We start from the raw sequence: 144179 nt of genomic DNA on the forward strand, positions 1-144179 counted from the left end.
TGCAACATAACGTTATACGTTATAACGTAGTGCTACATAACGTTATACGTTATAACGTAATAGTATACAACGTTATACGTTATAGCGTAATGCTACATAACGTTATACGTTATAACGTAATAGTATACAACGTTATACGTTATAACGTAATGCTACATATCGTTATACGTTATAACGTAATAGTATGCAACGTTATACGTTATAACGTAATGCTACATAACGTTATACGTTATAACGTAATAGTATACAACGTTATACGTTATAACGTAATGCTACATATCGTTATACGTTATAACGTAATAGTATACAACGTTATACGTTATAACGTAATGCTACATAACGTTATACGTTATAACGTAATAGTATACAACGTTATACGTTATAACGTAATGCTACATAACGTTATACGTTATAACGTAATAGTACACAACGTTATACGTTATAACGTAATGCTACATAACGTTATACGTTATAACGTAATAGTATACAACGTTATACGTTATAACGTAATGCTACATAACGTTATACGTTATAACGTAATGCTACATAACGTTATACGTTATAACGTAATAGTATACAACGTTATACGTTATAACGTAATGCTACATAACGTTATACGTTATAAGGTAATAGTATACAACGTTATATGTTATAGCATAATGCTACATAACGTTATACGTTATAACGTCGTGCTAGATAACGTTATACGTTATAACGTAATAGTATACAACGTTATACGTTATAGCGTAATGCTACATAACGTTATACGTTATAACGTAATAGTATACAACGTTATACGTTATAACGTAATGCTACATATCGTTATACGTTATAACGTAATAGTATGCAACGTTATACGTTATAACGTAATGCTACATAACGTTATACGTTATAACGTAATAGTATACAACGTTATACGTTATAACGTAATGCTACATATCGTTATACGTTATAACGTAATAGTATACAACGTTATACGTTATAACGTAACGCTACATAACGTTATACGTTATAACGTAATAGTATACAACGTTATACGTTATAACGTAATGCTACATAACGTTATACGTTATAAGGTACCAGTATACAACGTTATACGTTATAGCGTCGTGCTACATAACGTTATACGTTATAACGTAATAGTATACAACGTTATACGTTATAACGTAATGCTACATAACGTTATACGTTATAACGTAATAGTATACAACGTTATACGTTATAACGTAATGCTACATAACGTTATACGTTATAACGTAATAGTATACAACGTTATACGTTATAACGTAATGCTACATAACGTTATTCGTTATAAGGTACTAGTATACAACGTTATACGTTATAACGTCGTGCTACATAACGTTATACGTCATAACGTAATAGTATACAACGTTATACGTTATAACGTAATGCTACATAACGCTATACGTTATAACGTAATAGTATACAACGTTATACGTTATAACGTAATGCTACATAACGTTATACGTTATAACGTAATAGTATACAACGTTATACGTTATAACGTAATGCTACATAACGTTATACGTTATAACGTAATAGTATATAACGTTATACGATATAACGTAGTGCAACATAACGTTATACGTTATAACGTAATGCTCCATAACGTTATACGTTATAAGGTAATAGTATATAACGTTATACGATATAACGTAGTGCAACATAACGTTATACGTTATAACGTGGTGCTACATAACGTTATACGTTATAACGTAATGGTATACAACGTTATACGTTATAACGTAATAGTCTACAACGTTATACGTTATAACGTAATGCTACATAACGTTATACGTTATAACGTAATAGTATATAACGTTATACGATATAACGTAGTGCAACATAACGTTATACGTTATAACGTAGTGCTACATAACGTTATACGTCATAACGTAATAGTATACAACGTTATACGTTATAACGTAATGCTACATAACGTAATACGTTATAAGGTAACAGTAAATAACGTTATACGATATAACGTAGTGCAACATAACGTTATACGTTATAACGTAGTGCTACATAACGTTATACGTTATAACGTAATAGTATACAACGTTATACGTTATAACGTAATGCTACATAACGTTATACGTTATAACGTAATGCTCCATAACGTTATACGTTATAACGTACTAGTATACAACGTTATACGTTATAACGTAATGCTACATAACATTATACGTTATAACGTAGTGCAACATAACGTTATACGTTATAACGTAGTGCTACATAACGTTATACGTTATAACGTAATGCTACATAACGTTATACGTTATAAGGTAATAGTATATAACGTATACCGTTATAAGGTAACAATATATAAAGAAATACGTTATAACGTAATGCTACATAACGTTATACGTTATAAGGTAAGCGTATATAACGTTATACGTTATGGCGTAATGCTACATAACATTATACGTTATAAGGTAATAGTATATTACGTTACACGTTATAACGTAGTGCTACATAACGTTATACGTTATAACGTAGTGCTACATAACGTTATACGTTATAACGTAATAGTATACAACGTTATACGTTATAACGTAATGCTACATAACGTTATACGTTATAACGTAATGCTCCATAACGTTATACGTTATAACGTAATAGTATACGACGTTATATGTTATAGCGTAATGCTACATAACGTTATACGCTATAGCGTAATGCTACATAACGTTATACTTTATAAGGTAATAGTATATAACGGTATACGTTATAACGTAATGCTACATAACGTTATACGTTATAAGGTAATAGTATATAACGTTATACGTTATAACGTAGTGCTACATAACGTTATACGTTGTAACGTAATAGTATACAACGTTATACGTTATAACGTAATGCTACATAACGTTATACGTTATAAGGTAGTAGGATATAACGTATAACGTTATAAGGTAACAATATATATCGAAATACGTTATAACGTAATGCTACATAACGTTATACGTTATAAGGTAAGCGTATATAACGTTATACGTTATGGCGTAATGCTACATAACATTATACGTTATAAGGTAATAGTATATAACGTTATACGTTATAACGTAATGCTACATAACGTTATAAGTTATAAGGTAATAGTATATAACGTATAACGTTATATGGTAACAATATATAACGATATACGTTATAACGTAATGCTACATAACGTTATAAGATATCAGGTAACAGTATATAACGTTATACGTTATAACGTAATGCTGCATAACGTTATACGATATAAGGTAATAGTATATAACGATATACGTTATAACGTAGTGATACATAACGTTATACGTTATAAGGTAAGAGTATATAACGTTATACGTTATTACGTAATGCTACATAACGTTGTACGTTATAAGGTAATAGTATATAACGTTATACGTTATAACGTGGTGCTACATAACGTTATACGTTATAACGTAATAGTATACAACGTTATACGTTATAGCGTAATAGTCTACAACGTTATACGTTATAACGTAATGCTACATAACGTTATACGTTATAACGTAATAGTATATAACGTTATACGATATAACGTAGTGCAACATAACGTTATACGTTATAACGTAGTGCTACATAACGTTATACGCCATAACGTAATAGAATACAACGTTATACGTTATAACGTAATGCTACATAACGATATACGTTATAAGGTAATAGTATATAACGTTATTCGTTATAACGTAATGCTACATAACGTAATACGTTATAAGGTAACAGTATATAACGTTATACGATATAACGTAGTGCAACATAACGTTATACGTTATTCCGTAGTGCTACATAACGTTATACGTTATAACGTAATAGTATACAACGTTATACGTTATAACGTAATGCTACATAACGTTATACGCTATAACGTAATGCTCCATAACGTTATACGTTATAACGTAATAGTATACGACGTTATATGTTATAGCGTAATGCTACATAACGTTATACGCTATAGCGTAATGCTACATAACGTTATACGTTATAAGGTAATAGTATATAACGGTATACGTTATAACGTAATGCTACATAACGTTATACGTTATAACGTAATGCTACATAACGTTATACGTTATAAGGTAATAGTATATAACGTATACCGTTATAAGGTAACAATATATAACGAAAAACGTTATAACGTAATGCTACATAACGTTATACGTTATAAGGTAATAGTATACCACGTTATACGTTATAACGTAATGCTACATAACGTTATACGTTATAACGAAATAGTATACAACGTTATACGTTATAACGTAATGCTACATAACGTTATACTATATAACGTAATAGTATACAACGTTATACGTTATAACGTAATGCTACGTAACGTTATACGTTATAACGTAATAGTATACAACGAAATACGTTATAACGAAATGCTACATAACGTAATACGTTATAAGGTAACAGTACATAGCGTTATACGATATAACGTAGTGCTACATAACGTTATACGTTATAACGTGGTGCTACATAACGTTATACGTTATAAGGTGGTGCTACATAACGTTATACGTTATAACGTCGTGCTACATAACGTTATACGTTATAACGTAATAGTATACCACGTTATACGTTATAACGTAATGCTACATAACGTTATACGTTATAACGAAATAGTATACAACGTTATACGTTATAACGTAATGCTACATAACGTTATACTATATAACGTAATAGTATACAACGTTATACGTTATAACGTAATGCTACATAACGTTATACGTTATAACGTAATAGTATACAACGTTATACGTTATAACGTAATGCTACATAACGTTATACTATATAACGTAATAGTATACAACGTTATACGTTATAACGTAGTGCTACATAACGTTATACGTTATAACGTGGTGCTACATAACGTTATACGTTATAACGTCGTGCTACATAACGTTATACGTTATAACGTAATAGTATACAACGTTATACGTTACAACGTAATGCTACATAACGTTATACGTTATAACGTAATAGTATACAACGTTATACGTTATAACGTAATGCTACATAACGTTATACGTTATAACGTAATAGTATACAACGTTATACGTTATAAGGTAATGCTACATAACGTTATACGTTATAAGGTAATAGTATACCACGTTATACGTTATAGCGTAATGCTACATAACGTTATACGTTATAACGAAATACTATACAACGTTATACGTTATAACGTAATGCTACATAACGTTATACGTTATAACGTAATAGTATACAACGTTATACGTTATAACGTAATGCTACATATCGTTATACGTTATAACGTAATAGTATAGAACGTTATACGTTATAACGTAGTAGTATACAACGAAATACGTTATAACGTAATGCTACATAACGTTATACGTTATAAGGTAATAGTATATAACGTTATACGTTATAGCGTAATGCTACATAACGTTATACGTTATAAGGTAATAGTATATAACGTTATACGTTACAACGTAATGCTACATAACGTAATACGTTATAAGGTAACAGTACATAGCGTTATACGATATATCGTAGTGCTACATAACGTTATACGTTATAACGTGGTGCTACATAACGTTATACGTTATAACGTCGTGCTACATAACGTTATACGTTATAACGTGGTGCTACATAACGTTATACGTTATAACGTAATGGTATACAACGTTATACGTTATAACGTAATAGTCTACAACGTTATACGTTATAACGTAATGCTACATAACGTTATACGTTATAACGTAATAGTATACAACGTTATACGTTATAGCGTCGTGCTACATAACGTTATACGTTATAGCGTAATAGTATACAACGTTATACGTTATAACGTAATGCTACATAACGTTATACGTTATAAGGTAATAGTATACCACGTTATACGTTATAGCGTAATGCTACATAACGTTATACGTTATAACGAAATACTATACAACGTTATACGTTATAACGTAATGCTACATAACGTTATACGATATAACGTAATAGTATACAACGTTATACGTTATAACGTATTGCTACATATCGTTATACGTTATAACGTAATAGTATACAACGTTATACGTTATAACGTAGTAGTATACAACGAAATACGTTATAACGTAATGCTACATAACGTTATACGTTATAACGTAATAGTATACAACGTTATACGTTATAACGTAATGCTACATATCGTTATACGTTATAACGTAATAGTATGCAACGTTATACGTTATAACGTAATGCTACATAACGTTATACGTTATAACGTAATAGTATACAACGTTATACGTTATAACGTAATGCTACATATCGTTATACGTTATAACGTAATAGTATACAACGTTATACGTTATAACGTAATGCTACATAACGTTATACGTTATAACGTAATAGTATACAACGTTATACGTTATAACGTAATGCTACATAACGTTATACGTTATAACGTAATAGTACACAACGTTATACGTTATAACGTAATGCTACATAACGTTATACATTATAACGTAATAGTATACAACGTTATACGTTATAACGTAATGCTACATAACGTTATACGTTATAACGTAATGCTACATAACGTTATACGTTATAACGTAATAGTATACAACGTTATACGTTATAACGTAATGCTACATAACGTTATACGTTATAAGGTAATAGTATACAACGTTATATGTTATAGCATAATGCTACATAACGTTATACGTTATAACGTCGTGCTAGATAACGTTATACGTTATAACGTAATAGTATACAACGTTATACGTTATAGCGTAATGCTACATAACGTTATACGTTATAACGTAATAGTATACAACGTTATACGTTATAACGTAATGCTACATATCGTTATACGTTATAACGTAATAGTATGCAACGTTATACGTTATAACGTAATGCTACATAACGTTATACGTTATAACGTAATAGTATACAACGTTATACGTTATAACGTAATGCTACATATCGTTATACGTTATAACGTAATAGTATACAACGTTATACGTTATAACGTAACGCTACATAACGTTATACGTTATAACGTAATAGTATACAACGTTATACGTTATAACGTAATGCTACATAACGTTATACGTTATAAGGTACCAGTATGCAACGTTATACGTTATAGCGTCGTGCTACATAACGTTATACGTTATAACGTAATAGTATACAACGTTATACGTTATAACGTAATGCTACATAACGTTATACGTTATAAGGTAATAGTATACCACGTTATACGTTATAGCGTAATGCTACATAACGTTATACGTTATAACGAAATACTATACAACGTTATACGTTATAACGTAATGCTACATAACGTTATACGTTATAACGTAATAGTATACAACGTTATACGTTATAACGTATTGCTACATATCGTTATACGTTATAACGTAATAGTATACAACGTTATACGTTATAACGTAGTAGTATACAACGAAATACGTTATAACGTAATGCTACATAACGTTATACGTTATAAGGTAATAGTATATAACGTTATACGTTATAGCGTAATGCTACATAACGTTATACGTTATAAGGTAATAGTATATAACGTTATACGTTACAACGTAATGCTACATAACGTAATACGTTATAAGGTAACAGTACATAGCGTTATACGATATAACGTAGTGCTACATAACGTTATACGTTATAACGTGGTGCTACATAACGTTATACGTTATAACGTCGTGCTACATAACGTTATACGTTATAACGTAATAGTATACAACGTTATACGTTATAACGTAATGCTACATAACGTTATACGTTATAACGTAACAGTATACAACGTTATACGTTATAACGTAATGCTATCTAACGTTATACGTTATAACGTAATAGTATACAACGTTATACGTTATAACGTAATGCTACATATCGTTATACGTTATAACGTAATAGTATACAACGTTATACGTTATAACGTAATGCTACATAACGTTATACGTTATAACGTAATAGTATACAACGTTATACGTTATAACGTAATGCTACGTAACATTATACGTTATAAGGTTATAGTATACAACGTTATATGTTATAGCATAATGCTACATAACGTTATACGTTATAACGTAATGCTACATAACGGTATACGTTATAAGGTAGTAGTATACAACGTTATACGTTATAACGTAATGCTACATAACGTTATACGTTATAACGTACTAGTATACAACGTTATACGTTATAACGTAATGCTACATAACATTATACGTTATAACGTAGTGCAACATAACGTTATACGTTATAACGTAGTGCTACATAACGTTATACGTTATAACGTAATAGTATACAACGTTATACGTTATAGCGTAATGCTACATAACGTTATACGTTATAACGTAATAGTATACAACGTTATACGTTATAACGTAATGCTACATATCGTTATACGTTATAACGTAATAGTATGCAACGTTATACGTTATAACGTAATGCTACATAACGTTATACGTTATAACGTAATAGTATACAACGTTATACGTTATAACGTAATGCTACATATCGTTATACGTTATAACGTAATAGTATACAACGTTATACGTTATAACGTAATGCTACATAACGTTATACGTTATAACGTAATAGTATACAACGTTATACGTTATAACGTAATGCTACATAACGTTATACGTTATAACGTAATAGTACACAACGTTATACGTTATAACGTAATGCTACATAACGTTATACGTTATAACGTAATAGTATACAACGTTATACGTTATAACGTAATGCTACATAACGTTATACGTTATAACGTAATGCTACATAACGTTATACGTTATAACGTAATAGTATACAACGTTATACGTTATAACGTAATGCTACATAACGTTATACGTTATAAGGTAATAGTATACAAACGTTATATGTTATAGCATAATGCTACATAACGTTATACGTTATAACGTCGTGCTAGATAACGTTATACGTTATAACGTAATAGTATACAACGTTATACGTTATAGCGTAATGCTACATAACGTTATACGTTATAACGTAATAGTATACAACGTTATACGTTATAACGTAATGCTACATATCGTTATACGTTATAACGTAATAGTATGCAACGTTATACGTTATAACGTAATGCTACATAACGTTATACGTTATAACGTAATAGTATACAACGTTATACGTTATAACGTAATGCTACATATCGTTATACGTTATAACGTAATAGTATACAACGTTATACGTTATAACGTAACGCTACATAACGTTATACGTTATAACGTAATAGTATACAACGTTATACGTTATAACGTAATGCTACATAACGTTATACGTTATAAGGTACCAGTATACAACGTTATACGTTATAGCGTCGTGCTACATAACGTTATACGTTATAACGTAATAGTATACAACGTTATACGTTATAACGTAATGCTACATAACGTTATACGTTATAACGTAATAGTATACAACGTTATACGTTATAACGTAATGCTACATAACGTTATACGTTATAACGTAATAGTATACAACGTTATACGTTATAACGTAATGCTACATAACGTTATTCGTTATAAGGTACTAGTATACAACGTTATACGTTATAACGTCGTGCTACATAACGTTATACGTCATAACGTAATAGTATACAACGTTATACGTTATAACGTAATGCTACATAACGCTATACGTTATAACGTAATAGTATACAACGTTATACGTTATAACGTAATGCTACATAACGTTATACGTTATAACGTAATAGTATACAACGTTATACGTTATAACGTAATGCTACATAACGTTATACGTTATAACGTAATAGTATATAACGTTATACGATATAACGTAGTGCAACATAACGTTATACGTTATAACGTAATGCTCCATAACGTTATACGTTATAAGGTAATAGTATATAACGTTATACGATATAACGTAGTGCAACATAACGTTATACGTTATAACGTGGTGCTACATAACGTTATACGTTATAACGTAATGGTATACAACGTTATACGTTATAACGTAATAGTCTACAACGTTATACGTTATAACGTAGTGCTACATAACGTTATACGTCATAACGTAATAGTATACAACGTTATACGTTATAACGTAATGCTACATAACGTAATACGTTATAAGGTAACAGTAAATAACGTTATACGATATAACGTAGTGCAACATAACGTTATACGTTATAACGTAGTGCTACATAACGTTATACGTTATAACGTAATAGTATACAACGTTATACGTTATAACGTAATGCTACATAACGTTATACGCTATAACGTAATGCTCCATAACGTTATACGTTATAAGGTAAGCGTATATAACGTTATACGTTATGGCGTAATGCTACATAACATTATACGTTATAAGGTAATAGTATATAACGTTACACGTTATAACGTAGTGCTACATAACGTTATACGTTATAACGTAATAGTATAAAACGTTATACGTTATAACGTAATGCTACATAACATTATACGTTATAAGGTTATAGTATACGACGTTATATGTTATAGCGTAATGCTACATAACGTTATACGCTATAGCGTAATGCTACATACCGTTATACGTTATAAGGTAATAGTATATAACGGTATACGTTATAACGTAATGCTACATAACGTTATACGTTATAACGTAATGCTACATAACGTTATACGTTATAAGGTAATAGTATATAACGTATACCGTTATAAGGTAACAATATATAAAGAAATACGTTATAACGTAATGCTACATAACGTTATACGTTATAAGGTAAGCGTATATAACGTTATACGTTATGGCGTAATGCTACATAACATTATACGTTATAAGGTAATAGTATATTACGTTACACGTTATAACGTAGTGCTACATAACGTTATACGTTATAACGTAGTGCTACATAACGTTATACGTTATAACGTAATAGTATACAACGTTATACGTTATAACGTAATGCTACATAACGTTATACGTTATAACGTAATGCTCCATAACGTTATACGTTATAACGTAATAGTATACGACGTTATATGTTATAGCGTAATGCTACATAACGTTATACGCTATAGCGTAATGCTACATAACGTTATACTTTATAAGGTAATAGTATATAACGGTATACGTTATAACGTAATGCTACATAACGTTATACGTTATAAGGTAATAGTATATAACGTTATACGTTATAACGTAGTGCTACATAACGTTATACGTTGTAACGTAATAGTATACAACGTTATACGTTATAACGTAATGCTACATAACGTTATACGTTATAAGGTAGTAGTATATAACGTATAACGTTATAAGGTAACAATATATATCGAAATACGTTATAACGTAATGCTACATAACGTTATACGTTATAAGGTAAGCGTATATAACGTTATACGTTATGGCGTAATGCTACATAACATTATACGTTATAAGGTAATAGTATATAACGTTATACGTTATAACGTAATGCTACATAACGTTATAAGTTATAAGGTAATAGTATATAACGTATAACGTTATATGGTAACAATATATAACGATATACGTTATAACGTAATGCTACATAACGTTATAAGATATCTGGTAACAGTATATAACGTTATACGTTATAACGTAATGCTGCATAACGTTATACGATATAAGGTAATAGTATATAACGATATACGTTATAACGTAGTGATACATAACGTTATACGTTATAAGGTAAGAGTATATAACGTTATACGTTATTACGTAATGCTACATAACGTTGTACGTTATAAGGTAATAGTATATAACGTTATACGTTATAACGTGGTGCTACATAACGTTATACGTTATAACGTAATAGTATACAACGTTATACGTTATAGCGTAATAGTATACAACGTTATACGTTATAGCGTAATGCTACATAACGTTATACGTTATAACGTAATAGTATACAACGTTATACGTTATAACGTAATGCTACATAACGTTATACGTTATAAGGTAAGCGTATATAACGTTATACGTTATGGCGTAATGCTACATAACATTATACGTTATAAGGTAATAGTATATTACGTTACACGTTATAACGTAGTGCTACATAACGTTATACGTTATAACGTAGTGCTACATAACGTTATACGTTATAACGTAATAGTATACAACGTTATACGTTATAACGTAATGCTACATAACGTTATACGTTATAACGTAATGCTCCATAACGTTATACGTTATAACGTAATAGTATACGACGTTATATGTTATAGCGTAATGCTACATAACGTTATACGCTATAGCGTAATGCTACATATCGTTATACGTTATAACGTAATAGTATACAACGTTATACGTTATAACGTAATGCTACATAACGTTATACGTTATAACGTAATAGTATACAACGTTATACGTTATAACGTAATGCTACATAACGTTATACGTTATAACGTAATAGTACACAACGTTATACGTTATAACGTAATGCTACATAACGTTATACGTTATAACGTAATAGTATACAACGTTATACGTTATAACGTAATGCTGCATAACGTTATACGATATAAGGTAATAGTATATAACGATATACGTTATAACGTAGTGATACATAACGTTATACGTTATAAGGTAAGAGTATATAACGTTATACGTTATTACGTAATGCTACATAACGTTGTACGTTATAAGGTAATAGTATATAACGTTATACGTTATAACGTGGTGCTACATAACGTTATACGTTATAACGTAATAGTATACAACGTTATACGTTATAGCGTAATAGTCTACAACGTTATACGTTATAACGTAATGCTACATAACGTTATACGTTATAACGTAATAGTATATAACGTTATACGATATAACGTAGTGCAACATAACGTTATACGTTATAACGTAGTGCTACATAACGTTATACGCCATAACGTAATAGAATACAACGTTATACGTTATAACGTAATGCTACATAACGATATACGTTATAAGGTAATAGTATATAACGTTATACGTTATAACGTAATGCTACATAACGTAATACGTTATAAGGTAACAGTATATAACGTTATACGATATAACGTAGTGCAACATAACGTTATACGTTATACCGTAGTGCTACATAACGTTATACGTTATAACGTAATAGTATACAACGTTATACGTTATAACGTAATGCTACATAACGTTATACGCTATAACGTAATGCTCCATAACGTTATACGTTATAACGTAATAGTATACGACGTTATATGTTATAGCGTAATGCTACATAACGTTATACGCTATAGCGTAATGCTACATAACGTTATACGTTATAAGGTAATAGTATATAACGGTATACGTTATAACGTAATGCTACATAACGTTATACGTTATAACGTAATGCTACATAACGTTATACGTTATAAGGTAATAGTATATAACGTATACCGTTATAAGGTAACAATATATAACGAAAAACGTTATAACGTAATGCTACATAACGTTATACGTTATAAGGTAATAGTATACCACGTTATACGTTATAACGTAATGCTACATAACGTTATACGTTATAACGAAATAGTATACAACGTTATACGTTATAACGTAATGCTACATAACGTTATACTATATAACGTAATAGTATACAACGTTATACGTTATAACGTAATGCTACATAACGTTATACGTTATAACGTAATAGTATACAACGAAATACGTTATAACGAAATGCTACATAACGTAATACGTTATAAGGTAACAGTACATAGCGTTATACGATATAACGTAGTGCTACATAACGTTATACGTTATAACGTGGTGCTACATAACGTTATACGTTATAACGACGTGCTACATAACGTTATACGTTATAACGTAATAGTATACAACGTTATACGTTATAACGTCGTGCTACATAACGTTATACGTTATAACGTAATAGTATACAACGTTATACGTTACAACGTAATGCTACATAACGTTATACGTTATAACGTAATAGTATACAACGTTATACGTTATAACGTAATGCTACATAACGTTATACGTTATAACGTAATAGTATACAACGTTATACGTTATAAGGTAATGCTACATAACGTTATACGTTATAAGGTAATAGTATACCACGTTATACGTTATAGCGTAATGCTACATAACGTTATACGTTATAACGAAATACTATACAACGTTATACGTTATAACGTAATGCTACATAACGTTATACGTTATAACGTAATAGTATACAACGTTATACGTTATAACGTAATGCTACATATCGTTATACGTTATAACGTAATAGTATAGAACGTTATACGTTATAACGTAGTAGTATACAACGAAATACGTTATAACGTAATGCTACATAACGTTATACGTTATAAGGTAATAGTATATAACGTTATACGTTATAGCGTAATGCTACATAACGTTATACGTTATAAGGTAATAGTATATAACGTTATACGTTACAACGTAATGCTACATAACGTAATACGTTATAAGGTAACAGTACATAGCGTTATACGATATAACGTAGTGCTACATAACGTTATACGTTATAACGTGGTGCTACATAACGTTATACGTTATAACGTCGTGCTACATAACGTTATACGTTATAACGTACTAGTATACAACGTTATACGTTATAACGTAATGCTACATAACATTATACGTTATAACGTAGTGCAACATAACGTTATACGTTATAACGTAGTGCTACATAACGTTATACGTTATAACGTAATAGTATACAACGTTATACGTTATAGCGTAATGCTACATAACGTTATACGTTATAACGTAATAGTATACAACGTTATACGTTATAACGTAATGCTACATATCGTTATACGTTATAACGTAATAGTATGCAACGTTATACGTTATAACGTAATGCTACATAACGTTATATGTTATAACGTAATAGTATACAACGTTATACGTTATAACGTAATGCTACATATCGTTATACGTTATAACGTAATAGTATACAACGTTATACGTTATAACGTAATGCTACATAACGTTATACGTTATAACGTAATGCTCCATAACGTTATACGTTATAACGTAATAGTATACGACGTTATATGTTATAGCGTAATGCTACATAACGTTATACGCTATAGCGTAATGCTACATAACGTTATACTTTATAAGGTAATAGTATATAACGGTATACGTTATAACGTAATGCTACATAACGTTATACGTTATAAGGTAATAGTATATAACGTTATACGTTATAACGTAGTGCTACATAACGTTATACGTTGTAACGTAATAGTATACAACGTTATACGTTATAACGTAATGCTACATAACGTTATACGTTATAAGGTAGTAGTATATAACGTATAACGTTATAAGGTAACAATATATATCGAAATACGTTATAACGTAATGCTACATAACGTTATACGTTATAAGGTAAGCGTATATAACGTTATACGTTATGGCGTAATGCTACATAACATTATACGTTATAAGGTAATAGTATATAACGTTATACGTTATAACGTAATGCTACATAACGTTATAAGTTATAAGGTAATAGTATATAACGTATAACGTTATATGGTAACAATATATAACGATATACGTTATAACGTAATGCTACATAACGTTATAAGATATCAGGTAACAGTATATAACGTTATACGTTATAACGTAATGCTGCATAACGTTATACGATATAAGGTAATAGTATATAACGATATACGTTATAACGTAGTGATACATAACGTTATACGTTATAAGGTAAGAGTATATAACGTTATACGTTATTACGTAATGCTACATAACGTTGTACGTTATAAGGTAATAGTATATAACGTTATACGTTATAACGTGGTGCTACATAACGTTATACGTTATAACGTAATAGTATACAACGTTATACGTTATAGCGTAATAGTCTACAACGTTATACGTTATAACGTAATGCTACATAACGTTATACGTTATAACGTAATAGTATATAACGTTATACGATATAACGTAGTGCAACATAACGTTATACGTTATAACGTAGTGCTACATAACGTTATACGCCATAACGTAATAGAATACAACGTTATACGTTATAACGTAATGCTACATAACGATATACGTTATAAGGTAATAGTATATAACGTTATACGTTATAACGTAATGCTACATAACGTAATACGTTATAAGGTAACAGTATATAACGTTATACGATATAACGTAGTGCAACATAACGTTATACGTTATACCGTAGTGCTACATAACGTTATACGTTATAACGTAATAGTATACAACGTTATACGTTATAACGTAATGCTACATAACGTTATACGCTATAACGTAATGCTCCATAACGTTATACGTTATAACGTAATAGTATACGACGTTATATGTTATAGCGTAATGCTACATAACGTTATACGCTATAGCGTAATGCTACATAACGTTATACGTTATAAGGTAATAGTATATAACGGTATACGTTATAACGTAATGCTACATAACGTTATACGTTATAACGTAATGCTACATAACGTTATACGTTATAAGGTAATAGTATATAACGTATACCGTTATAAGGTAACAATATATAACGAAAAACGTTATAACGTAATGCTACATAACGTTATACGTTATAAGGTAATAGTATACCACGTTATACGTTATAACGTAATGCTACATAACGTTATACGTTATAACGAAATAGTATACAACGTTATACGTTATAACGTAATGCTACATAACGTTATACTATATAACGTAATAGTATACAACGTTATACGTTATAACGTAATGCTACATAACGTTATACGTTATAACGTAATAGTATACAACGAAATACGTTATAACGAAATGCTACATAACGTAATACGTTATAAGGTAACAGTACATAGCGTTATACGATATAACGTAGTGCTACATAACGTTATACGTTATAACGTGGTGCTACATAACGTTATACGTTATAACGACGTGCTACATAACGTTATACGTTATAACGTAATAGTATACAACGTTATACGTTATAACGTCGTGCTACATAACGTTATACGTTATAACGTAATAGTATACAACGTTATACGTTACAACGTAATGCTACATAACGTTATACGTTATAACGTAATAGTATACAACGTTATACGTTATAACGTAATGCTACATAACGGTATACGTTATAACGTAATAGTATACAACGTTATACGTTATAAGGTAATGCTACATAACGTTATACGTTATAAGGTAATAGTATACCACGTTATACGTTATAGCGTAATGCTACATAACGTTATACGTTATAACGAAATACTATACAACGTTATACGTTATAACGTAATGCTACATAACGTTATACGTTATAACGTAATAGTATACAACGTTATACGTTATAACGTAATGCTACATATCGTTATACGTTATAACGTAATAGTATAGAACGTTATACGTTATAACGTAGTAGTATACAACGAAATACGTTATAACGTAATGCTACATAACGTTATACGTTATAAGGTAATAGTATATAACGTTATACGTTATAGCGTAATGCTACATAACGTTATACGTTATAAGGTAATAGTATATAACGTTATACGTTACAACATAATGCTACATAACGTAATACGTTATAAGGTAACAGTACATAGCGTTATACGATATAACGTAGTGCTACATAACGTTATACGTTATAACGTGGTGCTACATAACGTTATACGTTATAACGTCGTGCTACATAACGTTATACGTTATAACGTACTAGTATACAACGTTATACGTTATAACGTAATGCTACATAACATTATACGTTATAACGTAGTGCAACATAACGTTATACGTTATAACGTAGTGCTACATAACGTTATACGTTATAACGTAATAGTATACAACGTTATACGTTATAGCGTAATGCTACATAACGTTATACGTTATAACGTAATAGTATACAACGTTATACGTTATAACGTAATGCTACATATCGTTATACGTTATAACGTAATAGTATGCAACGTTATACGTTATAACGTAATGCTACATAACGTTATACGTTATAACGTAATAGTATACAACGTTATACGTTATAACGTAATGCTACATATCGTTATACGTAATAACGTAATAGTATACAACGTTATACGTTATAACGTAATGCTACATAACGTTATACGTTATAACGTAATAGTATACAACGTTATACGTTATAACGTAATGCTACATAACGTTATACGTTATAACGTAATAGTACACAACGTTATACGTTATAACGTAATGCTACATAACGTTATACGTTATAACGTAATAGTATACAACGTTATACGTTATAACGTAATGCTACATAACGTTATACGTTATAACGTATTGCTACATAACGTTATACGTTATAACGTAATAGTATACAACGTTATACGTTATAACGTAATGCTACATAACGTTATACGTTATAAGGTAATAGTATACAACGTTATATGTTATAGCATAATGCTACATAACGTTATACGTTATAACGTCGTGCTAGATAACGTTATACGTTATAACGTAATAGTATACAACGTTATACGTTATAGCGTAATGCTACATAACGTTATACGTTATAACGTAATAGTATACAACGTTATACGTTATAACGTAATGCTACATATCGTTATACGTTATAACGTAATAGTATGCAACGTTATACGTTATAACGTAATGCTACATAACGTTATACGTTATAACGTAATAGTATACAACGTTATACGTTATAACGTAATGCTACATATCGTTATACGTTATAACGTAATAGTATACAACGTTATACGTTATAACGTAACGCTACATAACGTTATACGTTATAACGTAATAGTATACAACGTTATACGTTATAACGTAATGCTACATAACGTTATACGTTATAAGGTACCAGTATACAACGTTATACGTTATAGCGTCGTGCTACATAACGTTATACGTTATAACGTAATAGTATACAACGTTATACGTTATAACGTAATGCTACATAACGTTATACGTCATAACGTAATAGTATACAACGTTATACGTTATAACGTAATGCTACATAACGTTATACGTTATAACGTAATAGTATACAACGTTATACGTTATAACGTAATAGTATATAACGTTATACGATATAACGTAGAGCAACATAACGTTATACGTTATAACGTAATGCTCCATAACGTTATACGTTATAAGGTAATAGTATATAACGTTATACGATATAACGTAGTGCAACATAACGTTATACGTTATAACGTGGTGCTACATAACGTTATACGTTATAACGTAATGGTATACAACGTTATACGTTATAACGTAATAGTCTACAACGTTATACGTTATAACGTAATGCTACATAACGTTATACGTTATAACGTAATAGTATATAACGTTATACGATATAACGTAGTGCAACATAACGTTATACGTTATAACGTAGTGCTACATAACGTTATACGTCATAACGTAATAGTATACAACGTTATACGTTATAACGTAATGCTACATAACGTAATACGTTATAAGGTAACAGTAAATAACGTTATACGATATAACGTAGTGCAACATAACGTTATACGTTATAACGTAGTGCTACATAACGTTATACGTTATAACGTAATAGTATACAACGTTATACGTTATAACGTAATGCTACATAACGTTATACGCTATAACGTAATGCTCCATAACGTTATACGTTATAAGGTAAGCGTATATAACGTTATACGTTATGGCGTAATGCTACATAACATTATACGTTATAAGGTAATAGTATATAACGTTACACGTTATAACGTAGTGCTACATAACGTTATACGTTATAACGTAATAGTATAAAACGTTATACGTTATAACGTAATGCTACATAACATTATACGTTATAAGGTTATAGTATACGACGTTATATGTTATAGCGTAATGCTACATAACGTTATACGCTATAGCGTAATGCTACATACCGTTATACGTTATAAGGTAATAGTATATAACGGTATACGTTATAACGTAATGCTACAGAACGTTATACGTTATAACGTAATGCTACATAACGTTATACGTTATAAGGTAATAGTATATAACGTATACCGTTATAAGGTAACAATATATAAAGAAATACGTTATAACGTAATGCTACATAACGTTATACGTTATAAGGTAAGCGTATATAACGTTATACGTTATGGCGTAATGCTACATAACATTATACGTTATAAGGTAATAGTATATTACGTTACACGTTATAACGTAGTGCTACATAACGTTATACGTTATAACGTAGTGCTACATAACGTTATACGTTATAACGTAATAGTATACAACGTTATACGTTATAACGTAATGCTACATAACGTTATACGTTATAACGTAATGCTCCATAACGTTATACGTTATAACGTAATAGTATACGACGTTATATGTTATAGCGTAATGCTACATAACGTTATACGCTATAGCGTAATGCTACATAACGTTATACTTTATAAGGTAATAGTATATAACGGTATACGTTATAACGTAATGCTACATAACGTTATACGTTATAAGGTAATAGTATATAACGTTATACGTTATAACGTAGTGCTACATAACGTTATACGTTGTAACGTAATAGTATACAACGTTATACGTTATAACGTAATGCTACATAACGTTATACGTTATAAGGTAGTAGTATATAACGTATAACGTTATAAGGTAACAATATATATCGAAATACGTTATAACGTAATGCTACATAACGTTATACGTTATAAGGTAAGCGTATATAACGTTATACGTTATGGCGTAATGCTACATAACATTATACGTTATAACGTAATAGTATACGACGTTATATGTTATAGCGTAATGCTACATAACGTTATACGCTATAGCGTAATGCTACATAACGTTATACGTTATAAGGTAATAGTATATAACGGTATACGTTATAACGTAATGCTACATAACGTTATACGTTATAACGTAATGCTACATAACGTTATACGTTATAAGGTAATAGTATATAACGTATACCGTTATAAGGTAACAATATATAACGAAAAACGTTATAACGTAATGCTACATAACGTTATACGTTATAAGGTAATAGTATACCACGTTATACGTTATAACGTAATGCTACATAACGTTATACGTTATAACGAAATAGTATACAACGTTATACGTTATAACGTAATGCTACATAACGTTATACTATATAACGTAATAGTATACAACGTTATACGTTATAACGTAATGCTACATAACGTTATACGTTATAACGTAATAGTATACAACGAAATACGTTATAACGAAATGCTACATAACGTAATACGTTATAAGGTAACAGTACATAGCGTTATACGATATAACGTAGTGCTACATAACGTTATACGTTATAACGTGGTGCTACATAACGTTATACGTTATAACGACGTGCTACATAACGTTATACGTTATAACGTAATAGTATACAACGTTATACGTTATAACGTCGTGCTACATAACGTTATACGTTATAACGTAATAGTATACAACGTTATACGTTACAACGTAATGCTACATAACGTTATACGTTATAACGTAATAGTATACAACGTTATACGTTATAACGTAATGCTACATAACGTTATACGTTATAACGTAATAGTATACAACGTTATACGTTATAAGGTAATGCTACATAACGTTATACGTTATAAGGTAATAGTATACCACGTTATACGTTATAGCGTAATGCTACATAACGTTATACGTTATAACGAAATACTATACAACGTTATACGTTATAACGTAATGCTACATAACGTTATACGTTATAACGTAATAGTATACAACGTTATACGTTATAACGTAATGCTACATATCGTTATACGTTATAACGTAATAGTATAGAACGTTATACGTTATAACGTAGTAGTATACAACGAAATACGTTATAACGTAATGCTACATAACGTTATACGTTATAAGGTAATAGTATATAACGTTATACGTTATAGCGTAATGCTACATAACGTTATACGTTATAAGGTAATAGTATATAACGTTATACGTTACAACGTAATGCTACATAACGTAATACGTTATAAGGTAACAGTACATAGCGTTATACGATATAACGTAGTGCTACATAACGTTATACGTTATAACGTGGTGCTACATAACGTTATACGTTATAACGTCGTGCTACATAACGTTATACGTTATAACGTACTAGTATACAACGTTATACGTTATAACGTAATGCTACATAACATTATACGTTATAACGTAGTGCAACATAACGTTATACGTTATAACGTAGTGCTACATAACGTTATACGTTATAACGTAATAGTATACAACGTTATACGTTATAGCGTAATGCTACATAACGTTATACGTTATAACGTAATAGTATACAACGTTATACGTTATAACGTAATGCTACATATCGTTATACGTTATAACGTAATAGTATGCAACGTTATACGTTATAACGTAATGCTACATAACGTTATACGTTATAACGTAATAGTATACAACGTTATACGTTATAACGTAATGCTACATATCGTTATACGTAATAACGTAATAGTATACAACGTTATACGTTATAACGTAATGCTACATAACGTTATACGTTATAACGTAATAGTATACAACGTTATACGTTATAACGTAATGCTACATAACGTTATACGTTATAACGTAATAGTACACAACGTTATACGTTATAACGTAATGCTACATAACGTTATACGTTATAACGTAATAGTATACAACGTTATACGTTATAACGTAATGCTACATAACGTTATACGTTATAACGTAATGCTACATAACGTTATACGTTATAACGTAATAGTATACAACGTTATACGTTATAACGTAATGCTACATAACGTTATACGTTATAAGGTAATAGTATACAACGTTATATGTTATAGCATAATGCTACATAACGTTATACGTTATAACGTCGTGCTAGATAACGTTATACGTTATAACGTAATAGTATACAACGTTATACGTTATAGCGTAATGCTACATAACGTTATACGTTATAACGTAATAGTATACAACGTTATACGTTATAACGTAATGCTACATATCGTTATACGTTATAACGTAATAGTATGCAACGTTATACGTTATAACGTAATGCTACATAACGTTATACGTTATAACGTAATAGTATACAACGTTATACGTTATAACGTAATGCTACATATCGTTATACGTTATAACGTAATAGTATACAACGTTATACGTTATAACGTAACGCTACATAACGTTATACGTTATAACGTAATAGTATACAACGTTATACGTTATAACGTAATGCTACATAACGTTATACGTTATAAGGTACCAGTATACAACGTTATACGTTATAGCGTCGTGCTACATAACGTTATACGTTATAACGTAATAGTATACAACGTTATACGTTATAACGTAATGCTACATAACGTTATACGTCATAACGTAATAGTATACAACGTTATACGTTATAACGTAATGCTACATAACGTTATACGTTATAACGTAATAGTATACAACGTTATACGTTATAACGTAATGCTACATAACGTTATTCGTTATAAGGTACTAGTATACAACGTTATACGTTATAACGTCGTGCTACATAACGTTATACGTCATAACGTAATAGTATACAACGTTATACGTTATAACGTAATGCTACATAACGCTATACGTTATAACGTAATAGTATACAACGTTATACGTTATAACGTAATGCTACATAACGTTATACGTTATAACGTAATAGTATACAACGTTATACGTTATAACGTAATGCTACATAACGTTATACGTTATAACGTAATAGTATATAACGTTATACGATATAACGTAGTGCAACATAACGTTATACGTTATAACGTAATGCTCCATAACGTTATACGTTATAAGGTAATAGTATATAACGTTATACGATATAACGTAGTGCAACATAACGTTATACGTTATAACGTGGTGCTACATAACGTTATACGTTATAACGTAATGGTATACAACGTTATACGTTATAACGTAATAGTCTACAACGTTATACGTTATAACGTAATGCTACATAACGTTATACGTTATAACGTAATAGTATATAACGTTATACGATATAACGTAGTGCAACATAACGTTATACGTTATAACGTAGTGCTACATAACGTTATACGTCATAACGTAATAGTATACAACGTTATACGTTATAACGTAATGCTACATAACGTAATACGTTATAAGGTAACAGTAAATAACGTTATACGATATAACGTAGTGCAACATAACGTTATACGTTATAACGTAGTGCTACATAACGTTATACGTTATAACGTAATAGTATACAACGTTATACGTTATAACGTAATGCTACATAACGTTATACGCTATAACGTAATGCTCCATAACGTTATACGTTATAAGGTAAGCGTATATAACGTTATACGTTATGGCGTAATGCTACATAACATTATACGTTATAAGGTAATAGTATATAACGTTACACGTTATAACGTAGTGCTACATAACGTTATACGTTATAACGTAATAGTATAAAACGTTATACGTTATAACGTAATGCTACATAACATTATACGTTATAAGGTTATAGTATACGACGTTATATGTTATAGCGTAATGCTACATAACGTTATACGCTATAGCGTAATGCTACATACCGTTATACGTTATAAGGTAATAGTATATAACGGTATACGTTATAACGTAATGCTACATAACGTTATACGTTATAACGTAATGCTACATAACGTTATACGTTATAAGGTAATAGTATATAACGTATACCGTTATAAGGTAACAATATATAAAGAAATACGTTATAACGTAATGCTACATAACGTTATACGTTATAAGGTAAGCGTATATAACGTTATACGTTATGGCGTAATGCTACATAACATTATACGTTATAAGGTAATAGTATATTACGTTACACGTTATAACGTAGTGCTACATAACGTTATACGTTATAACGTAGTGCTACATAACGTTATACGTTATAACGTAATAGTATACAACGTTATACGTTATAACGTAATGCTACATAACGTTATACGTTATAACGTAATGCTCCATAACGTTATACGTTATAACGTAATAGTATACGACGTTATATGTTATAGCGTAATGCTACATAACGTTATACGCTATAGCGTAATGCTACATAACGTTATACTTCATAAGGTAATAGTATATAACGGTATACGTTATAACGTAATGCTACATAACGTTATACGTTATAAGGTAATAGTATATAACGTTATACGTTATAACGTAGTGCTACATAACGTTATACGTTGTAACGTAATAGTATACAACGTTATACGTTATAACGTAATGCTACATAACGTTATACGTTATAAGGTAGTAGTATATAACGTATAACGTTATAAGGTAACAATATATATCGAAATACGTTATAACGTAATGCTACATAACGTTATACGTTATAAGGTAAGCGTATATAACGTTATACGTTATGGCGTAATGCTACATAACATTATACGTTATAAGGTAATAGTATATAACGTTATACGTTATAACGTAATGCTACATAACGTTATAAGTTATAAGGTAATAGTATATAACGTATAACGTTATATGGTAACAATATATAACGATATACGTTATAACGTAATGCTACATAACGTTATAAGATATCAGGTAACAGTATATAACGTTATACGTTATAACGTAATGCTGCATAACGTTATACGATATAAGGTAATAGTATATAACGATATACGTTATAACGTAGTGATACATAACGTTATACGTTATAAGGTAAGAGTATATAACGTTATACATTATTACGTAATGCTACATAACGTTATACGTTATAACGTAATAGTATACAACGTTATACGTTATAGCGTAATAGTCTACAACGTTATACGTTATAACGTAATGCTACATAACGTTATACGTTATAACGTAATAGTATATAACGTTATACGATATAACGTAGTGCAACATAACGTTATACGTTATAACGTAGTGCTACATAACGTTATACGCCATAACGTAATAGAATACAACGTTATACGTTATAACGTAATGCTACATAACGTAATACGTTATAAGGTAACCGTATATAACGTTATACGATATAACGTAGTGCAACATAACGTTATACGTTATACCGTAGTGCTACATAACGTTATACGTTATAACGTAATAGTATACAACGTTATACGTTATAACGTAATGCTACATAACGTTATACGCTATAACGTAATGCTCCATAACGTTATACGTTATAACGTAATAGTATACGACGTTATATGTTATAGCGTAATGCTACATAACGTTATACGCTATAGCGTAATGCTACATAACGTTATACGTTATAAGGTATAAGTATATAACGGTATACGTTATAACGTAATGCTACATAACGTTATACGTTATAACGTAATGCTACATAACGTTATACGTTATAAGGTAATAGTATATAACGTATACCGTTATAAGGTAACAATATATAACGAAAAACGTTATAACGTAATGCTACATAACGTTATACGTTATAAGGTAATAGTATACCACGTTATACGTTATAACGTAATGCTACATAACGTTATACGTTATAACGAAATAGTATACAACGTTATACGTTATAACGTAATGCTACATAACGTTATACTATATAACGTAATAGTATACAACGTTATACGTTATAACGTAATGCTACATAACGTTATACGTTATAACGTAATAGTATACAACGAAATACGTTATAACGAAATGCTACAACGTAATACGTTATAAGGTAACAGTACATAGCGTTATACGATATAACGTAGTGCTACATAACGTTATACGTTATAACGTGGTGCTACATAACGTTATACGTTATAACGACGTGCTACATAACGTTATACGTTATAACGTAATAGTATACAACGTTATACGTTATAACGTCGTGCTACATAACGTTATACGTTATAACGTAATAGTATACAACGTTATACGTTACAACGTAATGCTACATAACGTTATACGTTATAACGTAATAGTATACAACGTTATACGTTATAACGTAATGCTACATAACGTTATACGTTATAACGTAATAGTATACAACGTTATACGTTATAAGGTAATGCTACATAACGTTATACGTTATAAGGTAATAGTATACCACGTTATACGTTATAGCGTAATGCTACATAACGTTATACGTTATAACGAAATACTATACAACGTTATACGTTATAACGTAATGCTACATAACGTTATACGTTATAACGTAATAGTATACAACGTTATACGTTATAACGTAATGCTACATATCGTTATACGTTATAACGTAATAGTATACAACGTTATACGTTATAACGTAGTAGTATACAACGAAATACGTTATAACGTAATGCTACATAACGTTATACGTTATAAGGTAATAGTATATAACGTTATACGTTATAGCGTAATGCTACATAACGTTATACGTTATAAGGTAATAGTATATAACGTTATACGTTACAACGTAATGCTACATAACGTAATACGTTATAAGGTAACAGTACATAGCGTTATACGATATAACGTAGTGCTACATAACGTTATACGTTATAACGTGGTGCTACATAACGTTATACGTTATAACGTCGTGCTACATAACGTTATACGTTATAAGGTACCAGTATACAACGTTATACGTTATAGCGTCGTGCTACATAACGTTATACGTTATAACGTAATAGTATACAACGTTATACGTTATAACGTAATGCTACGTAACGTTATACGTTATAACGTAATAGTATACAACGTTATACGTTATAACGTAATGCTACATAACGTTATACGTTATAACGTAATAGTATACAACGTTATACGTTATAACGTAATGCTACATAACGTTATTCGTTATAAGGTACTAGTATACAACGTTATACGTTATAACGTCGTGCTACATAACGTTATACGTCATAACGTAATAGTATACAACGTTATACGTTATAACGTAATGCTACATAACGCTATACGTTATAACGTAATAGTATACAACGTTATACGTTATAACGTAATGCTACATAACGTTATACGTTATAACGTAATAGTATACAACGTTATACGTTATAACGTAATGCTACATAACGTTATACGTTATAACGTAATAGTATATAACGTTATACGATATAACGTAGTGCAACATAACGTTATACGTTATAACGTAATGCTCCATAACGTTATACGTTATAAGGTAATAGTATATAACGTTATACGATATAACGTAGTGCAACATAACGTTATACGTTATAACGTGGTGCTACATAACGTTATACGTTATAACGTAATGGTATACAACGTTATACGTTATAACGTAATAGTCTACAACGTTATACGTTATAACGTAATGCTACATAACGTTATACGTTATAACGTAATAGTATATAACGTTATACGATATAACGTAGTGCAACATAACGTTATACGTTATAACGTAGTGCTACATAACGTTATACGTCATAACGTAATAGTATACAACGTTATACGTTATAACGTAATGCTACATAACGTAATACGTTATAAGGTAACAGTAAATAACGTTATACGATATAACGTAGTGCAACATAACGTTATACGTTATAACGTAGTGCTACATAACGTTATACGTTATAACGTAATAGTATACAACGTTATACGTTATAACGTAATGCTACATAACGTTATACGCTATAACGTAATGCTCCATAACGTTATACGTTATAAGGTAAGCGTATATAACGTTATACGTTATGGCGTAATGCTACATAACATTATACGTTATAAGGTAATAGTATATAACGTTACACGTTATAACGTAGTGCTACATAACGTTATACGTTATAACGTAATAGTATAAAACGTTATACGTTATAACGTAATGCTACATAACATTATACGTTATAAGGTTATAGTATACGACGTTATATGTTATAGCGTAATGCTACATAACGTTATACGCTATAGCGTAATGCTACATACCGTTATACGTTATAAGGTAATAGTATATAACGGTATACGTTATAACGTAATGCTACATAACGTTATACGTTATAACGTAATGCTACATAACGTTATACGTTATAAGGTAATAGTATATAACGTATACCGTTATAAGGTAACAATATATAAAGAAATACGTTATAACGTAATGCTACATAACGTTATACGTTATAAGGTAAGCGTATATAACGTTATACGTTATGGCGTAATGCTACATAACATTATACGTTATAAGGTAATAGTATATTACGTTACACGTTATAACGTAGTGCTACATAACGTTATACGTTATAACGTAGTGCTACATAACGTTATACGTTATAACGTAATAGTATACAACGTTATACGTTATAACGTAATGCTACATAACGTTATACGTTATAACGTAATGCTCCATAACGTTATACGTTATAACGTAATAGTATACGACGTTATATGTTGTAGCGTAATGCTACATAACGTTATACGCTATAGCGTAATGCTACATAACGTTATACTTTATAAGGTAATAGTATATAACGGTATACGTTATAACGTAATGCTACATAACGTTATACGTTATAAGGTAATAGTATATAACGTTATACGTTATAACGTAGTGCTACATAACGTTATACGTTGTAACGTAATAGTATACAACGTTATACGTTATAACGTAATGCTACATAACGTTATACGTTATAAGGTAGTAGTATATAACGTATAACGTTATAAGGTAACAATATATATCGAAATACGTTATAACGTAATGCTACATAACGTTATACGTTATAAGGTAAGCGTATATAACGTTATACGTTATGGCGTAATGCTACATAACATTATACGTTATAAGGTAATAGTATATAACGTTATACGTTATAACGTAATGCTACATAACGTTATAAGTTATAAGGTAATAGTATATAACGTATAACGTTATATGGTAACAATATATAACGATATACGTTATAACGTAATGCTACATAACGTTATAAGATATCAGGTAACAGTATATAACGTTATACGTTATAACGTAATGCTGCATAACGTTATACGATATAAGGTAATAGTATATAACGATATACGTTATAACGTAGTGATACATAACGTTATACGTTATAAGGTAAGAGTATATAACGTTATACGTTATTACGTAATGCTACATAACGTTGTACGTTATAAGGTAATAGTATATAACGTTATACGTTATAACGTGGTGCTACATAACGTTATACGTTATAACGTAATAGTATACAACGTTATACGTTATTGCGTAATAGTCTACAACGTTATACGTTATAACGTAATGCTACATAACGTTATACGTTATAACGTAATAGTATATAACGTTATACGATATAACGTAGTGCAACATAACGTTATACGTTATAACGTAGTGCTACATAACGTTATACGCCATAACGTAATAGAATACAACGTTATACGTTATAACGTAATGCTACATAACGATATACGTTATAAGGTAATAGTATATAACGTTATACGTTATAACGTAATGCTACATAACGTAATACGTTATAAGGTAACAGTATATAACGTTATACGATATAACGTAGTGCAACATAACGTTATACGTTATACCGTAGTGCTACATAACGTTATACGTTATAACGTAATAGTATACAACGTTATACGTTATAACGTAATGCTACATAACGTTATACGCTATAACGTAATGCTCCATAACGTTATACGTTATAACGTAATAGTATACGACGTTATATGTTATAGCGTAATGCTACATAACGTTATACGCTATAGCGTAATGCTACATAACGTTATACGTTATAAGGTAATAGTATATAACGGTATACGTTATAACGTAATGCTACATAACGTTATACGTTATAACGTAATGCTACATAACTTTATACGTTATAAGGTAATAGTATATAACGTATACCGTTATAAGGTAACAATATATAACGAAAAACGTTATAACGTAATGCTACATAACGTTATACGTTATAAGGTAATAGTATACCACGTTATACGTTATAACGTAATGCTACATAACGTTATACGTTATAACGAAATAGTATACAACGTTATACGTTATAACGTAATGCTACATAACGTTATACTATATAACGTAATAGTATACAACGTTATACGTTATAACGTAATGCTACATAACGTTATACGTTATAACGTAATAGTATACAACGAAATACGTTATAACGAAATGCTACATAACGTAATACGTTATAAGGTAACAGTACATAGCGTTATACGATATAACGTAGTGCTACATAACGTTATACGTTATAACGTGGTGCTACATAACGTTATACGTTATAACGACGTGCTACATAACGTTATACGTTATAACGTAATAGTATACAACGTTATACGTTATAACGTAATGCTACATATCGTTATACGTTATAACGTAATAGTATGCAACGTTATACGTTATAACGTAATGCTACATAACGTTATACGTTATAACGTAATAGTACACAACGTTATACGTTATAACGTAATGCTACATAACGTTATACGTTATAACGTAATAGTATACAACGTTATACGTTATAACGTAATGCTACATAACGTTATACGTTATAACGTAATGCTACATAACGTTATACGTTATAACGTAATAGTATACAACGTTATACGTTATAACGTAATGCTACATAACGTTATACGTTATAAGGTAATAGTATACAACGTTATATGTTATAGCATAATGCTACATAACGTTATACGTTATAACGTCGTGCTAGATAACGTTATACGTTATAACGTAATAGTATACAACGTTATACGTTATAGCGTAATGCTACATAACGTTATACGTTATAACGTAATAGTATACAACGTTATACGTTATAACGTAATGCTACATATCGTTATACGTTATAACGTAATAGTATGCAACGTTATACGTTATAACGTAATGCTACATAACGTTATACGTTATAACGACGTGCTACATAACGTTATACGTTATAACGTAATAGTATACAACGTTATACGTTATAACGTCGTGCTACATAACGTTATACGTTATAACGTAATAGTATACAACGTTATACGTTACAACGTAATGCTACATAACGTTATACGTTATAACGTAATAGTATACAACGTTATACGTTATAACGTAATGCTACATAACGTTATACGTTATAACGTAATAGTATACAACGTTATACGTTATAAGGTAATGCTACATAACGTTATACGTTATAAGGTAATAGTATACCACGTTATACGTTATAGCGTAATGCTACATAACGTTATACGTTATAACGAAATACTATACAACGTTATACGTTATAACGTAATGCTACATAACGTTATACGTTATAACGTAATAGTGTACAACGTTATACGTCATAACGTAATGCTACATATCGTTATACGTTATAACGTAATAGTATACAACGTTATACGTTATAACGTAGTAGTATACAACGAAATACGTTATAACGTAATGCTACATAACGTTATACGTTATAAGGTAATAGTATATAACGTTATACGTTATAGCGTAATGCTACATAACGTTATACGTTATAAGGTAATAGTACATAACGTTATACGTTACAACGTAATGCTACATAACGTAATACGTTATAAGGTAACAGTACATAGCGTTATACGATATAACGTAGTGCTACATAACGTTATACGTTATAACGTGGTACTACATAACGTTATACGTTATAACGTAACAGTATACAACGTTATACGTTATAACGTAATGCTATCTAACGTTATACGTTATAACGTAATAGTATACAACGTTATACGTTATAACGTAATGCTACATATCGTTATACGTTATAACGTAATAGTATACAACGTTATACGTTATAACGTAATGCTACATAACGTTATACGTTATAACGTAATAGTATACAACGTTATACGTTATAACGTAATGCTACATAACATTATACGTTATAAGGTTATAGTATACAACGTTATATGTTATAGCATAATGCTACATAACGTTATACGTTATAACGTAATGCTACATAACGGTATACGTTATAAGGTAGTAGTATACAACGTTATACGTTATAACGTAATGCTACATAACGTTATACGTTATAACGTACTAGTATACAACGTTATACGTTATAACGTAATGCTACATAACATTATACGTTATAACGTAGTGCAACATAACGTTATACGTTATAACGTAGTGCTACATAACGTTATACGTTATAACGTAATAGTATACAACGTTATACGTTATAGCGTAATGCTACATAACGTTATACGTTATAACGTAATAGTATACAACGTTATACGTTATAACGTAATGCTACATATCGTTATACGTTATAACGTAATAGTATGCAACGTTATACGTTATAACGTAATGCTACATAACGTTATACGTTATAACGTAATAGTATACAACGTTATACGTTATAACGTAATGCTACATATCGTTATACGTTATAACGTAATAGTATACAACGTTATACGTTATAACGTAATGCTACATAACGTTATACGTTATAACGTAATAGTATACAACGTTATACGTTATAACGTAATGCTACATAACGTTATACGTTATAACGTAATAGTACACAACGTTATACGTTATAACGTAATGCTACATAACGTTATACGTTATAACGTAATGCTACATAACGTTATACGTTATAACGTAATAGTATACAACGTTATACGTTATAACGTAATGCTACATAACGTTATACGTTATAAGGTAATAGTATACAACGTTATATGTTATAGCATAATGCTACATAACGTTATACGTTATAACGTCGTGCTAGATAACGTTATACGTTATAACGTAATAGTATACAACGTTATACGTTATAGCGTAATGCTACATAACGTTATACGTTATAACGTAATAGTATACAACGTTATACGTTATAACGTAATGCTACATATCGTTATACGTTATAACGTAATAGTATGCAACGTTATACGTTATAACGTAATGCTACATAACGTTATACGTTATAACGTAATAGTATACAACGTTATACGTTATAACGTAATGCTACATATCGTTATACGTTATAACGTAATAGTATACAACGTTATACGTTATAACGTAACGCTACATAACGTTATACGTTATAACGTAATAGTATACAACGTTATACGTTATAACGTAATGCTACATAACGTTATACGTTATAAGGTACCAGTATACAACGTTATACGTTATAGCGTCGTGCTACATAACGTTATACGTTATAACGTAATAGTATACAACGTTATACGTTATAACGTAATGCTACATAACGTTATACGTTATAACGTAATAGTATACAACGTTATACGTTAGAACGTAATGCTACATAACGTTATACGATATAAGGTATTAGTATATAACGATATACGTTATAACGTAGTGCTACATAACGTTATACGTTACAAGGTAAGAGTATATAACGTTATACGTTATTACGTAATGCTACATAACGTTGTACGTTATAAGGTAATAGTATATAACGTTATACGTTATAACGTAGTGCTACATAACGCTATACGTTATAACGTAATAGTATACAACGTTATACGTTATAACGTAATGCTACATAACGTTATACGTTATAACGTAATAGTATACAACGTTATAAGTTATAACGTAATGCTACATAACGTTATACGTTATAAGGTAATAGTATACCACGTTATACGTTATAACGTAATGCTACATAACGTAATACGTTATAAGGTAACAGTACATAGCGTTATACGATATAACGTAGTGCTACATAACGTTATACGTTATAACGTGGTGCTACATAACGTTATACGTTATAACGTCGTGCTACATAACGTTATACGTTATAACGTAATAGTATACAACGTTATACGTTATAACGTAATGCTACATAACGTTATACGTTATAAGGTAATAGTATACCACGTTATACGTTATAACGTAATGCTACATAACGTTATACGTTACAAGGTAACAGTACATAGCGTTATACGATATAACGTAGTGCTACATAACGTTATACGTTATAACGTAATAGTATACAACGTTATACGTTATAACGTAATGCTACATAACGTTATACGTTATAACGTAATAGTATACAACGTTATACGTTATAACGTCGTGCTACATAACGTTATACGTTATAACGTAATAGTATACAACGTTATACGTTATAACGTAATGCTACATAACGTTATACGTTATAACGTCGTGCTACATAACGTTATACGTTATAACGTAATAGTATACAACGTTATACGTTATAACGTAATGCTACATAACGTTATACGTTATAAGGTAATAGTATACCACGTTATACGTTATAACGTAATGCTACATAACGTTATACGTTATAACGTAATAGTATATAACGTTATACGTTTTAACGTCGTGCTACATAACGTTATACGTTATAACGTAATAGTATACAACGTTATACGTTATAACGTAATGCTACATAACGTTATACGTTATAACGTAATAGTATACAACGTTATACGTTATAACGTCGTGCTACATAACGTTATACGTTATAACGTAATAGTATACAACGTTATACGTTATAACGTAATGCTACATAACGTTATACGTTATAACGTAATAGTATACAACGTTATACGTTATAACGTAATGCTACATAACGTTATACGTTATAACGTAATAGTATACAACGTTATACGTTATAACGTAATGCTACATAACGTTATTCGTTATAAGGTAATAGTATACAACGTTATACGTTATAACGTAATGCTACATATCGTTATACGTTATAACGTAATAGTATACAACGTTATACGTTATAACGTAATGCTACATAACGTTATACGTTATAACGTAATGGTATACAACGTTATACGTTATAACGTAGTAGTATACAACGAAATACGTTATAACGTAATGCTACATAACGTTATACGTTATAAGGTAATAGTATATAACGTTATACGCTATAACGTAATGCTACATAACGTAATACGTTATAAGGTAACAGTACATAGCGTATTACGATATAACGTAGTGCTACATAACGTTATACGTTATAACGTGGTGCTACATAACGTTATACGTTATAACGTAATAGTATAGAACGTTATACGTTATAACGTAATGGTATACAACGTTATACGTTATGACGTAATAGTATACAACGAAATACGTTATAACGTAATGCTACATAACGTTATACGTTATAAGGTAATAGTATATAACGTTATACGTTATAGCGTAATGCTACATAACGTTATACGTTATAAGGTAATAGTATACAACGAAATACGTTATAACGTAATGCTACATAACGTTATACGTTATAAGGTAATAGTATATAACGTTATACGTTATAGCGTAATGCTACATAACGTTATACGTTATAAGGTAATAGTATATAACGTTATACGTTATAACGTAATGCTACATAACGTAATACGTTATAAGGTAACAGTACATAGCGTTATACGATATAACGTAGTGCTACATAACGTTATACGTTATAACGTGGTGCTACATAACGTTATACGTTATAACGTCGTGCTACATAAAGTTATACGTTATAACGTAATAGTATACAACGTTATACGTTATAACGTAATGCTACATAACGTTATAAGTTATAAGGTAATAGTATATAACGTATAACGTTATATGGTAACAATATATAACGATATACGTTATAACGTAATGCTACATAACGTTATAAGATATCAGGTAACAGTATATAACGTTATACGTTATAACGTAATGCTGCATAACGTTATACGATATAAGGTAATAGTATATAACGATATACGTTATAACGTAGTGATACATAACGTTATACGTTATAAGGTAAGAGTATATAACGTTATACGTTATTACGTAATGCTACATAACGTTGTACGTTATAAGGTAATAGTATATAACGTTATACGTTATAACGTGGTGCTACATAACGTTATACGTTATAACGTAATAGTATACAACGTTATACGTTATTGCGTAATAGTCTACAACGTTATACGTTATAACGTAATGCTACATAACGTTATACGTTATAACGTAATAGTATATAACGTTATACGATATAACGTAGTGCAACATAACGTTATACGTTATAACGTAGTGCTACATAACGTTATACGCCATAACGTAATAGAATACAACGTTATACGTTATAACGTAATGCTACATAACGATATACGTTATAAGGTAATAGTATATAACGTTATACGTTATAACGTAATGCTACATAACGTAATACGTTATAAGGTAACAGTATATAACGTTATACGATATAACGTAGTGCAACATAACGTTATACGTTATACCGTAGTGCTACATAACGTTATACGTTATAACGTAATAGTATACAACGTTATACGTTATAACGTAATGCTACATAACGTTATACGCTATAACGTAATGCTCCATAACGTTATACGTTATAACGTAATAGTATACGACGTTATATGTTATAGCGTAATGCTACATAACGTTATACGCTATAGCGTAATGCTACATAACGTTATACGTTATAAGGTAATAGTATATAACGGTATACGTTATAACGTAATGCTACATAACGTTATACGTTATAACGTAATGCTACATAACGTTATACGTTATAAGGTAATAGTATATAACGTTATACGTTATAACGTGGTGCTACATAACGTTATACGTTATAACGTAATAGTATACAACGTTATACGTTATTGCGTAATAGTCTACAACGTTATACGTTATAACGTAATGCTACATAACGTTATACGTTATAAGGTAATAGTATATAACGTTATACGCTATAACGTAATGCTACATAACGTAATACGTTATAAGGTAACAGTACATAGCGTATTACGATATAACGTAGTGCTACATAACGTTATACGTTATAACGTGGTGCTACATAACGTTATACGTTATAACGTAATAGTATAGAACGTTATACGTTATAACGTAATGGTATACAACGTTATACGTTATGACGTAATAGTATACAACGAAATACGTTATAACGTAATGCTACATAACGTTATACGTTATAAGGTAATAGTATATAACGTTATACGTTATAGCGTAATGCTACATAACGTTATACGTTATAAGGTAATAGTATACAACGAAATACGTTATAACGTAATGCTACATAACGTTATACGTTATAAGGTAATAGTATATAACGTTATACGTTATAGCGTAATGCTACATAACGTTATACGTTATAAGGTAATAGTATATAACGTTATACGTTATAACGTAATGCTACATAACGTAATACGTTATAAGGTAACAGTACATAGCGTTATACGATATAACGTAGTGCTACATAACGTTATACGTTATAACGTGGTGCTACATAACGTTATACGTTATAACGTCGTGCTACATAAAGTTATACGTTATAACGTAATAGTATACAACGTTATACGTTATAACGTAATGCTACATAACGTTATAAGTTATAAGGTAATAGTATATAACGTATAACGTTATATGGTAACAATATATAACGATATACGTTATAACGTAATGCTACATAACGTTATAAGATATCAGGTAACAGTATATAACGTTATACGTTATAACGTAATGCTGCATAACGTTATACGATATAAGGTAATAGTATATAACGATATACGTTATAACGTAGTGATACATAACGTTATACGTTATAAGGTAAGAGTATATAACGTTATACGTTATTACGTAATGCTACATAACGTTGTACGTTATAAGGTAATAGTATATAACGTTATACGTTATAACGTGGTGCTACATAACGTTATACGTTATAACGTAATAGTATACAACGTTATACGTTATTGCGTAATAGTCTACAACGTTATACGTTATAACGTAATGCTACATAACGTTATACGTTATAACGTAATAGTATATAACGTTATACGATATAACGTAGTGCAACATAACGTTATACGTTATAACGTAGTGCTACATAACGTTATACGCCATAACGTAATAGAATACAACGTTATACGTTATAACGTAATGCTACATAACGATATACGTTATAAGGTAATAGTATATAACGTTATACGTTATAACGTAATGCTACATAACGTAATACGTTATAAGGTAACAGTATATAACGTTATACGATATAACGTAGTGCAACATAACGTTATACGTTATACCGTAGTGCTACATAACGTTATACGTTATAACGTAATAGTATACAACGTTATACGTTATAACGTAATGCTACATAACGTTATACGCTATAACGTAATGCTCCATAACGTTATACGTTATAACGTAATAGTATACGACGTTATATGTTATAGCGTAATGCTACATAACGTTATACGCTATAGCGTAATGCTACATAACGTTATACGTTATAAGGTAATAGTATATAACGGTATACGTTATAACGTAATGCTACATAACGTTATACGTTATAACGTAATGCTACATAACGTTATACGTTATAAGGTAATAGTATATAACGTATACCGTTATAAGGTAACAATATATAACGAAAAACGTTATAACGTAATGCTACATAACGTTATACGTTATAAGGTAATAGTATACCACGTTATACGTTATAACGTAATGCTACATAACGTTATACGTTATAACGAAATAGTATACAACGTTATACGTTATAACGTAATGCTACATAACGTTATACTATATAACGTAATAGTATACAACGTTATACGTTATAACGTAATGCTACATAACGTTATACGTTATAACGTAATAGTATACAACGAAATACGTTATAACGAAATGCTACATAACGTAATACGTTATAAGGTAACAGTACATAGCGTTATACGATATAACGTAGTGCTACATAACGTTATACGTTATAACGTGGTGCTACATAACGTTATACGTTATAACGACGTGCTACATAACGTTATACGTTATAACGTAATAGTATACAACGTTATACGTTATAACGTAATGCTACATATCGTTATACGTTATAACGTAATAGTATGCAACGTTATACGTTATAACGTAATAGTACACAACGTTATACGTTATAACGTAATGCTACATAACGTTATACGTTATAACGTAATAGTATACAACGTTATACGTTATAACGTAATGCTACATAACGTTATACGTTATAACGTAATGCTACATAACGTTATACGTTATAACGTAATAGTATACAACGTTATACGTTATAACGTAATGCTACATAACGTTATACGTTATAAGGTAATAGTATACAACGTTATATGTTATAGCATAATGCTACATAACGTTATACGTTATAACGTCGTGCTAGATAACGTTATACGTTATAACGTAATAGTATACAACGTTATACGTTATAGCGTAATGCTACATAACGTTATACGTTATAACGTAATAGTATACAACGTTATACGTTATAACGTAATGCTACATATCGTTATACGTTATAACGTAATAGTATGCAACGTTATACGTTATAACGTAATGCTACATAACGTTATACGTTATAACGACGTGCTACATAACGTTATACGTTATAACGTAATAGTATACAACGTTATACGTTATAACGTCGTGCTACATAACGTTATACGTTATAACGTAATAGTATACAACGTTATACGTTACAACGTAATGCTACATAACGTTATACGTTATAACGTAATAGTATACAACGTTATACGTTATAACGTAATGCTACATAACGTTATACGTTATAACGTAATAGTATACAACGTTATACGTTATAAGGTAATGCTACATAACGTTATACGTTATAAGGTAATAGTATACCACGTTATACGTTATAGCGTAATGCTACATAACGTTATACGTTATAACGAAATACTATACAACGTTATACGTTATAACGTAATGCTACATAACGTTATACGTTATAACGTAATAGTGTACAACGTTATACGTCATAACGTAATGCTACATATCGTTATACGTTATAACGTAATAGTATACAACGTTATACGTTATAACGTAATAGTATACAACGTTATACGTTACAACGTAATGCTACATAACGTTATACGTTATAACGTAATAGTATACAACGTTATACGTTATAACGTAATGCTACATAACGTTATACGTTATAACGTAATAGTATACAACGTTATACGTTATAAGGTAATGCTACATAACGTTATACGTTATAAGGTAATAGTATACCACGTTATACGTTATAACGTAATGCTACATATCGTTATACGTTATAACGTAATAGTATGCAACGTTATACGTTATAACGTAATGCTACATAACGTTATACGTTATAACGTAATAGTATACAACGTTATACGTTATAACGTAATGCTACATAACGTTATACGTTATAACGTAATAGTACACAACGTTATACGTTATAACGTAATGCTACATAACGTTATACGTTATAACGTAATGCTACATAACGTTATACGTTATAACGTAATAGTATACAACGTTATACGTTATAACGTAATGCTACATAACGTTATACGTTATAAGGTAATAGTATACAACGTTATATGTTATAGCATAATGCTACATAACGTTATACGTTATAACGTCGTGCTAGATAACGTTATACGTTATAACGTAATAGTATACAACGTTATACGTTATAGCGTAATGCTACATAACGTTATACGTTATAACGTAATAGTATACAACGTTATACGTTATAACGTAATGCTACATATCGTTATACGTTATAACGTAATAGTATGCAACGTTATACGTTATAACGTAATGCTACATAACGTTATACGTTATAACGTAATAGTATACAACGTTATACGTTATAACGTAATGCTACATATCGTTATACGTTATAACGTAATAGTATACAACGTTATACGTTATAACGTAACGCTACATAACGTTATACGTTATAACGTAATAGTATACAACGTTATACGTTATAACGTAATGCTACATAACGTTATACGTTATAAGGTACCAGTATACAACGTTATACGTTATAGCGTCGTGCTACATAACGTTATACGTTATAACGTAATAGTATACAACGTTATACGTTATAACGTAATGCTACATAACGTTATACGTTATAACGTAATAGTATACAACGTTATACGTTAGAACGTAATGCTACATAACGTTATACGATATAAGGTATTAGTATATAACGATATACGTTATAACGTAGTGCTACATAACGTTATACGTTACAAGGTAAGAGTATATAACGTTATACGTTATTACGTAATGCTACATAACGTTGTACGTTATAAGGTAATAGTATATAACGTTATACGTTATAACGTAGTGCTACATAACGCTATACGTTATAACGTAATAGTATACAACGTTATACGTTATAACGTAATGCTACATAACGTTATACGTTATAACGTAATAGTATACAACGTTATAAGTTATAACGTAATGCTACATAACGTTATACGTTATAAGGTAATAGTATACCACGTTATACGTTATAACGTAATGCTACATAACGTAATACGTTATAAGGTAACAGTACATAGCGTTATACGATATAACGTAGTGCTACATAACGTTATACGTTATAACGTGGTGCTACATAACGTTATACGTTATAACGTCGTGCTACATAACGTTATACGTTATAACGTAATGCTACATAACGTTATACGTTATAAGGTAATAGTATACCACGTTATACGTTATAACGTAATGCTACATAACGTTATACGTTACAAGGTAACAGTACATAGCGTTATACGATATAACGTAGTGCTACATAACGTTATACGTTATAACGTAATAGTATACAACGTTATACGTTATAACGTAATGCTACATAACGTTATACGTTATAACGTAATAGTATACAACGTTATACGTTATAACGTCGTGCTACATAACGTTATACGTTATAACGTAATAGTATACAACGTTATACGTTATAACGTAATGCTACATAACGTTATACGTTATAACGTCGTGCTACATAACGTTATACGTTATAACGTAATAGTATACAACGTTATACGTTATAACGTAATGCTACATAACGTTATACGTTATAAGGTAATAGTATACCACGTTATACGTTATAACGTAATGCTACATAACGTTATACGTTATAACGTAATAGTATATAACGTTATACGTTTTAACGTCGTGCTACATAACGTTATAAGTTATAACGTAATAGTATACAACGTTATACGTTATAACGTAATGCTACATAACGTTATACGTTATAACGTAATAGTATACAACGTTATACGTTATAACGTCGTGCTACATAACGTTATACGTTATAACGTAATAGTATACAACGTTATACGTTATAACGTAATGCTACATAACGTTATACGTTATAACGTAATAGTATACAACGTTATACGTTATAACGTAATGCTACATAACGTTATACGTTATAACGTAATAGTATACAACGTTATACGTTATAACGTAATGCTACATAACGTTATTCGTTATAAGGTAATAGTATACAACGTTATACGTTATAACGTAATGCTACATATCGTTATACGTTATAACGTAATAGTATACAACGTTATACGTTATAACGTAATGCTACATAACGTTATACGTTATAACGTAATGGTATACAACGTTATACGTTATAACGTAGTAGTATACAACGAAATACGTTATAACGTAATGCTACATAACGTTATACGTTATAAGGTAATAGTATATAACGTTATACGCTATAACGTAATGCTACATAACGTAATACGTTATAAGGTAACAGTACATAGCGTATTACGATATAACGTAGTGCTACATAACGTTATACGTTATAACGTGGTGCTACATAACGTTATACGTTATAACGTAATAGTATAGAACGTTATACGTTATAACGTAATGGTATACAACGTTATACGTTATGACGTAATAGTATACAACGAAATACGTTATAACGTAATGCTACATAACGTTATACGTTATAAGGTAATAGTATATAACGTTATACGTTATAGCGTAATGCTACATAACGTTATACGTTATAAGGTAATAGTATACAACGAAATACGTTATAACGTAATGCTACATAACGTTATACGTTATAAGGTAATAGTATATAACGTTATACGTTATAGCGTAATGCTACATAACGTTATACGTTATAAGGTAATAGTATATAACGTTATACGTTATAACGTAATGCTACATAACGTAATACGTTATAAGGTAACAGTACATAGCGTTATACGATATAACGTAGTGCTACATAACGTTATACGTTATAACGTGGTGCTACATAACGTTATACGTTATAACGTCGTGCTACATAAAGTTATACGTTATAACGTAATAGTATACAACGTTATACGTTATAACGTAATGCTACATAACGTTATAAGTTATAAGGTAATAGTATATAACGTATAACGTTATATGGTAACAATATATAACGATATACGTTATAACGTAATGCTACATAACGTTATAAGATATCAGGTAACAGTATATAACGTTATACGTTATAACGTAATGCTGCATAACGTTATACGATATAAGGTAATAGTATATAACGATATACGTTATAACGTAGTGATACATAACGTTATACGTTATAAGGTAAGAGTATATAACGTTATACGTTATTACGTAATGCTACATAACGTTGTACGTTATAAGGTAATAGTATATAACGTTATACGTTATAACGTGGTGCTACATAACGTTATACGTTATAACGTAATAGTATACAACGTTATACGTTATTGCGTAATAGTCTACAACGTTATACGTTATAACGTAATGCTACATAACGTTATACGTTATAACGTAATAGTATATAACGTTATACGATATAACGTAGTGCAACATAACGTTATACGTTATAACGTAGTGCTACATAACGTTATACGCCATAACGTAATAGAATACAACGTTATACGTTATAACGTAATGCTACATAACGATATACGTTATAAGGTAATAGTATATAACGTTATACGTTATAACGTAATGCTACATAACGTAATACGTTATAAGGTAACAGTATATAACGTTATACGATATAACGTAGTGCAACATAACGTTATACGTTATACCGTAGTGCTACATAACGTTATACGTTATAACGTAATAGTATACAACGTTATACGTTATAACGTAATGCTACATAACGTTATACGCTATAACGTAATGCTCCATAACGTTATACGTTATAACGTAATAGTATACGACGTTATATGTTATAGCGTAATGCTACATAACGTTATACGCTATAGCGTAATGCTACATAACGTTATACGTTATAAGGTAATAGTATATAACGGTATACGTTATAACGTAATGCTACATAACGTTATACGTTATAACGTAATGCTACATAACGTTATACGTTATAAGGTAATAGTATATAACGTTATACGTTATAACGTGGTGCTACATAACGTTATACGTTATAACGTAATAGTATACAACGTTATACGTTATTGCGTAATAGTCTACAACGTTATACGTTATAACGTAATGCTACATAACGTTATACGTTATAAGGTAATAGTATATAACGTTATACGCTATAACGTAATGCTACATAACGTAATACGTTATAAGGTAACAGTACATAGCGTATTACGATATAACGTAGTGCTACATAACGTTATACGTTATAACGTGGTGCTACATAACGTTATACGTTATAACGTAATAGTATAGAACGTTATACGTTATAACGTAATGGTATACAACGTTATACGTTATGACGTAATAGTATACAACGAAATACGTTATAACGTAATGCTACATAACGTTATACGTTATAAGGTAATAGTATATAACGTTATACGTTATAGCGTAATGCTACATAACGTTATACGTTATAAGGTAATAGTATACAACGAAATACGTTATAACGTAATGCTACATAACGTTATACGTTATAAGGTAATAGTATATAACGTTATACGTTATAGCGTAATGCTACATAACGTTATACGTTATAAGGTAATAGTATATAACGTTATACGTTATAACGTAATGCTACATAACGTAATACGTTATAAGGTAACAGTACATAGCGTTATACGATATAACGTAGTGCTACATAACGTTATACGTTATAACGTGGTGCTACATAACGTTATACGTTATAACGTCGTGCTACATAAAGTTATACGTTATAACGTAATAGTATACAACGTTATACGTTATAACGTAATGCTACATAACGTTATAAGTTATAAGGTAATAGTATATAACGTATAACGTTATATGGTAACAATATATAACGATATACGTTATAACGTAATGCTACATAACGTTATAAGATATCAGGTAACAGTATATAACGTTATACGTTATAACGTAATGCTGCATAACGTTATACGATATAAGGTAATAGTATATAACGATATACGTTATAACGTAGTGATACATAACGTTATACGTTATAAGGTAAGAGTATATAACGTTATACGTTATTACGTAATGCTACATAACGTTGTACGTTATAAGGTAATAGTATATAACGTTATACGTTATAACGTGGTGCTACATAACGTTATACGTTATAACGTAATAGTATACAACGTTATACGTTATTGCGTAATAGTCTACAACGTTATACGTTATAACGTAATGCTACATATCGTTATACGTTATAACGTAATAGTATACAACGTTATACGTTATAACGTAATGCTACATAACGTTATACGTTATAACGTAATGGTATACAACGTTATACGTTATAACGTAGTAGTATACAACGAAATACGTTATAACGTAATGCTACATAACGTTATACGTTATAAGGTAATAGTATATAACGTTATACGCTATAACGTAATGCTACATAACGTAATACGTTATAAGGTAACAGTACATAGCGTATTACGATATAACGTAGTGCTACATAACGTTATACGTTATAACGTGGTGCTACATAACGTTATACGTTATAACGTAATAGTATAGAACGTTATACGTTATAACGTAATGGTATACAACGTTATACGTTATGACGTAATAGTATACAACGAAATACGTTATAACGTAATGCTACATAACGTTATACGTTATAAGGTAATAGTATATAACGTTATACGTTATAGCGTAATGCTACATAACGTTATACGTTATAAGGTAATAGTATACAACGAAATACGTTATAACGTAATGCTACATAACGTTATACGTTATAAGGTAATAGTATATAACGTTATACGTTATAGCGTAATGCTACATAACGTTATACGTTATAAGGTAATAGTATATAACGTTATACGTTATAACGTAATGCTACATAACGTAATACGTTATAAGGTAACAGTACATAGCGTTATACGATATAACGTAGTGCTACATAACGTTATACGTTATAACGTGGTGCTACATAACGTTATACGTTATAACGTCGTGCTACATAAAGTTATACGTTATAACGTAATAGTATACAACGTTATACGTTATAACGTAATGCTACATAACGTTATAAGTTATAAGGTAATAGTATATAACGTATAACGTTATATGGTAACAATATATAACGATATACGTTATAACGTAATGCTACATAACGTTATAAGATATCAGGTAACAGTATATAACGTTATACGTTATAACGTAATGCTGCATAACGTTATACGATATAAGGTAATAGTATATAACGATATACGTTATAACGTAGTGATACATAACGTTATACGTTATAAGGTAAGAGTATATAACGTTATACGTTATTACGTAATGCTACATAACGTTGTACGTTATAAGGTAATAGTATATAACGTTATACGTTATAACGTGGTGCTACATAACGTTATACGTTATAACGTAATAGTATACAACGTTATACGTTATTGCGTAATAGTCTACAACGTTATACGTTATAACGTAATGCTACATAACGTTATACGTTATAACGTAATAGTATATAACGTTATACGATATAACGTAGTGCAACATAACGTTATACGTTATAACGTAGTGCTACATAACGTTATACGCCATAACGTAATAGAATACAACGTTATACGTTATAACGTAATGCTACATAACGATATACGTTATAAGGTAATAGTATATAACGTTATACGTTATAACGTAATGCTACATAACGTAATACGTTATAAGGTAACAGTATATAACGTTATACGATATAACGTAGTGCAACATAACGTTATACGTTATACCGTAGTGCTACATAACGTTATACGTTATAACGTAATAGTATACAACGTTATACGTTATAACGTAATGCTACATAACGTTATACGCTATAACGTAATGCTCCATAACGTTATACGTTATAACGTAATAGTATACGACGTTATATGTTATAGCGTAATGCTACATAACGTTATACGCTATAGCGTAATGCTACATAACGTTATACGTTATAAGGTAATAGTATATAACGGTATACGTTATAACGTAATGCTACATAACGTTATACGTTATAACGTAATGCTACATAACGTTATACGTTATAAGGTAATAGTATATAACGTTATACGTTATAACGTGGTGCTACATAACGTTATACGTTATAACGTAATAGTATACAACGTTATACGTTATTGCGTAATAGTCTACAACGTTATACGTTATAACGTAATGCTACATAACGTTATACGTTATAAGGTAATAGTATATAACGTTATACGCTATAACGTAATGCTACATAACGTAATACGTTATAAGGTAACAGTACATAGCGTATTACGATATAACGTAGTGCTACATAACGTTATACGTTATAACGTGGTGCTACATAACGTTATACGTTATAACGTAATAGTATAGAACGTTATACGTTATAACGTAATGGTATACAACGTTATACGTTATGACGTAATAGTATACAACGAAATACGTTATAACGTAATGCTACATAACGTTATACGTTATAAGGTAATAGTATATAACGTTATACGTTATAGCGTAATGCTACATAACGTTATACGTTATAAGGTAATAGTATACAACGAAATACGTTATAACGTAATGCTACATAACGTTATACGTTATAAGGTAATAGTATATAACGTTATACGTTATAGCGTAATGCTACATAACGTTATACGTTATAAGGTAATAGTATATAACGTTATACGTTATAACGTAATGCTACATAACGTAATACGTTATAAGGTAACAGTACATAGCGTTATACGATATAACGTAGTGCTACATAACGTTATACGTTATAACGTGGTGCTACATAACGTTATACGTTATAACGTCGTGCTACATAAAGTTATACGTTATAACGTAATAGTATACAACGTTATACGTTATAACGTAATGCTACATAACGTTATAAGTTATAAGGTAATAGTATATAACGTATAACGTTATATGGTAACAATATATAACGATATACGTTATAACGTAATGCTACATAACGTTATAAGATATCAGGTAACAGTATATAACGTTATACGTTATAACGTAATGCTGCATAACGTTATACGATATAAGGTAATAGTATATAACGATATACGTTATAACGTAGTGATACATAACGTTATACGTTATAAGGTAAGAGTATATAACGTTATACGTTATTACGTAATGCTACATAACGTTGTACGTTATAAGGTAATAGTATATAACGTTATACGTTATAACGTGGTGCTACATAACGTTATACGTTATAACGTAATAGTATACAACGTTATACGTTATTGCGTAATAGTCTACAACGTTATACGTTATAACGTAATGCTACATAACGTTATACGTTATAACGTAATAGTATATAACGTTATACGATATAACGTAGTGCAACATAACGTTATACGTTATAACGTAGTGCTACATAACGTTATACGCCATAACGTAATAGAATACAACGTTATACGTTATAACGTAATGCTACATAACGATATACGTTATAAGGTAATAGTATATAACGTTATACGTTATAACGTAATGCTACATAACGTAATACGTTATAAGGTAACAGTATATAACGTTATACGATATAACGTAGTGCAACATAACGTTATACGTTATACCGTAGTGCTACATAACGTTATACGTTATAACGTAATAGTATACAACGTTATACGTTATAACGTAATGCTACATAACGTTATACGCTATAACGTAATGCTCCATAACGTTATACGTTATAACGTAATAGTATACGACGTTATATGTTATAGCGTAATGCTACATAACGTTATACGCTATAGCGTAATGCTACATAACGTTATACGTTATAAGGTAATAGTATATAACGGTATACGTTATAACGTAATGCTACATAACGTTATACGTTATAACGTAATGCTACATAACGTTATACGTTATAAGGTAATAGTATATAACGTATACCGTTATAAGGTAACAATATATAACGAAAAACGTTATAACGTAATGCTACATAACGTTATACGTTATAAGGTAATAGTATACCACGTTATACGTTATAACGTAATGCTACATAACGTTATACGTTATAACGAAATAGTATACAACGTTATACGTTATAACGTAATGCTACATAACGTTATACTATATAACGTAATAGTATACAACGTTATACGTTATAACGTAATGCTACATAACGTTATACGTTATAACGTAATAGTATACAACGAAATACGTTATAACGAAATGCTACATAACGTAATACGTTATAAGGTAACAGTACATAGCGTTATACGATATAACGTAGTGCTACATAACGTTATACGTTATAACGTGGTGCTACATAACGTTATACGTTATAACGACGTGCTACATAACGTTATACGTTATAACGTAATAGTATACAACGTTATACGTTATAACGTAATGCTACATATCGTTATACGTTATAACGTAATAGTATGCAACGTTATACGTTATAACGTAATAGTACACAACGTTATACGTTATAACGTAATGCTACATAACGTTATACGTTATAACGTAATAGTATACAACGTTATACGTTATAACGTAATGCTACATAACGTTATACGTTATAACGTAATGCTACATAACGTTATACGTTATAACGTAATAGTATACAACGTTATACGTTATAACGTAATGCTACATAACGTTATACGTTATAAGGTAATAGTATACAACGTTATATGTTATAGCATAATGCTACATAACGTTATACGTTATAACGTCGTGCTAGATAACGTTATACGTTATAACGTAATAGTATACAACGTTATACGTTATAGCGTAATGCTACATAACGTTATACGTTATAACGTAATAGTATACAACGTTATACGTTATAACGTAATGCTACATATCGTTATACGTTATAACGTAATAGTATGCAACGTTATACGTTATAACGTAATGCTACATAACGTTATACGTTATAACGACGTGCTACATAACGTTATACGTTATAACGTAATAGTATACAACGTTATACGTTATAACGTCGTGCTACATAACGTTATACGTTATAACGTAATAGTATACAACGTTATACGTTACAACGTAATGCTACATAACGTTATACGTTATAACGTAATAGTATACAACGTTATACGTTATAACGTAATGCTACATAACGTTATACGTTATAACGTAATAGTATACAACGTTATACGTTATAAGGTAATGCTACATAACGTTATACGTTATAAGGTAATAGTATACCACGTTATACGTTATAGCGTAATGCTACATAACGTTATACGTTATAACGAAATACTATACAACGTTATACGTTATAACGTAATGCTACATAACGTTATACGTTATAACGTAATAGTGTACAACGTTATACGTCATAACGTAATGCTACATATCGTTATACGTTATAACGTAATAGTATACAACGTTATACGTTATAACGTAGTAGTATACAACGAAATACGTTATAACGTAATGCTACATAACGTTATACGTTATAAGGTAATAGTATATAACGTTATACGTTATAGCGTAATGCTACATAACGTTATACGTTATAAGGTAATAGTACATAACGTTATACGTTACAACGTAATGCTACATAACGTAATACGTTATAAGGTAACAGTACATAGCGTTATACGATATAACGTAGTGCTACATAACGTTATACGTTATAACGTGGTGCTACATAACGTTATACGTTATAACGTAACAGTATACAACGTTATACGTTATAACGTAATGCTATCTAACGTTATACGTTATAACGTAATAGTATACAACGTTATACGTTATAACGTAATGCTACATATCGTTATACGTTATAACGTAATAGTATACAACGTTATACGTTATAACGTAATGCTACATAACGTTATACGTTATAACGTAATAGTATACAACGTTATACGTTATAACGTAATGCTACATAACATTATACGTTATAAGGTTATAGTATACAACGTTATATGTTATAGCATAATGCTACATAACGTTATACGTTATAACGTAATGCTACATAACGGTATACGTTATAAGGTAGTAGTATACAACGTTATACGTTATAACGTAATGCTACATAACGTTATACGTTATAACGTACTAGTATACAACGTTATACGTTATAACGTAATGCTACATAACATTATACGTTATAACGTAGTGCAACATAACGTTATACGTTATAACGTAGTGCTACATAACGTTATACGTTATAACGTAATAGTATACAACGTTATACGTTATAGCGTAATGCTACATAACGTTATACGTTATAACGTAATAGTATACAACGTTATACGTTATAACGTAATGCTACATATCGTTATACGTTATAACGTAATAGTATGCAACGTTATACGTTATAACGTAATGCTACATAACGTTATACGTTATAACGTAATAGTATACAACGTTATACGTTATAACGTAATGCTACATATCGTTATACGTTATAACGTAATAGTATACAACGTTATACGTTATAACGTAATGCTACATAACGTTATACGTTATAACGTAATAGTATACAACGTTATACGTTATAACGTAATGCTACATAACGTTATACGTTATAACGTAATAGTACACAACGTTATACGTTATAACGTAATGCTACATAACGTTATACGTTATAACGTAATGCTACATAACGTTATACGTTATAACGTAATAGTATACAACGTTATACGTTATAACGTAATGCTACATAACGTTATACGTTATAAGGTAATAGTATACAACGTTATATGTTATAGCATAATGCTACATAACGTTATACGTTATAACGTCGTGCTAGATAACGTTATACGTTATAACGTAATAGTATACAACGTTATACGTTATAGCGTAATGCTACATAACGTTATACGTTATAACGTAATAGTATACAACGTTATACGTTATAACGTAATGCTACATATCGTTATACGTTATAACGTAATAGTATGCAACGTTATACGTTATAACGTAATGCTACATAACGTTATACGTTATAACGTAATAGTATACAACGTTATACGTTATAACGTAATGCTACATATCGTTATACGTTATAACGTAATAGTATACAACGTTATACGTTATAACGTAACGCTACATAACGTTATACGTTATAACGTAATAGTATACAACGTTATACGTTATAACGTAATGCTACATAACGTTATACGTTATAAGGTACCAGTATACAACGTTATACGTTATAGCGTCGTGCTACATAACGTTATACGTTATAACGTAATAGTATACAACGTTATACGTTATAACGTAATGCTACATAACGTTATACGTTATAACGTAATAGTATACAACGTTATACGTTAGAACGAAATGCTACATAACGTTATACGATATAAGGTATTAGTATATAACGATATACGTTATAACGTAGTGCTACATAACGTTATACGTTACAAGGTAAGAGTATATAACGTTATACGTTATTACGTAATGCTACATAACGTTGTACGTTATAAGGTAATAGTATATAACGTTATACGTTATAACGTAGTGCTACATAACGCTATACGTTATAACGTAATAGTATACAACGTTATACGTTATAACGTAATGCTACATAACGTTATACGTTATAACGTAATAGTATACAACGTTATAAGTTATAACGTAATGCTACATAACGTTATACGTTATAAGGTAATAGTATACCACGTTATACGTTATAACGTAATGCTACATAACGTAATACGTTATAAGGTAACAGTACATAGCGTTATACGATATAACGTAGTGCTACATAACGTTATACGTTATAACGTGGTGCTACATAACGTTATACGTTATAACGTCGTGCTACATAACGTTATACGTTATAACGTAATAGTATACAACGTTATACGTTATAACGTAATGCTACATAACGTTATACGTTATAAGGTAATAGTATACCACGTTATACGTTATAACGTAATGCTACATAACGTTATACGTTACAAGGTAACAGTACATAGCGTTATACGATATAACGTAGTGCTACATAACGTTATACGTTATAACGTAATAGTATACAACGTTATACGTTATAACGTAATGCTACATAACGTTATACGTTATAACGTAATAGTATACAACGTTATACGTTATAACGTCGTGCTACATAACGTTATACGTTATAACGTAATAGTATACAACGTTATACGTTATAACGTAATGCTACATAACGTTATACGTTATAACGTCGTGCTACATAACGTTATACGTTATAACGTAATAGTATACAACGTTATACGTTATAACGTAATGCTACATAACGTTATACGTTATAAGGTAATAGTATACCACGTTATACGTTATAACGTAATGCTACATAACGTTATACGTTATAACGTAATAGTATATAACGTTATACGTTTTAACGTCGTGCTACATAACGTTATACGTTATAACGTAATAGTATACAACGTTATACGTTATAACGTAATGCTACATAACGTTATACGTTATAACGTAATAGTATACAACGTTATACGTTATAACGTCGTGCTACATAACGTTATACGTTATAACGTAATAGTATACAACGTTATACGTTATAACGTAATGCTACATAACGTTATACGTTATAACGTAATAGTATACAACGTTATACGTTATAACGTAATGCTACATAACGTTATACGTTATAACGTAATAGTATACAACGTTATACGTTATAACGTAATGCTACATAACGTTATTCGTTATAAGGTAATAGTATACAACGTTATACGTTATAACGTAATGCTACATAACGTTATACGTTATAACGTAATAGTATACAACGTTATACGTTATAACGTAATGCTACATAACGTTATACGTTATAACGTAGTGCAACATAACGTTATACGTTATAACGTAGTGCTACATAACGTTATACGTTATAACGTAATAGTATACAACGTTATACGTTATAGCGTAATGCTACATAACGTTATACGTTATAACGTAATAGTATACAACGTTATACGTTATAACGTAATGCTACATATCGTTATACGTTATAACGTAATAGTATGCAACGTTATACGTTATAACGTAATGCTACATAACGTTATACGTTATAACGTAATAGTATACAACGTTATACGTTATAACGTAATGCTACATATCGTTATACGTTATAACGTAATAGTATACAACGTTATACGTTATAACGTAATGCTACATAACGTTATACGTTATAACGTAATAGTATACAACGTTATACGTTATAACGTAATGCTACATAACGTTATACGTTATAACGTAATAGTACACAACGTTATACGTTATAACGTAATGCTACATAACGTTATACGTTATAACGTAATGCTACATAACGTTATACGTTATAACGTAATAGTATACAACGTTATACGTTATAACGTAATGCTACATAACGTTATACGTTATAAGGTAATAGTATACAACGTTATATGTTATAGCATAATGCTACATAACGTTATACGTTATAACGTCGTGCTAGATAACGTTATACGTTATAACGTAATAGTATACAACGTTATACGTTATAGCGTAATGCTACATAACGTTATACGTTATAACGTAATAGTATACAACGTTATACGTTATAACGTAATGCTACATATCGTTATACGTTATAACGTAATAGTATGCAACGTTATACGTTATAACGTAATGCTACATAACGTTATACGTTATAACGTAATAGTATACAACGTTATACGTTATAACGTAATGCTACATATCGTTATACGTTATAACGTAATAGTATACAACGTTATACGTTATAACGTAACGCTACATAACGTTATACGTTATAACGTAATAGTATACAACGTTATACGTTATAACGTAATGCTACATAACGTTATACGTTATAAGGTACCAGTATACAACGTTATACGTTATAGCGTCGTGCTACATAACGTTATACGTTATAACGTAATAGTATACAACGTTATACGTTATAACGTAATGCTACATAACGTTATACGTTATAACGTAATAGTATACAACGTTATACGTTAGAACGAAATGCTACATAACGTTATACGATATAAGGTATTAGTATATAACGATATACGTTATAACGTAGTGCTACATAACGTTATACGTTACAAGGTAAGAGTATATAACGTTATACGTTATTACGTAATGCTACATAACGTTGTACGTTATAAGGTAATAGTATATAACGTTATACGTTATAACGTAGTGCTACATAACGCTATACGTTATAACGTAATAGTATACAACGTTATACGTTATAACGTAATGCTACATAACGTTATACGTTATAACGTAATAGTATACAACGTTATAAGTTATAACGTAATGCTACATAACGTTATACGTTATAAGGTAATAGTATACCACGTTATACGTTATAACGTAATGCTACATAACGTAATACGTTATAAGGTAACAGTACATAGCGTTATACGATATAACGTAGTGCTACATAACGTTATACGTTATAACGTGGTGCTACATAACGTTATACGTTATAACGTCGTGCTACATAACGTTATACGTTATAACGTAATAGTATACAACGTTATACGTTATAACGTAATGCTACATAACGTTATACGTTATAAGGTAATAGTATACCACGTTATACGTTATAACGTAATGCTACATAACGTTATACGTTACAAGGTAACAGTACATAGCGTTATACGATATAACGTAGTGCTACATAACGTTATACGTTATAACGTAATAGTATACAACGTTATACGTTATAACGTAATGCTACATAACGTTATACGTTATAACGTAATAGTATACAACGTTATACGTTATAACGTCGTGCTACATAACGTTATACGTTATAACGTAATAGTATACAACGTTATACGTTATAACGTAATGCTACATAACGTTATACGTTATAACGTCGTGCTACATAACGTTATACGTTATAACGTAATAGTATACAACGTTATACGTTATAACGTAATGCTACATAACGTTATACGTTATAAGGTAATAGTATACCACGTTATACGTTATAACGTAATGCTACATAACGTTATACGTTATAACGTAATAGTATATAACGTTATACGTTTTAACGTCGTGCTACATAACGTTATACGTTATAACGTAATAGTATACAACGTTATACGTTATAACGTAATGCTACATAACGTTATACGTTATAACGTAATAGTATACAACGTTATACGTTATAACGTCGTGCTACATAACGTTATACGTTATAACGTAATAGTATACAACGTTATACGTTATAACGTAATGCTACATAACGTTATACGTTATAACGTAATAGTATACAACGTTATACGTTATAACGTAATGCTACATAACGTTATACGTTATAACGTAATAGTATACAACGTTATACGTTATAACGTAATGCTACATAACGTTATTCGTTATAAGGTAATAGTATACAACGTTATACGTTATAACGTAATGCTACATATCGTTATACGTTATAACGTAATAGTATACAACGTTATACGTTATAACGTAATGCTACATAACGTTATACGTTATAACGTAATGGTATACAACGTTATACGTTATAACGTAGTAGTATACAACGAAATACGTTATAACGTAATGCTACATAACGTTATACGTTATAAGGTAATAGTATATAACGTTATACGCTATAACGTAATGCTACATAACGTAATACGTTATAAGGTAACAGTACATAGCGTATTACGATATAACGTAGTGCTACATAACGTTATACGTTATAACGTGGTGCTACATAACGTTATACGTTATAACGTAATAGTATAGAACGTTATACGTTATAACGTAATGGTATACAACGTTATACGTTATGACGTAATAGTATACAACGAAATACGTTATAACGTAATGCTACATAACGTTATACGTTATAAGGTAATAGTATATAACGTTATACGTTATAGCGTAATGCTACATAACGTTATACGTTATAAGGTAATAGTATACAACGAAATACGTTATAACGTAATGCTACATAACGTTATACGTTATAAGGTAATAGTATATAACGTTATACGTTATAGCGTAATGCTACATAACGTTATACGTTATAAGGTAATAGTATATAACGTTATACGTTATAACGTAATGCTACATAACGTAATACGTTATAAGGTAACAGTACATAGCGTTATACGATATAACGTAGTGCTACATAACGTTATACGTTATAACGTGGTGCTACATAACGTTATACGTTATAACGTCGTGCTACATAATGTTATACGTTATAACGTAATAGTATACAACGTTATACGTTATAACGTAATGCTACATAACGTTATACGTTATAACGTAATAGTATACAACGTTATACGTTATAACGTAATGCTATCTAACGTTATACGTTATAACGTAATAGTATACAACGTTATACGTTATAACGTAATGCTACATATCGTTATACGTTATAACGTAATAGTATACAACGTTATACGTTATAACGTAATGCTACATAACGTTATACGTTATAACGTAATGGTATACAACGTTATACGTTATAACGTAGTAGTATACAACGAAATACGTTATAACGTTATGGTCACAACGTTATACGTTATGACGTAATAGTATACAACGAAATACGTTATAACGTAATGCTACATAACGTTATACGTTATAAGGTAATAGTATATAACGTTATACGTTATAGCGTAATGCTACATAACGTTATACGTTATAAGGTAATAGTATACAACGAAATACGTTATAACGTAATGCTACATAACGTTATACGTTATAAGGTAATAGTATATAACGTTATACGTTATAGCGTAATGCTACATAACGTTATACGTTATAAGGTAATAGCATATAACGTTATACGTTATAACGCAATGCTACATAACGTAATACGTTATAAGGTAACAGTACATAGCGTTATACGATATAACGTAGTGCTACATAACGTTATACGTTATAACGTGGTGCTACATAACGTTATACGTTATAACGTCGTGCTACATAACGTTATACGTTATACCGTAATAGTATAGAACGAAATACGTTATAACGTAATGCTACATAACGTTATACGTTATAAGGTAATAGTATATAACGTTATACGTTATAGCGTAATGCTACATAACGTTATACGTTATAAGGTAATAGTATACAACGAAATACGTTATAACGTAATGCTACATAACGTTATACGTTACAAGGTAATAGTATATAACGTTATACGTTATAACGTAATGCTACATAACGTAATACGTTATAAGGTAACAGTACATAGCGTTATACGATATAACGTAGTGCTACATAACGTTATACGTTATAACGTGGTGCTACATAACGTTATACGTTATAACGTAATAGTATAGAACGTTATACGTTATAACGTAATGGTATACAACGTTATACGTTATGACGTAATAGTATACAACGAAATACGTTATAACGTAATGCTACATAACGTTATACGTTATAAGGTAATAGTATATAACGTTATACGTTATAGCGTAATGCTACATAACGTTATACGTTATAAGGTAAAAGTATACAACGAAATACGTTATAACGTAATGCTACATAACGTTATACGTTATAAGGTAATAGTATATAACGTTATACGTTATAGCGTAATGCTACATAACGTTATACGTTATAAGGTAATAGTATATAACGTTATACGTTATAACGTAATGCTACATAACGTAATACGTTATAAGGTAACAGTACATAGTGTTATGCGATATAACGTAGTGCTACATAACGTTATACGTTATAACGTGGTGCTACATAACGTTATACGTTATAACGTCGTGCTACATAATGTTATACGTTATAACGTAATAGTATACAACGTTATACGTTATAACGTAATGCTACATATCGTTATACGTTATAACGTAATAGTATACAACGTTATACGTTATAACGTAATGCTACATAACGTTATACGTTATAACGTAATGGTATACAACGTTATACGTTATAACGTAGTAGTATACAACGAAATACGTTATAACGTTATGGTATACAACGTTATACGTTATGACGTAATAGTATACAACGAAATACGTTATAACGTAATGCTACATAACGTTATACGTTATAAGGTAATAGTATATAACGTTATACGTTATAGCGTAATGCTACATAACGTTATACGTTATAAGGTAATAGTATACAACGAAATACGTTATAACGTAATGCTACATAACGTTATACGTTATAAGGTAATAGTATATAACGTTATACGTTATAGCGTAATGCTACATAACGTTATACGTTATAAGGTAATAGTATATAACGTTATACGTTATAACGCAATGCTACATAACGTAATACGTTATAAGGTAACAGTACATAGCGTTATACGATATAACGTAGTGCTACATAACGTTATACGTTATAACGTGGTGCTACATAACGTTATACGTTATAACGTCGTGCTACATAACGTTATACGTTATAACGTAATAGTATACAACGTTATACGTTATAACGTAATGCTACATAACGTTATACGTTATAAGGTAACAGTACATAGCGTTATACGATATAACGTAGTGCTACATAACGTTATACGTTATAACGTGGTGCTACATAACGTTATACGTTATAACGTAATAGTATAGAACGTTATACGTTTTAACGTAATGGTATACAACGTTATACGTTATGACGTAATAGTATACAACGAAATACGTTATAACGTAATGCTACATAACGTTATACGTTATAAGGTAATAGTATATAACGTTATACGTTATAGCGTAATGCTACATAACGTTATACGTTATAAGGTAATAGTATACAACGAAATACGTTATAACGTAATGCTACATAACGTTATACGTTATAAGGTAATAGTATATAACGTTATACGTTATAGCGTAATGCTACATAACGTTATACGTTATAAGGTAATAGTATACAACGAAATCCGATATAACGTAGTGCTACATAACGTTATACGTTATAACGTGGTGCTACATAACGTTATACGTTATAACGTCGTGCTACATAACGTTATACGTTATAACGTAATAGTATACAACGTTATACGTTATAACGTAATGCTACATAACGTTATACGTTATAAGGTAATAGTATACCACGTTATACGTTATAACGTAATGCTACATAACGTTATACGTTATAACGTAATAGTATATAACGTTATACGTTTTAACGTCGTGCTACATAACGTTATACGTTATAACGTAATAGTATACAACGTTATACGTTATAACGTAATGCTACATAACGTTATACGTTATAACGTAATAGTATTCAACGTTATACGTTATAACGTAATGCTACATAACGTTATACGTTATAACGTAATAGTATACAACGTTATACGTTATAACGTAATGCTACATAACGTTATACGTTATAAGGTAATAGTATACAACGTTATACGTTATAACGTAATGCTACATATCGTTATACGTTATAACGTAATAGTATACAACGTTATACGTTATAACGTAATGCTACATAACGTTATACGTTATAACGTAATGGTATACAACGTTATACGTTATAACGTAATAGTATACGACGTTATATGTTATAGCGTAATGCTACATAACGTTATACGCTATAGCGTAATGCTACATAACGTTATACGTTATAAGGTAATAGTACATAACGGTATACGTTATAACGTAATGCTACATAACGTTATACGTTATAACGTAATGCTACATAACGTTATACGTTATAAGGTAATAGTATATAACGTATACCGTTATAAGGTAACAATATATAAAGAAATACGTTATAACGTAATGCTACATAACGTTATACGTTATAAGGTAAGCGTATATAACGTTATACGTTATGGCGTAATGCTACATAACATTATACGTTATAAGGTAGTAGTATATAACGTTACACGCTATAACGTAGTGCTACATAACGTTATACGTTATAACGTAATAGTATAAAACGTTATACGTTATATCGTAATGCTACATTCCGTCATACGTTATAAGGTAATAGTATATAACGTATAACGTTATATGGTATCAATATATAACGATATACGTTATAACGTAATGCTACATAACGTTATACGTTATAAGGTAACAGTATATAACGTTATACGTTAGAACGTAATGCTACATAACGTTATACGATATAAGGTAATAGTATATAACGATATACGTTATAACGTAGTGCTACATAACGTTATACGTTACAAGGTAAGAGTATATAACGTTATACGTTATTACGTAATGCTACATAACGTTGTACGTTATAAGGTAATAGTATATAACGTTATACGTTATAACGTAGTGCTACATAACGTTATACGTTATAACGTAATAGTATACAACGTTATACGTTATAACGTAATGCTACATAACGTTATACGTTATAATGTAATAGTATACAACGTTATACGTTATAACGTAATGCTACATAACGTTATACGTTATAAGGTAATAGTATACCACGTTATACGTTATAACGTAATGCTACATAACGTTATACGTTATAACGAAATAGTATACAACGTTATACGTTATAACGTAATGCTACATAACGTTATACGTTATAACGTAATAGTATACAACGTTATACGTTATAACGTAATGCTACATAACGTTATACGTTATAACGTAATAGTATACAACGAAATACGTTATAACGTAATGCTACATAACGTAATACGTTATAAGGTAACAGTACATAGCGTTATACGAGATAACGTAGTGCTACATAACGTTATACGTTATAACGTGGTGCTACATAACGTTATACGTTATAACGTCGTGCTACATAACGTTATACGTTATAACGTAATAGTATACAACGTTATACGTTATAACGTAATGCTACATAACGTTATACGTTATAAGGTAATAGTATACCACGTTATACGTTATAACGTAATGCTACATAACGTTATACGTTATAACGTAATAGTATATAACGTTATACGTTTTAACGTCGTGCTACATAACATTATACGTTATAACGTAATAGTATACAACGTTATACGTTATAACGTAATGCTACATAACGTTATACGTTATAACGTAATAGTATACAACGTTATACGTTATAACGTAATGCTACATAACATTATACGTTATAAGGTTATAGTATACGACGTTATATGTTATAGCGTAATGCTACATAACGTTATACGCTATAGCGTAATGCTACATACCGTTATACGTTATAAGGTAATAGTATATAACGGTATACGTTATAACGTAATGCTACATAACGTTATACGTTATAACGTAATGCTACATAACGTTATACGTTATAAGGTAATAGTATATAACGTATACCGTTATAGGGTAACAATATATAAAGAAATACGTTATAACGTAATGCTACATAACGTTATACGTTATAAGGTAAGCGTATTTAACGTTATACGTTATGGCGTAATGCTACATAACATTATACGTTATAAGGTAATAGTATATTACGTTACACGTTATAACGTAGTGCTACATAACGTTATACGTTATAACGTAATAGTATAAAACGTTATACGTTATAACGTAATGCTACATAACGTCATACGTTATAAGGTAATAGTATATAACGTATAACGTTATATGGTAACAATATATAACGATATACGTTATAACGTAATGCTACATAACATTATACGTTATAAGGTAACAGTATATATCGTTATACGTTAGAACGTAATGCTACATAACGTTATACGATATAAGGTATTAGTATATAACGATATACGTTATAACGTAGTGCTACATAACGTTATACGTTACAAGGTAAGAGTATATAACGTTATACGTTATTACGTAATGCTACATAACGTTGTACGTTATAAGGTAATAGTATATAACGTTATACGTTATAACGTAGTGCTACATAACGCTATACGTTATAACGTAATAGTATACAACGTTATACGTTATAACGTAATGCTACATAACGTTATACGTTATAATGTAATAGTATACAACGTTATACGTTATAACGTAATGCTACATAACGTTATACGTTATAAGGTAATAGTATACCACGTTATACGTTATAACGTAATGCTACATAACGTTATACGTTATAACGAAATAGTATACAACGTTATACGTTATAACGTAATGCTACATAACGTTATACGTTATAACGTAATAGTATACAACGTTATACGTTATAACGTAATGCTACATAACGTTATACGTTATAACGTAATAGTATACAACGAAATACGTTATAACGTAATGCTACATAACGTAATACGTTATAAGGTAACAGTACATAGCGTTATACGATATAACGTAGTGCTACATAACGTTATACGTTATAACGTGGTGCTACATAACGTTATACGTTATAACGTCGTGCTACATAACGTTATACGTTATAACGTAATAGTATACAACGTTATACGTTATAACGTAATGCTACATAACGTTATACGTTATAAGGTAATAGTATACCACGTTATACGTTATAACGTAATGCTACATAAGGTTATACGTTATAACGTAATAGTATATAACGTTATACGTTTTAACGTTGTGCTACATAACGTTATACGTTATAACGTAATAGTATACAACGTTATACGTTATAACGTAATGCTACATAACGTTATACGTTATAACGTAATAGTATACAACGTTATACGTTATAACGTCGTGCTACATAACGTTATACGTTATAACGTAATAGTATACAACGTTATACGTTATAACGTAATGCTACATAACGTTATACGTTATAACGTAATAGTATACAACGTTATACGTTATAACGTAATGCTACATAACGTTATACGTTATAACGTAATAGTATACAACGTTATACGTTATAACGTAATGCTACATAACGTTATTCGTTATAAGGTAATAGTATACAACGTTATACGTTATAACGTAATGCTACATATCGTTATACGTTATAACGTAATAGTATACAACGTTATACGTTATAACGTAATGCTACATAACGTTATACGTTATAACGTAATGGTATACAACGTTATACGTTATAACGTAGTAGTATACAACGAAATACGTTATAACGTAATGCTACATAACGTTATACGTTATAAGGTAATAGTATATAACGTTATACGTTATAGCGTAATGCTACATAACGTTATACGTTACAAGGTAATAGTATATAACGTTATACGCTATAACGTAATGCTACATAACGTAATACGTTATAAGGTAACAGTACATAGCGTTATACGATATAACGTAGTGCTACATAACGTTATACGTTATAACGTGGTGCTACATAACGTTATACGTTATAACGTAATAGTATAGAACGTTATACGTTATAACGTAATGGTATACAACGTTATACGTTATGACGTAATAGTATACAACGAAATACGTTATAACGTAATGCTACATAACGTTATACGTTATAAGGTAATAGTATATAACGTTATACGTTATAGCGTAATGCTACATAACGTTATACGTTATAAGGTAATAGTATACAACGAAATACGTTATAACGTAATGCTACATAACGTTATACGTTATAAGGTAATAGTATATAACGTTATACGTTATAGCGTAATGCTACATAACGTTATACGTTATAAGGTAATAGTATATAACGTTATACGTTATAACGTAATGCTACATAACGTAATACGTTATAAGGTAACAGTACATAGCGTTATACGATATAACGTAGTGCTACATAACGTTATACGTTATAACGTGGTGCTACATAACGTTATACGTTATAACGTCGTGCTACATAATGTTATACGTTATAACGTAATAGTATACAACGTTATACGTTATAACGTAATGCTACATAACGTTATACGTTATAACGTAATAGTATACAACGTTATACGTTATAACGTAATGCTATCTAACGTTATACGTTATAACGTAATAGTATACAACGTTATACGTTATAACGTAATGCTACATATCGTTATACGTTATAACGTAATAGTATACAACGTTATACGTTATAACGTAATGCTACATAACGTTATACGTTATAACGTAATGGTATACAACGTTATACGTTATAACGTAGTAGTATACAACGAAATACGTTATAACGTTATGGTATACAACGTTATACGTTACGACGTAATAGTATACAACGAAATACGTTATAACGTAATGCTACATAACGTTATACGTTATAAGGTAATAGTATATAACGTTATACGTTATAGCGTAATGCTACATAACGTTATACGTTATAAGGTAATAGTATACAACGAAATACGTTATAACGTAATGCTACATAACGTTATACGTTATAAGGTAATAGTATATAACGTTATACGTTATAGCGTAATGCTACATAACGTTATACGTTATAAGGTAATAGTATATAACGTTATACGTTATAACGCAATGCTACATAACGTAATACGTTATAAGGTAACAGTACATAGCGTTATACGATATAACGTAGTGCTACATAACGTTATACGTTATAACGTGGTGCTACATAACGTTATACGTTATAACGTCGTGCTACATAACGTTATACGTTATACCGTAATAGTATAGAACGAAATACGTTATAACGAAATGCTACATAACGTTATACGTTATAAGGTAATAGTATATAACGTTATACGTTATAGCGTAATGCTACATAACGTTATACGTTATAAGGTAATAGTATACAACGAAATACGTTATAACGTAATGCTACATAACGTTATACGTTACAAGGTAATAGTATATAACGTTATACGTTATAACGTAATGCTACATAACGTAATACGTTATAAGGTAACAGTACATAGCGTTATACGTTATAACGTAGTGCTACATAACGTTATACGTTATAACGTGGTGCTACATAACGTTATACGTTATAACGTAATAGTATAGAACGTTATACGTTATAACGTAATGGTATACAACGTTATACGTTATGACGTAATAGTATACAACGAAATACGTTATAACGTAATGCTACATAACGTTATACGTTATAAGGTAATAGTATATAACGTTATACGTTATAGCGTAATGCTACATAACGTTATACGTTATAAGGTAATAGTATACAACGAAATACGTTATAACGTAATGCTACATAACGTTATACGTTATAAGGTAATAGTATATAACGTTATACGTTATAGCGTAATGCTACATAACGTTATACGTTATAAGGTAATAGTATATAACGTTATACGTTATAACGTAATGCTACATAACGTAATACGTTATAAGGTAACAGTACATAGTGTTATGCGATATAACGTAGTGCTACATAACGTTATACGTTATAACGTGGTGCTACATAACGTTATACGTTATAACGTCGTGCTACATAATGTTATACGTTATAACGTAATAGTATACAACGTTAAACGTTATAACGTAATGCTACATATCGTTATACGTTATACCGTAATAGTATACAACGTTATACGTCATAACGTAATGCTACATAACGTTATACGTTATAACGTAATGGTATACAACGTTATACGTTATAACGTAGTAGTATACAACGAAATACGTTATAACGTTATGGTATACAACGTTATACGTTATGACGTAATAGTATACAACGAAATACGTTATAACGTAATGCTACATAACGTTATACGTTATAAGGTAATAGTATATAACGTTATACGTTATAGCGTAATGCTACATAACGTTATACGTTATAAGGTAATAGTATACAACGAAATACGTTATAACGTAATGCTACATAACGTTATACGTTATAAGGTAATAGTATATAACGTTATACGTTATAGCGTAATGCTACATAACGTTATACGTTATAAGGTAATAGTATATAACGTTATACGTTATAACGCAATGCTACATAACGTAATACGTTATAAGGTAACAGTACATAGCGTTATACGATATAACGTAGTGCTACATAACGTTATACGTTATAACGTGGTGCTACATAACGTTATACGTTATAACGTCGTGCTACATAACGTTATACGTTATAACGTAATAGTATACAACGTTATACGTTATAACGTAATGCTACATAACGTTATACGTTATAAGGTAACAGTACATAGCGTTATACGATATAACGTAGTGCTACATAACGTTATACGTTATAACGTGGTGCTACATAACGTTATACGTTATAACGTAATAGTATAGAACGTTATACGTTATAACGTAATGGTATACAACGTTATACGTTATGACGTAATAGTGTACAACGAAATACGTTATAACGTAAAGCTACATAACGTTATACGTTATAAGGTAATAGTATATAACGTTATACGTTATAGCGTAATGCTACATAACGTTATACGTTATAAGGTAATAGTATACAACGAAATACGTTATAACGTAATGCTACATAACGTTATACGTTATAAGGTAATAGTATATAACGTTATACGTTATAACGTAATGCTACATAACGTTATACGTTATAAGGTAATAGTATACAACGAAATACGATATAACGTAGTGCTACATAACGTTATACGTTATAACGTGGTGCTACATAACGTTATACGTTATAACGTCGTGCTACATAACGTTATACGTTATAACGTAATAGTATACAACGTTATACGTTATAACGTAATGCTACATAACGTTATACGTTATAAGGTAATTGTATACCACGTTATACGTTATAACGTAATGCTACATAACGTTATACGTTATAACGTAATAGTATATAACGTTATACGTTTTAACGTCGTGCTACATAACGTTATACGTTATAACGTAATAGTATACAACGTTATACGTTATAACGTAATGCTACATAACGTTATACGTTATAACGTAATAGTATACAACGTTATACGTTATAACGTCGTGCTACATAACGTTATACGTTATAACCTAATAGTATACAACGTTATACGTTATAACGTAATGCTACATAACGTTATACGTTATAACGTAATAGTATACAACGTTATACGTTATAACGTAATGCTACATAACGTTATACGTTATAACGTAATAGTATACAACGTTATACGTTATAACGTAATGCTACATAACGTTATACGTTATAAGGTAATAGTATACAACGTTATACGTTATAACGTAATGCTACATATCGTCATACGTTATAACGTAATAGTATACAACGTTATACGTTATAACGTAATGCTACATAACGTTATACGTTATAACGTAATGGTATACAACGTTATACGTTATAACGTAATGGTATACAACGTTATACGTTATGACGTAATAGTATACAACGAAATACGTTATAACGTAATGCTACATAACGTTATACGTTATAAGGTAATAGTATATAACGTTATACGTTATAGCGTAATGCTACATAACGTTATACCTTATAAGGTAATAGTATACAACGAAATACGTTATAACGTAATGCTACATAACGTTATACGTTATAAGGTAACAGTATATAACGTTATACGTTATAGCGTAATGCTACATAACGTTATACGTTATAAGGTAATGCTACATAACGTTATACGTTATAAGGTAATAGTATATAACGTATACCGTTATAAGGTAACAATATATAAAGAAATACGTTATAACGTAATGCTACATAACGTTATACGTTATAAGGTAAGCGTATATAACGTTATACGTTATGGCGTAATGCTACATAACATTATACGTTATAAGGTAATAGTATATAACGTTACACGTTATAACGTAGTGCTACATAACGTTATACGTTATAACGCAATAGTATAAAACGTTATACGTTATAACGTAATGCTACATTCCGTCATACGTTATAAGGTAATAGTATATAACGTATAACGTTATATGGTAACAATATATAACGATATACGTTATAACGTAATGCTACATAACGTTATACGTTATAACGTAATAGTATACAACGTTATACGTTATAACGTAATGCTACATAACGTTATACGTTATAACGTAATAGTATACAACGTTATACGTTATAACGTAATGCTACATAACGTTATACGTTAGAAGGTAATAGTATACCACGTTATACGTTATAACGTAATGCTACATAACGTTATACGTTATAACGAAATAGTATACAACGTTATACGTTATAACGTAATGCTACATAACGTTATACGTTATAACGTAATAGTATACAACGTTATACGTTATAACGTAATGCTACATAACGTTATACGTTATAACGTAATAGTATACAACGTTATACGTTATAACGTCGTGCTACATAACGTTATACGTTATAACCTAATAGTATACAACGTTATACGTTATAACGTAATGCTACATAACGTTATACGTTATAACGTAATAGTATACAACGTTATACGTTATAACGTAATGCTACATAACGTTATACGTTATAACGTAATAGTATACAACGTTATACGTTATAACGTAATGCTACATAACGTTATACGTTATAAGGTAATAGTATACAACGTTATACGTTATAACGTAATGCTACATATCGTTATACGTTATAACGTAATAGTATACAACGTTATACGTTATAACGTAATGCTACATAACGTTATACGTTATAACGTAATGGTATACAACGTTATACGTTATAACGTAATGGTATACAACGTTATACGTTATGACGTAATAGTATACAACGAAATACGTTATAACGTAATGCTACATAACGTTATACGTTATAAGGTAATAGTATATAACGTTATACGTTATAGCGTAATGCTACATAACGTTATACCTTATAAGGTAATAGTATACAACGAAATACGTTATAACGTAATGCTACATAACGTTATACGTTATAAGGTAATAGTATATAACGTTATACGTTATAGCGTAATGCTACATAACGTTATACGTTATAAGGTAATGCTACATAACGTTATACGTTATAAGGTAATAGTATATAACGTATACCGTTATAAGGTAACAATATATAAAGAAATACGTTATAACGTAATGCTACATAACGTTATACGTTATAAGGTAAGCGTATATAACGTTATACGTTATGGCGTAATGCTACATAACATTATACGTTATAAGGTAATAGTATATAACGTTACACGTTATAACGTAGTGCTACATAACGTTATACGTTATAACGTAATAGTATAAAACGTTATACGTTATAACGTAATGCTACATTCCGTCATACGTTATAAGGTAATAGTATATAACGTATAACGTTATATGGTAACAATATATAACGATATACGTTATAACGTAATGCTACATAACGTTATACGTTATAACGTAATAGAATACAACGTTATACGTTATAACGTAATGCTACATAACGTTATACGTTATAACGTAATAGTATACAACGTTATACGTTATAACGTAATGCTACATAACGTTATACGTTAGAAGGTAATAGTATACCACGTTATACGTTATAACGTAATGCTACATAACGTTATACGTTATAACGAAATAGTATACAACGTTATACGTTATAACGTAATGCTACATAACGTTATACGTTATAACGTAATAGTATACAACGTTATACGTTATAACGTAATGCTACATAACGTTATACGTTATAACGTAATAGTATACAACGTTATACGTTATAACGTAATGCTACATAACGTTATACGTTATAACGTAATAGTATACAACGTTATACGTTATAACGTAATGCTACATAACGTTATACGTTATAACGTAATATTATACAACGTTATACGTTATAACGTAATGCTACATAACGTTATACGTTATAAGGTAATAGTATATAACGTTATACGTTATAGCGTAATGCTACATAACGTTATACGTTATAAGGTAATAGTATATAACGTTATACGTTATAACGTAATGCTACATAACGTAATACGTTATAAGGTAACAGTACATAGTGTTATGCGATATAACGTAGTGCTACATAACGTTATACGTTATAACGTGGTGCTACATAACGTTATACGTTATAACGTCGTGCTACATAATGTTATACGTTATAACGTAATAGTATACAACGTTAAACGTTATAACGTAATGCTACATATCGTTATACGTTATAACGTAATAGTATACAACGTTATACGTCATAACGTAATGCTACATAACGTTATACGTTATAACGTAATGGTATACAACGTTATACGTTATAACGTAGTAGTATACAACGAAATACGTTATAACGTTATGGTATACAACGTTATACGTTATGACGTAATAGTATACAACGAAATACGTTATAACGTAATGCTACATAACGTTATACGTTATAAGGTAATAGTATATAACGTTATACGTTATAGCGTAATGCTACATAACGTTATACGTTATAAGGTAATAGTATACAACGAAATACGTTATAACGTAATGCTACATAACGTTATACGTTATAAGGTAATAGTATATAACGTTATACGTTATAGCGTAATGCTACATAACGTTATACGTTATAAGGTAATAGTATATAACGTTATACGTTATAACGCAATGCTACATAACGTAATACGTTATAAGGTAACAGTACATAGCGTTATACGATATAACGTAGTGCTACATAACGTTATACGTTATAACGTGGTGCTACATAACGTTATACGTTATAACGTCGTGCTACATAACGTTATACGTTATAACGTAATAGTATACAACGTTATACGTTATAACGTAATGCTACATAACGTTATACGTTATAAGGTAACAGTACATAGCGTTATACGATATAACGTAGTGCTACATAACGTTATACGTTATAACGTGGTGCTACATAACGTTATACGTTATAACGTAATAGTATAGATCGTTATACGTTATAACGTAATGGTATACAACGTTATACGTTATGACGTAATAGTGTACAACGAAATACGTTATAACGTAAAGCTACATAACGTTATACGTTATAAGGTAATAGTATATAACGTTATACGTTATAGCGTAATGCTACATAACGTTATACGTTATAAGGTAATAGTATACAACGAAATACGTTATAACGTAATGCTACATAACGTTATACGTTATAAGGTAATAGTATATAACGTTATACGTTATAACGTAATGCTACATAACGTTATACGTTATAAGGTAATAGTATACAACGAAATACGATATAACGTAGTGCTACATAACGTTATACGTTATAACGTGGTGCTACATAACGTTATACGTTATAACGTCGTGCTACATAACGTTATACGTTATAACGTAATAGTATACAACGTTATACGTTATAACGTAATGCTACATAACGTTATACGTTATAAGGTAATTGTATACCACGTTATACGTTATAACGTAATGCTACATAACGTTATACGTTATAACGTAATAGTATATAACGTTATACGTTTTAACGTCGTGCTACATAACGTTATACGTTATAACGTAATAGTATACAACGTTATACGTTATAACGTAATGCTACATAACGTTATACGTTATAACGTAATAGTATACAACGTTATACGTTATAACGTCGTGCTACATAACGTTATACGTTATAACCTAATAGTATACAACGTTATACGTTATAACGTAATGCTACATAACGTTATACGTTATAACGTAATAGTATACAACGTTATACGTTATAACGTAATGCTACATAACGTTATACGTTATAACGTAATAGTATACAACGTTATACGTTATAACGTAATGCTACATAACGTTATACGTTATAAGGTAATAGTATACAACGTTATACGTTATAACGTAATGCTACATATCGTTATACGTTATAACGTAATAGTATACAACGTTATACGTTATAACGTAATGCTACATAACGTTATACGTTATAACGTAATGGTATACAACGTTATACGTTATGACGTAATAGTATACAACGAAATACGTTATAACGTAATGCTACATAACGTTATACGTTATAAGGTAATAGTATATAACGTTATACGTTATAGCGTAATGCTACATAACGTTATACCTTATAAGGTAATAGTATACAACGAAATACGCTATAACGTAATGCTACATAACGTTATACGTTATAAGGTAATAGTATATAACGTTATACGTTATAGCGTAATGCTACATAACGTTATACGTTATAAGGTAATGCTACATAACGTTATACGTTATAAGGTAATAGTATATAACGTATACCGTTATAAGGTAACAATATATAAAGAAATACGTTATAACGTAATGCTACATAACGTTATACGTTATAAGGTAAGCGTATATAACGTTATACGTTATGGCGTAATGCTACATAACATTATACGTTATAAGGTAATAGTATATAACGTTACACGTTATAACGTAGTGCTACATAACGTTATACGTTATAACGCAATAGTATAAAACGTTATACGTTATAACGTAATGCTACATTCCGTCATACGTTATAAGGTAATAGTATATAACGTATAACGTTATATGGTAACAATATATAACGATATACGTTATAACGTAATGCTACATAACGTTATACGTTATAACGTAATAGTATACAACGTTATACGTTATAACGTAATGCTACATAACGTTATACGTTATAACGTAATAGTATACAACGTTATACGTTATAACGTAATGCTACATAACGTTATACGTTAGAAGGTAATAGTATACCACGTTATACGTTATAACGTAATGCTACATAACGTTATACGTTATAACGAAATAGTATACAACGTTATACGTTATAACGTAATGCTACATAACGTTATACGTTATAACGTAATAGTATACAACGTTATACGTTATAACGTAATGCTACATAACGTTATACGTTATAACGTAATAGTATACAACGTTATACGTTATAACGTCGTGCTACATAACGTTATACGTTATAACCTAATAGTATACAACGTTATACGTTATAACGTAATGCTACATAACGTTATACGTTATAACGTAATAGTATACAACGTTATACGTTATAACGTAATGCTACATAACGTTATACGTTATAACGTAATAGTATACAACGTTATACGTTATAACGTAATGCTACATAACGTTATACGTTATAAGGTAATAGTATACAACGTTATACGTTATAACGTAATGCTACATATCGTTATACGTTATAACGTAATAGTATACAACGTTATACGTTATAACGTAATGCTACATAACGTTATACGTTATAACGTAATGGTATACAACGTTATACGTTATAACGTAATGGTATACAACGTTATACGTTATGACGTAATAGTATACAACGAAATACGTTATAACGTAATGCTACATAACGTTATACGTTATAAGGTAATAGTATATAACGTTATACGTTATAGCGTAATGCTACATAACGTTATACCTTATAAGGTAATAGTATACAACGAAATACGTTATAACGTCGTGCTACATAACGTTATACGTTATAACCTAATAGTATACAACGTTATACGTTATAACGTAATGCTACATAACGTTATACGTTATAACCTAATAGTATACAACGTTATACGTTATAACGTAATGCTACATAACGTTATACGTTATAACGTAATAGTATACAACGTTATACGTTATAACGTAATGCTACATAACGTTATACGTTATAACGTAATAGTATACAACGTTATACGTTATAACGTAATGCTACATAACGTTATACGTTATAAGGTAATAGTATACAACGTTATACGTTATAACGTAATGCTACATATCGTTATACGTTATAACGTAATAGTATACAACGTTATACGTTATAACGTAATGCTACATAACGTTATACGTTATAACGTAATGGTATACAACGTTATACGTTATGACGTAATAGTATACAACGAAATACGTTATAACGTAATGCTACATAACGTTATACGTTATAAGGTAATAGTATATAACGTTATACGTTATAGCGTAATGCTACATAACGTTATACCTTATAAGGTAATAGTATACAACGAAATACGTTATAACGTAATGCTACATAACGTTATACGTTATAAGGTTATAGTATATAACGTTATACGTTATAGCGTAATGCTACATAACGTTATACGTTATAAGGTAATGCTACATAACGTTATACGTTATAAGGTAATAGTATATAACGTATACCGTTATAAGGTAACAATATATAAAGAAATACGTTATAACGTAATGCTACATAACGTTATACGTTATAAGGTAAGCGTATATAACGTTATACGTTATGGCGTAATGCTACATAACATTATACGTTATAAGGTAATAGTATATAACGTTACACGTTATAACGTAGTGCTACATAACGTTATACGTTATAACGCAATAGTATAAAACGTTATACGTTATAACGTAATGCTACATTCCGTCATACGTTATAAGGTAATAGTATATAACGTATAACGTTATATGGTAACAATATATAACGATATACGTTATAACGTAATGCTACATAACGTTATACGTTATAACGTAATAGTATACAACGTTATACGTTATAACGTAATGCTACATAACGTTATACGTTATAACGTAATAGTATACAACGTTATACGTTATAACGTAATGCTACATAACGTTATACGTTAGAAGGTAATAGTATACCACGTTATACGTTATAACGTAATGCTACATAACGTTATACGTTATAACGAAATAGTATACAACGTTATACGTTATAACGTAATGCTACATAACGTTATACGTTATAACGTAATAGTATACAACGTTATACGTTATAACGTAATGCTACATAACGTTATACGTTATAACGTAATAGTATACAACGTTATACGTTATAACGTCGTGCTACATAACGTTATACGTTATAACCTAATAGTATACAACGTTATACGTTATAACGTAATGCTACATAACGTTATACGTTATAACGTAATAGTATACAACGTTATACGTTATAACGTAATGCTACATAACGTTATACGTTATAACGTAATAGTATACAACGTTATACGTTATAACGTAATGCTACATAACGTTATACGTTATAAGGTAATAGTATACAACGTTATACGTTATAACGTAATGCTACATATCGTTATACGTTATAACGTAATAGTATACAACGTTATACGTTATAACGTAATGCTACATAACGTTATACGTTATAACGTAATGGTATACAACGTTATACGTTATAACGTAATGGTATACAACGTTATACGTTATGACGTAATAGTATACAACGAAATACGTTATAACGTAATGCTACATAACGTTATACGTTATAAGGTAATAGTATATAACGTTATACGTTATAGCGTAATGCTACATAACGTTATACCTTATAAGGTAATAGTATACAACGAAATACGTTATAACGTAATGCTACATAACGTTATACGTTATAAGGTAATAGTATATAACGTTATACGTTATAGCGTAATGCTACATAACGTTATACCTTATAAGGTAATAGTATACAACGAAATACGTTATAACGTAATGCTACATAACGTTATACGTTATAAGGTAATAGTATATAACGTTATACGTTATAGCGTAATGCTACATAACGTTATACGTTATAAGGTAATGCTACATAACGTTATACGTTATAAGGCAATAGTATATACCGTATACCGTTATAAGGTAACAATATATAAAGAAATACGTTATAACGTAATGCTACATAACGTTATACGTTATAAGGTAAGCGTATATAACGTTATACGTTATGGCGTAATGCTACATAACATTATACGTTATAAGGTAATAGTATATAACGTTACACGTTATAACGTAGTGCTACATAACGTTATACGTTATAACGTAATAGTATAAAACGTTATACGTTATAACGTAATGCTACATTCCGTCATACGTTATAAGGTAATAGTATATAACGTATAACGTTATATGGTAACAATATATAAGGATATACGTTATAACGTAATGCTACATAGCGTTATACGTTATAACGTAATAGAATACAACGTTATACGTTATAACGTAATGCTACATAACGTTATACGTTATAACGTAATAGTATACAACGTTATACGTTATAACGTAATGCTACATAACGTTATACGTTAGAAGGTAATAGTATACCACGTTATACGTTATAACGTAATGCTACATAACGTTATACGTTATAACGAAATAGTATACAACGTTATACGTTATAACGTAATGCTACATAACGTTATACGTTATAACGTAATAGTATACAACGTTATACGTTATAACGTAATGCTACATAACGTTATACGTTATAACGTAATAGTATACAACGTTATACGTTATAACGTAATGCTACATAACGTTATACGTTATAACGTAATAGTATACAACGTTATACGTTATAACGTAATGCTACATAACGTTATACGTTATAACGTAATAGTATACAACGTTATACGTTATAACGTAATGCTACATAACGTTATACGTTATAACGTAATAGTATACAACGAAAGACGTTATAACGTAATCCTACATAACGTAATACGTTATAAGGTAACAGTACATAGCGTTATACGATATAACGTAGTGCTACATAACGTTATACGTTATAACGTGGTGCTACATAACGTTATACGTTATAACGTAATAGTATACAACGTTATACGTTATAACGTCGTGCTACATAACGTTATACGTTATAACGTAATAGTATACAACGTTATACGTTATAACGTCGTGCTACATAACGTTATACGTTATAACGTAATAGTATACAACGTTATACGTTATAACGTCGTGCTACATAACGTTATACGTTATAACGTAATAGTATACAACGTTATACGTTATAACGTAATGCTACATAACGTTATACGTTATAACGTAATAGTATTCAACGTTATACGTTATAACGTAATGCTACATAACGTTATACGTTATAACGTAAGGGTATACAACGTTATACGTTATAACGTAATGCTACATAACGTTATACGTTATAACGTAATAGTATACAACGTTATACGTTATAACGTCGTGCTACATAACGTTATACGTTATAACGTAATAGTATACAACGTTATACGTTATAACGTAATGCTACATAACGTTATACGTTATAACGTAATAGTATTCAACGTTATACGTTATAACGTAATGCTACATAACGTTATACGTTATAACGTAATAGTATACAACGTTATACGTTATAACGTAATGCTACATAACGTTATACGTTATAAGGTAATAGTATACAACGTTATACGTTATAACGTAATGCTACATATCGTTATACGTTATAACGTAATAGTATACAACGTTATACGTTATAACGTAATGCTACATAACGTTATACGTTATAACGTAATGCTACATAACGTCATACGTTATAAGGTAATAGTATATAACGTATACCGTTATAAGGTAACAATATATAAAGAAATACGTTATAACGTAATGCTACATAACGTTATACGTTATAAGGTAAGCGTATATAACGTTATACGTTATGGCGTAATGCTACATAACATTATACGTTATAAGGTAGTAGTATATAACGTTACACGTTATAACGTAGTGCTACATAACGTTATACGTTATAACGTAATAGTATAAAACGTTATACGTTATAACGTAATGCTACATTCCGTCATACGTTATAAGGTAATAGTATATAACGTATAACGTTATATGGTATCAATATATAACGATATACGTTATAACGTAATGCTACATAACGATATACGTTATAAGGTAACAGTATATAACGTTATACGTTAGAACGTAATGCTACATAACGTTATACGATATAAGGTAATAGTATATAACGATATACGTTATAACGTAGTGCTACATAACGTTATACGTTACAAGGTAAGAGTATATAACGTTATACGTTATTACGTAATGCTACATAACGTTGTACGTTATAAGGTAATAGTATATAACGTTATACGTTATAACGTAGTGCTACATAACGTTATACGTTATAACGTAATAGTATACAACGAAATACGTTATAACGTAATGCTACATAACGTTATACGTTATAAGGTAATAGTATATAACGTTATACGTTATAGCGTAATGCTACATAACGTTATACGTTATAAGGTAATGCTACATAACGTTATACGTTATAAGGTAATAGTATATAACGTATACCGTTATAAGGTAACAATATATAAAGAAATACGTTATAACGTAATGCTACATAACGTTATACGTTATAAGGTAAGCGTATATAACGTTATACGTTATGGCGTAATGCTACATAACATTATACGTTATAAGGTAATAGTATATAACGTTACACGTTATAACGTAGTGCTACATAACGTTATACGTTATAACGCAATAGTATAAAACGTTATACGTTATAACGTAATGCTACATTCCGTCATACGTTATAAGGTAATAGTATATAACGTATAACGTTATATGGTAACAATATATAACGATATACGTTATAACGTAATGCTACATAACGTTATACGTTATAACGTAATAGTATACAACGTTATACGTTATAACGTAATGCTACATAACGTTATACGTTATAACGTAATAGTATACAACGTTATACGTTATAACGTAATGCTACATAACGTTATACGTTAGAAGGTAATAGTATACCACGTTATACGTTATAACGTAATGCTACATAACGTTATACGTTATAACGAAATAGTATACAACGTTATACGTTATAACGTAATGCTACATAACGTTATACGTTATAACGTAATAGTATACAACGTTATACGTTATAACGTAATGCTACATAACGTTATACGTTATAACGTAATAGTATACAACGTTATACGTTATAACGTAATGCTACATAACGTTATACGTTATAACGTAATAGTATACAACGTTATACGTTATAACGTAATGCTACATAACGTTATACGATAGAAGGTAATAGTATACCACGTTATACGTTATAACGTAATGCTACATAACGTTATACGTTATAACGTAATAGTATACAACGTTATACGTTATAACGTAATGCTACATAACGTTATACGTTATAACGTAATAGTATACAACGTTATACGTTATAACGTAATGCTACATAACGTTATACGTTATAACGTAATAGTATACAACGAAAGACGTTATAACGTAATGCTACATAACGTTATACGTTATAAGGTAATAGTATATAACGTTATACGATATAACGTAGTGCTACATAACGTTATACGTTATAACGTGGTGCTACATAACGTTATACGTTATAACGTAATAGGATAGAACGTTATACGTTATAACGTAATGGTATACAACGTTATACGTTATGACGTAATAGTATACAACGAAATACGTTATAACGTAATGCTACATAACGTTATACGTTATAAGGTAATAGTATATAACGTTATACGTTATAGCGTAATGCTACATAACGCTATACGTTATAAGGTAATAGTATATAACGTTATACGTTATAACGTAATGCTACATAACGTAATACGTGATAAGGTAACAGTACATAGCGTTATACGATATAACGTAGTGCTACATAACGTTATACGTTATAACGTGGTGCTACATAACGTTATACGTTATAACGTCGTGCTACATAACGTTATACGTTATAACGTAATAGTATACAACGTTATACGTTATAACGTAATGCTACATAACGTTATACGTTATAAGGTAACAGTACATAGCGTTATACGATATAACGTAGTGCTACATAACGTTATACGTTATAACGTGGAGCTACATAACGTTATACGTTATAACGTAATAGTATAGAACGTTATACGTTATAACGTAATGGTATACAACGTTATACGTTATGACGTAATAGTATACAACGAAATACGTTATAACGTAATGCTACATAACGTTATACGTTATAAGGTAATAGTATATAACGTTATACGTTATAGCGTAATGCTACATAACGTTATACGTTATAAGGTAATAGTATACAACGAAATACGTTATAAAGTAATGCTACATAACGTTATACGTTATAAGGTAATAGTATATAACGTTATACGTTATAGCGTAATGCTACATAACGTTATACGTTATAAGGTAATAGTATACAACGAAATACGATATAACGTAGTGCTACATAACGTTATACGTTATAACGTCGTGCTACATAACGTTATACGTTATAACGTGGTGCTACATAACGTTATACGTTATAACGTAATAGTATACAACGTTATACGTTATAACGTAATGCTACATAACGTTATACGTTATAACGTAATAGTATTCAACGTTATACGTTATAACGTAATGCTACATAACGTTATACGTTATAACGTAATGGTATACAACGTTATACGTTATAACGTAGTAGTATACAACGAAATACGTTATAACGTAATGCTACATAACGTTATACGTTATAAGGTAATAGTATATAACGTTATACGTTATAGCGTAATGCTACATAACGTTATAAGTTATAAGGTAATAGTATATAACCTTATACGTTATAACGTAATGCTACATAACGTAATACGTTATAAGGTAACAGTACATAGCGTTATACGATATAACGTAGTGCTACATAACGTTATACGTTATAACGTGGTGCTACATAACGTTATACGTTATAACGTAATAGGATAGAACGTTATACGTTATAACGTAATGGTATACAACGATATACGTTATGACGTAATAGTATACAACGAAATACGTTATAACGTAATGCTACATAACGTTATACGTTATAAGGTAATAGTATATAACGTTATACGTTATAGCGTAATGCTACATAACGTTATACGTTATAAGGTAATAGTATATAACGTTATACGTTATAACGTAATGCTACATAACGTAATACGTTATAAGGTAACAGTACATAGCGTTATACGATATAACGTAGTGCTACATAACGTTATACGTTATAACGTGGTGCTACATAACGTTATACGTTATAACGTCGTGCTACATAACGTTATACGTTATAACGTAATAGTATACAACGTTATACGTTATAACGTAATGCTACATAACGTTATACGTTATAAGGTAACAGTACATAGCGTTATACGATATAACGTAGTACTACATAACGTTATACGTTATAACGTCGTGCTACATAACGTTATACGTTATAACGTAATAGTATACAACGTTATACGTTATAACGTAATGCTACATAACGTTATACGTTATAACGTAATAGTATTCAACGTTATACGTTATAACGTAATGCTACATAACGTTATACGTTATAACGTAATAGTATACAACGTTATACGTTATAACGTAATGCTACATAACGTTATACGTTATAAGGTAATAGTATACAACGTTATACGTTATAACGTAATGCTACATATCGTTATACGTTATAACGTAATAGTATACAACGTTATACGTTATAACGTAATGCTACATAACGTTATACGTTATAACGTAATGGTATACAACGTTATACGTTATAACGTAATAGTATACGACGTTATATGTTATAGCGTAATGCTACATAACGTTATACGCTATAGCGTAATGCTACATAACGTTATACGTTATAAGGTAATAGTACATAGCGGTATACGTTATAACGTAATGCTACATAACGTTATACGTTATAACGTAATAGTATTCAACGTTATACGTTATAACGTAATGCTACATAACGTAATACGTTATAAGGTAACAGTACATAGCGTTATACGATATAACGTAGTGCTACATAACGTTATACGTTATAACGTGGTGCTACATAACGTTATACGTTATAACGTAATAGTATACAACGTTATACGTTATAACGTAATGCTACATAACGTTATACGTTATAACGTAATAGTATACAACGTTATACGTTATAACGTAATGCTACATAACGTTATACGTTATAAGGTAATAGTATACCACGTTATACGTTATAACGTGATGCTACATAACATTATACGTTATAAGGTTATAGTATACAACGTTATATGTTATAGCATAATGCTACATAACGTTATACGTTATGACGTAATAGTATACAACGAAATACGTTATAACGTAATGCTACATAACGTTATACGTTATAAGGTAATAGTATATAACGTTATACGTTATAGCCTAATGCTACATAACGTTATACGTTATAAGGTAATAGTATACAACGAAATACGTTATAAAGTAATGCTACATAACGTTATACGTTATAAGGTAATAGTATATAACGTTATACGTTATAGCGTAATGCTACATAACGTTATACGTTATAAGGTAATAGTATACAACGAAATACGATATAACGTAGTGCTACATAACGTTATACGTTATAACGTCGTGCTACATAACGTTATACGTTATAACGTGGTGCTACATAACGTTATACGTTATAACGTAATAGTATACAACGTTATACGTTATAACGTAATGCTACATAACGTTATACGTTATAACGTAATAGTATTCAACGTTATACGTTATAACGTAATGCTACATAACGTTATACGTTATAACGTAATGGTATACAACGTTATACGTTATAACGTAGTAGTATACAACGAAATACGTTATAACGTAATGCTACATAACGTTATACGTTATAAGGTAATAGTATATAACGTTATACGTTATAGCGTAATGCTACATAACGTTATAAGTTATAAGGTAATAGTATATAACCTTATACGTTATAACGTAATGCTACATAACGTAATACGTTATAAGGTAACAGTACATAGCGTTATACGATATAACGTAGTGCTACATAACGTTATACGTTATAACGTGGTGCTACATAACGTTATACGTTATAACGTAATAGGATAGAACGTTATACGTTATAACGTAATGGTATACAACGATATACGTTATGACGTAATAGTATACAACGAAATACGTTATAACGTAATGCTACATAACGTTATACGTTATAAGGTAATAGTATATAACGTTATACGTTATAGCGTAATGCTACATAACGTTATACGTTATAAGGTAATAGTATATAACGTTATACGTTATAACGTAATGCTACATAACGTAATACGTTATAAGGTAACAGTACATAGCGTTATACGATATAACGTAGTGCTACATAACGTTATACGTTATAACGTGGTGCTACATAACGTTATACGTTATAACGTCGTGCTACATAACGTTATACGTTATAACGTAATAGTATACAACGTTATACGTTATAACGTAATGCTACATAACGTTATACGTTATAAGGTAACAGTACATAGCGTTATACGATATAACGTAGTGCTACATAACGTTATACGTTATAACGTGGTGCTACATAACGTTATACGTTATAACGTAATAGTATACAACGTTATACGTTATAACGTAATGCTACATAACGTTATACGTTATAACGTAATAGTATACAACGTTATACGTTATAACGTAATGCTACATAACGTTATACGTTATAAGGTAATAGTATACCACGTTATACGTTATAACGTGATGCTACATAACATTATACGTTATAAGGTTATAGTATACAACGTTATATGTTATAGCATAATGCTACATAACGTTATACGTTATGACGTAATAGTATACAACGAAATACGTTATAACGTAATGCTACATAACGTTATACGTTATAAGGTAATAGTATATAACGTTATACGTTATAGCGTAATGCTACATAACGTTATACGTTATAAGGTAATAGTATACAACGAAATACGTTATAAAGTAATGCTACATAACGTTATACGTTATAAGGTAATAGTATATAACGTTATACGTTATAGCGTAATGCTACATAACGTTATACGTTATAAGGTAATAGTATACAACGAAATACGATATAACGTAGTGCTACATAACGTTATACGTTATAACGTCGTGCTACATAACGTTATACGTTATAACGTGGTGCTACATAACGTTATACGTTATAACGTAATAGTATACAACGTTATACGTTATAACGTAATGCTACATAACGTTATACGTTATAACGTAATAGTATTCAACGTTATACGTTATAACGTAATGCTACATAACGTTATACGTTATAACGTAATGGTATACAACGTTATACGTTATAACGTAGTAGTATACAACGAAATACGTTATAACGTAATGCTACATAACGTTATACGTTATAAGGTAATAGTATATAACGTTATACGTTATAGCGTAATGCTACATAACGTTATAAGTTATAAGGTAATAGTATATAACCTTATACGTTATAACGTAATGCTACATAACGTAATACGTTATAAGGTAACAGTACATAGCGTTATACGATATAACGTAGTGCTACATAACGTTATACGTTATAACGTGGTGCTACATAACGTTATACGTTATAACGTAATAGGATAGAACGTTATACGTTATAACGTAATGGTATACAACGTAATACGTTATAAGGTAACAGTACATAGCGTTATACGATATAACGTAGTGCTACATAACGTTATACGTTATAACGTGGTGCTACATAACGTTATACGTTATAACGTCGTGCTACATAACGTTATACGTTATAACGTAATAGTATACAACGTTATACGTTATAACGTAATGCTACATAACGTTATACGTTATAAGGTAACAGTACATAGCGTTATACGATATAACGTAGTGCTACATAACGTTATACGTTATAACGTCGTGCTACATAACGTTATACGTTATAACGTAATAGTATACAACGTTATACGTTATAACGTAATGCTACATAACGTTATACGTTATAACGTAATAGTATTCAACGTTATACGTTATAACGTAATGCTACATAACGTTATACGTTATAACGTAATAGTATACAACGTTATACGTTATAACGTAATGCTACATAACGTTATACGTTATAAGGTAATAGTATACAACGTTATACGTTATAACGTAATGCTACATATCGTTATACGTTATAACGTAATAGTATACAACGTTATACGTTATAACGTAATGCTACATAACGTTATACGTTATAACGTAATGGTATACAACGTTATACGTTATAACGTAATAGTATACGACGTTATATGTTATAGCGTAATGCTACATAACGTTATACGCTATAGCGTAATGCTACATAACGTTATACGTTATAAGGTAATAGTACATAGCGGTATACGTTATAACGTAATGCTACATAACGTTATACGTTATAACGTAATAGTATTCAACGTTATACGTTATAACGTAATGCTACATAACGTAATACGTTATAAGGTAACAGTACATAGCGTTATACGATATAACGTAGTGCTACATAACGTTATACGTTATAACGTGGTGCTACATAACGTTATACGTTATAACGTAATAGTATATAACGTTATACGTTTTAACGTCGTGCTACATAACGTTATACGTTATAACGTAATAGTATACAACGTTATACGTTATAACGTAATGCTACATAACGTTATACGTTATAACGTAATAGTATACAACGTTATACGTTATAACGTAATGGTATACAACGTTATACGTTATGACGTAATAGTATACAACGAAATACGTTATAACGTAATGCTACATAACGTTATACGTTATAAGGTAATAGTATATAACGTTATACGTTATAGCGTAATGCTACATAACGTTATACGTTATAAGGTAATAGTATATAACGTTATACGTTATAAGGTAATAGTATATAACGTTATACGTTATAACGTAATGCTACATAACGTAATACGTGATAAGGTAACAGTACATAGCGTTATACGATATAACGTAGTGCTACATAACGTTATACGTTATAACGTGGTGCTACATAACGTTATACGTTATAACGTTGTGCTACATAACGTTATACGTTATAACGTAATAGTATACAACGTTATACGTTATAACGTAATGCTACATAACGTTATACGTTATAAGGTAACAGTACATAGCGTTATACGATATAACGTAGTGCTACATAACGTTATACGTTATAACGTGGTGCTACATAACGTTATACGTTATAACGTAATAGTATAGAACGTTATACGTTATAACGTAATGGTATACAACGTTATACGTTATGACGTAATAGTATACAACGAAATACGTTATAACGTAATGCTACATAACGTTATACGTTATAAGGTAATAGTATATAACGTTATACGTTATAGCGTAATGCTACATAACGTTATACGTTATAAGGTAATAGTATACAACGAAATACGATATAACGTAGTGCTACATAACGTTATACGTTATAACGTCGTGCTACATAACGTTATACGTTATAACGTGGTGCTACATAACGTTATACGTTATAACGTAATAGTATAGAACGTTATACGTTATAACGTAATGGTATACAACGTTATACGTTATGACGTAATAGTATACAACGAAATACGTTATAACGTAATGCTACATAACGTTACACGTTATAACGTAATGGTATACAACGTTATACGTTATAACGTAGTAGTATACAACGAAATACGTTATAACGTAATGCTACATAACGTTATACGTTATAAGGTAATAGTATATAACGTTATACGTTATAGCGTAATGCTACATAACGTTATAAGTTATAAGGTAATAGTATATAACCTTATACGTTAAAACGTAATGCTACATAACGTAATACGTTATAAGGTAACAGTACATAGCGTTATACGATATAACGTAGTGCTACATAACGTTATACGTTATAACGTGGTGCTACATAACGTTATACGTTATAACGTAATAGGATAGAACGTTATACGTTATAACGTAATGGTATACAACGTTATACGTTATGACGTAATAGTATACAACGAAATACGTTATAACGTAATGCTACATAACGTTATACGTTATAAGGTAATAGTATATAACGTTATACGTTATAGCGTAATGCTACATAACGTTATACGTTATAAGGTAATAGTATATAACGATATACGTTATAACGTAATGCTACATAACGTAATACGTTATAAGGTAACAGTACATAGCGTTATACGATATAACGTAGTGCTACATAACGTTATACGTTATAACGTGGTGCTACATAACGTTATACGTTATAACGTCGTGCTACATAACGTTATACGTTGTAACGCAATAGTATACAACGTTATACGTTATAACGTAATGCTACATAACGTTATACGTTATAAGGTAACAGTACATAGCGTTATACGATATAACGTAGTGCTACATAACGTTATACGTTATAACGTGGTGCTACATAACGTTATACGTTATAACGTAATAGTATAGAACGTTATACGTTATAACGTAATGGTATACAACGTTATACGTTATGACGGAATAGTATACAACGAAATACGTTATAACGTAATGCTACATAACGTTATACGTTATAAGGTAATAGTATATAACGTTATACGTTATAGCGTAATGCTACATAACGTTATACGTTATAAGGTAATAGTATACAACGAAATACGTTATAACGTAATGCTACATAACGTTATACGTTATAAGGTAATAGTATATAACGTTATACGTTATAGCGTAATGCTACATAACGTTATACGTTATAAGGTAATAGTATACAACGAAATACGATATAACGTAGTGCTACATAACGTTATACGTTATAACGTGGTGCTACATAACGTTATACGTTATAACGTCGTGCTACATAACGTTATACGTTATAACGTAATAGTATACAACGTTATACGTTATAACGTAATGCTACATAACGTTATACGTTATAAGGTAATAGTATACCACGTTATACGTTATAACGTAATGCTACATAACGTTATACGTTATAACGTAATAGTATACAACGTTATACGTTATAACGTAATGCTACATAACGTTATACGTTATAACGTAATAGTATACAACGTTATACGTTATAACGTAATGCTACATAACGTTATACGTTAGAAGGTAATAGTATACCACGTTATACGTTATAACGTAATGCTACATAACGTTATACGTTATAACGAAATAGTATACAACGTTATACGTTATAACGTAATGCTACATAACGTTATACGTTATAACGTAATAGTATACAACGTTATACGTTATAACGTAATGCTACATAACGTTATACGTTATAACGTAATAGTATACAACGAAAGACGTTATAACGTAATGCTACATAACGTAATACGTTATAAGGTAACAGTACATAGCGTTATACGATATAACGTAGTGCTACATAACGTTATACGTTATAACGTGGTGCTACATAACGTTATACGTTATAACGTCGTGCTACATAACGTTATACGTTATAACGTGGTGCTACATAACGTTATACGTTATAACGTAATAGTATAGAACGTTATACGTTATAACGTAATGGTATACAACGTTATACGTTATGACGTAATAGTATACAACGAAATACGTTATAACGTAATGCTACATAACGTTATACGTTATAACGTAATGGTATACAACGTTATACGTTATAACGTAGTAGTATACAACGAAATACGTTATAACGTAATGCTACATAACGTTATACGTTATAAGGTAATAGTATATAACGTTATACGTTATAGCGTAATGCTACATAACGTTATAAGTTATAAGGTAATAGTATATAACCTTATACGTTATAACGTAATGCTACATAACGTAATACGTTATAAGGTAACAGTACATAGCGTTATACGATATAACGTAGTGCTACATAACGTTATACGTAATAACGTGGTGCTACATAACGTTATACGTTATAACGTAATAGTATAGAACGTTATACGTTATAACGTAATGGTATACAACGTTATACGTTATGACGTAATAGTATACAACGAAATACGTTATAACGTAATGCTACATAACGTTATACGTTATAAGGTAATAGTATATAACGTTATACGTTATAGCGTAATGCTACATAACGTTATACGTTATAAGGTAATAGTATATAACGTTATACGTTATAACGTAATGCTACATAACGTAATACGTTATAAGGTAACAGTACATAGCGTTATACGACATAACGTAGTGCTACATAACGTTATACGTTATAACGTGGTGCTACATAACGTTATACGGTATAACGTCGTGCTACATAACGTTATACGTTATAACGTAATAGTATACAACGTTATACGTTATAACGTAATGCTACATAACGTTATACGTTATAAGGTAACAGTACATAGCGTTATACGATATAACGTAGTGCTACATAACGTTATACGTTATAACGTGGTGCTACATAACGTTATACGTTATAACGTAATAGTATAGAACGTTATACGTTATAACGTAATGGTATACAACGTTATACGTTATGACGTAATAGTATACAACGACATACGTTATAACGTAATGCTACATAACGTTATACGTTATAAGGTAATAGTATATAACGTTATACGTTATAGCGTAATGCTACATAACGTTATACGTTATAAGGTAATAGTATACAACGAAATACGTTATAACGTAATGCTACATAACGTTATACGTTATAAGGTAATAGTATATAACGTTATACGTTATAGCGTAATGCTACATAACGTTATACGTTATAAGGTAATAGTATACAACGAAATACGATATAACGTAGTGCTACATAACGTTATACGTTATAACGTGGTGCTACATAACGTTATACGTTATAACGTCGTGCTACATAACGTTATACGTTATAACGTAATAGTATACAACGTTATACGTTATAACGTAATGCTACATAACGTTATACGTTATAAGGTAATAGTATACCACGTTATACGTTATAACGTAATGCTACATAACGTTATACGTTATAACGTAATAGTATATAACGTTATACGTTTTAACGTCGTGCTACATAACGTTATACGTTATAACGTAATAGTATACAACGTTATACGTTATAACGTAATGCTACATAACGTTATACGTTATAACGTAATAGTATACAACGTTATACGTTATAACGTCGTGCTACATAACGTTATACGTTATAACGTAATAGTATACAACGTTATACGTTATAACGTAATGCTACATAACGTTATACGTTATAACGTAATAGTATTCAACGTTATACGTTATAACGTAATGCTACATAACGTTATACGTTATAACGTAATAGTATACAACGTTATACGTTATAACGTAATGCTACATAACGTTATACGTTATAAGGTAATAGTATACAACGTTATACGTTATAACGTAATGCCACATATCGTTATACGTTATAACGTAATAGTATACAACGTTATACGTTATAACGTAATGCTACATAACGTTATACGTTATAACGTAATGGTATACAACGTTATACGTTATAACGTAATAGTATACGACGTTATATGTTATAGCGTAATGCTACATAACGTTATACGCTATAGCGTAATGCTACATAACGTTATACGTTATAAGGTAATAGTATATAACGTATACCGTTATAAGGTAACAATATATAAAGAAATACGATATAACGTAATGCTACATAACGTTATACGTTATAAGGTAAGCGTATATAACGTTATACGTTATGGCGTAATGCTACATAACATTATACGTTATAAGGTAATAGTATATAACGTTACACGTTATAACGTAGTGCTACATAACGTTATACGTTATAACGTAATAGTATAAAACGTTATACGTTATAACGTAATGCTACATAACGTCATACGTTATAAGGTAATAGTATATAACGTATAACGTTATATGGTAACAATATATAACGATATACGTTATAACGTAATGCTACACAACGTTATACGTTATAAGGTAACAGTATATATCGTTATACGTTAGAACGTAATGCTACATAACGTTATACGATATAAGGTAATAGTATATAACGATATACGTTATAACGTAATGCTACATAACGTTATACGTTATAACGTAATAGTATTCAACGTTATACGTTATAACGTAATGCTACATAACGTTATACGTTATAACGTAATAGTATACAACGTTATACGTTATAACGTAATGCTACATAACGTTATACGTTATAACGTAATAGTATACAACGTTATACGTTATAACGTAATGCTACATAACGTTATACGTTATAAGGTAATAGTATACCACGTTATACGTTATAACGTAATGCTACATAACGTTATACGTTATAACGAAATAGTATACAACGTTATACGTTATAACGTAATGCTACATAACGTTATACGTTATAACGTAATAGTATACAACGTTATACGTTATAACGTAATGCTACATAACGTTATACGTTATAACGTAATAGTATACAACGAAATACGTTATAACGTAATGCTACATAACGTAATACGTTATAAGGTAACAGTACATAGCGTTATACGATATAACGTAGTGCTACATAACGTTATACGTTATAACGTGGTGCTACATAACGTTATACGTTATAACGTCGTGCTACATAACGTTATACGTTATAACGTAATAGTATACAACGTTATACGTTATAACGTAATGCTACATAACGTTATACGTTATAAGGTAATAGTATACCACGTTATACGTTATAACGTAATGCTACATAACGTTATACGTTATAACGTAATATTATATAACGTTATACGTTTTAACGTCGTGCTACATAACGTTATACGTTATAACGTAATAGTATACAACGTTATACGTTATAACGTAATGCTACATAACGTTATACGTTATAACGTAATAGTATACAACGTTATACGTTATAACGTCGTGCTACATAACGTTATACGTTATAACGTAATAGTATACAACGTTATACGTTATAACGTAATGCTACATAACGTTATACGTTATAACGTAATAGTATACAACGTTATACGTTATAACGTAATGCTACATAACGTTATACGTTATAACGTAATAGTATACAACGTTATACGTTATAACGTAATGCTACATAACGTTATACGTTATAAGGTAATAGTATACAACGTTATACGTTATAACGTAATGCTACATATCGTTATACGTTATAACGTAATAGTATACAACGTTATACGTTATAACGTAATGCTACATAACGTTATACGTTATAACGTAATGGTATACAACGTTATACGTTATAACGTAGTAGTATACAACGAAATACGTTATAACGTAATGCTACATAACGTAATACGTTATAAGGTAACAGTACATAGCGTTATACGATATAACGTAGTGCTACATAACGTTATACGTTATAACGTGGTGCTACATAACGTTATACGTTATAACGTAATAGTATAGAACGTTATACGTTATAACGTAATGGTATACAACGTTATACGTTATGACGTAATAGTATACAACGAAATACGTTATAACGTAATGCTACATAACGTTATACGTTATAAGGTAATAGTATATAACGTTATACGTTATAGCGTAATGCTACATAACGTTATTCGTTATAAGGTAATAGTATACAACGAAATACGTTATAACGTAATGCTACATAACGTTATACGTTATAAGGTAATAGTATATAACGTTATACGTTATAGCGTAATGCTACATAACGTTATACGTTATAAGGTAATAGTATATAACGTTATACGTTATAACGTAATGCTACATAACGTAATACGTTATAAGGTAACAGTACATAGCGTTATACGATATAACGTAGTGCTACATAACGTTATACGTTATAACGTGGTGCTACATAACGTTATACGTTATAACGTCGTGCTACATAACGTTATACGTTATAACGTAATAGTATACAACGTTATACGTTATAACGTAATGCTACATAACGTTATACGTTATAAGGTAATAGTATACAACGTTATACGTTATAACGTAATGCTACATATCGTTATACGTTATAACGTAATAGTATACAACGTTATACGTTATAACGTAATGCTACATAACGTTATACGTTATAACGTAATGGTATACAACGTTATACGTTATAACGTAATAGTATACGACGTTATATGTTATAGCGTAATGCTACATAACGTTATACGCTATAGCGTAATGCTACATAACGTTATACGTTATAAGGTAATAGTATATAACGTTATACGTTATAGCGTAATGCTACATAACGTTATACGTTATAAGGTAATAGTATACAACGAAATACGTTATAACGTAATGCTACATAACGTTATACGTTATAAGGTAATAGTATATAACGTTATACGTTATAGCGTAATGCTACATAACGTTATACGTTATAAGGTAATAGTATATAACGTTATACGTTATAACGTAATGCTACATAACGTAATACGTTATAAGGTAACAGTAAATAGCGTTATACGATATAACGTAGTGCTACATAACGTTATACGTTATAACGTGGTGCTACATAACGTTATACGTTATAACGTCGTGCTACATAACGTTATACGTTATAACGTAATAGTATACAACGTTATACGTTATAACGTAATGCTACATAACGTTATACGTTATAACGTAATAGTATACAACGTCATACGTTATAACGTAATGCTATCTAACGTTATACGTTATAACGTAATAGTATACAACGTTATACGTTATAACGTAATGCTACATATCGTTATACGTTATAACGTAATAGTATACAACGTTATACGTTATAACGTAATGCTACATAACGTTATACGTTATAAGGTAACAGTACATAGCGTTATACGATTTAACGTAGTGCTACATAACGTTATTAGTTATAACGTGGTGCTACATAACGTTATACGTTATAACGTAATAGTATAGAACGTTATACGTTATAACGTAATGGTATACAACGTTATACGTTATGACGTAATAGTATACAACGAAATACGTTATAACGTAATGCTACATAACGTTATACGTTATAAGGTAATAGTATATAACGTTATACGTTATAGCGTAATGCTACATAACGTTATAAGTTATAAGGTAATAGTATACAACGAAATACGTTATAACGTAATGCTACATAACGTTATACGTTATAAGGTAATAGTATATAACGTTATACGTTATAGCGTAATGCTACATAACGTTATACGTTATAAGGTAATAGTATACAACGAAATACGATATAACGTAGTGCTACATAACGTTATACGTTATAACGTGGTGCTACATAACGTTATACGTTATAACGTCGTGCTACATAACGTTATACGTTATAACGTAATAGTATACAACGTTATACGTTATAACGTAATGCTACATAACGTTATACGTTATAAGGTAATAGTATACCACGTTATACGTTATAACGTAATGCTACATAACGTTATACGTTATAACGTAATAGTATATAACGTTATACGTTTTAACGTCGTGCTACATAACGTTATACGTTATAACGTAATAGTATACAACGTTATACGTTATAACGTAATGCTACATAACGTTATACGTTATAACGTAATAGTATACAACGTTATACGTTATAACGTCGTGCTACATAACGTTATACGTTATAACGTAATAGTATACAACGTTATACGTTATAACGTAATGCTACATAACGTTATACGTTATAACGTAATAGTATACAACGTTATACGTTTTAACGTAATGCTACATAACGTTATACGTTATAACGTAATAGTATACAACGTTATACGTTATAACGTAATGCTACATAACGTTATACGTTATAAGGTAATAGTATACAACGTTATACGTTATAACGTAATGCTACATATCGTTATACGTTATAACGTAATAGTATGCAACGTTATACGTTATAACGTAATGCTAAATAACGTTATACGTTATAACGTAATAGTATACAAGGTTATACGTTATAACGTAATGCTACATATCGTTATACGTTATAACGTAATAGTATACAACGTTATACGTTATAACGTAATAGTATACAACGTTATACGTTATAACGTAATGCTACATATCGTTATATGTTATAACGTAATAGTATACAACGTTATACGTTATAACGTAATGCTACATAACGTTATACGTTATCACGTCGTGCTACATAACGTTATACGTTATAACGTAATAGTATACAACGTTATACGCTATAACGTCGTGCTACATAACGTTATACGTTATAACGTAATAGTATACAACATTATACGTTATAACGTAATGCTACATAACGTTATACGTTATAACGTAATAGTATACAACGTTATACGTTGTAACGTAATGCTACATAACGTTATACATTATAACGTAATAGTATACAACGTTATACGTTATAACGTAATGCTACATATCGTTATACGTTATACCGTAATAGTATGCAACGTTATACGTTATAACGTAATGCTAAATAACGTTATACGTTATAACGTAATAGTATACAACGTTATACGTTATAACGTAATGCTACATATCGTTATACGTTATAACGTAATAGTATGCAACGTTATACGTTATAACGTAATGCTAAATAACGTTATACGTTATAAGGTAATAGTATAGAACGAAATACGTTATAACGTAATGCTACATAACGTTATACGTTATAAGGTAATAGTATATAACGTTATACGTTATAGCGTAATGCTACATAACGTTATACGTTATAAGGTAATAGTATACAACGTTATACGTTATAACGTAATGCTACATATCGTTGTACGTTATAACGTAGTAGTATACAACGTTATACGTTATAACATGGTGCTTCATAACGTTATACGTTATAACGTCGTGCTACATAACGTTATACGTTATAACGTAATAGTATACAACGTTATACGTTATAACGTAATGCTACATAACGTTATACGTTATAACGTAATGCTACATATCGTTATACGTTATAACGTAATAGTATGCAACGTTATACGTTATAACGTAATGCTAAATAACGTTATACGTTATAACGTAATAGTATACAAGGTTATACGTTATAACGTAATGCTACATATCGTTATACGTTATAACGTAATAGTATACAACGTTATACGTTATAACGTAATAGTATACAACGTTATACGTTATAACGTAATGCTACATATCGTTATATGTTATAACGTAATAGTATACAACGTTATACGTTATAACGTAATGCTACATAACGTTATACGTTATCACGTCGTGCTACATAACGTTATACGTTATAACGTAATAGTATACAACGTTATACGCTATAACGTCGTGCTACATAACGTTATACGTTATAACGTAATAGTATACAACATTATACGTTATAACGTAATGCTACATAACGTTATACGTTATAACGTAATAGTATACAACGTTATACGTTGTAACGTAATGCTACATAACGTTATACGTTATAACGTAATAGTATACAACGTTATACGTTATAACGTAATGCTACATATCGTTATACGTTATACCGTAATAGTATGCAACGTTATACGTTATAACGTAATGCTAAATAACGTTATACGTTATAACGTAATAGTATACAACGTTATACGTTATAACGTAATGCTACATATCGTTATACGTTATAACGTAATAGTATGCAACGTTATACGTTATAACGTAATGCTAAATAACGTTATACGTTATAAGGTAATAGTATAGAACGAAATACGTTATAACGTAATGCTACATAACGTTATACGTTATAAGGTAATAGTATATAACGTTATACGTTATAGCGTAATGCTACATAACGTTATACGTTATAAGGTAATAGTATACAACGTTATACGTTATAACGTAATGCTACATATCGTTGTACGTTATAACGTAGTAGTATACAACGTTATACGTTATAACATGGTGCTTCATAACGTTATACGTTATAACGTCGTGCTACATAACGTTATACGTTATAACGTAATAGTATACAACGTTATACGTTATAACGTAATGCTACATAACGTTATACGTTATAACGTAATAGTATACAACGTTATACGTTATAACGTAATGCTACATAACGTTATACGTTATAACGTAATAGTATACAACGTTATACGTTATAACGTAATGCTATCTAACGTTATACGTTATAACGTAATAGTATACAACGTTATACGTTATAACGTAATGCTACATATCGTTATACGTTATAACGTAATAGTATACACCGTTATACGTTATAACATGGTGCTTCATAACGTTATACGTTATAACGTCGTGCTACATAACGTTATACGTTATAACGTAATAGTATACAACGTTATACGTTATAACGTAATGCTACATAACGTTATACGTTATAACGTAATAGTATACAACGTTATACGTTATAACGTAATGCTTTCCAACGTTATACGTTATAACGTAATAGTATACAACGTTATACGTTATAACGTAATGCTACATAACGGTATACGTTATAAGGTAGTAGTATACAACGTTATGCGTTATAACGTAATGCTACATAACGTTATACGTTATAACGTACTAGTATACAACGTTATACGTTATCACGTCGTGCTACATAACGTTATACGTTATAACGTAATAGTATACAACGTTATACGTTATAGCGTAATGCTACATAACGTTATACGTTATAACGTAATAGTATACAACGTTATACGTTATAACGTAATGCTACATATCGATATACGTTATAACGTAATAGTATGCAACGTTATACGTTATAACGTAATGCTAAATAACGTTATACGTTATAACGTAATAGTATACAACGTTATACGTTATATCGTAATGCTACATATCTTTATACGTTATAACGTAATAGTATACAACGTTATACGTTATATCGTAATGCTACATAACGTTATACGTTATAACGTCGTGCTACATAACGTTATACGTTATAACGTAATAGTATACAACGTTATACGTTATAACGTAATGCTACATAACGTTATACGTTATAACGTAATAGTATACAACGTTATACGTTATAACGTAATGCTACATAACGTTATACGTTATAACGTAATAGTATACAACGTTATACGTTATAACGTAATGCTACATATCGTTATACGTTATAACGTAATAGTATGCAACGTTATACGTTATAACGTAATGCTAAATAACGTTATACGTTATAACGTAATAGTATACAACGTTATACGTTATAACGTAATGCTACATATCGTTATACGTTATAACGTAATAGTATACAACGTTATACGTTATAACGTAATGCTACATAACGTTATACATTATAAGGTAATAGTATATAACGTTATACGTTATAACGTAATGCTACATAACGTAATACGTTATAAGGTAACAGTACATAGCGTTATACGATATAACGTAGTGCTACATAACGTAATACGTTATAAGGTAACAGTACATAGCGTTATACGATATAACGTAGTGCTACATAACGTTATACGTTATAACGTGGTGCTACATAACGTTATACGTTATAAGGTAATAGTATATAACGTTATACGTTATAGCGTAATGCTACATAACGTTATACGTTATAAGGTAATAGTATACAACGAAATACGTTATAACGTAATGCTACATAACGTTATACGTTATAAGGTAATAGTATATAACGTTTTACGTTATAGCGTAATGCTACATAACGTTATACGTTATAAGGTAATAGTATATAACGTTATACGTTATAACGTAATGCTACATAACGTAATACGTTATAAGGTAACAGTACATAGCGTTATACGATATAACGTAGTGCTACATAACGTTATACGTTATAACGTGGTGCTACATAACGTTATACGTTATAACGTAATAGTATAGAACGTTATACGTTATAACGTAATGGTATACAACGTTATACGTTATGACGTAGTAGTATACAACGAAATACGTTATAACGTAATGCTACATAACGTTATACGTTATAAGGTAATAGTATATAACGTTATACGTTATAGCGTAATGCTACATAACGTTATACGTTATAAGGTAATAGTATACAACGAAATACGTTATAACGTAATGCTACATAACGTTATACGTTATAAGGTAATAGTATATAACGTTTTACGTTATAGCGTAATGCTACATAACGTTATACGTTATAAGGTAATAGTATATAACGTTATACGTTATAACGTAATGCTACATAACGTAATACGTTATAAGGTAACAGTACATAGCGTTATACGATATAACGTAGTGCTACATAACGTTATACGTTATAACGTGGTGCTACATAACGTTATACGTTATAACGTCGTGCTACATAACGTTATACGTTATAACGTGGTGCTACATAACGTTATACGTTATAACGTCGTGCTACATAACGTTATACGTTATAACGTAATAGTATACAACGTTATACGTTATAACGTAATGCTACATAACGTTATACGTTATAACGTCGTGCTACATAACGTTATACGTTATAACGTAATAGTATACAACGTTATACGTTATAACGTAATGCTACATAACGTTATACGTTATAACGTAATAGTATACAACGTTATACGTTATAACGTAATGCTATCTAACGTTATACGTTATAACGTAATAGTATACAACGTTATACGTTATAACGTAATGCTACATATCGTTATACGTTATAACGTAATAGTATACAACGTTATACGTTATAACGTAATGCTACATAACGTTATACGTTATAACGTAATGGTATACAACGTTATACGTTATAACGTAGTTGTATACAACGAAATACGTTATAACGTAATGCTACATAACGTTATACGTTATAAGGTAATAGTATATAACGTTATACGTTATAGCGTAATGCTACATAACGTTATACGTTATAAGGTAATAGTATATAACGTTATACGTTATAACGTAATGCTACATAACGTAGTACGTTATAAGGTAACAGTACATAGCGTTATACGATATAACGTAGTGCTACATAACGTTATACGTTATAACGTGGTGCTACATAACGTTATACGTTATAACGTAATAGTATAGAACGTTATACGTTATAACGTAATGGTATACAACGTTATACGTTATGACGTAATAGTATACAACGAAATACGTTATAACGTAATGCTACATAACGTTATACGTTATAAGGTAATAGTATATAACGTTATACGTTATAGCGTAATGCTACATAACGTTATACGTTATAAGGTAATAGTATACAACGAAATACGTTATAACGTAATGCTACATAACGTAATACGTTATAAGGTAACAGTACATAGCGTTATACGATATAACGTAGTGCTACATAACGTTATACGTTATAACGTGGTGCTACATAACGTTATACGTTATAACGTCGTGCTACATAACGTTATACGTTATAACGTAATAGTATACAACGTTATACGTTATAACGTAATGCTACATAACGTTATACGTTATAACGTAATAGTATACAACGTTATACGTTATAACGTAATGCTATCTAACGTTATACGTTATAACGTAATAGTATACAACGTTATACGTTATAACGTAATGCTACATAACGGTATACGTTATAAGGTAGTCGTATACAACGTTATGCGTTATAACGTAATGCTACATAACGTTATACGTTATAACGTACTAGTATACAACGTTATACGTTATCACGTCGTGCTACATAACGTTATACGTCATAACGTAATAGTATACAACGTTATACGTTATAGCGTAATGCTACATAACGTTATACGTTATAACGTAATAGTATACAACGTTATACGTTATAACGTAATGCTACATATCGTTATACGTTATAACGTAATAGTATGCAACGTTATACGTTATAACGTAATGCTAAATAACGTTATACGTTATAACGTAATAGTATACAACGTTATACGTTATAACGTAATGCTACATATCGTTATACATTATAACGTAATAGTATACAACGTTATACGTTATAACGTAATGCTACATAACGTTATACGTTATAACGTCGTGCTACATAACGTTATACGTTATAACGTAATAGTATACAACGTTATACGTTATAACGTAATGCTACATAACGTTATACGTTATAACGTAATAGTATACAACGTTATACGTTATAACGTAATGCTACATATCGTTATACGTTATACCGTAATAGTATGCAACGTTATACGTTATAACGTAATGCTAAATAACGTTATACGTTATAACGTAATAGTATACAACGTTATACGTTATAACGTAATGCTACATATCGTTATACGTTATAACGTAATAGTATGCAACGTTATACGTTATAACGTAATGCTACATATCGTTATACGTTATAACGTAATAGTATACAACGTTATACGTTATAACGTAATGCTACATAACGTTATACGTTATCACGTCGTGCTACATAACGTTATACGTTATAACGTAATAGTATACAACGTTATACGTTATAACGTCGTGCTACATAACGTTATACGTTATAACGTAATAGTATACAACGTTATACGTTATAACGTAATGCTACATAACGTTATACGTTATAACGTAATAGTATACAACGTTATACGTTGTAACGTAATGCTACATAACGTTATACGTTATAACGTAATAGTATACAACGTTATACGTTATAACGTAATGCTACATATCGTTATACGTTATAACGTAATAGTATGCAACGTTATACGTTATAACGTAATGCTAAATAACGTTATACGTTATAACGTAATAGTATACAACGTTATACGTTATAACGTAATGCTACATATCGTTATACGTTATAACGTAATAGTATGCAACGTTATACGTTATAACGTAATGCTAAATAACGTTATACGTTATAAGGTAATAGTATAGAACGAAATACGTTATAACGTAATGCTACATAACGTTATACGTTATAAGGTAATAGTATATAACGTTATACGTTTTTGCGTAATGCTACATAACGTTATACGTTATAAGGTAATAGTATATAACGTTATACGTTATAACGTAATGCTACATAACGTAATACGTTATAAGGTAGCAGTACATAGCGTTATACGATATAACGTAGTGCTACATAACGTTATACGTTATAACGTAATGCTACATAACGTTATACGTTATAACGTAATAGTATACAACGTTATACGTTATAACGTAATGCTATCTAACGTTATACGTTATAACGTAATAGTACACAACGTTATACGTTATAACGTAATGCTACATATCGTTATACGTTATAACGTAATAGTATACAACGTTATACGTTATAACATGGTGCTTCATAACGTTATACGTTATAACGTCGTGCTACATAACGTTATACGTTATAACGTAATAGTATACAACGTTATACGTTATAACGTAATGCTACATAACGGTATACGTTATAAGGTAGTAGTATACAACGTTATGCGTTATAACGTAATGCTACATAACGTTATACGTTATAACGTACTAGTAAACAACGTTATACGTTATAACGTAATAGTATACAACGTTATACGTTATAACGTAATGCTATCTAACGTTATACGTTATAACGTAATAGTATACAACGTTATACGTTATAACGTAATGCTATCTAACGTTATACGTTATAACGTAATAGTATACAACGTTATACGTTATAACGTAATGCTATCTAACGTTATACGTTATAACGTAATAGTATACAACGTTATACGTTATAACGTAATGCTACATAACGGTATACGTTATAAGGTAGTAGTATACAACGTTATGCGTTATAACGTAATGCTACATAACGTTATACGTTATAACGTACTAGTATTCAACGTTATACGTTATCACGTCGTGCTACATAACGTTATACGTTATAACGTAATAGTATACAACGTTATACGTTATAACGTAATAGTATACAACGTTATACGTTATAACGTAATGCTACATATCGATATACGTTATAACGTAATAGTATGCAACGTTATACGTTATAACGTAATGCTAAATAACGTTATACGTTATAACGTAATAGTATACAACGTTATACGTTATAACGTAATGCTACATATCTTTATACGTTATAACGTAATAGTATACAACGTTATACGTTATAACGCAATGCTACATAACGTTATACGTTATAACGTCGTGCTACATAACGTTATACGTTATAACGTAATAGTATACAACGTTATACGTTATAACGTAATGCTACATAACGTTATACGTTATAACGTAATAGTATACAACGTTATACGTTATAACGTAATGCTACATAACGTTATACGTTATAACGTAATAGTATACAACGTTATACGTTATAACGTAATGCTACATATCGTTATACGTTATAACGTAATAGTATACAACGTTATACGTTATAACGTAATGCTACATAACGTTATATGTTATCACGTCGTGCTACATAACGTTATACGTTATAACGTAATAGTATACAACGTTATACGTTATAACGTAATGCTACATAACGTTATACGTTATAACGTAATAGTATACAACGTTATACGTTATAACGTAATGCTACATAACGTTATACGTTATAACGTAATAGTATACAACGTTATACGTTATAACGTAATGCTACATAACGTTATACGTTATAACGTCGTGCTACATAACGTTATACGTTATAACGTAATAGTATACAACGTTATACGTTATAACGTAATGCTACATAACGTTATACGTTATAACGTAATAGTATACAACGTTATACGTTATAACGTAATGCTACATAACGTTATACGTTATAACGTAATAGTATACAACGTTATACGTTATAACGTAATGCTACATAACGTTATACGTTATAAGGTAATAGTATACAACGTTATATGTTATAGCAAAATGCTACATAACGTTATACGTTATAACGTAATGCTACATAACGTTATACGTTATAAGGTAGTAGTATACAACGTTATACGTTATAACGTCGTGCTACATAACGTTATACGTCATAACGTAATAGTATACAACGTTATACGTTATAACGTAATGCTACATAACGTTATACGTTATAACGTAATAGTATACAACGTTATACGTTATAACGTAATGCTACATAACGTTATACGTTATAACGTAATAGTATACAACGTTATACGTTATAACGTAATGCTACATATCGTTATACGTTGTAACGTAATAGTATACAACGTTATACGTTATAACGTAATGCTACATATCGTTATACGTTATAACGTAATAGTATACAACGTTATACGTTATGACGTAATGCTACATAACGTTATACGTTATAACGTCGTGCTACATAACGTTATACGTTATAACGTAATAGTATACAACGTTATACGTTATAACGTAATGCTACATAACGTAATACGTTATAAGGTAGCAGTACATAGCGTTATACGATATAACGTAGTGCTACATAACGTTATACGTTATAACGTAATAGTATACAACGTTATACGTTATAACGTAATGCTATCTAACGTTATACGTTATAACGTAATAGTACACAACGTTATACGTTATAACGTAATGCTACATATCGTTATACGTTATAACGTAATAGTATACAACGTTATACGTTATAACGTAATAGTATACAACGTTATACGTTATAACGTAATGCTACATAACGTAATACGTTATAAGGTAGCAGTACATAGCGTTATACGATATAACGTAGTGCTACATAACGTTATACGTTATAACGTAATGCTACATAACGTAATACGTTATAAGGTAGCAGTACATAGCGTTATACGATATAACGTAGTGCTACATAACGTTATACGTTATAACGTAATGCTACATAACGTTATACGTTATAACGTAATAGTATACAACGTTATACGTTATAACGTAATGCTATCTAACGTTATACGTTATAACGTAATAGTACACAACGTTATACGTTATAACGTAATGCTACATATCGTTATACGTTATAACGTAATAGTATACAACGTTATACGTTATAACATGGTGCTTCATAACGTTATACGTTATAACGTCGTGCTACATAACGTTATACGTTATAACGTAATAGTATACAACGTTATACGTTATAACGTAATGCTACATAACGGTATACGTTATAAGGTAGTAGTATACAACGTTATGCGTTATAACGTAATGCTACATAACGTTATACGTTATAACGTACTAGTAAACAACGTTATACGTTATAACGTAATAGTATACAACGTTATACGTTATAACGTAATGCTATCTAACGTTATACGTTATAACGTAATAGTATACAACGTTATACGTTATAACGTAATGCTATCTAACGTTATACGTTATAACGTAATAGTATACAACGTTATACGTTATAACGTAATGCTATCTAACGTTATACGTTATAACGTAATAGTATACAACGTTATACGTTATAACGTAATGCTACATAACGGTATACGTTATAAGGTAGTAGTATACAACGTTATGCGTTATAACGTAATGCTACATAACGTTATACGTTATAACGTACTAGTATTCAACGTTATACGTTATCACGTCGTGCTACATAACGTTATACGTTATAACGTAATAGTATACAACGTTATACGTTATAACGTAATAGTATACAACGTTATACGTTATAACGTAATGCTACATATCGATATACGTTATAACGTAATAGTATGCAACGTTATACGTTATAACGTAATGCTAAATAACGTTATACGTTATAACGTAATAGTATACAACGTTATACGTTATAACGTAATGCTACATATCTTTATACGTTATAACGTAATAGTATACAACGTTATACGTTATAACGCAATGCTACATAACGTTATACGTTATAACGTCGTGCTACATAACGTTATACGTTATAACGTAATAGTATACAACGTTATACGTTATAACGTAATGCTACATAACGTTATACGTTATAACGTAATAGTATACAACGTTATACGTTATAACGTAATGCTACATAACGTTATACGTTATAACGTAATAGTATACAACGTTATACGTTATAACGTAATGCTACATATCGTTATACGTTATAACGTAATAGTATACAACGTTATACGTTATAACGTAATGCTACATAACGTTATATGTTATCACGTCGTGCTACATAACGTTATACGTTATAACGTAATAGTATACAACGTTATACGTTATAACGTAATGCTACATAACGTTATACGTTATAACGTAATAGTATACAACGTTATACGTTATAACGTAATGCTACATAACGTTATACGTTATAACGTCGTGCTACATAACGTTATACGTTATAACGTAATAGTATACAACGTTATACGTTATAACGTAATGCTACATAACGTTATACGTTATAACGTAATAGTATACAACGTTATACGTTATAACGTAATGCTACATAACGTTATACGTTATAACGTAATAGTATACAACGTTATACGTTATAACGTAATGCTACATAACGTTATACGTTATAACGTCGTGCTACATAACGTTATACGTTATAACGTAATAGTATACAACGTTATACGTTATAACGTAATGCTACATAACGTTATACGTTATAAGGTAATAGTATACAACGTTATATGTTATAGCAAAATGCTACATAACGTTATACGTTATAACGTAATGCTACATAACGTTATACGTTATAAGGTAGTAGTATACAACGTTATACGTTATAACGTCGTGCTACATAACGTTATACGTCATAACGTAATAGTATACAACGTTATACGTTATAACGTAATGCTACATAACGTTATACGTTATAACGTAATAGTATACAACGTTATACGTTATAACGTAATGCTACATAACGTTATACGTTATAACGTAATAGTATACAACGTTATACGTTATAACGTAATGCTACATATCGTTATACGTTGTAACGTAATCGTATACAACGTTATACGTTATAACGTAATGCTACATATCGTTATACGTTATAACGTAATAGTATACAACGTTATACGTTATGACGTAATGCTACATAACGTTATACGTTATAACGTCGTGCTACATAACGTTATACGTTATAACGTAATAGTATACAACGTTATACGTTATAACGTAATGCTACATAACGTTATACGTTATAACGTAATAGTATACAACGTTATACGTTATAACGTAATGCTACATAACGTTATACGTTATAACGTAATAGTATACAACGTTATACGTTATAACGTAATGCTACATATCGTTATACGTTATAACGTAATAGTATGCAACGTTATACGTTATAACGTAATGCTAAATAACGTTATACGTTATAACGTAATAGTATAGAACGTTATACGTTATAACGTAATGCTACATATCGTTATACGTTATAGCGTAATAGTATACAACGTTATACGTTATAACGTAATGCTACATAACGTTATACGTTATAACGTCGTGCTACATAACGTTATACGTTATAACGTAATAGTATACAACGTTATACGTTATAACGTAATGCTACATAACGTTATACGTTATAACGTAATAGTATACAACGTTATACGTTATAACGTAATGCTACATAACGTTATACGTTATAACGTCGTGCTACATAACGTTATACGTTATAACGTAATAGTATACAACGTTATACGTTATAACGTAATGCTACATAACGTTATACGTTATAACGTAATAGTATACAACGTTATACGTTATAACGTAATGCTACATAACGTTATACGTTATAACGTAATAGTATACAACGTTATACGTTATAACGTAATGCTACATCACGTTATACGTTATAAGGTAATAGTATACAACGTTATATGTTATAGCAAAATGCTACATAACGTTATACGTTATAACGTAATGCTACATAACGTTATACGTTATAAGGTAGTAGTATACAACGTTATACGTTATAACGTCGTGCTACATAACGTTATACGTCATAACGTAATAGTATACAACGTTATACGTTATAACGTAATGCTACATAACGTTATACGTTATAACGTAATAGTATACAACGTTATACGTTATAACGTAATGCTACATAACGTTATACGTTATAACGTAATAGTATACAACGTTATACGTTATAACGTAATGCTACATAACGTAATACGTTATAAGGTAACAGTACATAGCGTTATACGATATAACGTAGTGCTACATATCGTTATACGTTATAACGTGGTGCTACATAACGTTATACGTTATAACGTCGTGCTACATAACGTTATACGTTATAACGTAATAGTATACAACGTTATACGTTATAACGTAATGCTACATAACGTTATACGTTATAACGTAATAGTATACAACGTTATACGTTATAACGTAATGCTATCTAACGTTATACGTTATAACGTAATAGTATACAACGTTATACGTTATAACGTAATGCTACTTTCGTTATACGTTATAACGTAATAGTATATAACGTTATACGTTATAACGTAATGCTACAAAACATTATACGTTATAAGGTTATAGTATACAACGTTATATGTTATAGCATAATGCTACATAACGTTATACGTTATAACGTAATGCTACATAACGTTATACGTTATAACGTAGTAGTATACAACTTTATACGTTATAACGTAATGCTAAATAACGTTATACGTTATAACGTAATAGTATACAACGTTATACGTTATAGCGTAATGCTACATAACATTATACGTTATAAGGTTATAGTATACAACGTTATATGTTATAGCATAATGCTACATAACGTTATACGTTATAACGTAATGCTACATAACGTTATACGTTATAAGGTAGTAGTATACAACGTTATACGTTATAACGTAATGCTACATAACGTTATACGTTATAATGTACTAGTATACAACGTTATACGTTATAACGTCGTGCTACATAACGTTATACGTTATAACGTAATAGTATACAACGTTATAAGTTATAACGTAATGCTACATAACGTTATACGTTATAACGTAATAGTATAGAACGTTATACGTTATAACGTAATGCTACATATAGTTATACGTTATAACGTAATAGTATACAATGTTTTACGTTATAACGTAATGCTACATAACGTTATACGTTATAACGTAATAGTATACAACGTTATACGTTATAACGTAATGCTATCTAACGTTATACGTTATAACGTAATGGTATACAAAGTTATACGTTATAACGTAATGCTACATATCGCTATACGTTATAACGTAATAGTATACAACGTTATACGTTATAACGTAATGCTACATAACGTTATACGTTATAAGGTACTAGTATAAAGCGTCATACGTTATAACGTAATGCTACATAACGTTATACGTTATAAGGAAATAGTATACAACGTTATACGTTATAACCTAATTCTACATAACGTTATACGTTATAAGGTAATAATATATAACGTATAACGTTATCAGGTAACAATATATAACGATATACGTTATAACGTAATGCTACATAACGTTATACGTTATAAGGTACTAGTATACAACGTTATACGTTATAACGTAATGCTACATAACGTTATACGTTATAACGCAATAGTATACATCGTTATACGTTATAACGTAATGCTACATAACGTTATACGTTAAAAGGTAATAGTATATAACGTTATACGTTATAACGCAGTGCTACATAACGTTATACGTTATAAGGTAATAGTATATAACGTTATACGTTATAGCGTAATGCTACATAACGTTATACGTTATAAGGTAATAGTATAAAACGTTATACGTTATAACGTAATGCTACATAACGTAATACGTTATAAGGTAACAGTACATAGCGTTATACGATATAACGTAGTGCTACATAACGTTATACGTTATAACGTGGTGCTACATAACGTTATACGTTATAACGTAATAGTATACAACGTTATACGTTATAACGTAATGCTATCTAACGTTATACGTTATAACGTAATGCTCCATAACGTCATACGTTATAACGTAATAGTATACGACGTTATATGTTATAACGTAATGCTACATATCGTTATACGTTATAACGTTATAGTATACAACGTTATACGTTATAACATGGTGCTTCATAACGTTATACGTAATAACGTCGTGCTACATAACGTTATACGTTATAACGTAATAGTATACAACGTTATACGTTATAACGTAATGCTACATAACGTTATACGTTATAACGTAATAGTATACAACGTTATACGTTATAACGTAATGCTATCTAACGTTATACGTTATAACGTAATAGTATACAACGTTATACGTTATAACGTAATGCTACATAACGGTATACGTTATAAGGTAGTAGTATACAACGTTATGCGTTATAACGTAATGCTACATAACGTTATACGTTATAACGTACTAGTATACAACGTTATACGTTATCACGTCGTGCTACATAACGTTATACGTTATATCGTAATAGTACACAACGTTATACGTTATAACGTAATGCTGTCTAACGTTATACGTTATAACGTAATGCTCCATAACGTCATACGTTATAACGTAATAGTATACGACGTTATATGTTATAACGTAATGCTACATATCGTTATACGTTATAACGTAATAGTATACAACGTTATACGTTATAACATGGTGCTTCATAACGTTATACGTTATAACGTCATGCTACATAACGTTATACGTTATAACGTAATAGTATACAACGTTATACGTTATAACGTAATGCTACATAACGTTATACGTTATAACGTAATAGTATACAACGTTATACGTTATAACGTAATGCTACATATCGTTATACGTTGTAACGTAATAGTATACAACGTTATACGTTATAACGTAATGCTACATATCGTTATACGTTATAACGTAATAGTATACAACGTTATACGTTATAACGTAATGCTAAATAACGTTATACGTTATAACGTCGTGCTACATAACGTTATACGTTATAACGTAATAGTATACAACGTTATACGTTATAACGTAATGCTACATAACGTTATACGTTATAACGTAATAGTATACAACGTTATACGTTATAACGTAATGCTACATAACGTTATACGTTATAACGTCGTGCTACATAACGTTATACGTTATAACGTAATAGTATACAACGTTATACGTTATAACGTAATGCTACATAACGTTATACGTTATAACGTAATAGTATACAACGTTATACGTTATAACGTAATGCTACATAACGTTATACGTTATAACGTAATAGTATACAACGTTATACGTTATAACGTAATGCTACATCACGTTATACGTTATAAGGTAATAGTATACAACGTTATATGTTATAGCAAAATGCTACATAACGTTATACGTTATAACGTAATGCTACATAACGTTATACGTTATAAGGTAGTAGTATACAACGTTATACGTTATAACGTCGTGCTACATAACGTTATACGTCATAACGTAATAGTATACAACGTTATACGTTATAACGTAATGCTACATAACGTTATACGTTATAACGTAATAGTATACAACGTTATACGTTATAACGTAATGCTACATAACGTTATACGTTATAACGTAATAGTATACAACGTTATACGTTATAACGTAATGCTACATAACGTAATACGTTATAAGGTAACAGTACATAGCGTTATACGATATAACGTAGTGCTACATATCGTTATACGTTATAACGTGGTGCTACATAACGTTATACGTTATAACGTCGTGCTACATAACGTTATACGTTATAACGTAATAGTATACAGCGTTATACGTTATAACGTAATAGTATACAACGTTATACGTTATAACGTAATGCTATCTAACGTTATACGTTATAACGTAATAGTATACAACGTTATACGTTATAACGTAATGCTACATATCGTTATACGTTATAACGTAATAGTATATAACGTTATACGTTATAACGTAATGCTACATAACATTATACGTTATAAGGTTATAGTATACAACGTTATATGTTATAGCATAATGCTACATAACGTTATACGTTATAACGTAATGCTACATAACGGTATACGTTATAAGGTAGTAGTATACAACGTTATGCGTTATAACGTAATGCTACATAACGTTATACGTTATAACGTACTAGTATACAACGTTATACGTTATCACGTCGTGCTACATAACGTTATACGTTATATCGTAATAGTATACAACGTTATACGTTATAACGTAATGCTGTCTAACGTTATACGTTATAACGTAATGCTCCATAACGTCATACGTTATAACGTAATAGTATACGACGTTATATGTTATAACGTAATGCTACATATCGTTATACGTTATAACGTAATAGTATACAACGTTATACGTTATAACATGGTGCTTCATAACGTTATACGTTATAACGTCATGCTACATAACGTTATACGTTATAACGTAATAGTATACAACGTTATACGTTATAACGTAATGCTACATAACGTTATACGTTATAACGTAATAGTATACAACGTTATACGTTATAACGTAATGCTACATATCGTTATACGTTGTAACGTAATAGTATACAACGTTATACGTTATAACGTAATGCTACATATCGTTATACGTTATAACGTAATAGTATACAACGTTATACGTTATAACGTAATGCTAAATAACGTTATACGTTATAACGTCGTGCTACATAACGTTATACGTTATAACGTAATAGTATACAACGTTATACGTTATAACGTAATGCTACATAACGTTATACGTTATAACGTAATAGTATACAACGTTATACGTTATAACGTAATGCTACATAACGTTATACGTTATAACGTCGTGCTACACAACGTTATACGTTATAACGTAATAGTATACAACGTTATACGTTATAACGTAATGCTACATAACGTTATACGTTATAACGTAATAGTATACAACGTTATACGTTATAACGTAATGCTACATAACGTTATACGTTATAACGTAATAGTATACAACGTTATACGTTATAACGTAATGCTACATCACGTTATACGTTATAAGGTAATAGTATACAACGTTATATGTTATAGCAAAATGCTACATAACGTTATACGTTATAACGTAATGCTACATAACGTTATACGTTATAAGGTAGTAGTATACAACGTTATACGTTATAACGTCGTGCTACATAACGTTATACGTCATAACGTAATAGTATACAACGTTATACGTTATAACGTAATGCTACATAACGTTATACGTTATAACGTAATAGTATACAACGTTATACGTTATAACGTAATGCTACATAACGTTATACGTTATAACGTAATAGTATACAACGTTATACGTTATAACGTAATGCTACATAACGTAATACGTTATAAGGTAACAGTACATAGCGTTATACGATATAACGTAGTGCTACATATCGTTATACGTTATAACGTGGTGCTACATAACGTTATACGTTATAACGTCGTGCTACATAACGTTATACGTTATAACGTAATAGTATACAGCGTTATACGTTATAACGTAATAGTATACAACGTTATACGTTATAACGTAATGCTATCTAACGTTATACGTTATAACGTAATAGTATACAACGTTATACGTTATAACGTAATGCTACATATCGTTATACGTTATAACGTAATAGTATATAACGTTATACGTTATAACGTAATGCTACATAACATTATACGTTATAAGGTTATAGTATACAACGTTATATGTTATAGCATAATGCTACATAACGTTATACGTTATAACGTAATGCTACATAACGTTATTCGTTATAACGTAGTAGTATACAACTTTATACGTTATAACGTAATGCTAAATAACGTTATACGTTATAACGTAATAGTATACAACGTTATACGTTATAACGTAATGCTACATAACATTATACGTTATAAGGTTATAGTATACAACGTTATATGTTATAGCATAATGCTACATAACCTTATACGTTATAACGTAATGCTACATAACGTTATACGTTATAAGGTAGTAGTATACAACGTTATACGTTATAACGTCGTGCTACATAACGTTATACGTTATAACGTAATAGTATACAACGTTATACGTTATAACGTAATAGTATACAACGTTATACGTTATAACGTAATGCTACATAACGTTATACGTTATAACGTAATAGTATAAAACGTTATACGTTATAACGTAATGCTACATATAGTTATACGTTATAACGTAATAGTATACAATGTTATACGTTATAACGTAATGCTACATAACGTTATACGTTATAACGTAATAGTATACAACGTTATACGTTATAACGTAATGCTATCTAACGTTATACGTTATAACGTAATGGTATACAACGTTATACGTTATAACGTAATGCTACATATCGCTATACGTTATAACGTAATAGTATACAACGTTATACGTTATAACGTAATGCTACATAACGTTATACGTTATAAGGTACTAGTATAAAGTGTCATACGTTATAACGTAATGCTACATAACGTTATACGTTATAAGGAAATAGTATACAACGTTACACGTTATAACCTAATTCTACATAACGTTATACGTTATAAGGTAATAATATATAACGTATAACGTTATAAGGTAACAATATATAACGATATACGTTATAACGTAATGCTACATAACGTTATACGTTATAAGGTACTAGTATACAACGTTATACGTTATAACGTAATGCTACATAACGTTATACGTTATAACGCAATAGTACACATCGTTATACGTTATAACGTAATGCTACATAACGTTATACGTTAAAAGGTAATAGTATATAACGTTATACGTTATAACGCAGTGCTACATAACGTTATACGTTATAAGGTAATAGTATATAACGTTATACGTTATAGCGTAATGCTACATAACGTTATACGTTATAAGGTAATAGTATATAACGTTATACGTTATAACGTAATGCTACATAACGTAATACGTTATAAGGTAACAGTACATAGCGTTATACGATATAACGTAGTGCTACATAACGTTATACGTTATAACGTGGTGCTACATAACGTTATACGTTATAACGTAATAGTATACAACGTTATGCGTTATAACGTAATGCTATCTAACGTTATACGTTATAACGTAATGCTCCATAACGTCATACGTTATAACGTAATAGTATACGACGTTATATGTTATAACGTAATGCTACATATCGTTATACGTTATAACGTAATAGTATACAACGTTATACGTTATAACATGGTGCTTCATAACGTTATACGTTATAACGTCGTGCTACATAACGTTATACGTTATAACGTAATAGTATACAACGTTATACGTTATAACGTAATGCTACATAACGTTATACGTTATAACGTAATAGTATACAACGTTATACGTTATAACGTAATGCTATCTAACGTTATACGTTATAACGTAATAGTATACAACGTTATACGTTATAACGTAATGCTACATAACGGTATACGTTATAAGGTAGTAGTATACAACGTTATGCGTTATAACGTAATGCTACATAACGATATACGTTATAACGTACTAGTATACAACGTTATACGTTATCACGTCGTGCTACATAACGTTATACGTTATAACGTAATAGTATACAACGTTATACGTTATAGCGTAATGCTACATATCGTTATACGTTATAGCGTAATAGTATACAACGTTATACGTTATAACATGGTGCTACATAACGTTATACGTTATAACGTGGTGCTACATAACGTTATACGTTATATCGTAATAGTATACAACGTTATACGTTATAACGTAATGCTATCTAACGTTATACGTTATAACGTAATGCTCCATAACGTCATACGTTATAACGTAATAGTATACGACGTTATATGTTATAACGTAATGCTACATATCGTTATACGTTATAACGTAATAGTATACAACGTTATACGTTATAACATGGTGCTTCATAACGTTATACGTTATAACGTCGTGCTACATAACGTTATACGTTATAACGTAATAGTATACAACGTTATACGTTATAACGTAATGCTACATAACGTTATACGTTATAACGTAATAGTATACAACGTTATACGTTATAACGTAATGCTATCTAACGTTATACGTTATAACGTAATAGTATACAACGTTATACGTTATAACGTAATGCTACATAACGGTATACGTTATAAGGTAGTAGTATACAACGTTATGCGTTATAACGTAATGCTACATAACGTTATACGTTATAACGTCGTGCTACATAACGTTATACGTTATAACGTAATAGTATACAACGTTATACGTTATAACGTAATGCTACATAACGTTATACGTTATAACGTAATAGTATACAACGTTATACGTTATAACGTAATGCTACATAACGTTATACGTTATAACGTAATAGTATACAACGTTATACGTTATAACGTAATGCTACATATCGTTATACGTTATAACGTAATAGTATGCAACGTTATACGTTATAACGTAATGCTAAATAACGTTATACGTTATAACGTAATAGTATACAACGTTATACGTTATAACGTAATGCTACATATCGTTATACGTTATAACGTAATAGTATACAACGTTATACGTTATAACGTAATGCTACATAACGTTATACGTTATCACGTCGTGCTACATAACGTTATACGTTATAACGTAATAGTATACAACGTTATACGTTATAACGTAATGCTACATAACGTTATACGTTATAACGTAATAGTATACAACGTTATACGTTATAACGTAATGCTACATAACGTTATACGTTATAACGTCGTGCTACATAACGTTATACGTTATAACGTTATAGTATACAACGTTATACGTTATAACGTAATGCTACATAACGTTATACGTTATAACGTAATAGTATACAACGTTATACGTTATAACGAAATGCTACATAACGTTATACGTTATAACGTAATAGTATACAACGTTATACGTTATAACGTAATGCTACATAACGTTATACGTTATAAGGTAATAGTATACAACGTTATATGTTATAGCAAAATGCTACATAACGTTATACGTTATAACGTAATGCTACATAACGTTATACGTTATAAGGTAGTAGTATACAGCGTTATACGTTATAACGTCGTGCTACATAACGTTATACGTCATAACGTAATAGTATACAACGTTATACGTTATAACGTAATGCTACATAACGTTATACGTTATAACGTAATAGTATACAACGTTATACGTTATAACGTAATGCTACATAACGTTATACGTTATAACGTAATAGTATACAACGTTATACGTTATAACGTAATGCTACATATCGTTATACGTTGTAACGTAATAGTATACAACGTTATACGTTATAACGTAATGCTACATATCGTTAAACGTTATAACGTAATAGTATACAACGTTATACGTTATGACGTAATGCTACATAACGTTATACGTTATAACGTCGTGCTACATAACGTTATACGTTATAACGTAATAGTATACAACGTTATACGTTATAACGTAATGCTACATAACGTTATACGTTATAACGTAATAGTATACAACGTTATACGTTATAACGTAATGCTACATAACGTTATACGTTATAACGTAATAGTATACAACGTTATACGTTATAACGTAATGCTACATAGCGTTATACGTTATAACGTAATAGTATACAACGTTATACGTTATGACGTAATGCTACATAACGTTATACGTTATAACGTAATGCTACATAACGTTATACGTTATAACGTAATAGTATACAACGTTATACGTTATAACGTAATGCTACATATCGTTATACGTTGTAACGTAATAGTATACGACGTTATATGTTATAACGTAATGCTACATATCGTTATACGTTATAACGTAATAGTATACAACGTTATACGTTATAACATGGTGCTTCATAACGTTATACGTTATAACGTCATGCTACATAACGTTATACGTTATAACGTAATAGTATACAACGTTATACGTTATAACGTAATGCTACATAACGTTATACGTTATAAGGTAGTAGTATACAACGTTATACGTTATAACGTCGTGCTACATAACGTTATACGTCATAACGTAATAGTATACAACGATATACGTTATAACGTAATGCTACATAACGTTATACGTTATAACGTAATAGTATACAACGTTATACGTTATAACGTAATGCTACATAACGTTATACGTTATAACGTAATAGTATACAACGTTATACGTTATAACGTAATGCTACATATCGTTATACGTTGTAACGTAATAGTATACAACGTTATACGTTATAACGTAATGCTACATATCGTTATACGTTATAACGTAATAGTATACAACGTTATACGTTATGACGTAATGCTACATAACGTTATACGTTATAACGTCGTGCTACATAACGTTATACGTTATAACGTAATAGTATACAACGTTATACGTTATAACGTAATGCTACATAACGTTATACGTTATAACGTAATAGTATACAACGTTATACGTTATAACGTAATGCTACATAACGTTATACGTTATAACGTAATAGTATACAACGTTATACGTTATAACGTAATGCTACATAGCGTTATACGTTATAACGTAATAGTATACAACGTTATACGTTATGACGTAATGCTACATAACGTTATACGTTATAACGTAATGCTACATAACGTTATACGTTATAACGTAATAGTATACAACGTTATACGTTATAACGTAATGCTACATATCGTTATACGTTGTAACGTAATAGTATACGACGTTATATGTTATAACGTAATGCTACATATCGTTATACGTTATAACGTAATAGTATACAACGTTATACGTTATAAGATGGTGCTTCATAACGTTATACGTTATAACGTCATGCTACATAACGTTATACGTTATAACGTAATAGTATACAACGTTATACGTTATAACGTAATGCTACATAACGTTATACGTTATAACGTAATAGTATACAACGTTATACGTTATAACGTAATGCTACATAACGTTATACGTTATAACGTCGTGCTACATAACGTTATACGTTATAACGTAATAGTATACAACGTTATACGTTATAACGTAATACTACATAACGTTATACGTTATAACGTAATAGTATACAACGTTATACGTTATAACGTAATGCTACATAACGTTATACGTTATAACGTAATAGTATACAACGTTATACGTTATAACGTAATGCTACATCACGTTATACGTTATAAGGTAATAGTATACAACGTTATATGTTATAGCAAAATGCTACATAACGTTATACGTTATAACGTAATGCTACATAACGTTATACGTTATAAGGTAGTAGTATACAACGTTATACGTTATAACGTCGTGCTACATAACGTTATACGTCATAACGTAATGCTCCATAACGTCATACGTTATAACGTAATAGTATACGACGTTATATGTTATAACGTAATGCTACATATCGTTATACGTTATAACGTAATAGTATACAACGTTATACGTTATAACATGGTGCTTCATAACGTTATACGTTATAACGTCGTGCTACATAACGTTATACGTTATAACGTAATAGTATACAACGTTATACGTTATAACGTAATGCTACATAACGTTATACGTTATAAGGTAGTAGTATACAACGTTATACGTTATAACGTCGTGCTACATAACGTTATACGTCATAACGTAATAGTATACAACGTTATACGTTATAACGTAATGCTACATAACGTTATACGTTATAACGTAATAGTATACAACGTTATACGTTATAACGTAATGCTACATATCGTTATACGTTGTAACGTAATAGTATACAACGTTATACGTTATAACGTAATGCTACATATCGTTATACGTTATAACGTAATAGTATACAACGTTATACGTTATGACGTAATGCTACATAACGTTATACGTTATAACGTCGTGCTACATAACGTTATACGTTATAACGTAATAGTATACAACGTTATACGTTATAACGTAATGCTACATAACGTTATACGTTATAACGTAATAGTATACAACGTTATACGTTATAACGTAATGCTACATAACGTTATACGTTATAACGTAATAGTATACAACGTTATACGTTATAACGTAATGCTACATAGCGTTATACGTTATAACGTAATAGTATACAACGTTATACGTTATGACGTAATGCTACATAACGTTATACGTTATAACGTAATGCTACATAACGTTATACGTTATAACGTAATAGTATACAACGTTATACGTTATAACGTAATGCTACATATCGTTATACGTTGTAACGTAATAGTATACGACGTTATATGTTATAACGTAATGCTACATATCGTTATACGTTATGACGTAATAGTATACAACGTTATACGTTATAACATGGTGCTTCATAACGTTATACGTTATAACGTCATGCTACATAACGTTATACGTTATAACGTAATAGTATACAACGTTATACGTTATAACGTAATGCTACATAACGTTATACGTTATAACGTAATAGTATACAACGTTATACGTTATAACGTAATGCTACATAACGTTATACGTTATAACGTCGTGCTACATAACGTTATACGTTATAACGTAATAGTATACAACGTTATACGTTATAACGTAATGCTACATAACGTTATACGTTATAACGTAATAGTATACAACGTTATACGTTATAACGTAATGCTACATAACGTTATACGTTATAACGTAATAGTATACAACGTTATACGTTATAACGTAATGCTACATCACGTTATACGTTATAAGGTAATAGTATACAACGTTATATGTTATAGCAAAATGCTACATAACGTTATACGTTATAACGTAATGCTACATAACGTTATACGTTATAAGGTAGTAGTATACAACGTTATACGTTATAACGTCGTGCTACATAACGTTATACGTCATAACGTAATGCTCCATAACGTCATACGTTATAACGTAATAGTATACGACGTTATATGTTATAACGTAATGCTACATATCGTTATACGTTATAACGTAATAGTATACAACGTTATACGTTATAACATGGTGCTTCATAACGTTATACGTTATAACGTCGTGCTACATAACGTTATACGTTATAACGTAATAGTATACAACGTTATACGTTATAACGTAATGCTACATAACGCTATACGTTATAACGTAATAGTATACAACGTTATACGTTCTAACGTAATGCTATCTAACGTTATACGTTATAACGTAATAGTATACAACGTTATACGTTATAACGTAATGCTACATAACGGTATACGTTATAAGGTAGTAGTATACAACGTTATGCGTTATAACGTAATGCTACATAACGATATACGTTATAACGTACTAGTATACAACGTTATACGTTATCACGTCGTGCTACATAACGTTATACGTTATAACGTAATAGTATACAACGTTATACGTTATAGCGTAATGCTACATATCGTTATACGTTATAGCGTAATAGTATACAACGTTATACGTTATAACATGGTGCTACATAACGTTATACGTTATAACGTGGTGCTACATAACGTTATACGTTATATCGTAATAGTATACAACGTTATACGTTATAACGTAATGCTATCTAACGTTATACGTTATAACGTAATGCTCCATAACGTCATACGTTATAACGTAATAGTATACAACGTTATACGTTATAACGTAATGCTATCTAACGTTATACGTTATAACGTAATAGTATACAACGTTATACGTTATAACATGGTGCTTCATAACGTTATACGTTATAACGTCGTGCTACATAACGTTATACGTTATAACGTAATAGTATACAACGTTATACGTTATAACGTAATGCTACATAACGTTATACGTTATAACGTAATAGTATACAACGTTATACGTTATAACGTAATGCTATCTAACGTTATACGTTATAACGTAATAGTATACAACGTTATACGTTATAACGTAATGCTACATAACGGTATACGTTATAAGGTAGTAGTATACAACGTTATGCGTTATAACGTAATGCTACATAACGTTATACGTTATAACGTAATAGTATACAACGTTATACGTTATAACGTAATGCTACATAACGGTATACGTTATAAGGTAGTAGTATACAACGTTATGCGTTATAACGTAATGCTACATAACGTTATACGTTATAACGTCGTGCTACATAACGTTATACGTTATAACGTAATAGTATACAACGTTATACGTTATAACGTAATGCTACATAACGTTATACGTTATAACGTAATAGTATACAACGTTATACGTTATAACGTAATGCTACATAACGTTATACGTTATAACGTAATAGTATACAACGTTATACGTTATAACGTAATGCTACATAACGTTATACGTTATAACGTAATAGTATACAACGTTATACGTTATAACGTAATGCTACATAACGTTATACGTTATAACGTAATAGTATACAACGTTATACGTTATAACGTAATGCTACATATCGTTATGCGTTGTAACGTAATAGTATACAACGTTATACGTTATAACGTAATGCTACATATCGTTATACGTTATAACGTAATAGTATACAACGTTATACGTTATAACGTAATGCTACATAACATTATACGTTATAAGGTTATAGTATACAACGTTATATGTTATAGCATAATGCTACATAACGTTATACGTTATAACGTCGTGCTACATAACGTTATACGTTATAACGTAATAGTATACAACGTTATACGTTATAACGTAATGCTACATAACGATATACGTTATAACGTAATAGTATACAACGTTATACGTTATAACGTAATGCTACATAACGTTATACGTTATAACGTAATAGTATACAACGTTATACGTTATAACGTAATGCTATCTAACGTTATACGTTATAACGTAATAGTATACAACGTTATACGTTATAACATGGTGCTTCATAACGTTATACGTTATAACGTCGTGCTACATAACGTTATACGTTATAACGTAATAGTATACAACGTTATACGTTATAACGTAATGCTACATAACGTTATACGTTATAACGTAATAGTATACAACGTTATACGTTATAACGTAATGCTATCTAACGTTATACGTTATAACGTAATAGTATACAACGTTATACGTTATAACGTAATGCTACATAACGGTATACGTTATAAGGTAGTAGTATACAACGTTATGCGTTATAACGTAATGCTACATAACGTTATACGTTATAACGTAATAGTATACAACGTTATACGTTATAACGTAATGCTACATAACGGTATACGTTATAAGGTAGTAGTATACAACGTTATGCGTTATAACGTAATGCTACATAACGTTATACGTTATAACGTCGTGCTACATAACGTTATACGTTATAACGTAATAGTATACAACGTTATACGTTATAACGTAATGCTACATAACGTTATACGTTATAACGTAATAGTATACAACGTTATACGTTATAACGTAATGCTACATAACGTTATACGTTATAACGTAATAGTATACAACGTTATACGTTATAACGTAATGCTACATAACGTTATACGTTATAACGTAATAGTATACAACGTTATACGTTATAACGTAATGCTACATAACGTTATACGTTATAACGTAATAGTATACAACGTTATACGTTATAACGTAATGCTACATATCGTTATGCGTTGTAACGTAATAGTATACAACGTTATACGTTATAACGCAATGCTACATATCGTTATACGTTATAACGTAATAGTATACAACGTTATACGTTATAACGTAATGCTACATAACATTATACGTTATAAGGTTATAGTATACAACGTTATATGTTATAGCATAATGCTACATAACGTTATACGTTATAACGTAATGCTACATAACGTTATACGTTATAACGTAGTAGTATACAACTTTATACGTTATAACGTAATGCTAAATAACGTTATACGTTATAACGTAATAGTATGCAACGTTATACGTTATAACGTAATGCTTCATAACATTATACGTTATAAGGTTATAGTATACAACGTTATATGTTATAGCATAATGCTACATAACGTTATACGTTATAACGTAATGCTACATAACGTTATACGTTATAAGGTAGTAGTATACAACGTTATACGTTATAACGTAATGCTACACAACGTTATACGTTATAATGTACTAGTATACAACGTTATACGTTATAACGTCGTGCTACATAACGTTATACGTTATAACGTAATAGTATACAACGTTATACGTTATAACGTAATGCTACATAACGTTATACGTTATAACGTAATAGTATACAATGTTATACGTTATAACGTAATGCTACATAACGTTATACGTTATAACGTAATAGTATACAACGTTATACGTTATAACGTAATGGTATCTAACGTTATACGTTATAACGTAATGGTATACAACGTTATACGTTATAACGTAATGCTACATATCGCTATACGTTATAACGTAATAGTATACAACGTTATACGTTATAACGTAATGCTACATAACGTTATACGTTATAAGGTACTAGTATAAAGCGTCATACGTTATAACGTAATGCTACATAACGTTATACGTTATAAGGAAGTAGTATACAACGTTATACGTTATAACCTAATTCTACATAACGTTATACGTTATAAGGTAATAATATATAACGTATAACGTTATAAGGTAACAATATATAACGATATACGTTATAACGTAATGCTACATAACGTTATACGTTATAAGGTACTAGTATAAAGCGTCATACGTTATAACGTAATGCTACATAACGTTATACGTTATAAGGAAATAGTATACAACGTTATACGTTATAACCTAATTCTACATAACGTTATACGTTATAAGGTAATAATATATAACGTATAACGTTATAAGGTAACAATATATAACGATATACGTTATAACGTAATGCTACATAACGTTATACGTTATAAGGTACTAGTATACAACGTTATACGTTATAACGTAATGCTACATAACGTTATACGTTATAACGCAATAGTATACATCGTTATACGTTATAACGTAATGCTACATAACGTTATACGTTAAAAGGTAATAGTATATAACGTTATACGTTATAACGCAGTGCTACATAACGTTATACGTTATAAGGTAATAGTATATAACGTTATACGTTATAGCGTAATGCTACATAACGTTATACGTTATAAGGTAATAGTATATAACGTTATACGTTATAACGTAATGCTACATAACGTAATACGTTATAAGGTAACAGTACATAGCGTTATACGATATAACGTAGTGCTACATAACGTTATACGTTATAACGTGGTGCTACATAACGTTATACGTTATAACGTAATAGTATACAACGTTATACGTTATAACGTAATGCTATCTAACGTTATACGTTATAACGTAATGCTCCATAACGTCATACGTTATAACGTAATAGTATACGACGTTATATGTTATAGCGTAGTGCTACATAACGTTATACGTTATAACGTAATAGTATACAACGTTATACGTTATAACGTAATGCTACATAACGTTATACGTTATAAGGTAATAGTATATAACGTATAACGTTATAAGGTAACAATATATAACGAAATACGTTATAACGTAATGCTACATAACGTTATACGTTATAAGGTAAGCGTATATAACGTTATACGTTATGGCGTAATGCTACATAACATTATACGTTATAACGTAATAGTATACAACGTTATACGTTAGAACGTAATGCTATCTAACGTTATACGTTATAACGTAATGCTATCTAACGTTATACGTTATAACGTAGTAGTATACAACGTTATACGTTATAACGTAATGCTACATATCGTTATACGTTATAACGTAATAGTATACAACGTTATACGTTATAACGTAATGCTACATAACGTTATACGTTATAAGGTAGTAGTATACAACGTTATGCGTTATAACGTAATGCTACATAACGTTATACGTTATAACGTAATGCTACACAACGTTATACGTTAGAACGTAATGCTACATAACGTTATACATTATAACGTAACCGTATACAACGTTGTACGTTATAGCGTAATGCTACATAACGTTATACGTTTTGAGGTAGTAGTATATAACGTTATACGTTATAACGTAGTGCTACATAACGATATACGTTATAAGGTAGTAGTATACAAAGTTATACGTTATAACGTAATGCTACATATCGTTATACCTTATATGCTAATAGTATATAACGTTATACGTTATAACGTAATCGTATACAACGTTATACGTTATAACGTAATGCTACATAACGTTATACGTTATGAGGTAGTAGTATACAACGTTACACGTTATAACGTAATGCTACATAAAGTTATACCTTATAAGCTAATAGTATACAACGTTATACGTTATAACGTAATGCTACATAACGTTATACGTTATAACGTAATAGTATACAACGTTATACGTTATAACGTAATGCTACATAGCGTTATACGTTATAACGTAATAGTATACAACGTTATACGTTATAACGTAATGCTACATAACGTTATACGTTATAACGTAATAGTATACAACGTTATACGTTATAACGTAATGCTACATATCGTTATACGTTATAACGTAATAGTATGCAACGTTATACGTTATAACGTAATGCTAAATAACGTTATACGTTATAACGTAATAGTATACAACGTTATACGTTATAACGTAATGCTACATATCGTTATACGTTATAACGTAATAGTATACAACGTTATACGTTATAACGTAATGCTACATAACGTTATATGTTATCACGTCGTGCTACATAACGTTATACGTTATAACGTAATAGTATACAACGTTATACGTTATAACGTAATGCTACATAACGTTATACGTTATAACGTAATAGTATACCACGTTATACGTTATAACGTAATGCTACATAACGTTATACGTTATAACGTCGTGCTACATAACGTTATACGTTATAACGTTATAGTATACAACGTTATACGTTATAACGTAATGCTACATAACGTTATACGTTATAACGTAATAGTATACAACGTTATACGTTATAACGTAATGCTACATAACGTTATACGTTATAACGTAATAGTATACAACGTTATACGTTATAACGTAATGCTACATAACGTTATTCGTTATAAGGTAATAGTATACAACGTTATATGTTATAGCAAAATGCTACATAACGTTATACGTTATAACGTAATGCTACATAACGTTATACGTTATAAGGTAGTAGTATACAACGTTATACGTTATAACGTAATAGTATACAACGTTATACGTTATAACGTAATGCTACATAACGTTATACGTTATAACGTAATAGTATACAACGTTATACGTTATAACGTAATGCTACATATCGTTATGCGTTGTAACGTAATAGTATACAACGTTATACGTTATAACGTAATGCTACATATCGCTATACGTTATAACGTAATAGTATACAACGTTATACGTTATAACGTAATGCTACATAACGTTATACGTTATAAGGTACTAGTATAAAGCGTCATACGTTATAACGTAATGCTACATAACGTTATACGTTATAAGGAAATAGTATACAACGTTATACGTTATAACCTAATTCTACATAACGTTATACGTTATAAGGTAATAATATATAACGTATAACGTTATAAGGTAACAATATATAACGATATACGTTATAACGTAATACTACATAACGTTATACGTTATAAGGTACTAGTATAAAGCGTCATACGTTATAACGTAATGCTACATAACGTTATACGTTATAAGGAAATAGTATACAACGTTATACGTTATAACCTAATTCTACATAACGTTATACGTTATAAGGTAATAATATATAACGTATAACGTTATAAGGTAACAATATATAACGATATACGTTATAACGTAATGCTACATAACGTTATACGTTATAAGGTACTAGTATACAACGTTATACGTTATAACGTAATGCTACATAACGTTATACGTTATAACGCAATAGTATACATCGTTATACGTTATAACGTAATGCTACATAACGTTATACGTTAAAAGGTAATAGTATATAACGTTATACGTTATAACGCAGTGCTACATAACGTTATACGTTATAAGGTAATAGTATATAACGTTATACGTTATAGCGTAATGCTACATAACGTTATACGTTATAAGGTAATAGTATATAACGTTATACGTTATAACGTAATGCTACATAACGTAATACGTTATAAGGTAACAGTACATAGCGTTATACGATATAACGTAGTGCTACATAACGTTATACGTTATAACGTGGTGCTACATAACGTTATACGTTATAACGTAATAGTATACAACGTTATACGTTATAACGTAATGCTATCTAACGTTATACGTTATAACGTAATGCTCCATAACGTCATACGTTATAACGTAATAGTATACGACGTTATATGTTATAGCGTAGTGCTACATAACGTTATACGTTATAACGTAATAGTATACAACGTTATACGTTATAACGTAATGCTACATAACGTTATACGTTATAAGGTAATAGTATATAACGTATAACGTTATAAGGTAACAATATATAACGAAATACGTTATAACGTAATGCTACATAACGTTATACGTTATCAGGTAAGCGTATATAACGTTATACGTTATGGCGTAATGCTACATAACATTATACGTTATAACGTAATAGTATACAACGTTATACGTTAGAACGTAATGCTACATAACGTTATACATTATAACGTAACCGTATACAACGTTATACGTTATAACGTAATGCTATCTAACGTTATACGTTATAACGTAATGCTATCTAACGTTATACGTTATAACGTAATAGTATACAACGTTATACGTTATAACGTAATGCTACATATCGTTATACGTTATAACGTAATAGTATACAACGTTATACGTTATAACGTAATGCTACATAACGTTATACGTTATAAGGTAATAGTATAAAGCGTCATACGTTATAACGTAATGCTACATAACGTTATACGTTATAAGGTAATAGTATACAACGTTATACGTTATAACGTAATGCTACATAACGTTATACGTTTTGAGGTAGTAGTATATAACGTTATACGTTATAACGTAGTGCTACATAACGTTATATGTAATAACGTAATGCTACATAACGTTATACGTTATAACGTAATGCTACACAACGTTATACGTTAGAACGTAATGCTACATAACGTTATACATTATAACGTAACCGTATACAACGTTGTACGTTATAGCGTAATGCTACATAACGTTATACGTTTTGAGGTAGTAGTATATAACGTTATACGTTATAACGTAGTGCTACATAACGATATACGTTATAAGGTAGTAGTATACAACGTTATACGTTATAACGTAATGCTACATATCGTTATACCTTATAAGCTAATAGTATATAACGTTATACGTTATAACGTAATCGTATACAACGTTATACGTTATAACGTAATGCTACATAACGTTATACGTTATAAGGTAGTAGTATACAACGTTACACGTTATAACGTAATGCTACATAAAGTTATACCTTATAAGCTAATAGTATACAACGTTATACGTTATAACGTAATGCTACATAACGTTATACGTTATAACGTAGTGCTACATAACGTTATACGTTATAAGGTAGTAGTATACAACGTTATACGTTATAACTTAATGCTACATATCGTTATACCTTATAAGCTAATAGTATATAACGTTATACGTTATAACGTAATCGTATACAACGTTATACGTTATAACGTAATGCTACATAACGTTATACGTTATAAGGTAGTAGTATACAACGTTACACGTTATAACGTAATGCTACATAAAGTTATACCTTATAAGCTAATAGTATACAACGTTATACGTTATAACGTAATGCTACATAACGTTATACGTTATAACGTAATAGTATACAACGTTATACGTTATAACGTAATGCTACATAACGTTATACGTTATAAGGTAGTAGTATACAACGTTATACGTTATAACGTAATGCTACATATCGTTATACCTTATCAGCTAATAGTATATAACGTTATACGTTATAACGTAATCATATACAACGTTATACGTTATAACGTAATGCTACATAACGTTTTACGTTATAAGGTAGTAGTATACAACGTTACACGTTATAACGTACTGCTACATAAAGTTATACCTTATAAGCTAATAGTATACAATGTTATACGTTATAACGTAATGCTACATAACGTTATACGTTATATGGTAATAGTATATAGCGTTATACATTATAACGTAATGCTACATAACGTTATACGTTATAACGTAATAGTATACAACGTTATACGTTATAACGTAATGCTACATAACGTTATACGTTATAACGTAATAGTATACAACGTTATACGTTATAACGTAATGCTATATAAAGTTATACCTTATAAGCTAATAGTATACAACGTTATACGTTATAACGTAATGCTACATAACGTTATACGTTATAACGTAATAGTATACAACGTTATACGTTATAAGGTAATGCTACATAACGTTATACGTTATAAGGTAATAGTATATAACGTTATACGTTATAACGTAATGCTACATAACGTTATACGTTATATGGTAATACTATATAGCGTTATACATTATAAGGTAACAGTATATAACTTTTTACGTGATGATGTAATTGAATATAGCGTACAACGTTATAAGGTAATAGTATATTACGTATAACGTTATCAGGTAATAGTATATAACGTATAACGTTATGATGTAATTGTATATAATGTTATACGTTATAAGGTAATTGTATACAGCCTTATACGTTATAACGTAATGCTACATAACGTTATACGTTTTGAGGTAGTAGTATATAACGTTATACGTTATAACGTAGTGCTACATAACGTTATACGTAATAACGTAATGCTACATAACGTTATACGTTATAAGGTAAGCGTATATAACGTTATACGTTATGGCGTAATGCTACATAACATTATACGTTATAACGTAATAGTATACAACGTTATACGTTAGAACGTAATGCTACATAACGTTATACATTATAACGTAACCGTATACAACGTTATACGTTATAACGTAATGCTATCTAACGTTATACGTTATAACGTAATGCTATCTAACGTTATACGTTATAACGTAATAGTATACAACGTTATACGTTATAACGTAATGCTACATATCGTTATACGTTATAACGTAATAGTATACAACGTTATACGTTATAACGTAATGCTGCATAACGTTATACGTTATAAGGTAATAGTATAAAGCGTCATACGTTATAACGTAATGCTACATAACGTTATACGTTATAAGGTAATAGTATACAACGTTATACGTTATAACGTAATGCTACATAACGTTATACGTTTTGAGGTAGTAGTATATAACGTTATACGTTATAACGTAGTGCTACATAACGTTATACGTAATAACGTAATGCTACATAACGTTATACGTTATAACGTAATGCTACACAACGTTATACGTTAGAACGTAATGCTACATAACGTTATACATTATAACGTAACCGTATACAACGTTGTACGTTATAGCGTAATGCTACATAACGTTATACGTTTTGAGGTAGTAGTATATAACGTTATACGTTATAACGTAGTGCTACATAACGATATACGTTATAAGGTAGTAGTATACAACGTTATACGTTATAACGTAATGCTACATATCGTTATACCTTATAAGCTAATAGTATATAACGTTATACGTTATAACGTAATCGTATACAACGTTATACGTTATAACGTAATGCTACATAACGTTATACGTTATAAGGTAGTAGTATACAACGTTACACGTTATAACGTAATGCTACATAAAGTTATACCTTATAAGCTAATAGTATACAACGTTATACGTTATAACGTAATGCTACATAACGTTATACGTTATAACGTAGTGCTACATAACGTTATACGTTATAAGGTAGTAGTATACAACGTTATACGTTATAACGTAATGCTACATAACGTTATACGTTATAACGTAATGCTACATAACGTTATACGTTATAACGTAATAGTATACAACGTTATACGTTATAAGGTAATGCTACATAACGTTATACGTTATAAGGTAATAGTATATAACGTTATACGTTATAACGTAATGCTACATAACGTTATACGTTATATGGTAATAGTATATAGCGTTATACATTATAAGGTAACAGTATATAACTTTTTACGTGATGATGTAATTGAAAATAGCGTACAACGTTATAAGGTAATAGTATATAACGTATAACGTTATCAGGTAATAGTATATAACGTATAACGTTATGATGTAATTGTATATAATGTTATACGTTATAAGGTAATTGTATACAGCCTTATACGTTATAACGTAATGCTACATAACGTTATACGTTTTGAGGTAGTAGTATATAACGTTATACGTTATAACGTAGTGCTACATAACGTTATACGTAATAACGTAATGCTACATAACGTTATACGTTATAACGTAATGCTACATAACGTTATACGTTAGAACGTAATGCTACATAACGTTATCCGTTACAAGGTAATAGTATGTAACGTTATACGTTATAACGTAATCGTATGCAACTTTATACGTTATAACGTAATGCTACATAACGTTATACGTTATAAGGTAGTAGTATACAACGTTACACGTTATAACGTAATGCTACATAAAGTTATACCTTATAAGCTAATAGTATACAACGTTATACGTTATAACGTAATGCTACATAACGTTATACGTTATAACGTAATAGTATACAACGTTATACGTTATAACGTAATGCTACATAACGTTATACGTTATAAGGTAGTAGTATACAACGTTATACGTTATAACGTAATGCTACATATCGTTATACCTTATAAGCTAATAGTATATAACGTTATACGTTATAACGTAATCATATACAACGTTATACGTTATAACGTAATGCTACATAACGTTTTACGTTATAAGGTAGTAGTATACAACTTTACACGTTATAACGTACTGCTACATAAAGTTATACCTTATAAGCTAATAGTATACAATGTTATACGTTATAACGTAATGCTACATAACGTTATACGTTATATGGTAATAGTATATAGCGTTATACATTATAACGTAATGCTACATAACGTTATACGTTATAAGGAAATAGTATACAACGTTATACGTTATAACCTAATTCTACATAACGTTATACGTTATAAGGTAATAATATATAACGTATAACGTTATAAGGTAACAATATATAACGATATACGTTATAACGTAATGCTACATAACGTTATACGTTATAAGGTACTAGTATACAACGTTATACGTTATAACGTAATGCTACATAACGTTATACGTTATAACGCAATAGTATACATCGTTATACGTTATAACGTAATGCTACATAACGTTATACGTTAAAAGGTAATAGTATATAACGTTATACGTTATAACGCAGTGCTACATAACGTTATACGTTATAAGGTAATAGTATATAACGTTATACGTTATAGCGTAATGCTACATAACGTTATACGTTATAAGGTAATAGTATATAACGTTATACGTTATAACGTAATGCTACATAACGTAATACGTTATAAGGTAACAGTACATAGCGTTATACGATATAACGTAGTGCTACATAACGTTATACGTTATAACGTGGTGCTACATAACGTTATACGTTATAACGTAATAGTATACAACGTTATACGTTATAACGTAATGCTATCTAACGTTATACGTTATAACGTAATGCTCCATAACGTCATACGTTATAACGTAATAGTATACGACGTTATATGTTATAGCGTAGTGCTACATAACGTTATACGTTATAACGTAATAGTATACAACGTTATACGTTATAACGTAATGCTACATAACGTTATACGTTATAAGGTAATAGTATATAACGTATAACGTTATAAGGTAACAATATATAACGAAATACGTTATAACGTAATGCTACATAACGTTATACGTTATAAGGTACTAGTATACAACGTTATACGTTATGGCGTAATGCTACATAACATTATACGTTATAACGTAATAGTATACAACGTTATACGTTAGAACGTAATGCTACATAACGTTATACATTATAACGTAACCGTATACAACGTTATACGTTATAACGTAATGCTATCTAACGTTATACGTTATAACGTAATGCTATCTAACGTTATACGTTATAACGTAATAGTATACAACGTTATACGTTATAACGTAATGCTACATATCGTTATACGTTATAACGTAATAGTATACAACGTTATACGTTATAACGTAATGCTACATAACGTTATACGTTATAAGGTAATAGTATAAAGCGTCATACGTTATAACGTAATGCTACATAACGTTATACGTTATAAGGTAATAGTATACAACGTTATACGTTATAACGTAATGCTACATAACGTTATACGTTTTGAGGTAGTAGTATATAACGTTATACGTTATAACGTAGTGCTACATAACGTTATACGTAATAACGTAATGCTACATAACGTTATACGTTATAACGTAATGCTACACAACGTTATACGTTAGAACGTAATGCTACATAACGTTATACATTATAACGTAACCGTATACAACGTTGTACGTTATAGCGTAATGCTACATAACGTTATACGTTTTGAGGTAGTAGTATATAACGTTATACGTTATAACGTAGTGCTACATAACGATATACGTTATAAGGTAGTAGTATACAACGTTATACGTTATAACGTAATGCTACATATCGTTATACCTTATAAGCTAATAGTATATAACGTTATACGTTATAACGTAATCGTATACAACGTTATACGTTATAACGTAATGCTACATAACGTTATACGTTATAAGGTAGTAGTATACAACGTTACACGTTATAACGTAATGCTACATAAAGTTATACCTTATAAGCTAATAGTATACAACGTTATACGTTATAACGTAATGCTACATAACGTTATACGTTATAACGTAGTGCTACATAACGTTATACGTTATAAGGTAGTAGTATACAACGTTATACGTTATAACTTAATGCTACATATCGTTATACCTTATAAGCTAATAGTATATAACGTTATACGTTATAACGTAATCGTATACAACGTTATACGTTATAACGTAATGCTACATAACGTTATACGTTATAAGGTAGTAGTATACAACGTTACACGTTATAACGTAATGCTACATAAAGTTATACCTTATAAGCTAATAGTATACAACGTTATACGTTATAACGTAATGCTACATAACGTTATACGTTATAACGTAATAGTATACAACGTTATACGTTATAACGTAATGCTACATAACGTTATACGTTATAAGGTAGTAGTATACAACGTTATACGTTATAACGTAATGCTACATATCGTTATACCTTATCAGCTAATAGTATATAACGTTATACGTTATAACGTAATCATATACAACGTTATACGTTATAACGTAATGCTACATAACGTTTTACGTTATAAGGTAGTAGTATACAACGTTACACGTTATAACGTACTGCTACATAAAGTTATACCTTATAAGCTAATAGTATACAATGTTATACGTTATAACGTAATGCTACATAACGTTATACGTTATATGGTAATAGTATATAGCGTTATACATTATAACGTAATGCTACATAACGTTATACGTTATAACGTAATAGTATACAACGTTATACGTTATAACGTAATGCTACATAACGTTATACGTTATAACGTAATAGTATACAACGTTATACGTTATAACGTAATGCTATATAAAGTTATACCTTATAAGCTAATAGTATACAACGTTATACGATATAACGTAATGCTACATAACGTTATACGTTATAACGTAATAGTATACAACGTTATACGTTATAAGGTAATGCTACATAACGTTATACGTTATAAGGTAATAGTATATAACGTTATACGTTATAACGTAATGCTACATAACGTTATACGTTATATGGTAATACTATATAGCGTTATACATTATAAGGTAACAGTATATAACTTTTTACGTGATGATGTAATTGAATATAGCGTACAACGTTATAAGGTAATAGTATATTACGTATAACGTTATCAGGTAATAGTATATAACGTATAACGTTATGATGTAATTGTATATAATGTTATACGTTATAAGGTAATTGTATACAGCCTTATACGTTATAACGTAATGCTACATAACGTTATACGTTTTGAGGTAGTAGTATATAACGTTATACGTTATAACGTAGTGCTACATAACGTTATACGTAATAACGTAATGCTACATAACGTTATACGTTATAAGGTAAGCGTATATAACGTTATACGTTATGGCGTAATGCTACATAACATTATACGTTATAACGTAATAGTATACAACGTTATACGTTAGAACGTAATGCTACATAACGTTATACATTATAACGTAACCGTATACAACGTTATACGTTATAACGTAATGCTATCTAACGTTATACGTTATAACGTAATGCTATCTAACGTTATACGTTATAACGTAATAGTATACAACGTTATTCGTTATAACGTAATGCTACATATCGTTATACGTTATAACGTAATAGTATACAACGTTATACGTTATAACGTAATGCTGCATAACGTTATACGTTATAAGGTAATAGTATAAAGCGTCATACGTTATAACGTAATGCTACATAACGTTATACGTTATAAGGTAATAGTATACAACGTTATACGTTATAACGTAATGCTACATAACGTTATACGTTTTGAGGTAGTAGTATATAACGTTATACGTTATAACGTAGTGCTACATAACGTTATACGTAATAACGTAATGCTACATAACGTTATACGTTATAACGTAATGCTACACAACGTTATACGTTAGAACGTAATGCTACATAACGTTATACATTATAACGTAACCGTATACAACGTTGTACGTTATAGCGTAATGCTACATAACGTTATACGTTTTGAGGTAGTAGTATATAACGTTATACGTTATAACGTAGTGCTACATAACGATATACGTTATAAGGTAGTAGTATACAACGTTATACGTTATAACGTAATGCTACATATCGTTATACCTTATAAGCTAATAGTATATAACGTTATACGTTATAACGTAATCGTATACAACGTTATACGTTATAACGTAATGCTACATAACGTTATACGTTATAAGGTAGTAGTATACAACGTTACACGTTATAACGTAATGCTACATAAAGTTATACCTTATAAGCTAATAGTATACAACGTTATACGTTATAACGTAATGCTACATAACGTTATACGTTATAACGTAGTGCTACATAACGTTATACGTTATAAGGTAGTAGTATACAACGTTATACGTTATAACGTAATGCTACATATCGTTATACCTTATCAGCTAATAGTATATAACGTTATACGTTATAACGTAATCATATACAACGTTATACGTTATAACGTAATGCTACATAACGTTTTACGTTATAAGGTAGTAGTATACAACGTTACACGTTATAACGTACTGCTACATAAAGTTATACCTTATAAGCTAATAGTATACAATGTTATACGTTATAACGTAATGCTACATAACGTTATACGTTATATGGTAATAGTATATAGCGTTATACATTATAACGTAATGCTACATAACGTTATACGTTATAACGTAATAGTATACAACGTTATACGTTATAACGTAATGCTACATAACGTTATACGTTATAACGTAATAGTATACAACGTTATACGTTATAACGTAATGCTATATAAAGTTATACCTTATAAGCTAATAGTATACAACGTTATACGTTATAACGTAATGCTACATAACGTTATACGTTATAAGGTAATAGTATATAACGTTATACGTTATAACGTAATGCTACATAACGTTATACGTTATATGGTAATACTATATAGCGTTATACATTATAAGGTAACAGTATATAACTTTTTACGTGATGATGTAATTGAATATAGCGTACAACGTTATAAGGTAATAGTATATTACGTATAACGTTATCAGGTAATAGTATATAACGTATAACGTTATGATGTAATTGTATATAATGTTATACGTTATAAGGTAATTGTATACAGCCTTATACGTTATAACGTAATGCTACATAACGTTATACGTTTTGAGGTAGTAGTATATAACGTTATACGTTATAACGTAGTGCTACATAACGTTATACGTAATAACGTAATGCTACATAACGTTATACGTTATAAGGTAAGCGTATATAACGTTATACGTTATGGCGTAATGCTACATAACATTATACGTTATAACGTAATAGTATACAACGTTATACGTTAGAACGTAATGCTACATAACGTTATACATTATAACGTAACCGTATACAACGTTATACGTTATAACGTAATGCTATCTAACGTTATACGTTATAACGTAATGCTATCTAACGTTATACGTTATAACGTAATAGTATACAACGTTATTCGTTATAACGTAATGCTACATATCGTTATACGTTATAACGTAATAGTATACAACGTTATACGTTATAACGTAATGCTGCATAACGTTATACGTTATAAGGTAATAGTATAAAGCGTCATACGTTATAACGTAATGCTACATAACGTTATACGTTATAAGGTAATAGTATACAACGTTATACGTTATAACGTAATGCTACATAACGTTATACGTTTTGAGGTAGTAGTATATAACGTTATACGTTATAACGTAGTGCTACATAACGTTATACGTAATAACGTAATGCTACATAACGTTATACGTTATAACGTAATGCTACACAACGTTATACGTTAGAACGTAATGCTACATAACGTTATACATTATAACGTAACCGTATACAACGTTGTACGTTATAGCGTAATGCTACATAACGTTATACGTTTTGAGGTAGTAGTATATAACGTTATACGTTATAACGTAGTGCTACATAACGATATACGTTATAAGGTAGTAGTATACAACGTTATACGTTATAACGTAATGCTACATATCGTTATACCTTATAAGCTAATAGTATATAACGTTATACGTTATAACGTAATCGTATACAACGTTATACGTTATAACGTAATGCTACATAACGTTATACGTTATAAGGTAGTAGTATACAACGTTACACGTTATAACGTAATGCTACATAAAGTTATACCTTATAAGCTAATAGTATACAACGTTATACGTTATAACGTAATGCTACATAACGTTATACGTTATAACGTAGTGCTACATAACGTTATACGTTATAAGGTAGTAGTATACAACGTTATACGTTATAACGTAATGCTACATATCGTTATACCTTATAAGCTAATAGTATATAACGTTATACGTTATAACGTAATCGTATACAACGTTATACGTTATAACGTAATGCTACATAACGTTATACGTTATAAGGTAGTAGTATACAACGTTACACGTTATAACGTAATGCTACATAAAGTTATACCTTATAAGCTAATAGTATACAACGTTATACGTTATAACGTAATGCTACATAACGTTATACGTTATAACGTAATAGTATACAACGTTATACGTTATAACGTAATGCTACATAACGTTATACGTTATAAGGTAGTAGTATACAATGTTATACGTTATAACGTAATGCTACATAACGTTATACGTTATAACGTAATAGTATACAACGTTATACGTTATAACGTAATGCTACATAACATTATACGTTATAAGGTTATAGTATACAACGTTATATGTTATAGCATAATGCTACATAACGTTATACGTTATAACGTAATGCTACATAACGTTATACGTTATAACGTAATGCTACACAACGTTATACGTTAGAACGTAATGCTACATAACGTTATACATTATAACGTAACCGTATACAACGTTGTACGTTATAGCGTAATGCTACATAACGTTATACGTTTTGAGGTAGTAGTATATAACGTTATACGTTATAACGTAGTGCTACATAACGATATACGTTATAAGGTAGTAGTATACAACGTTATACGTTATAACGTAATGCTACATATCGTTATACCTTATAAGCTAATAGTATATAACGTTATACGTTATAACGTAATCGTATACAACGTTATACGTTATAACGTAATGCTACATAACGTTATACGTTATAAGGTAGTAGTATACAACGTTACACGTTATAACGTAATGCTACATAAAGTTATACCTTATAAGCTAATAGTATACAACGTTATACGTTATAACGTAATGCTACATAACGTTATACGTTATAACGTAGTGCTACATAACGTTATACGTTATAAGGTAGTAGTATACAACGTTATACGTTATAACGTAATGCTACATATCGTTATACCTTATAAGCTAATAGTATATAACGTTATACGTTATAACGTAATCGTATACAACGTTATACGTTATAACGTAATGCTACATAACGTTATACGTTATAAGGTAGTAGTATACAACGTTACACGTTATAACGTAATGCTACATAAAGTTATACCTTATAAGCTAATAGTATACAACGTTATACGTTATAACGTAATGCTACATAACGTTATACGTTATAACGTAATAGTATACAACGTTATACGTTATAACGTAATGCTACATAACGTTATACGTTATAAGGTAGTAGTATACAATGTTATACGTTATAACGTAATGCTACATAACGTTATACGTTATATGGTAATAGTATATAGCGTTATACATTATAACGTAATGCTACATAACGTTATACGTTATAACGTAATAGTATACAACGTTATACGTTATAACGTAATGCTACATAACGTTATACGTTATAACGTAATAGTATACAACGTTATACGTTATAACGTAATGCTATATAAAGTTATACCTTATAAGCTAATAGTATACAACGTTATACGTTATAACGTAATGCTACATAACGTTATACGTTATAACGTAATAGTATACAACGTTATACGTTATAAGGTAATGCTACATAACGTTATACGTTATAAGGTAATAGTATATAACGTTATACGTTATAACGTAATGCTACATAACGTTATACGTTATATGGTAATAGTATATAGCGTTATACATTATAAGGTAACAGTATATAACTTTTTACGTGATGATGTAATTGAATATAGCGTACAACGTTATAAGGTAATAGTATATAACGTATAACGTTATCAGGTAATAGTATATAACGTATAACGTTATGATGTAATTGTATATAATGTTATACGTTATAAGGTAATTGTATACAGCCTTATACGTTATAACGTAATGCTACATAACGTTATACGTTTTGAGGTAGTAGTATATAACGTTATACGTTATAACGTAGTGCTACATAACGTTATACGTAATAACGTAATGCTACATAACGTTATACGTTATAACGTAATGCTACACAACGTTATACGTTAGAACGTAATGCTACATAACGTTATCCGTTACAAGGTAATAGTATGTAACGTTATACGTTATAACGTAATCGTATACAACTTTATACGTTATAACGTAATGCTACATAACGTTATACGTTATAAGGTAGTAGTATACAACGTTACACGTTATAACGTAATGCTACATAAAGTTATACCTTATAAGCTAATAGTATACAACGTTATACGTTATAACGTAATGCTACATAACGTTATACGTTATAACGTAATAGTATACAACGTTATACGTTATAACGTAATGCTACATAACGTTATACGTTATAAGGTAGTAGTATACAACGTTATACGTTATAACGTAATGCTACATATCGTTATACCTTATAAGCTAATAGTATATAACGTTATACGTTATAACGTAATCATATACAACGTTATACGTTATAACGTAATGCTACATAACGTTTTACGTTATAAGGTAGTAGTATACAACGTTACACGTTATAACGTACTGCTACATAAAGTTATACCTTATAAGCTAATAGTATACAATGTTATACGTTATAACGTAATGCTACATAACGTTATACGTTATATGGTAATAGTATATAGCGTTATACATTATAACGTAATGCTACATAACGTTATACGTTATAACGTAATAGTATACAACGTTATACGTTATAACGTAATGCTACATAACGTTAGACGTTATAACGTAATAGTATACAACGTTATACGTTATAACGTAATGCTATATAAAGTTATACCTTATAAGCTAATAGTATACAACGTTATACGTTATAACGTAATGCTACATAACGTTATACGTTATAACGTAATAGTATACAACGTTATACGTTATAAGGTAATGCTACATAACGTTATACGTTATAAGGTAATAGTATATAACGTTATACGTTATAACGTAATGCTACATAACGTTATACGTTATATGGTAATAGTATATAGCGTTATACATTATAAGGTAACAGTATATATCTTTATACGTGATGATGTAATTGAATATAGCGTACAACGTTATAAGGTAATAGTATATAACGTATAACGTTATCAGGTAATAGTATATAACGTATAACGTTATGATGTAATTGTATATAATGTTATACGTTATAAGGTAATTGTATACAGCCTTATACGTTATAACGTAATGCTACATAACGTTATACGTTTTGAGGTAGTAGTATATAACGTTATACGTTATAACGTAGTGCTACATAACGTTATACGTAATAACGTAATGCTACATAACGTTATCCGTTACAAGGTAATAGTATGTAACGTATAACGTTATAAGGTAATAGTATATAACGTTATACGTTGTAACGTAATGCTACATAACGTTATACGTTATAACGTCACAGTATGTAACGTTATATGTTATACGGTAATAATATATAATGTTATACGTTGTAACATAGTGCTGCATAACGTTATAAGTTATAACGTAGTGCTACATAACGTTATACGTTATATGGTAATAGTATATAGCGTTATACATTATAAGGTAACAGTATATAACTTCATACGAGATGATGTAATTGAATATAGCGTACAACGTTATAAGGTAATAGTATATAACGTATAACGTTATAAGGTAATAGTATATAACTTAGAACGGTGGGAATGCTTTCGACAGTGTTGGAATGCTTTCTACAGGCTTGGAATGCTTTCGACAGCATTGGAGTGCTTTCTACAGGCTAGGAATGCTTTCGAAAGGGTT

This window comes from Bombus fervidus, chromosome 3, assembly GCF_041682495.2.
Source record: "Bombus fervidus isolate BK054 chromosome 3, iyBomFerv1, whole genome shotgun sequence".
NCBI lineage: Eukaryota > Metazoa > Arthropoda > Insecta > Hymenoptera > Apidae > Bombus > Bombus fervidus.